The sequence below is a fragment of the Oryza sativa genome, chromosome 6, assembly GCF_034140825.1.
Source record: "Oryza sativa Japonica Group chromosome 6, ASM3414082v1".
Lineage (NCBI taxonomy): Eukaryota > Viridiplantae > Streptophyta > Magnoliopsida > Poales > Poaceae > Oryza > Oryza sativa.
In genome coordinates this window covers 13,732,816-13,874,224 of record NC_089040.1, presented here as the reverse complement: position 1 = coordinate 13,874,224, position 141,409 = coordinate 13,732,816, and the positions used below count along the sequence as shown (strand labels likewise).

The window sequence follows — 141,409 nt, the reverse complement described above, 5'->3', positions numbered from 1 at the left end:
AAATATTGTGTTTTTGTCCTCTGATTTCTGGTCATCTCTCGTGATTTTAGTCGACGCGTTGGGCCTGTTTAGGTCGCTCTCCCGCGTGCGTGACATTGGATTGACACTTGTTGTGTCCATTTCCAACACATTGCTCCATGATTAGCTGGACACGACCGTTCTCAATAGCTACAACCCTAATCTATCCGGCAATGATGTGACATCACTCATGTCAATAAAGTTACAACTTTTTTTTTCCGGAAGTCGATCTCCAAAGAACTTCAGGGTTAAGCGTGCTTGGCCTTAAGCAATTTTGAGATGGGTGACAGACTGGGAAATTTTTCCTAGGTGCGCACGAGTGAGGACAAAGTGTGCAGAAAAAACATGGGTTGGCCTGTAAGGGCAGCCTATGACCTATGAAAGCTATCAGATGTAAGGGTGTGCACGAGTGAGGACAAAGTGTGCAGAAAAGACATGTGTTGGCCTGTAAGGGCAGCCTATGACCTATGAAAGCTATCAGATGTAAGCGGGATGTGTTGGCCTGTGTAAGGGCAACCTATGACCTATAAAAGCTATCAGATGTAAGCGGGTCCGGCCTGGGAGAAGCGGGACGTCCGACTCTCGCGGTTTCACGGGCGCGTGTGTCGCAGTTGTGCAGGCATGGGGCGCATGGCTGGTGTGGACCGGGAGTGATCACACAGCATGGCACATGCGCTGGCACTACACACAGACGTGGCCAAGAGGGGACGTTCCTGGCCTGGGGTTGACCAACGAGGACGTCGGTGTTTTAAGGGGACGAGGATTGTGACATCCCGGCCCAGGGCTTATAGGATTACTAGAATACTTATATCAACAAGTTACAACTTTTTTTCTGCAAGCCGATCTTCAAAGAACTTCAGGGTTAAGCGTGCTTGGCTTGGAGCAATTTCGAGATGGGTGACCGACTGGAAAATTCTTTCTGAGGACAAAGTGTGCAGAAAAGACATGTGGTGGCCTGTAAGGGCAGCCTATGACCTATGAAAACTATCAAATATAAGCGGGACGTTGATTGAAGGATGACCTATGAAAGCTGTCTAAGCGGGACGTTGACGTTACAAATGATTATACAGATTGAAGGCAAATTATTCAGTTCCAAATAAATAATAATAAGTATCTATAAAATTTGTCCTTAATTTCTAATCTTTTTAAAATATCAGCAAGTCAATATAAGGAGTGTACCTTATTTGAGGTTGAATCAAGTCTTATTTGAGGTTGAATTAAGTTTTAGAAGTTCCGCGGGTCATGTAATATGAAAGGTAGAAGGGTACTACGGAGTTGTTTAAATTGATCTCATTTCAAACTATATCATTGTTCAGTAAAATTGCTGAAAATATGCATCCATTTAGTATTTAATCGAACTTTGGTAAATGCATAAAAAATCTAAAAATACTTAATAATATTGCTAAATTATCAAAATTTTAGCACTAAAATTTGTTAATGTTTATTTTAGTTACAATCTAAAGAACCTCTACACTTTGCAGATAGGGTTGACCCTGCAAAGGTTTGGGATGGTAGGCCATGCGTGTTAAGGACTGAAACTAATCCTTGTTTTAGTTGTTTATGAAATATTTTATTTTGTGCCTGCATGGAGATGGTCTTCTGCTTCTTCTTCTTTTTTTATTTAGCCATGAACCTGACATAAACTTCAATTTCAGTGATGTGCTCCCTGTTCTCATCGCTCGACCTATTCAGTCTTATTTTTCACTCTTCTCGTGAAGTTAGTTTTCAAGTTAAGTTTATTTTTTACTCTCTCCGTTTCAGATTATAAAACGTTTTAACTTTAGTCAACATCACACTGCTTCAAATTTAACTAAATTTATAGAAAAATATAATAATATTTACAATACTAAATTAGTTTCATCAAATCAATAATTGAATATATTTTCATAATAAATTTAGGTTGAAAATGTTACTACTATTTTCTACAAACTTAGTCAAAGTTAAACTTAGTCAAAGTTAAAGCAGTTTAACTTTAACCAAAATCAAAACATATTATAACTAAAACACCTTATAACCTAAAACGGAGAGTGGTATATATCAAGCACACAGAGATAGTATATTGGATATTTGTGGGTTTGGACATATATAAAGCACAAATCAGAAATTCAATGAACTATTTACAGCATATATATCGCATCACATCTAAAACTGGCAGCAGATCAGTAGGCAGCCTGCTATAAAAAGATAGCATATTATATTTGGAAAGAATATGTAATTCAGGTAGTTTACATCTTGTCAGATGTCCAGAGGTCGATGCCAGAAGTACCTTGCACCCCCAAATTATTTCCAGTATAACAATTCTTTTGATTGAATAGCCAATCCTATTCTTAGCCCAGCAGCAGAAGTGCAGAACAAAAGGACAGTAATACCATGTAGAAGATTATCATCTTAGACCAAAATCGAGCCAAATTTATACTCGACAACCCAGCTAGGCCGACAAAGCACAAGCTAACAAAACCAAGACAAATTGTGACATCAACAATGAAGGAACTTAGCGACATTAGTTGCAAGTTGCAACAGCATTGAAGGAATTTAGGGTAAACAGATCAATGGGTTGCTGTATTTAGCACAAAGATACGAGTAAAATCATCTTTCACCACAAAACACATTAGTACACAAACAAATGAAACACATGTAACATTTCAACAATTCTCAGAGAAATCACAAGCCTTCGCGTGTCAAAAAACTGTGAACACAAGAACGTTGTGATGGAGACAATCAATAAACACTATCAATTCAATGCTGATTGACACGCAATTCTTTGTTATCTCAGGGAAGTAAGGCCCGTCACTATAAATTCAATTGCTACATCTTGTAGCAGATTAATCCTAAGATAATCAGCAAACATTGAACTAACCTGAAACCCACAAACTCATATGGAAAGAGAAACAACATTTGAGCAGTTTGCAATTACAAAGTCGTATGGTAAGAGAAACAACGTTTGAGTAGTTTGCAATTGAATCATGTTTGTTATAGAAAAATAAGATATCTATCAGGTATAAGAAATATAATTTCAAATTATTGGAGCAAAGCCTTCAAGACCTTCAATTATGGACAATCTAAGAAGAAATCAATCGATCAGACTACCAGAGAACAGGATGCCAATCTAGGAAGAACTCAACCAATCAGACTACCAAAGAACAGGATGTCAATCTAAGAAGAAATCAACCAATCAGACTACCAGAGAACAGGATGCTAATCTAGGAAGAACCAATCAGAGAACAGCAGGTCATCCCAATTACGCATAACCATCATGTATACCAGATTAAAGTTACGGAATCCAACAATTATTTAACCACCTCAAACCATGACAAATATCTCATATCACAAGATGAAACCGGCAACCAAACAATCCATAACAGCCAGCCCACATAGTACCACACATAGCTATTAATTAGAACATAGCAGTAAATTGTAGCTGCGGAGAAAGAAGAAAAGAGCTTAGATCTTGTCGATGTCCTCGTCCTCGAACTGGATGTAGTCGTCGTGGTCGCCGCCGTCCTCGGGCCCGTCGACGTCGACGCCCTCGTTGAGCCTGAGGGTGTCGGGGAGCTCGCCGTAGGCCTTGAGGAGGCGGGCCTCGTCGTTCATGTACTTGAGGATGACGTCGGCCTTGTCGTCCTGGTAGTCGCGGAGGCCGACGAGGATGATGTCCCCGGCGGCGATCCACACCTTCTTGTGCATCTTGCCGCGGATGTGGCAGAGGCGCTTGGTGCCGTCGACGCAGATGGCCTCGCAGCGGCCGTTGCCGAGCATCCGCGTCACCTGGGCGTACTCCTGCCCGTCCTCCTTGAACACCAGCTCGCGCTTGTCGTCGTCGGCCTCGTTCTTACCCCTCTTGCGGTTCTTCCCTCCCTTACCCTTGTTCTTCGGCATGGCTTGGCTACCGGCGGCGGATCCCTTCTTCCTCTAGGCGTCGGCGGAGATGCGAAACCCTCGCGTTTCGATCGAGATTGGGAGCGGTGGAGTTGCGGGATGCGGTTTTTCTGGGCCGCGTTGGGCTGCGGCTGGGAGTATATAGGGGCGGGTGTGGAAGCGGACGGCGAGAAGGGGAGGCGGTTTCTGGTCGTCCGATCTAGGGTTGGAGGGAGATCGACGGCCGAGATGGGCTTAGGAGGATGGCGTGTCCGGACGGGGCTCTCTAGCAGATAACCGTGGCCCACATGGACACGGGCGGTGGGGTGGGGTGGGGTGGACGACGAGAGTTCCGTGGTAGGTCTGCTGCGTCCACGACAAGCAAATCGTATGGAGTACGTGTGCAAATCGTATGGAGTAGAAAACGAATCCTGCTATAGCCTACAGCACACGAGTATAGTTATTAAGACCGGATCGGAGAATGACCGCGGTCCGATAAGTAATATAGAATGAGTGTTTATATAGTAGCACAAGCGGCAGGATGGTGGCTTGGCTAACGCGCATCTCCACCAATTTTCTTGGGAATTTTGCGTGCGCATGCATTGGAGGCATCTAGTTGGGTCCTCATCTCGGCCCATTAACTCCTCATCTCAGCCCATTAACAAATCCTTCCCAATTCAACTAGCCCGGTTAATCTCCGGTTTATATAAAAACCACTCGAGTTAACCGGTTTTCTCCGGTCCGATTGTATGCCCGATCTTTTAAGGGGACCAGACCGGCGGGAGCCCTGGTTCCGGATTTTTTCGGTCGAACCGCCGGTCCGGTCCGGTTCTAATAACTATGCACGCGAGACGAGAAATATTGTAGCGCATGTTTATTTGATTTTTATTTTAAAATCATTTAGCAGCTCATAGAATTATAGTTTGGTGTTAAATTAATGTTTAGAACATTCACTTAGAATTAGGTTGGATATGGACCAAACTTGACTCCACACGGGCTGACTCGTTAGCTATCCTAATGAGTCTTGTTTGGCTCATGAAATTTGTCAACTCGAGCCTGACCCGATTTAGAAATTTCAACCAGGAGTCAAATTTTCACCATATATGCGATTTTGTCTATACTTAGACAACTGTATCAGCCTAAAATAAAGCAAGAGAGTGGCATCCCCTCTACATTTTGTTCTAGCTTCATCGAGGACCAGGTTGGGGGTGGCGTTGCCGAGCCATGATTAGGTTGGTGCCGCTATGCTTAGGTGGACAGTGGATGAAGGGGATGATAATTGATGAGCCTTGTTAGCATGATGTGTTGTTGGTTGTTGTGCTGGTTTGCTATGCACCTATGCCTAGCTTGGGTTGCTGGTAGGGGTGAAAACGGTATGGAAACCACCTTTGTCGTTTCCGTTTTCATTTTTTGGGGGGAATCGGAAACTCCGGATACGAAAACAGAATCGAATACCATCGAAACCGAAAACGGAGCGAAAATAAACCGGCGCGAATACGGTAACAAAAAATTATCGGAATACAAAAACCCCTCAAACTGACCAATCCAATTCTCAAGTCAAGGTTCAACAATTCATCATAAAACACAATCATATAAGTCCAATTGTTAAGTCTCAACAGTACATCACAAAACACAGTCTATGGAATAAATTATCTGTTTAAGAGAGTAATGCTATTGATAAATACCAATGCATGAAAAAAATGTTTTATGTAACTCTAGATCAATTTTTTTTAAAAAAATAGCAACCAAACACCATGGTATGCACTATTCAGTGCCTAAAAAAAGAATACAGGGTATTTCAGTCACAAAATTTCCGGAAAGTCCGACCGATTCCGAGTTCCGACGGAAACTGGCTTTATCATTTTCGATTCCGTTTCTGAGAAAATATTTCCGAATTCGTTTCCGTTTCCGAAAAATTTCGACCGACAGATTCCGTTTACGAAAATAGGTCAGGAATCCGGAAAGTTTTTGTACCGCTTTCACCCCTAGCTGCTGGCATGCTTGCCTTGCCTCATTTGGCTCACAAGTAACTTGCGAGTTAGCTCATTTTTAATCCCAACAACACACTTTTGCTAATAACCTCGTACTTTTGATATGAAATCACCGTCGTCGTTATCTCCACAAGATGCACTGACCACCTACTTTGATAGCTGGTATGCTCTCTTCCCTCCTTTGCACTTGTTACCAGTCTCACCCTTAGCTATGTATGGTATCTCTACTTACAAATTTGCAACCTTATTGTACTAACCACTCTCAATCTGTCACTTAACTCGCTAGTTTTTAGTCAAGTCTCTACAAAGATGGATCGGAGGGAGCTGTAGAGGCTCTAGAAATCTTCTTTCAGCTTACGGAGCATCAACTTCTCAAAAGACGAGGGGGGGGGGGGGGGGTGAACACTCCACCACCAAGTACTACCTATTACTCATATAGTCGAACAATCCAAAATTTTCATTTTCAATCAGAATTTTTACTTTGTCACGCTAAGCTCATATAGATAACTCTAACTTGGAATTTTTAGTAGGTTAATTGGAATTTCTCAATATATTTTGATAGGATATTCTAGATCAAATTAGAATTTCTAGGTGACCTTTAAAGCCAATAGAGGACCAAACTTGGAAAAGTCAGTCCCAACCGAAACTTTCAGTTTTCATAAGACTTATGTGACATCCCGGTTTAGGGCTTAATATGATTAATAGAATACTCATATCAACAAGTTGCAACTTCTTTTTCGGAAAGCCGATCTCTAAAGAACTCTGAGGTTAAGAGTGCTTGGCCTGGAGCAATTTAGGGATGGGTAACCGATCGGGAAAATCTTTCCGAGTGCGCATGAGTGAAAGCTACCAGATGTAAGCGGGCTCGGCCTGGGAGAGGCGGACGTTACAACTTAGCATCACGATTCCACACTTACCAGGACATCTCTTTGGAACTACTTCCCTTGTTTCATATTTTTGGTTTTGAATAGATTCATATATGGATCTATGTATATGCTATATATATATATATGTGTGTGTATATATATATACATATATATATGTGTATATATACACATATATATGTATATATACACATATTTATATGAATGTTAGTGAATATAGATAAAAGATAGAGAGACCAAAATGTTTATAATATGGAATGGAGGGAGTGCCACCTAATTGGAATTCCCGTTACAATCCAGAACTATTGAATATAGTATATTCATAAATAGGTTTGGTGGATTTATGTTCACATCTCTACCAAAGTGTCACATTTGTCTCGTAGGATAACTTTTCGAGAATATCTAAATTTATTAATGAGTTTTAACTCTAGGCAAAATCTAAATTGAAATCGTTTGTATGCTTAAGAAGACACTTATGATGATGTAAAGTACATCAAAGATAAGATTTACCGATCTAAAATAAAAACATCGGTGAACAATAAATGATACAAAGCGAAACTTTGATAATAAAAAAGTGACCTAAAATAAAATTGAGTAAATTTCAGAAAACTGTAGCTGTACTATAGCAGCATATAACGTAAAAATTGCAGTTTGTGATAATTTTCCACGCTATTGTTACATCAAATTGAAACATGTCGCTAATGTTATAGCAAACTGATAATTTTATCACTAAACATGCAGTTTTCTGAAATTTACTTAATAAAATTTCCTCAAATATTTAGTCCCTGTTTCCCTGTCATTGCCTTCGACTCTGAAAGTCGGAAGCTCGTCAACCTCTTGCTTGGGTCGAAACTCGAAAGTCCATCCCCGGTACGCATGACGCATCAAACCTCCCTTCCATGTCTATAGACCCTCGAGCCCTAATCCGGGGACGAGATTCATCCCTCCGCGACCAAAGAAACCGAATTAACCTCCGAGTCCTCTGCTCCCTCTTTGCTTCTTGGACCAGGATCTGATCTGCGCGGCGCTCGACCGGAATCGCGCGGAGATGGACGGCGGCGACCTGAGGAGCAGCATCAAGAAGTGGAACGTCATCTACCCGGTGTACCTCAACTCCAAGAAGACGGTCGCCGAGGGCCGCCGCATCGCCTCCGGCAAGGCCTGCCCCGACCCCACCTGCGTCGAGATCGCCGATTGCTGCTCCCACCTCAAGATCCCTCACGCCATCGAAGTATCCCCCATCTTTCTCCTTTTCTTTTTCAGATTTATCGGTTTGGGATTGCCTGTTCCCTTTGTTTCTTCCTTCGATTTGTCTATGTGCTCATGTTTGAAGTTCTCATCTTGTGCGTAGTTGGATAAGGCGTATCCACGAGATTTCTTCCAGGTGGGAAGGGTGAGAGTGCAGCTCAAGAAGGATGACGGCTCCCCAGTCAATCCTGCAATCAAAACAAGTAAGCACTGGGAACTTTTTTTTTTCTGGAAGCAGTCTTGGTGAATGGAACTAGTCACTATGCTTATGACTGAATAGAGCTCAGGGTTTAATTCCCGTTCGACTATTATTGCGGATACTAGAGCAGACAAGTTTACACATGAGATGGGCCAATGCTTTTATTTTCAAATTGTTCCTGCTTTTATTGAATCATTTGTTAGAGGGCGTCTTGTAAGAAGTCCTTTCAATGGCACTAATCATAGGTTCTGGTAAAAAGGTCACACTCTTATCAGTTAGAAGACGCTTGAATTTTTTTGTCCAATGTGATTCCTAGCCCATACAATATTTTCCAGATGTTATTAGCGCAAATCTGCTTATTGAGAAGAAACGAAACATGAATTGCAGAAGAATAACAAATTCGTTAGATGTGCCATCCTCACTTCATCTGCTACTTTCTGTTGCTACATTTCTTCTTGTGGCATCACTGAGCTATTCTGCAGCTGAGTTTAGTTCACCCATGATTCAAATCATCATAAATAGCACAATATTAGTTCTTCTGTAACAGTAGTCCTTTGAATGCCACTACACTTCTAAATTAATAGCAAGGAGTAAACCCATTCTAGAATGAACAGAACCAAATGTATGATGCCTTGCAATGGTAGTTGCCTTGCCTAGTTGGTCATGTTAGTTTGGTCTAGTCTGTCACCTTATGGCTCACATAGATACGATTAGCTTGAATTTCTTGCTGTACCATTTCATGATTTACTGTATTGGTCAATAGATGAAGGCACCGGATCTACAATTAGTCTAGGATATTCTACAATTAGTTTAGGATATTTTCAGCTTTGTAGTTACTGCTAGATAAGGCGTAAAAATCAAATGCAGAATCAGTGACTGGCCATTTAATATTCATATATATTTTTTAATGTTCTGTTGTACTAGTATTCTGCTGATAGTTTCTTTCAGTTAACAACCAAATTCATAAATGAATCTTCTACATGAGTTTATGTTGCTAGTTTGTTCCAGCACCCTCATGTCGATTTGCATTTCATTAACAAGTAGTATCGTATATCCTCAATAGTCACCTTAATAACTAACTTGTTATGAAAAGTGATGACTTAGGAGCAAGTAAAGAAATGGGTTTAGTTGAACTATATGTCTGCACATTAAAAGAGTTAAGAATGGTTAAGCAGAGTTAATCACCATGTTGAACTAGGATGTGAACATGCATCATAATATATTTTTTCTTCAAAGTACTTACATGTGGCATGAGTTGCGTTTTGCCATATATTATGCTCTACTCTATGTTCTGGCCATGTCTTTTGCCATCCTTCTCTTGGCATACTTTTAAGTTCATGTCTTTCCTTGCAAAAAAAAAAAAAAGAAGGAGAAGAAGGTTCATGTCTTTTCCCATTATTCTCTTGGCTGACTTTGAATGTTGATCACAAGTCTTCTCAGTGTAGGTCACACACAATCATGAGGATTTTTAAATACGATTGTTTTTTTGCACCCAGTTGCCAGAAGTCATATCATTTTGGCGTGAAGTTTCCATAAACCACTAAAGTTGAATTTTCTTAAGACGAGGTTTGCTGTTCTCAGGAGCAACTAAAGTTGGATGCATCCAGCCCTAAATAAAATCTTATCAAACGTAATGAAAATTTTTAGAGAAGATATAGTAAGATAGGTAATGCTGTCATCTGCCTCTCTGCAGATTCTACTGGTTCGAGAGTTGGTTATGTTGCTTGAATGAAACAATAGACAATAAATTTTGTTACAATGCACAGTGTTAACTTAGATTAGAAGGCAAATTCTATCCCTCACAGTCACAAGTTCTAAAATTGGTTTTGTCATGGCTTTAAAGGGTTTGGCAAAATGCATCTCTTACCTTCTGTAGAGCACATACCAGGTACTATGGACCTACTGCTGTGGTACTATGACTGTCTGAGTTTTTTTGTATTTCATCCTTTTGGAGACAATAATTTTCAGTGCAAGGTTAATGCTGTATTGTAGTGTCATGGGCATTGGACCATAAGGCCATGGCCCATGGACAGCCCATACCGGTTAAGTTAGAGATAAGATTATTAGTTAGTTAGAGATAAGATAAGATTAAGTTCTTACTTAGGGGTCAAGTTGTACTCTCTATATAAGGATGGGATTGTGTCCATTAAGCAATGAATATCAATTAGTCTAATCTCTCCCTCCCAACAATGTTCTTCTCCCTAGCCTAAATCTACATCCCTTCTCCAGGAGCTGACGCCGCCCGGCTATCTTCCCGGCGGTGTTTATCCCGTCATGGCCTCGGGTCATGACATGTAGTGCAAGTTGATTATGTGAAGTCTAACTATGTTAGATCATGCCTATGCAACAGTAATGAAATTGTAGTCGTCGTAGCCAGCTCCATGGTAATTTTGTTGTTATCTGAATAATTGGTTTGGTTTTTGCCAAGTGCATTTGAGGAAATTTGGAGAAAACGGCGTCCACTACATTGGAGGAAACTCTGTAGTTTTGATCTAAACTCCTTTTGTGACTGTTTAATGTTGGTGTATCGATGTGTCTGACCTCTTTAGTTCATCATGATAAGCACCATGGAAAAGTGACTGGTGGCAATGGGTTTTGGGTTGAAAAGATGCTTACAGGAGAGTTGCCAATTGGGGTAGAGAGGGACTGGACTATGGAGAGTAACTTTGAGTAATTCAACTTGTTTATTAACTCAAAAAGTCAAAATAGATGAGAACTCTCCTTAAAATAGGGCATCCTGACAAATTCAACCAATAGATAACAAGGAAATATGCTCTAACTCTTATCCCATGGTAGGGTGAACAATGTTCTTGTACATGAAGTTTTGAGAGGTTGGTGGAAACATGTTGCTGCTGTAGTGCTATACACTAGAACTTAATGTTATTCTGCATTTTGTTTTAACACCTTCTATGTCACTTCTCACTGTAAAAGTTCTTATTTCCTCTTTTCCTTTTTCAGTATAGTACAGAGGGTACCTTTAGTGTTATTCCAATCACTTAAGAAACCTATTTCCTTTTCTTTTCCTGCCATTTTAATGCTGAAATACTCTTAACTAGGATTTCACCTAGTTACTTCCATTGTTGGCTGTACACTGTTGAAGTCTTATAGTGCAACAAGATAATCACCATGATGAATGTTGGACATGCTTTATGTTCTTTCTATCCCACATTGTTACTGACACAAGAATCTAATGTTACAGAGAAGCAGCTGATGATCCAAATCGCGGAGCTAGTCCCCAAGCATCATGGCAGGACTAAGAAGCAGGAACCAGCAGCTTCTTCAACTGCAGGGACTTCAAAGGGGAAAGGTGGCAAGAAAAAGAAGTGATGATAGTACACCATCTTGTGTCGTTCTTCTGTCCATAGGAAGTTCCCTGAGATTCGTCGATGTCTGTTTTGAGGCCTGAAATTCTGCGTCTCTTCTGTGCTCTGAATTTCTAATTTCTCGGGAAACATCAATCAATGCCCGTATTTCTTGTGATTTGGACTATTGGAAAGAGGAAGATTGCACTGTTGTTTGCAATGGATAGCTTCCAAGTTATGTTTTTGAATAGAGCTCACCTTGAACATGCTTATGCTACTAAACCCCTTGCAACAGTGGGCTAGCAGAGGTTATGACTTATGAGGCTAACAGTGGCCATCGGATGATTAATCGTTCATGTGTCAATTGGGCCTTGGCCTACGTTTCTTTACTCGTTTTGGTCTGAATTCAACTTGGGTATTGGTGAAGGAGAAGCGTATCACGTGGGTGAGAGAATTTACAACCTGCCATGGCTTCTCTGATTTGGTTGTTTAATTACAAAATTTCTTATGTGCGTTTTGAGTTATTGGTCTTCTTATCTTAATACCACTGAGTTTTGCCTAATTCCTAGGGGATCCCCTATTTTTTGAATTAAACCTTCTCCATTCCCATGACGTTACAGCCTGTTTGATTTGAGAAGTGGGACAACAAAATTCACCACTTGAATGACTGATGAGTTATCGTGAACCTCGCAGTCTTATATGCGCTCCCAACTTCCATGTGTCCATGTCCATGTCGCGGCCATTTATAATCGTAAGCAGTGGTTTATTTGTCCCAGCCGGGCAGGCAACGAGTGGTAGCTCCAATGTTTGCAGTTTGCACTACTGGTACCTATATCTTGGGCTCGAAATTTGTGTGAGCGGATGCTGGACGCAATCCAAGCCTTCGCTCCGTGCTTACTCCGTAGCAAGTAGCAACACAGCAACGGGCAGTATCACCCGTCCCGACTCCTGAGAGAGAATCGAAGACTCTACTTTCAAGGACACCAACAGATTCAATTTTACTGGATGCTCCTCTTGCCGCTCGCTGGCACATTTATCATGTTTTCATTTTAAACCATATATTTTTTAAAAAATTGATAAACACATATATGTACTTAATTCATTATCAAACACTGATAATGCCTAAGAAATTTTGACAACATATTTAGCCTATTCTATCAACACTTTAATGTTATCAACTTGTTAAAATCTCGGCATTGCCAAATTTTAGAAATGTTCATTTTGACACTGAACACAGAACATATCCTAAGGAACTCTAGTTCCGCGTCTAATTTATCTCATAATAATCATTTGCAACACCTGATTATTTGGTCTCGAATGGGTTCACATTCTTTATCTTAATTGCACTACCATTACACACATGTGAGACAATAGAAAGATAGACCACGTATTACTCACGGTAATGATAGTAGCATTACGGTAGAGGATCCTCGCCTCGATACGTTGCTTTGGATCCACTCCTCTTACGGGAATGCACGTAGTTTTATCAACCCTCTCTCCACGTGCCATCCCTGCTTTTTTCCACACCGTCCTCAGTAAACAACCGATACCATCCTTAAGTCGTCTCCCAACGACAGTGATGAAAAATTCTTGCTTACCACTGGCCGCTGACACTGACACTGCCTCCCCCTTCAAGCTAGTACCTCTACCTCCCAATGCCGGAGTCACCGACATCGCCACCCACCTCGCCGCTGCCGGGATCGCCCACCAATAATGCCACGCCGCCGTCCCCGGTGTCGGCGTTTCTGCGAGCCACCGTGCTGTTCGCCGCCTTCCTAGCCCTCCAGCTCGTGCTCTTCAAGTCCCTCCTCACGTTCCCGAGCTCCCGGTTCCTGCCGGCGCCGCGCCGCAGCAACAGCACCTGGGCCAACGGCGCCGTGGACGACGCCGAGGAGTGCAAGGCCGGGCTCATCTACGTCTACGACCTCCCGCCGGAGTTCAACCACGACCTCGTCGCCCACTGCGACCGCCTGTGGCCGTGGTACTCCTTCTGCCCCTACCTCTCCAATGGCGGCCTCGGCCGGCCCGCCGCCGAGGTACCGGCGCTCTCCGCCGTCGTGCCGAACGCGTCGCTGCCCAACTGGTACAACACCGACCAGTTCCCGCTCGAGGTCATCGTCCACCGCCGCCTTCTGTCCCACCGGTGCCGCACCATCGACGCGTCGCTCGCCACCGCGTTCTACGTGCCGTTCTACGCGGGCCTCGACGTCGGCAGCCACCTGTGGGGCCCGAACAGCACCGTCGCCGACCGCGACCGCGCCGGCGCGCGGCTCCTCCGGTGGCTCAGGGGGCAGCCGTTCTTCGCCAAGTCCGGCGGGTGGGACCACTTCATCACGCTCGGGCGCATCACGTGGGACTTCCGCCGGTACGGCGCCGACGGGTGGGGCACCAACCTGGTGCTCATGCCCGGGATGGAGAACGTCACCCGCCTCGTCATCGAGGGCGACCGCCTCGACCCGCTCGACGTCGGCGTCCCTTACCCGACGGGGTTCCACCCGCGGCGCGCCGCCGACGTCCGCGCGTGGCAGGAGCACGTGCTGTCCCTGGACCGCCGCAACCTGTTCGGGTTCGCCGGCGCGCCGCGTTCCGGGTTCCCGGACGACTTCAGGGACGTGCTGCTGGAGGAGTGCGAGGACGCCGGGAGCGACCGCTGCCGCGCCGTGGACTGCCGGGGCACGCGGTGCAACGACGACGGCGCGGCGGTGATGAGGCTGTTCATGGGGTCCCGCTTCTGCCTGCAGCCGCGCGGGGACAGCTTCACGCGGCGGTCCCTGTTCGACTGCATGGTGGCCGGCGCCGTGCCGGTGCTGTTCTGGCGGAGGACGGCGTACGACGCGTACCGGTGGTTCCTGCCGCGCGGCGAGGAGGGGGAGTGGTCGGTGTTCATCGACCGGCGGGCGCTGCGGGTGGGCAACGTGAGCGTGCGGGACGTGCTGGAAGGGTACAGCGAGCGGCGGGTGCGGCGGATGCGGGAGCGCGTGGTGGAGATGATACCCAGGCTGGTGTACGGCTCGTCGCCCGACGGCCTCGGCGACGGCATGGACGACGCGCTTGACGTCGCTCTCGGCGGCGTCCTCAAGCGGTTCCGCCACCGCCGGTGGAGCATTGGGCATGAAGGTGCGTTGCATCGCCTCTCCCTTTGTTTTATCTTTCTTTTTTGCTTGATTTTAGAACTAGAATTGAATTTAAGTCAACTTGAATTGAATTTTAGTACATCTTGGATCGAATCAAATTACTTTTGTGGTCTTTTTACGTTCACTGTAACAATTTTTGTTGGCTTTCGTGAGCATTGCAGCAGAGCGCCCGCCTGGGCGTTTGGTCGCTGGGGCACCACCACGGCGTGGCAGCAGCAAAACGACGACGCCTCCAACTTCTAACGGGAGAAACGGATCGGTGATTGGGCAGCGTGCGTCGCGGCACAGATCAACGGCGGCGTCCTCGGCGTACATAAAAACCGTCCTATCGGAAGCACCGGCATCAAGAAGCAAAAGCTTGCAGCAATCTTGACAAGCTTTTAACTTTCAAAGTTAAGCATAGAACATGCTTAGGGGTTAATTACTGAAGTCTCAGTCGCAATCTCTCTGATCTCGGATCATGGAACAAGAGGGTCAAATTCGCAGGAGGTTACATACAGAAGAGGTGATCTGGGGTCCTGTTGATTCCGGGGCTCAGGGTTTAAGAAATGATTAACCAGCTGTTTACTGCCACAGTGCCACCGCCCTCGATGCGTCGGTGTTCATTGCAGTTGACCTAAAGATGGATTATTTACAGGGTCTAGGGGTAGAACTGTAGAACGCGCATCTGACTGAGAGGTGTTATTGTATACTTGGGCACAGGTTTTGAGAAATACTATAAAGCTGTTGGTACCATTTGGGTTTACTTATTATAGCAAATTTAATAGTATAGCCAACTACTAATTCTAATTTATCTATAATTAATTCATATGATAGTTATCTACGAACATATACTATACAATATTAATATATGATTCTACCTGTCATACATACATTGTGTTTTGGAGTTTATGCTGCAGCTGGCTACAAATATGTAGTCTGATGTTCTTTTCTCTTCTCTTTTATTTTCTCGACATGTGTTTATAGCTGATTTAAAGTCTACTATTATGCCGACATGTGTTTATAGCTGATTTACAGTCTACTATTATGCCTGCTGTTATAGTATCTCCAATCACAAAACCAGATGTTAACCGAGAACAGTGACAAGTCATTGCAACAATTTGGTGCCCCATCCAAATTTAAAAGCTTGCAGGTGAATCGATGCATGGTTTATTTGTGTGCCACTTGTGGTTTAATGTTGGCTGTACACAAATCCACAGGGGAAAAAATTCTGAGATGAGCAGCTGTCACAAGTAGTAGTAAACAAAAATCAACTTGTCGATTCTTGAAATTGGCAATAAGAAAAGAAGTAGCATACGAGATCTAAAATGGAATACTTGACATACGTGTTGGAACAATTTTTTGAGTTCAGAGATGCTACTTTTTTGAAAATGAATTTCACATGAAAGATGCACCTAGCACTTCTAGTGAAGAACCCATTTTACCCTTTGATTCTTTTGTGCCGATAGAACACGATGAACAGACGCCTGTGAAAAATCCTGAGGAAAATAACACTGTAGCCACTTGAAGGAGCGAGAGACAAATGACTGCAAAGTTTTTTAGTGATAACTACATTGTATACCTTGTGGATGACACTCCAATAACCATTGAAGAGACATTATGTGCTGACGTTGACTATTGAAGGAAGCTTTACAGTGAGATGGATTCAATTATGTCTAGTGATACTTGGAAAGTCGTTGAACGTCTTGACAGGTGCAAAGTAGGATGCAAATGGGTTTTCAAGAAAAAAACTTAGGCCTGATGCTACAATTGAAAAGTACAAGGCAAGATTTGTGGCCAAGGGTTATACCCAAAAAGAATATGCGGATTTTTCGATACTAATTCACCAGTTGCTCTGTTGACCACGATTCGAATACTACTTGCTCTAGCAACCTCTCATGGTCTTCTTTTTTAATTAGATGGGCATTAAAACATCTTTCCTTAATGAGGAGTTGGAGGAGGATATTTACATGGATCAACTAGACATGTTTGTATTAGAAGGTCAAGAGGAAATGGTGTGCAAGTTGTTCTAGTCTTTATATAGCCTTAAGCAAACAACTAAGCAGTGGCATGAGAAAGTTCGACAGAACTCTGACATCCACTATCTAAACTGACAAATGCGTGTACTACCGCTATGGTGAGGGAGAAGGAGTGATCTTGTGCTTATATTTCAATGGCATGCTGATTTTTGGGACCAGTCTCAATGTGATTGAGGAGGTCAAGGACTTTCTATCCCAAAGCTTTGAGATGACATATTTGGGGCCTGTTTGGCACAACTCTAGCTCCCAACTCCAACTTACCTAGAGCCGGAGCTGTGCCAAATGGTCCAGATCCTTCGTATTTTTGGAGTAGAGTTAGCAGAGTTGCTCCTATAAAAATGAACTAGGGGGGTGGTGATGGAGTTTTGCTACTCCACAGCTCCACTCTATCCAAAAGACCCAATACCTTTTAATTTTTCAACATATTTGTGCAAAACTACCACTGACCTATCCCAACACACCTCCTCACCTCTCACTCCCGTAACCCTCCCAGCCACCGAGCCAAGCGGCGACAGGCGAACAGGTGGTGAGCAGCAGGCTGACTGCGGCGTTTCGGTGGCGGCTTAGCGGAGCTGCCGGCGGGTAGCAGGATGACGACAGCGCTCGGGCGGGCAACAGGCCGACGGTGGCGGCTTGGCGGCGGTTAGGTGGTGCATGGCTAGCGGCTAAGGCAACGAGCATGTAATCCCCTCAACCCTTTTTCCATTTTTTTTTAGTTTCAGATCTGGACCAAAATAACAATAGGGCGATTTTGCATGTATGTTGTGGGTGATTCTTTTTTGTATATGAACTATGTAGATGTGAAAAATTATCATGTGCTTATACAAATTGAAATGAGAACAAAATGGTAGACTATCATACAAATTTCACATCTGAACCAAGAGAACAATAGGGTGCTTTTGCTAATTATGTCAATTATTTTTAACCTCACAATTATGTTGCTTTAATTCTAAAGAAAAATAAACAATTATCAGTCATACATCAAGAAAACGGCAAAAACCACATGGGTACTATTGTCAACCTCCCCCCATCCTCTGTTTCAAGAGTTCTGGAGCTAAGCAAGGTAGCCAAACTCTTTTCATATGACCTCTAGCTCCCACTGGAGTGGGAGTTTGGAGCTAGGAGTTGGAGTTTGGAGCCCTACCAAACAGGGCCTTAGGGGTGTTTGATGTTATTCTTAACATTAAGCTACTGAGGGGAGATGATGGTGGGGTTACACTCCCACAATCCCACTATGTGGACAAAGTGTTGAGTCTCTTTGGTTATAGTGACTGCAAGCCAACTCCTACTCCTTTTGATCCTATTGTGTTATTAAGGAAAAACCGAAGAATAACAAGAGATCAATTGAGATACTCTCAAATCATTGGTTCACTAATGTATTTGGTTAGTGCAATGAGACTTGACATCTCATTTGCTGTGAGAAAGTTGAGCCAGTTTGTTTCAAATCCAGGAGATGATCACTGGCGTACTCTGGAATGAGTATTGCGCTATCTAAAGGCACTGTGACCTATGAAATTCACTATGCTGGGTATACAAAAGTACTGGAGGGCTATAGTGATTCAAATTGGATGTCTGATGTGGATGAGATAAAAACCACAAGTGAATGTGTGTTCACACTAGGAGGTGGCGCTATTTCCTAGAAGTCTTGCAAGGAGACCATCTTAACGAGGTCAACAATAGAAGCATAACTGACAGCATTAGACACTGCCACTGTTGATGCTGAATGGCTTCGTGAGCTCCTGATGGATTTGCTAGCGGTTGAAATACCAGTTCCGACTATCCTAATGAACTTTGATAATCAAACGTTGATTACTAAGGTGAACAGTTCGAAAGACAACATGTAATAATTTAGGCACGTAAAGAGACAACTGAATTCTATAAGAAAGCTGAAAAACTCTAGAGTGATAGCATTGGACTATATCTAAACTGCTAAAAATTTGGTAGATCAGTGCACTAAGGGCATATCGCGTAATGTGATGGACAGTGCATTGAGTGAGATGGGCTTGAAACTCACTTGAGTTACACAATAGTGGTGTCCTGTCCTATGTGATCGGGGATCCCATGAATTAGGATGGTGAAACAAGCTATTGGGTGGCTGGGGGAGAGACCCTTAAAAAGACTCATTTCTTTGATGTACTTTTCTCCTTGTCTGTATGGTAGGTTGGTGCATACCTTAATATGACCTGACTAGTTTTTCTTAAAGCAGAGATGTTAACCTACAGAACATCTGAGAAATAACACACCTATATGAGTCCGACTGCTAGTCACACTATATAAGATTTGGATAATCTCTAGATACTCATGAAAATTCTTGGAGTATGATTTATACACTCCAAACAAAGGGGATGCTATCGACAACCTAGTATCGGTTAAGGAATTGGGTAAAGCTTGACTGCACAAGACTGACAATTTAAGGTATAGTCCATGTTCAGTTGTGGTCAGGAGTAGCCGCTTTTCTAGGTGGAAGTTCAACTTAACAGTCTCTACTGAAACACTGGTATAACAAACATAAACAAAACCGATAACATTGAGCCTTGAAATTCGGTTGGGATTGTTAGAATTAAATGGGCTAGGCCCAAATTAATCCTAGCAATTCCAAGGGCCTACAATTAAAGTTAAGAGTTTAATACCACATTAGAAATCAATGAGAAAGGATCTCAACTTAAATAGGATGCTAAATGAGAGCATCCGTTGAGCGGTTGAGGTGGTGGTAGGAATGCCACCGCACGCACGTGCCGGGCTAGGTGTGGTGTGCATGCGAACGAGCTACCTTTTTATGAGGAAAAACATAACTGATTAATCCCATCACGTCTGTCTTGTTATATCCCATCTCTGGGGTAGACAGAGGGATTACTTCCGCTGTTCCATCTCTCCGGTTCTTCGTCGGAAGATACTCTGCTTTTTTGTTTCTTCGTAGCTTCAGCTCTCCCTGGTTCTGAGTAATTGCCCGTATGGGTACTCGAGATGAGCAGGACTCCGGAACTCCGCACCTGTGCATGGGATCTTCGGCGTATATGGAGGGGTTAATTCCTCTGTTCCATCTCTTTGGTTCTCCCTCGAAAGACACTCTATTCTTCTGTTTCTGTGCAGCTTTATCTCTCCTTGGTTTTGAGTACCTGCACGCACGGGTACTTAGGACGAGCATGCCCCTGGAACACCATCCACCTGAGTAACTGCATTGGTAGGTAGGCGATCAAGTTTTTGGGGAGCACGTTCTTTGCGTGAATGCTCTCAACATTGCTTCCTCTACATCGACAACCCTTTGCAACATGTTGACCAGTACCAGGAGCAGCGGCATTGGAGGAGAGCATCGGCAACAGAGGAGAAGGGAGCGACAACGACAACGATGGCGACAACACCAACACCATTGCCTCTGGATCTAGAGTGTTCTCCGGGTTTGTACTAGTCATCTCAGCAGTGTTAAATATGTTGTTAGATGCTATTATTTCTGGTAGCATATTCATGTTTATCACTATGTTAGAACTACCATTGTTTTCACATGTCATGTTTATTATGCTATATTTCTGAATTAAAACATGCAGAACTATGACTATATTTCCAACAACGCCCTCATCCACATACGTCATCCCTAGCCACACCTGCAACTATCATCACAGCAGGCGGCCATGTCCCATTCCATCACAGCCCCTTGTTCGAACCGCCATCGCTTGAGTGCACCCCATACTGTGGCCCTATCGTGCTTCTGGTCGGCAACCTCCCTCATGCCGGATCTCCCTCCATGCGACTCCAGGGAACGGGAAGAGAAAAAGGTAGAGGGGAGGAGAGTAGGTGTGATGAGCAGGGGAAGCATGCGTTTACGTGAGTCTATCCATCCCGTGGATACAAGTTTATCAAACATTGACTAGGCAGTGCCGTCAAGGCTTGTGAGCTTTTGGAAACTAGCTGCCTGCTCATGCAAGGATGAGATGGATAGCCCGGTGTGCGAATACACCAGTATGGAATTATCTCATTCACGCAACTGCTTGCAAGGTTTTAGTGAATACTAGAAAAGGCATCCATCCTGCATTTTATGGCTGGTAAACGGCCATACCAAATCAAACGGACTATTTCTTAAAGATGATGTTGCACACTCTTTCTGGATTTTTCACAATTTGGTCCTTTTGAAAAACTTATTTCGCAAATAGACCCCTAAAAAAACTTATCCCAGAAATAGTCCTTTTTTGGGTGCCAGAGTTGTTGGCGCTATCCTCCTACCAACGTGGTAGGTCGGTGCTGAGGTGGCAGGGGGGTGCGCGCCAATGTGGCTAGCGCTGCCCCCATCATTTTTTCCTCTCGTCTCTAGTGTAGAGGAGAGAGAGAGAAGTGCAACTTTTATTTATTTATTTCACACTTAGGAGCACTCAAGAACCAACCATAGAAAAAATAAACTTAAATGGACGAAATATGTGACTTGTAGAATTTTTCAAAGCTCTGCCGAAAAGTTTATCGCCTCAAAACACAATCTTGCAAGCAGAATTTGGAGATTCTAATTTCGCCGAACTAGGCAAAACAAGGGAGAATTGAATGTAACTTTTTCTGTAGCTATCCGTGGATGTATTATTTGCCTGATTTTGAGTCCGTATGAGAAAGTTACGCCTGTTTTAAGAAATGACACCCGAATGTAATAAAAAAAACACAAAGCCTATGTAAAAAAAAAGAGTGAATTTCACAAAACTACACGTTTTTGTAGTCCAAGTTACAGAAAACCGCATACACTTTAACACTTGGCACTTAAGTACATATATTTTGGTAGTGCAGTTTCACAAAACCACACTATCAATGAATGGATTCACCCGCGAGATGACCTAACTGTTTCACCTAGGACGAGGACTTGGCATCCTATTACCAGCAATCGCACGAAATTAATAGGATGCCACGTCCTCATCCTAGATGGAACAACCACGTCATCTCACAGGTGAATCTATTCGTCGATAGTGTGGTTTTGTGAAACTAAACTACCAACATATATGTACTTAAGTGCCAAGTGTCAAAATGTGTATGGTTTTCTGCAACTTAAACCATAAAACATGTAGTTTTGCGAAATTTACTCTAAAGAAAGGCTAAGATTGTTCGAAATCTAATCTACTTTTTTTGGGACTATAGGAAAAACCAAAACAACGAAGAGCAGGGAGAGGGGAGAGAGCGTCCCCCTTTCGGTAGAGCTTTGAAAAATTGTATAAGTGAAATATTTTGTCCATTTGAGTTTATTTTTTCTATGGTTGGTTCTTGTGTGCTCCTAAGTGTGAAACAAATATAAAAAAAAATGCACATCTCTCTCTCTCCTCTACACTAGAGACGAGAGGAAAAAATGGCGGCGACAGCCGGGGGGGGGGGGGGAGGGGGCACCCACATGTGGCGCGCTCCCTGTTGGTAATTCTTATGATCACAGATAAAATCCGCAAGCGCACGGATATACCGATGTTGCACTTCCCCTACAGAGTATTCCAAAGGGTATCGAATCCAAGGGAACGTGTGTGGTCAGTTCTTCCTTCGGTTCATCCAAGACACCAAGCAAAGGATAGGCCAGGATAGAGAGGATTTACTGGTGAGAAACAGTGTCTAGGGAAAGCTTAACTTTAATCATAACGCAATACTTCAGGCACTGGCAACGCGTTGTTCCCAGATATCTCTCTACTACGTACCCGGACAGGGAGGACTTAAGTGATCTCGAGGGCTGTCACCACCTCTACACCTACCTCAAACGTACTACGGGATACGTAGCAATTACTGGATAACAATTACCTAAACACCACATCTAAGCAATTAATATCTACTTCAGTGTTTATAACTCACCAAAGCAATCACTATATTTTAGTTGATTATAGTGAACAATAATCCCGTATGCTAATTAGGAACTAACCAAGAGATAATTCTCACAAGATAAATCTAAATTACTCATGAAGAATATTATATTGAAATCAGAGTAATAAACAGAATAAAAGAAATGAGAGAAGATTACCGACAACTCCGGAATTCTTCCGACTTCTTCTACTCTACTCTACTCTCTTCCTATTCTAGTATACAATATAGTACAATAGAGCCTCTTATAATTCAACTCAAGCTTGGAAGTGTGTGTTGAAGTGAGTGAGATGATGTCCTTATATAGGGGTATGTATGACGGTTAGTGAAGGGGAAATGTCCGAAGTGCCCTCCAACCGTCATCAGGGATGCATCTGGGACGTCCACGCCAAACCCCAGCCTGAATGGCTGAGATGTTGGTTCGACCGAACCAGGGGGTTCGGCCGAACCTGGGCTGGGCCCCCCTACCTGGCTTTTGGCCCATCTCCTCCCCTAGTCCTCCTCTATCCATTTCTCGGAGTTTTGGACTGTGTCTTTGATATTTTGATGAAGTTTACAACCCATCCTTGTATGGATACATGTTTCTCCTCACTTTAGTCTGATTTTCCTCCCAACTTCGGGGTTTAGCACCTGCATACAAATAAACACCAACACTTGTGGAATATGTGAGATTTAACACCTATCAATATGTTGGATGTTTTATTATCTGAACTTTATACATATATTGGCGGTATAGAATCGGCATTTAATAACCGCCAACACTCCCCCTACCACCTCAGCACCAACCCACCACAGTGGCAGGAGGAGGCTGGCGCCGTCCCATTGTATGACAGCGCCAACGACTTTGGCACCCCAAAAAATACTATTTCTGGGATAAGTTTTTTTAGGGGTTTATTTGCGAAATTATTTTTTCAAAAGGACCAAATTGTGAAAAATCCAGCACACTCTTTTGCAGGAAAGCCTAAGCACTTTCATCTTTGCCTTTTATTTTTTGAAGGAAAGGCAAGAGATTTTGCCTTATATATTGATAGAGTAGAGTTGAGGTCTAGGCCTCAGAAAAAAAAATGTACTTGACATGGTCAAAGAGAGCCAATGTGCACAAAAGAAAGCTCAAGAAAATCACTCTCCCAAAGGCTGTAACTCTGCAAGGTCTTGGGCTCCTGCCCTTCGCCATTGTAATGCCTCGTCTTTGATTGTCTAGATGATTAATGTTGGTGTTTGAGCCACATGCTGAAAGATTCTAGTGTTCCTCTCATTCCAGATCATCCATGAGATCAAGATGGCCAATGTTCTTAAAAGTTTCTTTGGGACACCTGGGGTGGAAGTGAGGAAAAGCAACCATTGCTTCCCCGCGCCACAGCTTGCCTACTCCTGTATCCTGAGGTCGAAGCTAGTCAAGTGCTGCACTGCCTCCCAAATTTGAATTGTGAGCCGACATTTTCCTATGGAGGTGGATTCCTGATTCTGGTCTCGTTCTGCACAAGGAGCATATCCACTGGTTTGTCCATCCTCTTTTTTGTAGCCTGTCAGCTGTCCACACTCAATTTTGCATAATTAGCCACATGAAAAACTTGCACTTAGGAGGTGCCCAAGGCTCCCATATGATGTGCCGGTACGGTCTTGCCATCATGCCCTCGAATTGCAGTTTGTAAGCTGACTTTGCCGACTACTTCCCTAAAGCGGTTAGTTGCCATCTGATCTCATCTCTTTGTTCGTCGACTAAACTTACTCGTTGTATCTTCTACCACATCTCCACAAACTGCTGGAAGTGCTTTGGTTTGTTGAAATCTTGGATGCACTGGTCCTTTGTCTATCTCTCGCCTGTTAGGGCTTCCTTTACTTTATTGTTTTTTCTTCTTGACACCACGAAGATGTGTGGAGCAATTTCTTTTGGCACTTGGCCAGCAAGCCGCTTCGAAATCCAAAATGAGGCTTTAGTTCCGTTTCCCAGGCGAATCTCTGTGGTGGCATTGAACATCTGTCTATCTACCTCATAGCATGGAATTGGCGTCCCCACCCATGGCGGCTCGTCAGTCGACCATTCTACCCAAAGCTAGTGAAGACGCAAAGCTCTCCCGAACTTTGACAAATCCATGATTCCCAAATCGCCTAGGTCCTTCGGCATGCAAACGTTGTCCCAGCTTACTTTGCATTTTTCCCCCGACATATTATCTCCTCCCATCCACAGTAATTTCCTCCGTAGCTTGTCCATTGCACGTAGTGTGGTTGCCGGCACCTTTAGGGTTGTCAAGTGGTAGGTCGGTAGCACTGTGAGGGCTGTTTTTAGAAGCATCGATTTGTCCTTCGTATTTATCATCTTGCCCTGCCAGTTTGCTAGGCATGAGCCTGCTTTGTCGAGGATAGGTTGGAAGTGGATTTTGTTGAGTTTCGAAATTGAGAGGGGGTAAGCCAAGGTATTTTATAGGGAAACTCTTTATAGTTGCTGGGAAGTTATGTAGGATTTTCTGAAGATCAATGCTGTCGCACCTTATTGGCACTACTTGTGTCTTTTGAAGGTTTGTCTTCAGGCTAGTCGCTTCTCCAAACATTGTAAGCAAATGGCTGAAGTTGTTGATGTCATGTTTTGACTGATGTAGGAAGATGGCAACATCGTCAGCATAGAGGGAGGTCCCGAGTCGAGGCAGGCGCCCGTTTAGGGCTGTCAGGAGTCCCGCCTCATTCGCATTATCAAGCAACTTGTCGAGGGGTCAATGGCTAGTATGAAATGGAGTGCCGAGAGGGGGTCACCCTGTCTTAAACCACGACCGTGTGTGATCGGCAGCCTTGGGGTCCCGTTGAGCAGGAATTTTGATGTGGAGGAAGAGAATAGGGTGGTGACCCAGTTTCGCCATCTCCACGGGAAAACCCTTTGTGTCAGCAGCTCAAGAAGGTAGTCCCATCAGATGGTGTCAAAAGCTTTTGCAATGTCTAGCTTGAAGATGAGCATTGATGTTCTTGTTTGATTATACCGCCTTGCCATGTTTCTCACATACATAAAATTGTCGTGTAAGCTCCTCTTCTTTATGAAAGCGCTTTGATTTCTGGCAATGAGAGTGCTCATGTGAGGTTGGAGACTGTTGATGCGAAAAACACACACTGGCCTAGGAGATCTGCTTAGATCCAGTGCAGGTCCAAATCTTGGTGAGGTGCGGCGTGCCAGTCAGTTTGATCCTGCAACTGACAAGATGTGTAAACAACGGATCAATGAGCCGATTGGCCGACAAGCCGATAGATTAATTCCAGCCTATGCTGATACCAGCCGATAGTGATAGTATTTGGAGCTATTGGCTATATATCCAATGTATATTCTGACGCTTGATGTAAATAACAATATAAAGGCAATCAGCCGATGATAATGCAAGAAAGCAACCATATAATCCAGTAGAAACCAATCGGCTAGCAATGATATGATAGAATAAGCACTGATCCGAAGGTTAAAGCATACATCGGCTGGACGTCCGGTGTCATAAAATCCACAAGATTAGATAAACAGTGAAAACCTTTGTTGTCATTGGTTAAATCCAACTTATATATGCAATCCTTGTAGGCCGATGCAACATCTAGATACCTCATCGGCTGAAACCCCGATGAAACCCTTATTAGCAGTCAAGAAGCATGCTAGAGATTATGGTTCTAAACACGACTTAGTAGATCAAACTTAACTGATGCAACACTAAGTATGAAAAGAAACATAATATCTAGACAATCAAGCCCTTAACTGATTTTTAGGGTGGTAGATGCCTTAACTAATCTAATCTAGTTAAACAATTTAGCCGATACCGACAGAAACCCTAAAGCGAGAGACAACCGATAGAGCTAAATTGAGATACTAAGACTAGATTAACTAAGACATATGATAAATAGGTAGACAAATATATCATCCAAACCGGAGCAATCCAAGAGGTCGAATGTACTGATGCAGCCTTGAACGACGCCGACGTAGACGAGACAATTGTCTGGGCCGGCGGAACGTAGGACTTACCCTTTCACCGGAGATCGAACTGAACCGATACATCTCTGCATCAGGTGCCAAATTCCACCGGTTGATAAGTAAAAACCTCAGAAAAGAGGGTGGCGATACGCCGAAAGTAGTTGTATTGATTGAGAGATAATTTACAATGACCCCGGGTGTACATATTTATACCCATGGGGAGATACTAGTCCTTGTAGGACAAGAAAGGAACTTTCCTAAAGATAAAAGGAAAACAACAAACTATTCCTAATTAATAGATAACTTGCCATGCCGCATCACTCGGTCACTTCTGGATAAGCTTCCTTTAATAGATTAATTTCCTTAACCGAATATAGCAGGAATCCGACTATTGGCGATGTTATAATTCTCTTAGGGGCTTACCAAATTTTGGCGTTAACAGAGACGTATGGATAGAACCTTTGAGATTATTTTCGGGATGCCGTGGATCAACCTTATGGGGCTGTAGTCGGCAAGCGAGTCGATGCCTTCTTTTTTTGGCAGTAGTACCACATTTTCCGTGTTTAGGATCCCTAGGGTGTTATTTGTTTGGTTTCCAATAGCGCGGATGGCTGCTACGAGGTCGTGCTTAATATCTTCCCAGTAGTGCTTGTAGAAAGCACCGGTGAAGCCATTGGAGCTTTGTCACATGACATCTGTTTTATTGTGGCCAGGACTTCTTCCTCTGTGATTTTGGCTACCAAAGCTTGTAGGTCAAGCTGCTGCATGGTTAGGTCCTCCCAGTTGAGGTCCATTGATCACGGCGGCTGCCTGGACATGATCTATGAGAAGTGATCAGTGAGCCTTAACACAATCATATCCACCAAAAGCATTGAACCTCACCACCTATTCACCCAAGATAATCTGAATCACAGTTTGAGTATCTTTTGCATCTAGTATGTAAAAGAGATTCCTGAAATGACATGCACATTGACTGTACAGCTAAAAAAATGATTATCATACCAATATATGAAATTTATATATTGTCCCATACATGTAACTTATTATGTGCTTTATTTTGCATTTCTTGCCAAACAAGGTCTAGTATGTAAATAATCATAATGGGAATACCCATTTTAAGCTAGTTGAAATTTTGACCATTGGATCTAAAACATGTGGCTTGCTTGCTTTGCACTACTACTATATATTTCACCCGCTTGCTCTCCAAAAAAAAAAAAACCCTAGCCTCAGGCACGGCGCCGCCAAACACCACCTCCCCCTCTCCACTGTCTCCTCTTTCTCTTCTACCATACTTCCCCCGCCTCTCTTACTCATGATATCTAGCTCTAACATTTGTTGTTTGGCCTGTATTTAGACACCTTTGCCACCCTATTGCGAAGAACTCAAATCTATAGGTACAAAGGGATGAAGGGAAAATTTTTGTTCTAGATCCAAAGAAGCAGCATATAGTAATACTCATTAGGATCAAAGATCAATGTCTGGAAACATATCTCCTTCCCGATTGTTACCATTGACATCACCTTCCAATGATGTGTCATCACCATGCTATTCCCCACCAAAGCTGATTTCACCGAAATCACAAGTGAGCTCACCAGGTAATTTCCTTTGGCTCAAAGTATATCATTTCATTATTCATAAAACTCAGCATGGTTGAATTCGTATGACTTGCATTTTCTAAGGCATTGCCATCTAAATTGAAATCCACAGATATAGTGGAGTACATCACACCTAGCATCCACAAGCAGGAAGGAGTTGCCCCATTCAAACCCTTAGATCCGATGCCATATGTCCCACCTCAGGTTAGGCGAAGGCTAGCCCCAGCCCCATTGAAACCCTCAGATCTGATGCCCATCGCCGCATCTCGGATCTATCAACAAGAAGGAGTTGCCCCAGTTGCAACCCTCAGATATTTTTCCAAGCGTCGCATCCCAGATCTCATTGGATCTAGATGGTAAGAAGAGTTTTACATCCTCTTTTCTATGTTCCTATTTTAGGGATATTCCCTTTTTTTATTTCTTCACTGAATTGCATATATATTTGATTTCTATTGATCAAGTAACACTATATTCTTTGTGGAGTTCTTTTTCTAGAATATTTCATAAGAGCTGTATATTGAAGGAAAGCTAAATAAGTGTACAGATTATGGTTCATGAATTAGACACATCTAAGAACAAAAGATAGCCTTGTCAAGCACCCAAAAATATATATAGTTTTCTAGAAAATTCTTCAACTAGTGGTAAGAAGAAACATATCGGGTAGAAACTTCATATAATTCTATGCTGTCACACTACCAATTGGTTATTATTTATTAGTCGTAGAGTAGTTAATAATGCCTTTTGACGAGCAAACAACAATGATGATACGAACGAATAGAAACATTGTCAGTCAGTTTTTATGGGTTGTGATGTTCAAGAGAAACAATAGAGAAAAATTGGTGCTGAAACATCAACTTGTTTTTTTTATGTACCATTATAGTACTGTAGAACATAATTACTCCTCCAACCCCAAAAAGAAAAAAAAATCCAACGTTGGCGAGGATGATACATCACCTAGGATAACGAATCTTGATGACTGTAGTGTGATAAGGGCATTCAAGGTTACCTGTTCATTTTAACAATAAGCTGGTAGGTTATTGGTCCACATTAACAATATTGCAATAACTTCACTTTTAATTTTGTCAATGGAGTTAAAATGTAAAACCACACACATAATACCTATATCCCAAAATAATTGTATTTGTAGGATTCATAATTTGTCCCAAAGTAGTTATCACTCTAGAGTACAAATTATTCCATCAATCATCTCTCATTCAAATTTCTCACTATTCCACCCTCAATCACCCTCACACTCTCACCTATACACCATTTAACGAAGGGTATCATAGTTTTTCTTCTTAAACCTTAATATATGCTAAACAATCTAGAATTAAAATTATTTCGGGACAGAGGTAGCACTTATATAATGAAATTGAGGGACTAGATAGCCGAGTGAAAAAAAAAACTAAAATTGCCAAGGGGAACACAAACTAGTACCAGCCAATGTATTGGCTTGTTAACTTTGGTACGTAATCCTAGAAAACCATGCACTACAAAACTCGCTGGGAACATTTATATGGTTTCTGTTAAGTTACTTGATTTTTTTAAAAAAAATTCATATAAGAGAGAGCTTACTTGTTTATGTTAGGAACAACAGTAATCAGGAACTGTCCTAGAAAGATACTGTACAACAGCTAAAATGGCCATGAAAAGTAATACTCGTATTCACATAATCAGACCGAACGAATGAACAAGAAGAAATATTAATGCGAGGGCATGAAGATATCCTAGAAAGATTCCTTTACTAATGCAGTCCATCCCCTTCTGTTTGATGCCCAGTTGTAAACTAATATCACTCATGTTTTACGGTAAACCAAACAAAAGTTTAGGAAAATTCGAATATAATTATTGTAGATTGAAATATTTGAGGGTAAGTTTGTTCATTGAAATTGGGTCATCTTGAGCAGCAGGAAAATATGAGTCGACAGTGATAGTTCTGGGATGGGAAAGAGATGAGTTAAGGCTTGCATCACTGATTGAATGCCATGGTAGTCGTTTTCAAAATTTTTCAATCCAACTATATCTGGAACAACCACAATGACCATCGCTGCATAAGAATATTAGCCTTTTGCGTTCTTTTCCAGTTTTGCTCTGCATAAAAATATGAAAATAATATCATGTAATATACTTTTGGATTCAAAATTGGTGCCTGATGTCGTGGAGCATATCTCTAGAAATTGGCTTTGCATTTTTTCCACAAGGCAAAAGAAATTGTATTGATTGAGAAATGACACTTGTTTTGAATAGCACAAAATCGTTGATATTACAGTTAATATGAATTGCACTTGTTCTTTGATTGACTTTAGGGTGCCGATAAAGAGACCAAAGTACGTCTGTGATGCTTCGTCAAGGACTGAGGAGTCTTCTGCCAAATAGCAGTTGAAGCATTCAACAAAGCGCCAATCTAATTTAAAGCTTGGTAGAGATGGAGTGCCAATCATTTCATACATCGTTTATGTCTACTTTGTGAACATGTATCATTTTTAGTTGTTATATCTTGTTTATGAACTCAAAAACAGTTTGCTTGGTTAAGCGCATAACTCTGTCATTTAGTTTTATATCGGTTTTCTGATCCAAAAATATGATGGGTGTTTAAACAAACAATAATGAATATTGTCTTTGTGGATGTCCTGATTTAAGTATCTACAGTTATTGTTTTCTGAAGTTGAACGTGTTCTGGTGTTGAGCTTACCTGAAGAAGCCATGTGAGAAGAAGCTTGGTGTCGTCAGTGGCGTTTAGCTGCAGAAACCTATCTTTGTTTTTGCTGTTGTAGAAGTGGAACATGCAGATTACAGCCAGCTGGAGCAGTACTTCAGAAGATCTGTATTGTAGAACTTGATTCTTACATGAAAAAAGATAAGGCATTGTGGATTGATGGTTTGTCATTATGGTGTGATGAAACATACATAATCATGTGCTGTCTTCCATTTTTCTCGCTTGTTCTGTTATTGTCTTCCCCTGATTTATTCTGTTGTTATGTTGTGGCCGGTGACACTCTCTCTATCTGCAGAGGGAGATCGCTCGAGTCCAGTTAAGCCACGTACCATGATCAGGACGTGCGTAATTAGGAGGCTTTGTGGACGTGATTTATTTTCTAGTTTCGTTTACAATGCAGTGAGGAGGATCAGAAAGGCTTTGAGCCAAAAAGTGCATGATTCATCTTCTTTAAAATTGACTTTCGAAAGGCCTTTCAAATTGATGGCATGGGATTGCATTTTGCAGAACTATCTAATTACTCTATCTATCCCCTTAGTATTTCTTTCTCCCTCTTCTGCTGGTGTGGAACATGATGGTGTGGAACATGCCCCTGGAAATTGGCATTGCATATATTTTTTTCCACTAGCCAAAACAAATGGATAGAACCAAATTGGTGATCTTATTGTTTTTATTAATTCCACTGTGCTTTGATTAACTTTCGGGCGATTATGAGGAAAATGAAAGGCGCAAGGGATACTTGATGGCTCAAGGATATATGGAAACAGAGAAATGGAAAGATTTTTCAAAATATTTTGCTAGATGTGGACTGCTGGTTTCAAAAATTTAAGAATGAAGTTCTCATTCATATGTGTAGAATGAATGAGCCTCTTAAACAATTTGTTTTTCGATTGGTTACGATATTTATAATTTTGATATTCCTATTCCTGCTATAAATAATCTCTTTCTTATAATATATAACTATTGGGCAATGGCCTGGTAGTATTTCCAGTAAAAAAGAGAGAGAGAAGGCATAATGCATGATGGATTGATGGTTTCTCACATTGGTGGATGCAGAAAAATTTTATAGTCCAGGTAAATCTTAGTTGCTAAGAAAACCATAATCAATCATACATTAGGATAAAATTCCTTTGAGCATGTGCCAACGAGCCTAGGCGGCTGCCCGAGATCACCGGATGGTGGCTTCACCATTTGTTTCTCATCATGGTGGATATTTCTTATTTTTGTTGCTTTTCCTTTTTTTTATCCGTTATAGTAGCTTTCTCTGTTTTTCACCTTTCCCCGTATTTACTCTGTTTTTTGAGCCGAGCAAGTCATCTGCTCTCTATGCAAATCGAGGTTGCCTGTGGCTAGTGGAGTTGCACAGTGCACACCACAAAAAGGATGCCCAAGTTGCCCAACACATAAATACTGCCCATGGCATTGTAATTAGCAAGGATTTAAATCTCCGGCTATAGCTACCGCTATAGTCGGAGATAGCTGCTAGCAAAGGCAACAGCTAAGAAATGCCACTTTTGCTGCTACATAATATATGACGCTAATAGCTTAGCTTAACGGGAGATAGCTGCTAATTTAGCCTTCAGTTAGCGGCAGCTAAGCTTTGGCTTTGGGCTGAAATTAGCTATGGGCCAAGGCCCATCTACTTCTCCTGTAAAGGAGTAACCCTAGCCCTACGTCGTCTCTCTCTTCCTCAGTCTCAGCCTTCTCCTCTACAGGCGACAGTAGCGGCTGCGACTTGCAGCTGCGCCCGGAGACGGCGGCGGCTACAGCTTCGCCCGGAAGCGACGGCTGCGGTTGCGCGTGGCGGCGGCTATGACTGTGGCCTCGCCCAGAGGCGGCGGCTGCGACCAAAGGCAACGGCTGTGATGGCGGCGGCCCACTCCTCCTCTCCCCCAAGCGTCCCCAAGCGTCACTGTTCCTGATCTCCCACAAGCGGCACAGGCAAGCTTTTCTCTGATTCAATGAACTATTTATCATGTCCCTGTGATGAAATGTGATGTCAAGAAAATTCAGTACAATTATCAAGTGGTGAACTATTTATTTTGTTCCTGTGATGACATATTTATTCTGTGAGGCTGTGACTCATATCCATTTTTTGCAAAACAGCTAAATGGCTAAGGGCTATAGCTGATCATAGCTGTTGAAAGCCCAAGCAGCTAAAGGCCTTAGCCAGCGATTTAAATCATTGGTAATTAGGTGGCTTCAGTGGCCTCGTTTTGTTTGCTATCTCCTTTATATCGCAATGAGAATTATCACAAAAGCTACATCAATTCCGCGGTGTAAAAGTGTTGTTCATCTTCCTCATTTTCCTAGTGTTCCAAGCTCATGCGAGTAGTCGGTTTAAGTTAGACGTTTTGGTGCCAAATCCACAATTTCATTTTGATTGGCATAGTTTAGACAATACCATTACAAAGGTACGCGAGTTACAAAATACCATCATATATATAAGAATGACATGTGGGGTATGGACCATTGGACACATACGATGATATTTGTCAACTTTATAATTTGTGATGACATCATATAAAATGGAGATACTAGAATAGTAGAATGAGAAATTTGCTCCTTTGCTAGATAGTTGGGAGGGCAATTTGCTGTTTTGCTATGAAGTAGATTGCCATTGCTAAAATGCAACGAACTTCATAAGGGTATTGGCAGAGTTGCCACAATACCAAAGGAAGTTACATATTTGCCCCCTTCTTCTAACACGCCCATTCCCCCTCCTTGTGGTTGTGAATGAATACAAGCATGCAAGCACAAGTGGCAGTGGCGGTTCCTAGCATGTGCACGGGTGGTTGTTGTGAAGCAGTTTGTGGATGTGTGTGCAAACAGTGATGCCAAGTTGCAAGACGAGACAATATATTTACTTCATAGCTAGGGGAGGGAGAAGAGAGCAATTTGGTCTTCTTTTTTGGCTAAATCTGTTATATGTGGCAAAAGAGAAAAAAATCCACTCAACTACAGGGCATTTTAACAAATCAACCTAACTTGCAACAAAAAAGATGAGAAACTCTATCTATGTGGCAAAGGAGCAATTTTACAGAACTGGACCTCGAAAGTGACCAACAGCCATCGTGAGGTTTCCGATACAACGATTGGTTTTCTTTGAATTGTTTTTACTTTTTATCGGAACATTTACAAGAGATCTATATCAAACCCACCAAAACCAGCCATTGTTTCATAATCCATAATTCCTTTCACCAAAAAAGTGTAAACTTTAATAACAAAGTTAATTAGCTATGGACTAATTATTCCCAACATTATATGTGTTTATGTGCTACAAGTTTACTATACTGCATTCCCAATGTTATGTCTGTTTATATGCTATTCCCTCCATTTCAAAATATAAGGATTTCTAGGATTCAAATTTTGTACCACAATATAAGCATTCCATTTCAATATTATGTCCGTTAATGATTCCAAAGTCAATCAAATGCTTCGAAAGGGAATCTAACTAATTCAAAAATTCAAAAATTGACAACTGAAATGATCAAAAGAGAATCCTTTACTTAACCATTGTGTTTTCTAAACATATTAGATAACCTTATATTTTTGAACAGAGGGAATACAAATTTACTACACTATACTCCCCCGGATGCATACAATAAGATGTTTTTGGTCTGTACTAAGCCAAAAACTGCTTCAAGAAGTTTATAGAAAAACATAGCAACATTTCCAACAAAAAATAAATATATTCTCAATATACATTCCATGATGAATGTGATGAAATTAAGTTGAAGAAGTTTGACGCAGCACAAATCCAAACGTCTTACAATATTACAAGAGTATATGGCCTCAAAATCAAAACATAAGAAACTAATCGATTAGCTAGTTATAGGAAGAATGCTAAAAAGACAATAGAGAGATCGATGACAATCTTATTACCATACCAAGCAAGTTCTTACTACTTGATTGCTACCTGCCACGAATCAAGCATAAGCCGCCCAATACAATGGTAGTGGCTGCCGGTCGCAGCAGCAGCCCACTTCTGGGTTGTACCTAGCTATATGGTGCATGTGCGAGTCTTGGCACTAGCGCTGCTTTGTTGCTTGCATGATGTGGTAGTCAAGGTACAAGAGAGCGCACCCTAGTAGGATAATCCTAGAATACTTGTTGATGCAAAAAAACACACACTGACCTAGGAGATCTGTTTAGCTCCAGTGCAGGTCCAAAGGTTGATGAGATGCGGGCGTGCCAGTCAGTTTGACCCTGCAACTGACAAGATATACAAATAGCAGATCAATGAGCCGATCGGCTGACAAGCCGATAGATTAATTCCAGCCGATGCCGATACCAGCCGATAGCGATAGAGTTTTGAGCTATCGGCTATAATTCTAATGTAGATTCTGACGCTTGATGTAAATAGCAATATAAAGGCAATAGGCTAATGATAATGCAAGAAAGCAACAATATAATCCAATATAAACCAATCGGCTAGCAATGACATGATAGAATAAGCACTGATCCGAAGGTTAAAGCATATATCGGCTGGAGGTCCGATGTCATTAAATTCACAAGATTAGATAAACAGTAAAATCTTTGTTGTGATCGGCTAAATCCAATATGTATGAAATCCTTGTAAGCCGATGGAACGTCTAGATAACTCAATGGCTGAAACCCTGATGAAACCCTTATTGGCAATCAAGAAACAGGCTAGAGATTATGGTTCTAAGCACGACTTAGTAGATCAAACTTAACTGATGCAGCACAAAGTATGAAAAGATACATAATATCTAGACAATCAACTCGTTGACTGATTTTCAGGGTGGTAGATGCCTTAGCTAATCTAATCTAGCAACACGATTTAGCCGATACCGGCATAAACCCTAAAACGAGAAGCAACCGATAGAGCTAAATTGATATGCTAAGACTAGATTAATAAAGGCATATGATAAATAGGTAGGCAAATATATCATCCAAACCAGAGCAATCCAAGAGGTCGGATGTACTGATGCAGCCTTGAACGACGCCGACGTAGATGAGACAATTGCCTGGGCCGGCGGAACTTACCCCTTCGCCGGAGATCGAACTGAACCGATGCAGCCCCGTTTCAGGTGCTAAGTTCTGCCTGTTGGTAAGTAAAAACCTCGGGAAAGAGGGTGGTGATGCGCCGAGAGTAGTTGTATTGATCAAGGGATGTTACAATGACCCCGGGTGCACATATTTATACCATGGGGAGATATTTGTCCTTATAGGACAAGAAAGAAACTTTCCTAAAGATAAAAGGAAAACATAAAGTCCTTATAGGACACTAAACACACTTTCCTAAACATAAAAGGAAACTAACAAACTATTTTTAATTAATAGATAACTTGCCATGCCGTATCCTCCTTGAACTCGGTCACTTCTGGATAAGCTTCTTTTAATAGATTAATTTTCTTAACCGAATATAGCAGGAATCCGACTATTGGCGATGTGATAATTCTCTTAGGAGGCTACCAAATTTCACCGTTAACAATACTGCATGGTGAAATGTTTTAGTGATAATTCTATGCACTTGCATATTATCAAAATTTGTCACGCTTAGGAATGCCAACACCTATTCACCTAAGAAAAACTCAATCACAGTTGGTCTGGCCAATCTCCAGTACATGCGTCTAGTATTTAAAATGGATTCTCATAGCGATAATGGAATTTCTACAACAATCGCAAACCCCCCAAATAAAATCTGAGGATAAAGCTCAGAATAAAAACAATTGCTGTAATCTTACTTTCGGTATTGACTATGATGGTTAACCAAATAATCCAAAAATTTTGCTGACACCTTTGAATCATTATATGCTTCACAAGTGGTGAACTGAATCTCTTGTCCTTTTAATCCATAATCATGGGCAAACACATAAATTTAGTTATGAAAGAGTAGTGGGTAGATAAAATTTGGCCCATATCAATATATTACATTTTATATACCGGCCCATATGTGTAACTTACTGTGTGCTCCACTTAGTATATCAAGCCAAATAAAGGCCCATCAAATAAATGGCAATGTGATATCCATTTTAAGTTGGTTGAAATTTTGGCCGTAGATGTCAATCATACGGTTTCCTCCTGTGCACTATTTCTATATATTACATCACTTGCTCTCTAGAAGTCCTAACCCTAGCCCCGGTGCCGCTCCACTCCGCGCCTCCTCCTCCTTCTCTTCTACCCAATCTTTCCTCTCCTCTCTTACCCACCATTTCAGGATCTATTGTAGCATCTCTATCTCTGCCAGTTGTTCCAGTAGGTGTTTTGCCACCATTGCTGCTTTATTATGAGGTAGAACCAATATCTATGGCGGTAGAGGGAGTAACGGGGAAATTTTGACCCAGATCCAAAGAAGCAGCATATTCTTGTACCTGTTAGCATCAAAGTTTAATGTCTGAAAGTAGATCTCCTAGCTGGTTGTCACCACCAACTACGCCTTCATATAATCTGCCCTCTCCAAGCTATCCTTGATCAACGTTTATTTCTCCGATAGCACAACTAGGCTCACCAGGTAATTCTCTTTGGTTCAGAGTGTATCTTTTTTAGTTCTTAAAGTCTGACATTGTCGGATTAAAATGACTTGTACATTCTAAGACATCACCATCTAAAATTCCAGAGTCACCGTTGTATGACTCGATGAGGGGATCGTCGTACTCACCCCCATATTCTCCAACATGACCAGCATATTACTCTGATTCATCTATGTACTCACCAGCCAGTTGGAGCAGTTCTCCTATATCTACATTGTATCCACTGGAGTCACCAATGGAGAGTCCAATGCAGCAGTCGGGAAATGATAGTGCTGGTTGGCAGTACACAATGGACTCCCCTATCTACTCTGCAGCACCATCAACTGAATATGATCCACTCTCACCACCTTATGATCCAACAAGAGTGATCTATGGGATGGAAGGATTAGCCCCATTACGATCCTCCAATTTGGAAGAGCACAACACTCAGATCCACAGGTGCACATCAATCTCAAATCTGATGCAAGCCACATATCTATTACCCTCAATCACACATCATGTGTGTCGACCAAAAGGAGTTGCATCGTCGCAACAATCAAATCCTATGCCGTATGACACACCTTGGATATATCGTCAGAAAAGCGCAAAACAAATCTTAGATCCGGTGTCACATATTCCATTCAGTTCATTTGGGATCTCTTTCTTAGAAGAATTTGCTACATCGCAACCCTCAGATTCGATGTCGCAAAGGCACATTAAAGCACCTCTGATATGTTGCCTAGAAGAACAATTTACTACGCGGCAACCCTCAGATGTCTCAACCCAACAACTACCTGAATCAGAAGGGCTTGCCTTTTTTTTTGTAGAACCTTTAGATGATCAGCAATCAGGGCACACAAAGATGCCAGACTACTCATCATCCCCTTCTCACTCTCCAAATCAAATCTCCCAACAAAAACCATTCTGTTCGCAGGAAAAAAAAAGGAGTACAAACTTAACAAGAACAAAGTTAATTAGCTGTTGACTAATTATTTCCAACATTTTGGGTTATATGTGCTACAAGATTCCTATACTATACAACAGGAGATGATCAGATTTCAAAAAAAAAAAAAAACAGAAAGAGAAATGACCTGTAAATCTTACAATTAGAACTCGGCAACCACTCATCACTCAGAATGACAAACAGACAACGGGGAGATTTGTGACAATCTGACGATCTCACCAAGCACTTGGTATCGTTTGTTTGTTACTCCACCAATCAAGGTTTCAAGCATAAGCCGCCCTGCCGCGGCCGCCGCCCTGTGGTGGCGGTGGCGGTGTCCGGTCGCCGCTGCAGCTCGACTCTGGGCTATACCCAGCTCTATGGAGTGGCGCGCGGCCGCCGGCTCCGCCGCTGCAGTTGTTGTTCGTGCTCCAGCCTGAGGTGGCCGTCGAGGCACCGGCGAGCGCCACCGAGCTGGACCGGCTCCGGGCGTGCGACTGCGCCGCCCTCGGGGCGACATGGGCGGACGCGGGCGCCATGCGGGCCTTGGCGCGCGCGGACTGCGTCGCCGCCATGTACCCCGGGACAGCCGGAGGGCGCACCGGGTAGAGGTCCTTGGCGGGGCACAGCTTCCTCCCGGCGTCCATCTCCACGGTCTTCTCCGACACCCCGTCCGTGGCCGCCGCCGTCACGTACGACGTCTCCGCCGCGGCGGCGACGACAACGTGGTGCTCCGGGACGTGGCGCGGCGGCTGGACACCGGCCATGCATTGCTCCAGCCACTGCCAACCAACGGTGCACTCGTCTTGCTCCTCCCGCTGTAGCTGTAACGCGTTCATCCATCGACGCGCTCAGAATAGAAACATCGATCATTTTTGCTCGCCATTGTTGTCACAAAAGAAGAAAATGGAAATGAAGCATATAAGCACGCACCTGCTGCTGGTAACCATACGTGGAGGTCGGGATCGGGGCCATCTCGCGCCGAGGCCCCGGGTCGTGCCGGCGGCGGCCTTCGCCGTAGGGGACGGCGTCCCGCCAACCGCTGTTGAAAGGAGGGCGCTCGTCGACGATGTGGCTGCTGTTCCTCCTTGGTCGCGCGACCATGTGCGGCATCGTCGTCTCCGTCTCGCCGGCGTCGTCCTCGTCGCCGTCGTTCTGCTGGTCCGGCGCCACGAAGCGGCCGCGGTGGCCGCACGAGTACTGCAGACCGGCGGCGTGCGGGGCTGGGCGGGCGAGGGCGACATGGGAGGTGAGGCGGCGGGCGCGGACGCGGGCCTGCGCGCGGACGAGCGCCTGCATGCAGCGCATGGTGAGGTGGACCTGTCGCCGCACCTGGTGGCCGCGGACCAGCGCCTGCAGCCGCACCAGCCCACGCAGAGCGCGCAGGGCTCTCCTCGCCTGACCACACATGTCGTAAACCTCTCCCGGTTAGGAGTAGTGACCGGAAAAAAAAAACTACTATATTCAACCTTAGTACAGGTATATTTGCTCCTTTATGTCACATGTAAAATGGTAAAATAAGTTAATACTACTAGCATATATATTGCCATTTTAGCATCTCGCTATATAAACGTGCAAAACTAAATTCAATCTATTCTACCTCCGTCCTTCAATGATCCTCCAAAATTATACATGTCAAAAACCCTATGAAAGAACCCTACTAAAATATGATCTTCATTAGTAGGGGTTCTTGTACAAAATACCCTGTCTACACATGGCCCCTGTTCCCGATAATTAAGCCATGTCAAAAACTCTATAATTACATATGAAGCATGTTACAATTGCTCATATGGATAGCTGTCGTTGTACATACACAACTGATCATATTGGCCCAGCTTTTTGTTTGTGAACCTACACATAATAACAATAGGATCCACTTATATGGATTTCCCAAAGTATGGATCAAATTATTAGTTTCAGCTACACATATGGATATATGTGTCTGGAAAACACATGGTCGATGTTTAACTGAACGATTATGCATAACTATGGGCGCCTAATTACCAGCCAGCATGGCGTATGCTGTACGTGTACGGCTGTACCGGGAATTAGATGGTGTAATCGGTTAATTAACTTCATCACTGGGGGTACTTTGTGATTGTGCCTACCTGTACGGCCGACGATATGATGTGATAGGATTATATGTCTAATTAATTTCTTCCTGATCGCCACCTTTTGTACAGATTATTGGCACATCTTCGATCGCAAGCAATCGTGATCTGCCTTCCCTCAAATTAAGCAACTGATCCTAACAGGGCGAGGGCTGTATTTTAGTACTGTAGAAAGTACACTACCAACATGACACTACGGTTGTTCTCAATGACATCCAGCTATACTGTTGCTAACAGTAGTACTTTGTTCAAATAAAAGATTGTTTGCTAACCACACTCATGCAAGGTGCCAGTGCCATGGACCAAAGGTCTAACAGTGTTGACATATTTTTTATTTTTCTGAACTAATCAATGGGGAAAAGAACTTCAATACCGGCCTACTACCAAAATTTATCATATACCCCTCCATCCTAATAAGTCAATTGTTATACACGAATCCGTCCATAGCATATATCTCCATATTCTTGTAAAAAATAATTTATTTTCGACTTGAGGAAGTATTATCTATCCATTCTGAATTAGAGGGTAAATATATGTTTCTTTGGGTAACCACAGCAAATTCTAATAGAAATTTAAAAAGTAAATTTTACAAAACTATCGATATTTTAACCAAATTATTACAAAACTATAGATTTAAGTTGTTCTATCATAAAACTATAAATTTAGTGTCAATTTTATCATAAAACTATAGATTTAAGGCTAGGTATCACAAAAGTATAGATTTAATATTGAAGTTTGATCACAAAACCATATTTTTTTAAAGTTTAAATCCCGATTCAATCATTATGTTAGAGTTATAGACATTATAGTTTTGTGATCAAATTATTACTATACATGTAGTTTTGTGATAAATTTGTTATTTAATGTGTAGTTTTGTGATACTCCATTGTATCTGTTTGCAAAATTAAACCATTAAATTTATACATCAAGACTAAAGAGATATACACTACTCCTACATTTTTATATTTTTGGAATTACGAAATAGCCGACTAAGGAGCTGTACCTGTACGTATATATAATCGTGTATATATACGAATGAAATTAAATAGCTGGGGGTGCGTACCAAGTATCCTCTGTAGAACGCCTGGATGCGCACGGCGGCGCGCTCCTCCCTGCCGGCCGCCCTCCCGCGCGCGGCCGCGTTCCTCACCGCCCTCGACGCCGCCATGCCGCGGCGGGCCCTCCAGGCGCCCTCCGCCTCGTCACGGCCGACGTGCAGCCGCTCCCTGCCGAAGGCGGATCCGCCGCTTCCTTCATTCGTCGTCACCTCCGGCGACGTCTCGGCGGCCGGGAAGTGCTCCATCGAGAGTATCTCCACCGCCTGGCCGACGCCGCCGCCGCCTCCTCCCGCAGCATTCTCGTCTCCTCCCCTCTGCTATTCCACCGATCAAATACATCCATTACCGAAAGCTACCAGGACAGAGAGGCCGAGAAAGAAACGAACCATGAAGGCATGAAAAGAGCATGGACCTTCTTGGCGAGGCGAGGGTCCTTGGAGGTCCCCGGCTTGAAGACCTTCCTGACGGTGGCCAGCCAGCCGGCGCCGGCGCCGGCGCCGCCGGGCTTCTTGCCCATGTACGACGAGGAGAACGTATGCACTAGGACTGCATGGATTGATGCCGCTAGCTAGCTTCTCTGTTTGGATCGCGCGATCAATGCAGGTGAGGAGGAGGGAACGATGGGAGGTGTGGGGTGGTGGTGGTCGGTGGAAGGGCAATAATAAGTGCAGCGGCGTGAGGCCGCGAGAGTGTCCGTGAGCGAGCCGGTGCGGCTTCGGCTTTACCGTACGCATGGCAACCGCCACGCCACGCCGTCACGGGAGACGCGCGCGCGCACTTCGGAGTTCAGAGGGTGAGAGCGCTGCACTGTCGAGTGTCTGACATTGATCGAGGTTTGCTGTTCAACTTAATAGATTTTTTTATTCCCCGAAACCAGCCGGAGGTTGCCAGCGTTTCTCTTAACAAGAAGTTGTCTCGTATATTAAGAAGAAATGAGAGCAAATCTTATGAGGGAAAACTGGAAGAAAATCATGACTACATAGACTTTCAAGACTAAACTTCCGGCCACGAGACAACTAGTGGCAACGGGGGTTGCCCCATCTCTTGTCAGGTGAGGATAACTATTGACACCAGAACGGATACCCTCATCTCAATCGGGCATGGCGTCCGTCACAGGCTAGAAGTCACTGATGTGAAGAGCTATCTCAATCGGGCAAACGGCGTCACGGATGATTCTATCTCAATCGGGCCCTAAGTAAAGCCCGTCACCGATAGCTTTGACCCAGACGACCAGTCAAACTATAGCCCGTCACAGATGACCTATCTCAATCGGGCCACAACTAGCGCCCGTCACAGATGACCCTTATCTGTGACGGGCATTAACTATAGCCCGTCAAGTTCAAACTTCCCAGTCGGTCACCCATCCCGAAATTGCTCTAGACCAAGCACACTTAACGTCAAAGTTCTTTAGAGATTGGCTTCCGGAAAAGTAATTGTAACATGTTGGAATGAGTATTCTATTAATCCTATTATGCCCTAGGCCAGGATGTCAAATTGGTGTTATTAAATGATTTCAAATGGAAAAGTCACCAAAATCAAAGTTGTAGAACTCATCGAGGTGCAAAATTTTTATTTTGGTCATTTCTCCATCTGACTCTATTTAAACAATTTGAAATTTGAAATTCAAAGTTTAAAAAGTTCAAATAGAATTTTAGATCAGTGAACGACTTCAACTGAAAAAGTCATCAACAACAAAGTTGTATAACTCATCAAAATCTATAACTTTTATTTTGGTCATTTTTCTATATAATATTTTTTGAACCGTTTGAATTTGAATTTGAAAATATGACAACTTCAAACAACATTTTCACATACTAAATGATATCAACTAAAAAGTCATCAACAACAAAGTTGAATAACTCATCAAGATCTAAAACTTTTATTTTGGTCATTTCTTCATACGACAAAGTGATAGTAACATTGTTCACAAAATTGACATATCTCTTATCTGGTTTTTTATAAACTATAGCACATATATGTAAAATTTATGAATAATATTACTAACATTTCGTCAGATGAAGAAATAACAAAAATAAAAGTTTTAGATCTTGATGAGTTATTCAACTTTGTTGTTGATGACTTTTTCAATTGAAATCATTTAGTATTTGAAAATATTGTTTGAAGTTGTCATATTTTTAAATTCAAATTCAAACTGTTCAAAAAAATGTTATATTGAAAGATGACCAAACTAAAAGTTGTAAATATTGATAAGTTATACAACTTTGTTGTTGACATTTTTTCCATTTGAAATCATTTACTACCCGTAAAATTATTTTGCTATAGTCAACTTACAAATATAAACATTTCATATGAAAAATGGAAAAATAGTCATCGGTGACAGGCTTTAGTTAATGCCCGATAGAGATTAAGTATATAGCCCGTCACTGATGAGTCATCTGTGACGGGTCTAGTTGTTATCTCCAACGAGCCTCAAGTTGGTGCACGTCACAGATGATGGTCATCTGTGACGGGCCACAACTTTAGGCCCGTTTGAGATACGGAATGTTATCTCAATCGGGCCTAAAGTTGTGGCCCGTCACAGATGATGGTCATCTGTGACGGGCCACAACTTGAGGCCCGTTTGAGATACGGAATGTTATCTCAATCGGGCCTAAAGTTGTGGCCCGTCACAGATAGGTGTCATCCGTGACGGGCTTAAGTTTTATACCCATCTAACATGTCTGTGCGACCATATCTCAATCGGGCACTTTTCGGCCCGATTGAGATGACTTCCTTGTGACGGCCCGGTATTTCTAAGCATATTAGAGCCCGTCACAGATAGAAGGATCTGTACTAGTGTGATTTGGTGAAACTTGATGCAATACACAATTTGGTTTCCGATCAACAAGATTCAAACAACTCTGTAATTGTAGCACAACGTCACCTTATTAATCGTGCGCTATCCAATTGACCTCGCCAAGAAAGGTAACGTCGTAATCATCTGAAATTTTAACTACTAGTTTAACGTCATAAAACGTGTCCATGATGAATTGTAGGAGTTTGAAAAACTTGCCATGGATAAAATATTATTCATATGATTCTTATATGTTTAAATTTGGTATGATTTTAAACTCGTTGCCAAACCTGATCGTTTGAGTTGTGGCGAATTCTTTTTTGCTACCGTTATTGGGGAAACCTTATGCTAGAAAAATAACCCTATAACTTTAGTAGACAAATCTATAAGTTGTTAGGTTAATGACCAAAACTAATTTTGAAGCCACATCCATTTTTCTGAGAGTGCATCAGCACTAATATAAATTCAGCAACATAATTAAACAGTATGTCGACCAATGGTTCCCTTGCTCAAAAGGAACGTTGATATAAGAGATCAAGCCAACTCGATACCAAATAATCCACGAAGTTCTATCATGTTCCTCCTTTTAAGCTTGTAATCATAGTCGAAGCCTATTTGTTTATACTAAATTAAATGGTCAAGCGGTAGTTTAGAGACGTCGCAACATAGTCGTTAATCTTTCTCTTATTAGATAATCCACCCGATCACACATAGCAATTGGCTTGTAAAATTAGTAACAGTGATTGTGTGCTTGTGTACCTTTTTGTAGCAAAGTCCAATTGGGTTGATTGATCCTACATGTTTTTTCATCAGATACTACTCATCCTGCATATTTATTCCGCAGGATCCGAATCCAGATGTGCATAGTAGGGATTCATGGCTATAAGCTTATCTCCTACGCTTCAGGAATAGATCAGTCAGAACATCACCGCCGGCTTGCCTTCGTCGCCGCCAACTGGTGTCCTCGCCTATACGGTTGGTTGGCCTATTATGCCGCCGTTGATGGGCATCTACATCTTCACCGACCGACTTCCTCGTCTGCCGCCAACTGGTGTCCTCACCTTCATAGTTGGATGGTCACACCATCCTTGATGGGCGTCCACATCTTCATCGCCGGCATGCCTTCGCTACCGCCGACTGGTGTCTCCGCCTGCACGGTTGGCTTATTATGCCGTCATTGATGGGTGTCTACATCATCACCACCGGCTTGCCGTCGTCGCCATCGACTGGTGTCTTCACCTATACGGTTGGTTGGTCACACCACCATTGTTAGGCGTCTACGTCTTCACTGCCGGCCTGCCTTCGCCGCCGCCGATTGGCGTCTCCGCCTGCACGGTTGGCCTATTATGCCGTCATTGATGGGTGTCTACGTCATCACCACCAGCTTGCCGTCGTCGCCATCGACTGCTGTCTTCACCTATATGGTTGGTTGGTCACACCACCATTGTTAGGCGTCTACGTTTTCACCGCTGGCCTGCCTTCACCGCCGCCGACTGGTGTCTCCGTCTGCATGGTTGGCCTATTATGCCGCCGTTGATGGGTGTCTGCATCATCACCACCGACTTGCCGTCGTCGCTGCCGACTAATGTCTTTGCCTATACTGTTGGTTGGTCACACCACCATTGCTGGGTGTCTACGTCTTCACCGCCGGCCAGCCTTCGCCGCCACCGATCGGTGTCATTGCCTACACAGTTGGATGGTTACACCACCGTTATTGGGGGTCTACGTCTTCCCCACCGGTTTGCCGTTGTCGTCGCCGACTGGTGTGTTCGCCTGCACGGTTGGCTTATATGCCACTGTTGATGGGTGTCTATGTCATCACCACAGGCTTGCCGTCGTCTGCCGCTGACTGGTGTCTCCGCCTTCACGGTTTAATGGTCACACCACCGTCGTTGGGCGTCTATGTCTTCACCAACTGGCTGCCTTCGTCTGCCGCCGACTAGTGTCTCCGCCTTCATGGTTGGATGGTCACACCACCATTGTTGGGCATCTATATCTTCACCGACCGGCTGCCTTCGTCTACCGCCGACTGGTGTCTCCGCATTCATTGTTGGATGGTCACACTACCGTTGTTGGGCGTCTACGTCTTCTTCACCGACCGACCGCCTCGTCTGCTATCGATTGGTGTCTCCGCCTGGACGGCTGGCCTATTATGCCGCCATTGATGGGGATCTACGTCTTCACCATCAGCTTGCCGTCACCGCCGCCAACTGGTTTCCTCGCCTCCACGGCTGGTTGATCACACCACAATCGATGAGCGTCATCGTCTTCACTGCCAGCTCGTCTTCGCCGCCGTCCATGGAGTCTTCGCTTTCACGGCTGGCCTATTATACCGCTACTCAAGGACGTCTTCGTTTTCATCATTATTCTGCTTCCTCTATCGGCGACTGGTTTTGCCAACGCCGACTAGTGGTTTTATCTTCATGACTATGTGTCTTCGCCACCGGTTTGCTTCTGATGCCACTGATTCGTGTTCACATCATCATGGCTATGCAACTTTGTCACCATGGTGGAGTGACTTCATCTTCATTGTCTTCGGCACCGGCAAAACTCTATTGCCGCTACTTCTCAAGTTTTGCTACTTCACCAACCACGACGTCTACAAGAGCCTCAACATCTCGGCATGTGTCACCAGATTTGACGCCGCACTAATAACAAGTGGTTTTCCAATTTTCAAGATTTGTACTCGGATATCTTCAACGCATATCTTCATTCAAGAGATGGCTACTCGACGACAAGCTATAGTTCTTGACTCTATGTTCAGATGTTTCCCAACTAACCAAAGAGACAGGGGCTACACAAATATAAGACTCAAAATTCGACAAGCTTTATGTCAAGACAAAGCAATCAATCAGCCAACGAGTTCTATGGAATTTAGTTCGGGAGTTATTAGTTTCGTCTTTGCTTCAGAGCAGACGTTCTACTTCAGCAACTCTTATTATTTCATCGGCAATTTTGGCTTCTGGACACTGCCACAATCTACTTCAAGTTTTTCAAGTATCAAGTTCGAGATTTAATCTACATGTCTTGGTCAGATTCAGCTCTGCACTCGGGAGTTCAACTGGATGTGGTTTTGAGCTTCTCAAGTTCGATCAAATAGGGAGTTTGGAGTTATCAACTAATCAACTCAGATTCGATGAGTTGGACAACATCATTTACTAATCAACCAAGTGAAGCATCTACAACAGCTACAGCATTAAGTTTTATTGCCTTCTTCATAAATCAAGAGGCGTTGCATCAATTTTTGTCATGCACATGCCAACATTAAGAAAATACTTGAGCATGGATTTCTTCTCAACAGTTTAATGGATTATTGTTACTGACATCATCACCAGCACCTCTGCTTCATCGGTCGTGATGTCTCCACCGTTGCTAATGGGTGACTACGTCTTCGCCTCCGGTTACTTCCATCATTGCCGACTTGTTATTTCGCCTTCACGGTTGACCTACTGTGCAAACGCTGATGAGTGTCTTTGTCATTATCATCAACTGCTACACCGCTATTGACTGGATCACTGACATCGTCATCTTCACCAATATCCTGTCAAGCCTCTTCAACATAGCCTATTCTACTGCTATTGATGGGCAACTTCGTCATCATAGTCGATCATCTCTGTTGCTACTAATCATCATTTCCGACGGTTGCGTTTGTCGTCGCCGACTATGTTCTTCATCTTCCTGATTGGTGGATTTCGCCATCGCTGTTAATGGGCGTCTTCATCTTCTTCACCAGCTGCCTCGTTTGTCACCGACTGATTATTTCGCCACCATGGCTATACAACTCTATTGCTGTTGCTGGACGCCTTCATCTTCATTGCTGGCTGACCTGACTGCTGCCGACTGGTTTCTTCGCCTCCACGGCTGTGTGACTTCATCACCTTTGATTGGTGTCACTGTTTTTACTACCATTGACATTTTCATCACCTCTGATGGGCGATGTCATCCCCATGTTAGTCATCTCGTTTCCATGCCGACTGCATAAGCTACTGTCAATGGACAACTATGACTACAACAGAAGTACAGGCTACATGCTTAAGGGGCTCATCAACTCAAGTGCAAGGATCATACCTTCAATTTGGACTTGTTCCGGATACATGTAATATGAATTCATGATCATGAGTCAATTTCTTATGCTCAACGACTGGACTATTCATTATTCCCCACGAGGGCCATCAGCTGAGTATTTGCACCAGTCGGGATTTGATTATCATATCTACTTAGGTACAATCCGTGAGAGATAACCATTCGGATCAGAAGCTACTCAGATGAGATACACTTGATCCATATTACCGGGAGATTTGTCACTCGGGAGCATATTAATAGGCATGCTATACACGTCATATTTTAAGGGTATCGGTGGACATATTTTGAGCCTAGGCCTAATATGTCTGCAGCCCATATTCTCAGGTGTGGCCTGTCATGTTTTTTTAGGGATTTAGGCATTTTTTGCTTAGGCAAAAGTGCGCGTGATCAACAAGAACGGCCTAAAGTCCTGGTTTAATAATATTGTAAAGTAGATTTAGGAAACCGATACCGTATTGGTTAAGGTTTCTATCTTGTAATCCTACCCCCATCCTATATAGGGTGGGCAGGAGGTCCTCTAGGGGGCATATTCACAACCAGATCATCATATCAATACTACACTCGGCGGATTCAAATCCTCAAATAAGAGTAGAGTATTACCTCTTGTCAAGAGGGCCTGAACCTGTCTAAATCTTGTCTCCGCATCCATGCACTTTTAGGTCTCGTACGCTACGCCTTTATATTGCCGAAATCTTGTTTCGACAGTGGTGCACTCAAGCTTGAGTGTCGAGCTGCAACAGCAGCAGCCCCGACGGTAACAGTCAATCCTCGTCTCGTCATAGCTAGTAAGCCTCAGCGTTGACCCCTTCATCACCTCACTGTCGCGGAGCTCGAAGGAGCTAGGCGGCATTCCTCGCGCGACAACCCCACCGCTGGCTTCCCTATGGTGTGGCGGCGAGATCATAGCAGTTGGGCCAGATCGAAGCGACGAGGAGCAGTGGCAACATCGACCCCGACAACCCTTTCACCCTACCACCACCGCTACCTTGTCGAGCTAAAGTAAAAGTTTGGGAAGAAAATTTAGTCTGGCATGTAAGTCACACTTATCAAGATTTTTGATCATTAAAAAAAAGTACGGTACGAAAAAAACGATACAATTACATCGTGAGAAATATATACAGTAACATGGTTTTAATTTTACAAAATATAAAATACCAATGACACTGGACCAATATCTATCGCATGGGTTCCAATTAGGAAGGCAGGGGTTTTAGCTCCGCCTCCGCTCGTCGCCATGACCATCCCAATCCCCACTCCCGTCGTCTACCCCGAGATGGCCGGCTCTGCCTCCTCCCCGTACGTCGCGCCCCTCATCTCCTCCCGGATCACCGGTCGCCTCCGCCCCGCCTCGGCGCGGACGGATCCCCTCGGCCTAGCCGCCGCCGCCGCCGCTGTCAGAGTCCGTTCCTGGAGGCGCTTCGCGGGTGCCCGCTGCGAAGTCGCGCTCCTCCCGGCCCGGAGGATCAGCGCGCAGCCCCGTCGCCGGAACGCCCTGCGCGAGAAGGCATCGCCGCCGCTGCCAGCCGATCCGCAGGTGCGTGCTCAGTATGACGGTTCCCCGGAAACCGGGGTCGCGATACGACAAATAATCCTTCTTTTCTTGGTTGCATTGTAAAAAACATTCTTCTTGGTTGCCAGGTACTAGAAGAATCTGGTTCTTTGGATGTGCAGCGGCTGCCGGATCTTGATCGCGAGCCGGGAATTTCTGGTGGTCTGGATGCCGTTACAAGTGGAAATATTGTTTCGAAATGGAACTTGGAAGGTGGGAGTGATGTGGTTGGACTTGGAGTTGCACAGACTGGTCCTGGAATCGTTGGCAGGGGTGGCAATACAGAGGTACAAGGGCGCGGTGGCAATGTGGAGGAGGTTATGATCTCTCGTGCAGGAGCAATGGCTAATCAATTTGGAAGTGGTGAATGTGAGGTTCCAACGCTTAGCTCATCATTTCCGTTTCTCACAGTTGAGGCGAAGGAACCGCTGGTTGTAGATGCTCAGTTTTTGGCTGTGCAAATAGACAAGCCTCGTTTGAGGAGCATTGCATGGAGCGGTTTTGCTGCGCTGTGTGCTGCTTGTGTTTTGCTTGCGGTGTCCAAGTTGATTTGGGGAAATGGTAAGAAATACCTGTCAAGGAACATGTTTGACATTCTTAGGCCTCGGATGAACAAGGGTGAATCGGGCAAAGGTGGAATCAAGGTTCTCAAGAATGTAAAATGTCCAGAAGATTTATTGGGAAGACCACAATTAGACAGGCACAAATTGATGAATAACATCAAAAGAGCCAAGCAATCTAGAGAATTGTTTGACCTCAGTAGTGTATTTGGTTACTGTAGTGTTGCTACTTGTTATGATGTAATTATAACAGAGACCAGAAGAATGGTAACAAATGTTCACACGTTACTTGAAGGAATCCTTGAACAAAGCAAAACAAAGAGCAAACATTCTGTGTTGTTTCCACACCCTGCTGCTACCAATGGCCAAGAGGTTTCTGCAAGTCATGGTCAGTGTTCTGTATATCTCAATGATGTCTTAGGCTGTGCTGAATTACCTGATATCAGTATATCCAATAATATTATTGGGGAAACTGTGGAGTCGTCTGTGGATTTCAAAAGCAGTGCACAAGTCATGGACAATAGTGTAAAAAATCAGAATAATGTTGGAGATATTGAACCACCTGTGGACACACCTACTAATGATATGCCGACTGATGCAAAGGATAGTATACCCATGGTGCACGTGGTTGAAATAGAAGAACAGATTGGTTCTCCAGATGAATGTATTGACGGTCTTAATAGTATCAGCATCCCATCATCTGAATTTGAAGGACAAAAACAATTTCCAGACATAAGTGTGAAGAATGTGGATGGCATTTTTGGAATAAAATCATCACAGATCAGTAGTGATACAGATGTGATTGGTACAAATGATAATTCACACAAGTTTAGCATTAATGTTGCCTCAAAAACAACTGGTGATTTGTCATCTGGCTGTTCCAACAGCATACCATCTGAATCAGAAAGTAAGGAAATACCCGTGGATATTAATCGGAATGATCTCAATTACTTTCAAGAAATTGAAGCACAAAGTACCTTTGCAAATTATGATGCTCAGACAGTTCAGTACGAAGAAATTTCTCATAGAGTAAGCATGATAACTAAAGAAGCTTGTATAAATCCAGCAATGGCTGATATTTTGATTACAAAATCACCTCAGAGAATCGGTGAGGAGCCTGTGGATCTGATGAGAGGTAATGCACAATCCATGCAAGAACTAGAACCATCCAGCTCTATTAGGGATCACAAACAGATAGTTCTTGCAAATCAGAAAAACAACATAATAAGTAGAAGTCACAATGAAACACAGGCTAGTTCAGAAATAGACAGTATTGGGACAAATGATAATGCTAGCACATCTTCAGTTTATGACCTGCCGGAAGAATCAATACACCAAAGTGCAAAAAATTCAACAGAGAACACATCTTATAACGAAGAGCCTGAAGAATCTATTATTAAAAGGAAAATCAAATTACATCAAGAAATGTGCAACGATAAGGATGCTCAAACAAAGCACAAAGTAGAAGGTGTATCTGAAATTGGCCCTGAGTTTGGTCCATCAAATGATGTATGTAAAACTGAAACAGTGGCAAAGAAACGGTCAAAGAAAACGCCATGTGATAAGGGACTTAAAGTGCCAGAACAGGATATAGTTCAATGTAACAGCATGGCTGATAAGAAAAGCAGTAGCAAGAATGTCAAAAGGACAAGGAAAAATCTGAAAAGTGCACTTCGCAACCAAGGAACTCAAACAACACAAGAAATTTCTGAAACAGCACTCGTGGTAAATTCGCCTGATGATGCACCCAGAGCTGAAAACATAAGACCTTTTGGTGGGTCAGGTTCATCGACAGAAACACAATCTCCAATGTTTTCAGTAAGTTCCCTCCTGTTATGGTTTTTTTACTTAGATCTATGGAAATTTATTGTATTTGTAATGGATGATTATTATGTTTATTGCCTAGAACATATTATGTTCTTATAGGGCATTCTTGTGATGCCCCATCCAGCATATTGATATTCAATTTTTTGTATTGATGACTTGAAGTCTTTACATCTGGTTTGATTTGATTTCAGCCCTTCTACTATAGGATTTTGTTCAATTAAACACCTTTGTTTTTGCATCTAGATATTAGCTAATTTTACCTTTAACTGATATATCTTTGTTATGTGATGACTTAATATGAGGCTACAATGACTGTCAATTGTAATGATATTAACTATTATGTTGATCAATTGCCCTTGTCTAGGAAAAATGCTATGAAATAAACTGTCAAAAAATATATACATATAAAGAAACTAATATGTGATATGACTTGCCCTGATCCTTGCCTGTACATAAGTTATTTGAGAAGCTGCAATAATAACTTGATCATGCATTCTAATGGAACTAATTGTCATATTGTTCAATATATTTTACACAAGACATGCATGATGTTTCCCATAAGTGCACTCATATCTTCTTCACTGTCCTACAAGGCCTAGAATGGATTGAAGACTTCAAATTTACAAGTTCTTTTGTATTTGTATCGCTGTCTCTTTAAATTGGAAGTTTTTCATATGAAGTAATAGGTCAAATTCTTTCCTGTTTTATCCGTTGTCCTGTGTTTCTCATTAGTTATGTCCACCGCTCTATTGCAGGATACATTCAGTGAAGCTCGGCCTAATGGCTTCAGTATTAGTACGATGAGGAAGGAAAAATCAAAACACAATTTCCAACCTCTGGAAAGTGTAGAGGCAGCAGCAGTAAAATTTAAAACCAATAGGCATGGTGACAATATCATGAACGAGAGAGCAATTGATTTCGACATATCAAATTTGGGTGTAACCACCACCAAGAAAATGACAAAGAGGTAACTTTCCTGAAAGGAATTTCATTTTTCAAGTCAAAGACCACATATAGTAACAATTTAAATGGTATATTACTTGTTTGAATCGGTCATTGCACTTTCTTTTTCTTTACAGAAGGTCATTGTCAAAGCGTAAAAAGCCTGCTAATGGACTCGGAGGAGCCACTGACGTGCCACCAGATGTATAAATTGTTCCGTTTATTGTCCTTCTTGTATAGGGCTTTTCGGCAGAGTGGCAGCACCTAGTTAATGTGCAACAAATTGCTTGATGAGCGATTGTGTCAATATTGCACATGAAGCCATCAGCTAAAGAGGATAAATCATCTCAACAATCTGAGCAATAATTTCATGTTTCTTGTTGCAAGAAAAACTTGGTAATGTATTGCCTGACTGGATCTCTTTTTTAGTCCAACTGGATTATGTTCAGTTTTCACATTAATTCATAACTCCTATTCTGTTTGAACTGGAGCTCCATTGTGAAATTATATTCACCATAGTAGCATGCATAATGTGATTATTCCTAAAATAATGTTCTAGAACTCATGCAACTGGAAAATTTTAAACTTTGGCCACTAATATTTACAACAGTATACATATTTTTCCTGTTCAAAAATGTTGGTCAATTTAGAATCAGAAGTACTTCAATAGTCCTATTTTTAAAAACTCACTCCGTCCCAAAATATAGCAAACTAGTACTCAATTAGACACCACCCAGTACTACAAATCTAGACTGGGGGTCTAATCAAGTACTAGGTTGCTATATTTTGGGACGGAGGGAATACTAAATAAGGGATACATAACTGAAGGAGGTATGTTCATAATTAAGAAGAAGCTAAGTATTATAGAAATTAAAATAAACAACTTCATTTGTTTGGCATTGCTAGTGTGAATCAAACCATACAAGCCAAATGAGATTCACATGTGGATGATGCTTAATCATTTTGGGGTCCACAACTACACATCGTAATAAAATGAACAAAACACAACCTGAACTTTTGCATCCATGATTCGGTAGGATGATGGGCAGATAAGTGAATCATGTTTCTTCGTTCAAACAACTAAATTGTTCCCTTAGCATTGGTTGCTGCAGTGCAGCGCAGTGGGAGTTGGAATCAAACACTTTTGTACTCTTCTCTCCATTGTTGGTTGGTTTTAGAGATTTCATTAGCTCGGCAATAAAAACATGCCCATTTTAACCAAGTGAAGGTGATGTGAACCTGGATTCACATCTGGGTAACTACCATGTAGAGGAATTGCCAAACGACATGGCTTGAAGGGGTTTATGATATTAGAATGTGGAGATAGAAATGCAAAGGGACTAGAGAAGTAGATCAACTGAGACATATCTTTTGCTTGGTTGATAATGGATGCATGCTATCTCTTTTATAGAATGAGCAACCAAACTCTAGGGAACGATATGTAACTTCATACTCTTACTAACTATAGGCTCTGATTACTGATACTATAGTAGACTATGAACTTCGCTGACAGCTACTTAATTGGATTCCTTGGGCCATAAGACCATTTGGTCAACAACATGTCATTGTTGTGCACATGTGAACATCTATGCTACCACTGCTCTGCACCTGCTTCTATTGCTGTGATAATTGCCCATGATGCCTAGGCCTTTGCCTGGTGCAGCCATTTCCAAGTTCTATCAGAAAAATATTATGAGTGGGTGTGTCCCTTTGTCGTCGTGTGATGATCCATGACAAGAAGTGTAAATTTGCAGTACTATATCCGATTATGGACTGGTAGGCTGGTAGCTGTTGATCAGAACATGAACCATTAGTCCATTACAAATATGCTTCTATTTATCAATACAAACACTAAGAATGGATTACATCATGAGTTATCAAAATCGTTCAAACTTCCACTAAATTTTTATGTTTGTTAAGAACCTGTAACAGCATAACTTTATTAATCACAAGAAAAAATATGTATTAACAGTCTATCTGGAGAAGCTTATAAACTTTTTGGCAGATGGTGTGCTGCATAGCATCATGCCATGCCAGAAAAATTATGGGATAGATAATTAAAGACGAATTCATGGGTTTGAATAATTCCCCCTCAATCCATGGGTTATTCCACACCTATTGTGGTGTAGAATTATTCCCCTCAATCCCCTCCAAACCGAACAAGGCCTTAAGGATGTGGCACTGATACAACCAAACAACTTGGAGAAACTCAGGTACAATTTAATCTATTCCTACTATACCAATGGATTTATTGTGCCTTGGAGTTTTAGATTTATTGCACAAGTACTAAGAACATGATTATGTGTTTATCCTCTTGATAGATAGGATTGTTATCCTTCAAACGGTTCAAATAGCAGTACTCAGCATCTTGTTTCTTTTGGTGATCTGCATGTATATACTGTAAGCCACTAAGCCTGAAGGAGCTTCTTTGCTATTGGTTTGTGCATATTGCACACTTATGCTTATGCTTATCAGCCAAAATTTGAATTTTCAATCTTAAATTTGGAGCTGATTTTGGTGTTCTTTCATCGCAGATTATATTTTAGCCTTTGCTTTTAGATCGTTAAGAACAAGTACATGAAAGTTTTATTCAAAAATTATTTTTCATTTGTAAATATGTCGTTTCGCTTTATCCTCCAAACGATGAGGCTATAATAACCTATGAAATTTGCAACGCATGAAAGATTCCCATGAAATTCTGGTGAACCATGATGAGACATTCCTTTAGTTGGTCTCTATACTTTAAAACTCAAATATCTGCCAGCGGATACCTTATCTATGAGCACTGCACTTGATGTAGAACAAAGGGTGTATGTTATTCATAAAAAAACCATGTGTTGCAGCACCGCATTTAGTATGAAAATATTCTTCTGAAACACTAAATCTAGTGTAGATACAACAGCAATAAAATCTTGCAGCTTCTCCAAGGGGATGCCTTCTGTTTCTACAGATGCTACAGCATTGCCGACAAGTGTGGTGCTCAGTGAGTTACCACGGTAGAACAGAACCATGATGTACTTACCTCATGTATTTCTTGATCTCATGGATATCTCAATACCTCTTTGTGAGGTGTCCTCTGACGTGTAGTCCAACATAATTATTTAATTGCTCTTATTTTAATCAGAGAGATCGTTCTTATACTGCTTCTCAAGTTATTTGGAGTGTTTCCTAACCTTGCAGAGAAGCACATTTTTTTTCTGGCACATTATTACTCATCCACGACTGGAAGTAGGAAGGTAAGAGAGAACATACGGGGCTTGCAGGCTGAAATTTACTGGTAATGGCGTTTCTGGTCCTACCTGGATGCACTGGGTCTGCTCTGCTGAGGTTGCTATTTGGATCTGAAGAACTCAATGTAAGTACAAACATATGTTGGTGCATCCAGTGTTGAACTTTGGGTAGCTATGTTTTCCCATATATTTTAGCTTCGATACACAAAAATTAAATCATGTAGATTCGTCTGGAGAGATGCCTTCATATATTATGATGTCATTGGCTGTTACAAAAATTAGTGGTCATAGTTTTTTTTTTTTGGAGAACATATTATGCTCCATGACCAAAGGGGCAAGCCTATACACTATTTACCTGAACTTTGCAGTTACAAGCCTATTATTAACTGATCATATAATTGAGAACCAAAATGCAGCCATGACCACCACAAACGTCAGGAGGTGTGTTCTGATCCCCTCGTCGACGTTGGTACGCCGGCGTGCTTCGCTGCGGCTGGCTGTCTTCTTCTTAGCTCCGCCGTTGCCTTTGCCGTTGCCGCTGCCGTAGCCGTTGCCATAGTTCCCGTTCATCCCCTGATCGTCATCAGCATTCTCACCGTCGGCGCTCCTCTTCGACTTCTTGGATGGAGGCATTACGACGGCCTGAGGTGGTGGTGAATCGACGGTGGTCTCGGTCGCGGTTGCTGCCTCTGTTGCTGCCGGTGGCGCGTCCGTCTGCTCCTGCACCGGCACTGGAATACGGCAAAATTTGCAAGGAGCCAGTGTTGGTTTACGATTCACGAATGCCAGAAAATGTTTTCGATGCTAGTAAGATGATTTTTTTTTTTTTTACCTTGGCAAGACAGGACAGGGGGAGCGTAGAGGAGGCATCCAGGCAGCGGCAGCGCCAGCGGGAGCGTGGGGAGCGCCGCGGCGAGGCTGGCCAGCACGCGCACGCCGGCGCCACCGCCGTTCGACGGCAGCAGCAGCGAGCACAGGCAGCGGTGGCCGGCGTCGAGCGCCTGGTTCAGCGACGAGCAGCAGGCGCCGCTGATGTTCCCTCCTGCGATGCCGATGCCGGCGCCGGCGCCGGCGACCGCGTCCTGCAGGCACGGCGCCAGGTCCAGCCCCTCGAACATGCCGCAGCACGACGTGGGGATCGCCTGCGCCCTCGCCATTGCTGCTCCTCCTCCTCCACCGAGGAGGACCAGCAGATGGAGAAGAGCAGCGGCTGCGTGTAATCTGCAGCGCAAGTGATGATGATGCGGCAGATTAACTGGAGATGTCATGTTAATTAGCTGGCTAATGATTTGATCCGTGTAATATGCTGGTTTACTGATGCATTTTCATCATGGTTAAGATAAGAGAAGGTTTATATAGGGCAGTAACAGCATTGGTCAAACGAAGACCTGTATTAATGTTAGCTCATTTTATTTGATGTTTATGGAGAAACGATGCATCTTTTTGCAGTTGACTCATGCTTAATATGTGGCCGCACTCATGCATGCAGTCCATGTATACGTTTGACTCCGCACCTACCCGTGTTCCCTTGCGCCATGCGTGAGTGAGCAACAAGCTAGAGAACTCAGTAAAATTGTTCGTGTTCCCTTTTTTTTTTTTCATCAGTGAACTCAAGAATATTGCACGTAGCCAGTGTTGTAAGACCAAAGAAGGAAGCTAGCTCAGGCTTGATTATGTGCTTACATTCCATACTTGAAGAGCTCAGCAAAAAGAAACAGAGAACGAGACTGCATCAGAGGAGACTGGTGCAAACCATGGGAAACACCACCACACTCGCTTCTTTATTTGTGTCCACAGCAACAGGTGACATCACACGCTTGACTCATCTGACTGCAGCATATACACACGCAAAAGGTACAGGGACACGCACTAGCTGTGTACGGGCCGGCACAGTGATACCACAAAAAAGTACAGGGGACTGGTTCACTCAGCGTCGTCATCGGCGTCGTCGTCGGCTTGGTTGAGCCTCGCCGCCGTGGACACCGCGGCGCCCACCCCGCCGGCCCTGGTCCGCGCTGCGGCGTCGCTGTACGTCTCCGCCTGCACAACCTTCGCCGCGTCCTCTGCCCCCGCCACCTTGTCCCCCGCCAGCTTCGCCGTCGCGTCCTGCACGAACGCGAATCGCATCTCATACATTGTGTTACAACTCCAAACCGTTTGTACTAGTGCTCCCTACTTCTTGTTGGCAAGGGTTTTTTTTTTTTTTTGACGTACCGTGAGGACATCGCCCACCGTGATCTTGTCGTCGTCGCGGTCGGCGTCGGCGTTGGAGCGCGCCGCCGCCTGCGCCTGGTCGGCGAGGCCGCCGGGCATGGTCACGTCGGACCCTTGCGCCGCCATCTCCGCCGCGCGGATGGCCTCCACGTCCGTCCTGTCCACCGGACGTTCGCCCGCGGCCAGCGCCGTCGCCTCCAGCGCCTCGCCCACGGTTATCTTGGTCGCGTCCTGCTCCACCGCCTGGTCGGCGACGGAGTACTGCCCCACCACCTATACGCACGGCGCATCAGGGTCGTGAACATGATAGCCACCTGGGTATGATTGCAAGAAAGAAGACGCCTGAAGTTTGTATGTACCTGGCCGGCGACGAACTCGGTGATGATGCGGCCGCCGGGCACGGAGGTCTGGGTGACGGCGATGCCCTGGTTGGTGGCGGCGTCGCTGGCCTGGCCGGGACGAACGGCGGCGACGGCCTGGTTGTACGCGGCGGCCGTCTCCATGGCGACCCCGGCGCTGTAGCCCCCGCCGATATCCTGCGGGACGGGGACGCCCGGCACGCTCTCCTCGGCGGAGCGCATCGCGGCGGCGTCCCGCGGCGCGATGGGCTGGCCGGCGAGCTCGCCCGTGACGGCGAACACGTGGCCGTACTTGATGGCCTCCGTCTGGCCCTGGCCCTGGCCCTGGGCCTGGGATTGCAGCTGGTCCTCCATTCTCTGCGGCTGCGGCTGCGCCATGGCTACCTCTATCCCTCCGTGCCCTGTTTCCTCCGGCAAGCTAGCTCGTAGTAGTAGTGGTAATGCTTACTCCGGTGGTGCTCCGGCGGATCGAGAGTATGTATGATCGGACGTGGTGATCGGCGTCGCGAGCAGGGCCGCTTTTATCGTCGTCGCGGCGTGCGGCGACACGTTGGTCAGGCCGCGGTGATGCGGTGGCCGGCGAACGCACGGGACGGAGGACACGTCGCGGTTCGGCGCTGGAATGGTGGAGGGGGGGGGGGGGGCGTGTCGTCGCATGGTTCGGCACGGGCGCGTGTGGTACGTGTCAGCACGTCATAGGAGACGACGTGAAGGGGCGGTGCATGCGTGGATCACGTACTGGATATTTCCTGCGGTTGTACTCGTGTACTCGCGTACGCTCTCCTGCGTGGACAGATCCTTGGAATTTTGGTGTTTTTTATCATGCTTGGAATCTCCATCGAAGTTTATTTTTAGGTTTTTGAGATATACTAGCCTTTGGTCTTTAGAGTTGCACACAGGGTTTCCAAACTACAGGTGTTGGGGTTACCGCGTCCCGGTGGTAAGCACGGTAACCGTCACTACTATGAAAATCATCATTCGTGGCGGCCATTTTGGGTTTTCGCTGGCGGAAATCGAAGCCGCCAGAAAGCAAAGGCCAGTGAAAATGTCGATTTTCGCTAGCGGTTATTTACCGCCAGCCAAAATGCATATTCGCTGGCGGCCGAGAAAGGAACACCCGCCAGCAAAGAGATGTCTTCACTGGCGGTAGCCTTAGGACGGCCACCAGCAAAGACATGTCTTTGCTGGCGGCGGACATAACGCAGCCGCCAGCAAAGAAGTATCTCCACTTGCGTTAGCCTTAGGTCGGCCGCCAGCGAAGATAATTCTTTGCTGGCGGCTCACAGTATTTTAGGCCACGTGGCACGCTAGAAAAAAATGAAGTAAGGCTTCTTGGATGGACATGTGGCCCGACAGCGAAGATATGGACCGTCCTAGTTCTGACACGTGGCCTGCCAGTGAAGATGCAATTTTTTTTAAAAAAAATAAAACATTATTATATATATTATTTTTTCTTTTCTTCGTGCGCGTATTTCAGAGTCAGACATGGTTGATATAACTAATCGAGCTATCGATAGAGTATGTTCTCTTTCGCGTATTTTAGAGCCACGCATTGAGTATATATGAAGCAGAATAATATACATATATATAAATATTCGGAAGCACCTATATATATGTACGTTGACATTAAATTCGACCGACGACATAACATTTACAAGTATTTTGAATGAATTACAAAACTCTAGCTATATTATATGCCTGGTCCAGTTAGACAGGGATTCGTTCTCCGGCAGGGCTAAGACTCCTTCGTTGTCAAAAAACCGCCCAAGCTGATGTGCGCACTCACGGTGGATGAAGTAGCACATGTCTGCCTGAATGTCCTGAATGGATGTATCATTGAGCTCTCTTTCAGACTTGGGAAATTTTGGAAGCTGCATAAGATCATGACAGAATTAAGGAAATTAACTATTCACAATAATACAAGTTAGCGACTAATTTAACAAGTGTGTATTACTTACCTCGTCGTAATTCGTACAATATTTCCCATTAACCCTTAGGAACTCACAACAGTAATATCCGCATAGTACTGTTCCCACCGGTTGCTTGTGACACTTTCAACATCAAAATAATTATAAGGTATAATAGGTTATTACATGGAAACACACAAGCATTTATGAAAATTAAGATAGTACTGTTTGGCATCCATATATATGTACTTACCGGCCACTTATTGCGGACGAATATGCGTTCTCTTGAGTTTTTGCATTGTCCATCTCGCTGGTAATACCTTTTAAATGCACTGTTTTGCGGATATAATTAATTTACGTTCATTAGAGGTTAAAACACGTCATGCTAATATCTTACTTATAGATCGATAATTCGTAGAAATTCCTAATAGGTGTTACTATCTTTGTTGAGAGAATCCAAGACGATGACTTCATTGTACTTTGGATAGAGAAGAAAGACTATCCAATGGTCGCTGCAAACGAAATTGTTAGTCGAGCCATGATTATATGTATATACTCTTAGTGCATATATATTACAACTTACTCAAAGGCATATGGGGCATAAACACACTCCTAGTCCTGCGTAGATTCAAGCGCAATAGCTACGTACGTAGCAACATCGAGCACCTTTTCAAAATGCTTTTGTGCTATGTAAGCTTTCCTCTCTTCGGGAGTCATTGCCTTGATGTGTTCCGGTAGCTTCTTCTCGTCTAGCGTGTATGTTTGGTTCGATTTACTTATCCTGCACGGGTTTAGGTAGGCAACAGGCTTTTTCATCGCTTCGGCTTCCACGTAATTCATCCTGCCAACAATGAATGATCAAATGAGCTACGCATATAGGTGTAGTGATCTATTAACACGTTCAAGTGTAGCACTTACAGACACCAGATGGCAATCAAATTGGCGTCCAGCCGCTTCCTATGGTAGAGGGAATGCATATCGGAGAAATAGACTTGGAGTAGACAAGGACCGCTCCAAAAGATGTTCTCCCCCACGGCAACTGTGAATGAATCGATGCCTTTCATGGTGCTTGCCCTAATGTACCAATCGTGCCACCTTCTTAGTTGCCACGGTCCTTCTCTTAGTTGCCAGTTGTAAATGAATGGTTTGCCATTCTCAAACTCGTGTGGCACATCTGGGGAATTGATATAGTTGAGATAGTCATCGAAGGTCTGTTTGAACCCTTTTAATTTTTTGTTATCAAATTCGACATTTATGATATTTTTGTCCCTTCCTCGGAATGCCGTTACCATATAATGTTTCTTGGACACACTTTTTGCTTTGTGCTTGTGCGTCCATCACTGGCACATCGGCACCCTTAGGTTCCTCTGGTTGCGATTGCTCTGGTTGATCGGGCATTTGCTGATCAGGCACCGCTTCAATTTCACCCGCCGCTAGCTTTGTAGGCTCTGCTTGTACATGCTCTGATGGTTCTTCTGCATCCTTTTCTGTCCGAGGTGATGCAACGGGAGGCTCCGGTACTGGAGGTGATGCAACTGGTGGCTCTGGTACTGGAGGTTATGCAACTGGTGGCTTTGGTCCTGGAGGTGATGCAACTGGTGGCTCTGGTCTAGGGGGTAAAGCAATAGGACTATCCCTCGGACTGGCTACGATTGGTGGACACGACGGTGACACCGGTATCCTTGGTGGACGATTAGTTCCATCCATTGACCCTAGTTCAATATCATTCTTGTGCCATAGTATGAATTGGTCGACGGCATCTCCAAGGTACACAATCTGCTCAGTAGTTGGAAAGTCGAGCTCGTGTATCTGGTAAGCCTCAATGACCGTCCGGACCTCTACCTTGGCGTAGTCATCCGGAATGTCTTGGCAAAGAAACCTGCGGCCTGGTATGAACCTCCTAGTTGCAACGAGTATTTTCTTTCCTGCCCTGCCGACCGGAATCAAGAGCTTGCACGGAGTATCCTCCGTTACATCATCGAAAGGATAGCTCGGCTCAGGCTCTAAAACAGCAGCACCGTGCATCATTTTCTGACTCCAGTATATATTGCATTCATCGCGAGCTACTGCCCTAGCCTGAGAGTCAATCTCTTCCTTGTAGCGATCACGCTTCTTGTAGGTATGAGCATCCTGTTTGAATCCATCCTTCCAGTTAGTCTTTGAGGAAACTCCCTGTACACGGCCAGAGTGCTCCGGTTTGCCCAAGGCATAGGTCAACTCGTCCCGGTTTGTATCTGGCACGAACGTCCCGGCCTGTTGCTGCGTGACGATGTTCTTCATCTTGACAGCTACCTCCTGGAGCTTCTGATCCTTGAATACTACATCCCCCTCAGGGGTGAAGGCCGGTGTTCTTGCACGCACCCAGTTCCTACTTTGTGGGTTGTGATTTTTCATAGGAACGGGTTTCCCAGCCTTCTCCATCTCTTCATCTTGTTTTGCCTATTTCTTCACCGCTTGCCGGTAACCGGTCGATCACAAATGATGTGGATATTCATTCCTTCTTGCTAGCTCAACCATCTTCTGGCTCTTCTCCTTTTCTTCTGTCGATGTCTTAAGGGCAACGAACTCATCCCACTGGGCCTGTGTTATCCTTCCGTAGTCCTTAAACGGAGTGAGTCCCTTCTGGACATATTTCTTATTCAGGTCTGTTTTCCAGTTTCGCCACAACTTCCCCATTGTCTTCAACGCATAATCCTTAGCTTTATCGTTGTCTGTCCCCTCCGGATATTCAAACTTGCTTTGCAGCGACGTCCAACAGCTATTCTTTCGACTCTCTGGAACTTTCTTCCAATCCTTCCATGTGATCTCCACGATATCCCTGACCACCGCCCCACATTGGTTGCTATACTTCGAACATGAGTCTTGCGGTGATAGGGGTTCCCCTATCTCACTCATCCGCGTCAGCACGCTTACTTCCTTCAACAACATGTTCTTCCCTCGCTCGCCCCTCCTTTTCTTGGGTTTGCTTAAAGCTGTTGTGCGCACGACAGCTGTAGCTTCAGCTTCAGGTTCAGTTGCGGCTTGGGCTTTCCTTTTGGAGCGACGTGGAGCATTCAACTATTGTTTGCAATTAACGTGACTTTAATTAAAATCCATAGTTCGCGGTTAATATGATTGGAACTAAACATATATTATATGCTACGTACCACCGATTCGGGGGGAACGTAGTCAGAGTCAACTTCATAGTCGCTACCGCCCTTTCTCTTCTTTGCAGGAGAAGGATGGGGGTCACTCGGCGAGTGATACGATCCACTACCTGGTTCATTTGAGCTAGACGACAAAGATTCCTCCGCGACTACTTGCGTGCAAATATCTTCCTCCATGACTAGCTGAGTTTCCTTGCTCTTGTCACCCGTGGGTTGCTCTTGGATGGGTTTGTCCATTGATATCGCTTGAAAGTGAATTTATGTTAGTTGCGAAATGGAATCATTTTCTTATTGTAAATCCAAAAAGAAGGAAAAATTTAGATACTAATTTTGTACAACAACTATAAATATTGTTATTGCCAGCAAACTCCTTGATCGCTTAAAGAAATCAATGAGATTGGTAACGACATCAATATTACAATCCACCAACCCTGACCATTTCAAACTACCTAATTAAGTTCCTTAATTATCAAAGAATGACAGAATATAAAATGCATGGAGAATTTTGGTGTCTAGGTCGGTTGCGTCCATGGACTACACTGACCAATCCACCATAATTCCCCATGCATTTTGTATTCTGTGATGGTTTGATAACCTAGGAACTACATTAAATCTGCGGCCAATCTATCAATTCTTCCATTTAAGCTACATTTCAAACCCTAAATCTAATTAAATTCCTTAATTATCAAAGAATGATAGAATACAAAATGCATGGAGAATTTTGGTGTCTAGGTCGGTTGCGTCCATGGACTACACTGACCAATCCACCAAAATTCCCCATGCATTTTGTATTCTGTGATGGTTTGATAACCTAGGAACTACATTACATCTGCGGCCAATCTATCAATTCTTCCATTTGAACTAAATTTGAAACCCTAAACCTATTTAAGGTCCTTAATTATCAAAGAATGACAGAATACTAAATGCATGGAGAATTTTGGTGACTACGTCGGTTCCGTCCATGGACTACACTGACCAATCCACCAAAATTCCCCATGCATTTTGTATTCTGTGATGGTTTGATAACCTAGAAACTACATTACATCTGCGGCCAATCTATCAATTCTTCCATTTGAACTAAATTTGAAACCCTAAACCTAATTAAGTTCCTTAATTATCAAAGAATGACATAATACAAAATGCATGGAGAATTTTGGTGTCTAGGTTGGTTCCGTCCATGGACTACATTGACCAATCCACCAAAATTCCCCATGCATTTTGTATTCTGTGATAGTTTGATAACCTAGGAACTACATTACATCTGCGGCCAATCTATCAATTCTTCCATTTGAACTAAATTTGAAACCCTACCTAGCTAACCACACTGTTGCCAATCTATCAATCCATCCTTTTTCAGCTAAATGTAAACATTATCCCCAAAATTCAATAGTTCTAGCAAAAGGGAACAAAACAACATATAAAGCAGTATACACTCCATGAATGGTTACATGTCAAAATCGCACTTAAAACCACATTCAAGTTTCAAACTAGCTACACATTCAAGTTTTAAATAACAGTTGCAACAATATGAACGGAATGACAAAAAAAGAGCACAATTATACATATGCATTTTCAATTCACATAGAATTCCATCAAAAATTTCATCCAAAAGTTCATCCAAAATTCCATGGACTGTTGCTGCATCATTCTTTCATAATCATACCAAAATTCATCATTCATCCAAAGTTCATCATTCATTCATCCATTCCAAAATTCATCGTTCATCCAAAGTTCATCATTCATTCATCCATTCCATTGCATCATTCATTCATCCATCCACTGCACCATTCCATTCATCGGCATTAGAGAGAGAGGGGTACCTGGAGAGGAGACGACGAGCAGAGGAGGCGGCGCACGGCGATGACAAGTCCCGGCCGGCGCACGGCGCACGGCTTCTCGGCACGGCAGCGCGGCGGCAGCTTCTTGGCACGGCGGCGCTGAGGAGGAGAAGAGGGGGTTAATCGGCGACCAATAGTAAACGAGGGGAGGCGGGGGGCATGGGCTCACCGTGGAGGTCCCGGTCGAGAGGAGGAGGCGGCGGAGAGGAGATCCCGGTGGCAGCAACGACGGTCCTGGCGCGGCGACCGAGATGAGGAAGAGGCGGCCGAGATGAGGTCCCGGCGGCAGCGACGACGGTCCTGGCGGTGGCGGAGAGAAGACCGGCGGTGTCGACGAGGCGGCGGGGGAGAGGTAGCTGGATTTGGCGGCGGCGGCGGTGGTGGCAGCGGGTTAGAGGTGAAGGTGGATCTGGCGGTGGCGGCGGCGGTGGTGGAGACGGCGGCCCGAGGAGGAGGAGCCAGTGGAGAGGAGGAGGACACGGCGGCCGTCGGTCGGAGAGGAGGATGCGGTGGCGGGCTGAGAGGAGGAGGCAGCAGCGGCCGTCAATCGGAGAGGAGGATCTGGTGCGGCGGCGGTGGTGGAGACGACGGAGAGGAGGAGGTGGAGAGAATAGAGGAGCTGTGTCCGAAAAGTGGATGGCGCGAATGGAGGAGGAGGCGGCAGCGGTGGCGGGCGCTAGGGTTATCGCTGGCGGCGGCGCTCGAAATTTTGGCAGCCTGGCGGCACAAATTTTAGGATTCGCGCGCCTCCGGGACTTAGGAAATTTTCAGCCGCGCGCGCTAGCTACTTATAGGCGAAGACATCTTCGCTGGCGTAGGAACGCGCCGACCGCTAGCGAAAACATTTTCGCTGGCGGAGGATTCCGTGGGCCGCTAGCGAAAAGGGTTTTCGCTGGCGGCAAGCTTATGTGCGCCGCTAGCGAAAACAGTTTTCGCTGGCGGTAGCTTAAGTGGGCCGCTAGCGAAAACAGTTTTCGCTAGCGGTGGGCAAAGCCGGCCGCCAGCGAAAACCCTTTGGCCCCACATGTCATTCTCAACTGAAAAAATAATTTTATTTATTTTTACACAGATATGATTAATTTATCAAAAAAATGATTTTTTAATGTTTGCGCCTGATATTTTTTAATGCATGCATACAAATAAATTTATACCAAACTATTTCTTGATCCAACAGTTATCATGTCACCATATTCCATATACAAAAAATCATCTCATCCATCATTGTCACGCATTATAATACATTAAAATTCATCGATACGTCCAACATGATATACATAATGAATTAGCATCTAACACTTTTCCCTACACCATCATTTCTCATGTATGGCTTCGGCGATTCACCAATTGATTCTTCGACGCGTAATATCTTGTTTCGAAAATCTGTGAATAGTGTCATGTTCTCATATTGATTGTATGCCTCGACATATTCGACATCAATTCCCAAAATCCTTTGTTTTCCCGAAATAACTATGTCTTTCTCTAAATGAGATGGGTCTGTCACATAGAAAACTTGAGCGACCCGATCGGCAAGCACCCATGGGTCATCCTTGTGGCCTACGTTGTCAAAGTTGACAACTGTCAGCCCAAAGTTGTCCACAGACACGTTGGCTGGGTGTTTCACCCATTGGCACCGAAACAGTGGAATCTGCATATTTGGCCCGTAGTCTAGTTCGCAGATTTCTTCTATGAATCCATAGTATGTGCTCTTTTGCCCAGTTGTGTCAATTGCTTCTACTCGAACGCCACTGTTTTGGCATGCACTCCTTTTGTCTTTCGCTTTTGTGTAAAACGTGTATCCATTCAGATCATATGCTTGCCACGAGGTATACACACTTGATGGCCCGTCAGCTAGCATTTTAATTGTTCTTTCTTCCATGGTATGGCCATCTGGTAGATCGAGGTTCTTGAACCATTCAGTAAAGTGATGCTTGTGTTTCTTCATGATCCATCTATTAGATCGACCCACATTTGTTGCTTGTAATTCATGCAGGTGTTGCTCTATGTATGGCTCCACTATTGCGAGTTGCTGCAACATAGTGAAATGAGCATCTTTCACTTTTTTGTAGTCATTGTCGTGGATTCTTTTCTTCCCTTTTGTTCCTTTCCCAGATAATCTACTTTCATGTCGAGGTACCGGTAAACCAATTGCTTTCCCATCTTTTAAGTAATCAATGCAACACTCAACGACCTCCTCGGCTATGTATCCCTCTATCATGGATCCCTCTGGGTGGGCGCGGTTCCGTACGTAGCCTTTTAGAATGGACATGTATCGTTCGAAAGGCCACATCTGACGCAGGTACAGGGGCCCAAGTGCAATTATCTGAGGCACGATATGAACTATGAGGTTTTGCATCATATCGAAAAATGATGGAGAGAAACACATCTCAAGCTCGCACACTGTCTGTATAGTGAAAGCCCGGAGAGGACCTAACTCTTCAGGATCAATTACTTTCTGAGATATGGAATTGAAGAAATAACACAGCTTTGTGATGACCAGCTTTACGTGAACTGGTTTGACTGCTCTAATTGCAATGGCGAGGAATACTGTGAGCATTACATGACAGTCATGGGAATTGTAGCCTGAAAGCGACAGATCCTTCATCGACACTAGTCGCTTAATGTTTGAGGAGAAGCCAGTAGGCACTCTCACCCCATGTAGGGATTTGCACAATGCCATTTTCTCCTCTCTTGTCAAGGTGTAGCAAGCAGGTGGTAGATACACTTTTCCATTATTATCTTCATCCACAGGATGAAGCTCTTTCCTTATTTGCATATCCACGAGGTCCTTACGTGATTTCAGCCCATCCTTGGTCTTAGTTGGTATGTCCAGTATAGTCCCAATGGTGCTATCGAAGACATTTTTCTCTAGGTGCATGACATCGATAGAATGGCGTATGTATAAATCTTTCCAGTACGGAAGGTACTCAAAGAAAATGGAGTGCTTCTTGAATGGCACGCTAGGGCTTGTTGGCACTTCGGCATCATTTCTCTTCCGCTTATTTGTTTCCTTCTTTTTTACCTTCCCAAAAACAACCTTTAGGTTTTTGGTCATTCTGAACACTTTATCACCCTTCCATGGTTCTAGTGCTACACCTTTCTCAACAGTACCATCGAAATATTCTGCTTGGGAGCGGTACGAGTGATTCTTTCTTAAGAAACGCCGGTGCCGCATGTACACTAGCTTCTTCGATCCCTTAAGATACCTGTACACGGTACCATCCACACAAATAACGCAACCCGTCTTTCCCTTGATCTGTCCTAATAAGGAAAACAGTACGGGCAAGTCGTTGACGGTGACAAAGATAATTGCATGTAGCGTGAAGTACTCCCGCAGGAATTCGTCCCAAACTCAGATCCCATGTTCCCACAAATCGCGCATATCCTCCAGCAAAGGCTCCAGAAACACATCCATCTCATTGCCAGGTTGTCGTGGTCCCTGTACAAGGATGGTCAACAAGATATACTTCCTTTTCTGACACAGCCACGTTGGGAGGTTGTACATGGTTAGGAGTACTGGCCACGTGCAGTGTGAGCTGCTCAAGTCACCGAATGGATTCATTCCATCGGTGCTCAATGCAAACCTTACGTTTTCTTGGGTCCTCTGTAAACTTATGATACTTTCTGTCAAATTCCTTCCACTGTCTTGCATCTGCAGGATGTCGAATCATCCCATCCTTTTTTCGCTTTTCATGATGCCAGCGCATCAATTCGGCATCCCTCGGGTTTGAGAACAAACGCTTCAAACGATCTTTCACCGGAAGGTACCACATGACAAGCTGGGGAATCTTCTTTTTGTTACTATCTTTGCATGGATCGGACTCTTCTACATCGTCAAGGGCAACATCCAAGCCCTCGGACAGGCTACGGCTTGTTTTGTATCAACTACTCTTGCATGTTGGACATCTGTTCAAATCCTCGTACTCTTTACGGAATAGGATACAGTGGTTAACACACGCGTGTATCTTTCGCACACCCAGTGACAAAGGGCATATAAGCTTCTTCGCTTCATAGGTTCTTGTTGGTAGGGAGTTGGGTTGTGGAAAAAGTTTCTTCAACAGAACCAACAAGTCTTTAAAACTACTGTCGGACCAACCATTTCTGGCCTTCAATGTCATAAGCTCAAGCACTGTCCACAACAATGTGAAATCCTTCTCACAGCCCTTTGCCTCATCGTACAAAAGATCATTCGCTGCCTTTTTCAATGCATCAAAGTTATCCAACCCACGAGCGGACCCAGCAACAACCTCAGGTTCAGCATGACGCAACATCTCTTCCAAATCTGCAAAATTACCATCATCTACGCTGACATTACCATCATCGGCATCATCAATTGTACTGTGCTGACCATTGCCACCAACAACATCATCATCATCAACGGGTTCTACTGCATGCACTTCTTCTTCTTCTTCTTCTTCAGCTACTATAATGACATCCTCGTCCCAGCTCAACACTTCGTCGCGTATTGTAGCCTGGTTCGGAACTTGCTTGGTTGGGATCTCTCCATGATGTGACCAGTTTGTGTATCCCTCAACAAATCCATGCGTCACCAAGTGTTGCTCGATTACAGATGGATTGTTCCAACTTTTCTGATTTTTGCAGTGCACGCATGGACATCTAATATCTTTGGTCTTCTTAGATGCAGTATTCCTCTTAGCTGCTTTCATGAATATGTTGACTCCTTCAATGTATAACGCACGATATCTCTCTTTATTCATCCATGCCCTGTCCGCCATCTATGCATTAATTAATTAATTGCGGAAAAAATAATACAACTTTAGTTAGTTCAAATATTTTGAACAAGATAATTAAAGCTAGCTAAAAATCTGCATATATAAAACATACATCCCTCAGACGAATTACCAAACTACCCTTCTTTCTCTTCTTCTCTTCCTAGCTAGCTCATTCTTTTGCAGTTAACTAATATATAAATCTGCTAAAAATAAACCTATCGAAAACTAGATATATATATATATATATATATATGGAACATCGATCATGCACAATATTTCTTGCAAAGTTTGCCATTTTGAGCTCTAAATAACAATTAAAAAATGTTTTTCTTCCTCCATGTCAAGTATTTTTTGCGATGAAAAATCTCAACATACAACCAATAAAAATGAAAAAAAATGTTGACAAAACGAGTAGGACAAAATATAACTAACCTCTGGTACAATAAATCTTTCAAAAGATTCGAGATCAAAACCTTCCCCCCTATGTATGTGTTCTTAAGAGAGAGAAAATCGCCCTCCTAATGGTGCTCGAGGTTACTGTAACTGGTTCATATAGTTCAGCGCTTTTTCCCTGGCAGTCGTCATATGTCGGTTCGTTTGAACCGCCATTGAAAATTATTTGAGATGGCGGAGGATTAAGGACGCCGCCACAGAAGATGCAGGTATCTTCGCTGGCGGTCCACGTCATCACACTGCCAGCGAAGATATGGTATCTTCGCTGGCGTTAAGTTAAGAGGGCCGCCAGCGAAGACGCCTATATCTTCGCTGGCGGGCCGCATCCCCTTACCGCCAGCAAAGATACAATACCTTCACTGGCGTGAGCTTAAGAGAGCCGCCAGAGAAGATATCCTATCTTCGTTGGCGGCCTTCTTAAGTAGACCGCTAGCGAAGATGTGTTTCCGTTGGCGGCCCTTGACTCCCCACCCCCATGATTTTCTGCGCTGGCGGTTTTTCCACGTGGCCGCCATGAAAAATATTTTCCAAACGCCATGAAAAATCGATTTTCTAGTAGTGCGTGAAAAAGGGTATGAAACCGTATAAAATTTATCAAAAATTTAAATTATTTTTTAAATTTATTTGAATTTAAGGAGGTTACCATGGTTTTTCTATTATCGTACCCCGCGGTAAGACCGGTAACCACGGGGTTACCGACAGTAATATAAACCCTGGTTGGCGTATTTGTAATAATAATTCACAGCATAAATATGTGTTTGAAGCTTGAAAAGAAATCCAGTAATAACATTAACAAATTTATGTTGATTTGTATTTAGGGACTGTTTAGTTGGCAAAAAAAATTACCCCTACACGTCACATCGGATATTCGGATACACATTTAAAATATTAAACGTAGTCTAATAACAAAATAAAATATAGATTTCGCCAGAAAACTGTGAGACGAATTTATAAAGCCTAATTAATCTGTCATTAGCAAATGTTTACTGTAGCACTACATTGTAAATCATGGCGTAATTAGGCTTAAAAGATTCGTCTCGTAATTTCCTGGTGAACTGTGCAATTAGTTTTTTTTTTTCTATATTTAATACTACATACATGTGTCTAAACATTTTATGTGACAGCATAAAAAATTTATTTGGTAACTAAACAGGTCCTTAACAATATTTTCATGACAACTAATAGTATACCATGCTTTCCCGAGACCAACACGTCCATCTTCGTTAAATATATAAATGTGCATTTATTGATTTTACCATAACGTTACATTATTAACCATGATTATGTTGATTTCGTAAAATGTATAGTAAAGCTCATTACTTATGTCGAAGCAAATTTTATTTATAGAAAATTCACTATGCATGTTGTCATGTCAAATTTACTATTCATTAACACCCCTCCAAATTCAAAAACGGGTGTAAATTGACTCCTTAAGTGGTTTATAAAACGGTTTCTTCTGAAGAGGTAGGGTGACTTAGTCCAAATGTGCTGACGTGGCAGCACAGTCATGAAAGGAATTGAAAATAAAGCGGGTCCCATATGTGAGTGAAAAGGATAAAAATAAAAAAAGGTGGGCCCCATTTGTCAGCCCAATATCTCCTATCTTCCTCTCCCTTCTCTCTCGCCGAAATGCAACACCGACTCTGTCGTGCCTATGGCGCGCCCCCTCTCCACGACCGCCGCCTACGTCGCGCGCCCTCGGTGGGTGATGATCCTCCTCTCCTCTTCCTCCGCTTCACAAACGGCCTCACCACTGCCCACGCCACCAGCACACGCCCCCCTCCCCTCCCGTACCAATCGACGACAAGGAATTGAAACCTGAAATCAAGCGCTTCATCTGCAACACTATCAGCGGCGAGCTGTTCCGCATCCCGGACATCGACGGGATGAAGAAATGAAGAACAGCTCGTCGGTGTTCTTCTTTAATCAGTGCAGCATATGGGCGAGGAAGAACACGAATGTCGCCACTTGTCCGGCGGTTGTGCTAAAACCTCCGGCTATGTTCCCCTAGCGAAGCGGCCGTTGCCGGCGGTGGAATACTACCCGACGCTCTCGTACCTGCGGCGAGATAATTTCAACTCACGCTCACGGTGGACTGTAGAATGCTTTCACCTCCATTGGTCGCAATATCCATTCCTTCATCCCGTCTCGTAGCCCCAGACCAATGCAGCGGCACTTTGCTCCACACATTCCCAGCCATCTTCACGGCTGCGATGGCTCTCAGTGTGGCTGCATCGCCTCCCGCGGCGCCGATGACCGCCCCCCCCCCCCCCTCCCCGCCCCCACGCACGTCGCTACGGATAAGCTCGTCCCGGCGGGCGGCGACCCCTCCCCTAGCGCACGCTGCGGCCGGCCGACGACCCCTCCCCTCGCGTGCGGCCGGGGCCGGGGACCCCTACCCCCGTGGTGGCCAAACACGACTCCTTCCGCGTGCTGCTGTAATGTGAGAGAGGAGGAAGAGAGGAAAGAGAGTGAGATGGGGGAGGGGAGAAAGAAGATAGGATGGAGGAGATCCCTACAGATGGTGCCCACACCACAATCTGACTTAGCCAGTCAAAGGGGTCAAAATTGTCATGTCTGACGAAACTATCGAAGGAGACGATTTGCACCGATTTAAAAATAGGGATGCATTGTACCCGATTTTGCGGTCGAGGGATGCAAGTCAACTAGGAACAAGATTGAGGGAGGCAATATAGACTTTTCATTTATGCTTTATTTACCAAAGCACAAATCCTGGTCCATTCATGGGCAAATATGGGCCGGGATGCGAGGATGTACAAGAGAGGCTGGGTTTTTAGTCTTTTTACATTATCTCGAGGGGACCTCTTGTGTTAACCAAAACTGGGTGAGATAATGACATTCATGAAGTGCTTTGGATTGGACGCCCTATGCAGGTGAACTTGACATTCAAAAGAATAGAGTTAAAAAAAAGACGCGGATATTATAAAATGACCTAATATCAAATAATTAGAATGACATTCAAAAGTTGTTTGGTTTGGATGAACTTGAGATTTGGATTGCTAGTGAGAATCTAAAAATATTAAAATTTTCAACTTCTCATTTATAGTTCTTTCTCCAACTTTTATAACTATATATTCTTAAAATATGAGTATCTGAATTATTTGAAGATATAAATAAAATACAGGCCATAGGTGTCCCTACCGTATACGACTGGTGCGTGCCTTTCTGCACAGCACCCGCTCTCTCCATTTTTCTTTCCCTTCTCCACTTTTATACGTGTCCATCCATGCATACAAATGAGAGCTTCATTAGCAAGATTTAATCGATCTTTTTCTCTTAAACTATTTACCACCCAACAATCCAACTATATTGTAATATTCGTTGTAATTAAATATTTTTTATTATAATAATATATTATATGATTGTATTTTAATATAAGAAATATATGTGTTTGTAAAAAAAAGAGAAATATATGTGCTTGAACTTAAAATTTGATGTTATGCCCTTTAATCCTTTAATTAAAGCATAGACTCATAGTGGCCACCATTAACTCAGTTTCCACTAAGTAAAAGAGATTTACTTATTGATTGTGCAATAAAGGAAAATTAGATACGCTAAGGATGTAGCTGCGTGATGACAGAGGTTCCCATAGTGATCAAAGGCTAATTTTGATTTCTAGTAATAACTTTGGGTTCGAAAGAAGCAGTCTACTGTGGCAGAGGTTATGAGCACAACGCCGCTAAATATCTCTTTTAGAAGAGCTATTGTTGGCCAAAAGCTAATCAAGTGGAACGATTTGATCCTCAGGCTAGCTAATATAACTCTGTCAAATGAAAAGGACTGCTTTGTATGGTCGCTCCATAAGAATGGTCAATTTTCCGTCAAATCTATGTATGCCGCGATCATGAATTGTAATGTTCCGATAAAAAGAGAATTCTGTGGGACTTGAAAATTACACTAAAGATCAAGGTCTTTATGTGGTTTCTTCACAAGAAAGTAATTCTAACGAAAGATAACCTGGCTAAAAGAAATTTGGGGGGGGCAAACATTGTTCTTTCTGCTATGCACAAGAGACAATCCAACATCTTTTCTTTCAGTGTCATGTCGCTCAGTTTGTTTGGAGATATGTGTTTTTTGCTTTTAGTATCCCCCACCCTGTAACGCCAAAAATATTTTCAGTAATTGACTTAGAGGGGTATATCTAGGTCCATTAAGAAGATGATTCTAATTGGAGCTAGTGCTGTATGTTGGTCAATTTGGCGTTGTCACAGTGATAAAGTTTTTAATGGTAAACAATTATCTAACCCTATGCAGGTTATCTTCATGTCTTCCTACTAGCTCCACTTTTGGTCTACAATGCTACCACAGGAGGAGTAGGATACTATGCGCAATAGTGCTACACTCTTGGAATCGGTAGCCAAGGGTCTCTTATTCCACTATAGGTGGCGTAGTTCCATAAGAATTGCTAGCTAAAATATTTTATGTGGTTTAACGCTAGTCAATAATAAAGGGGAGTTGGGGATTTGTCCCATCACCTTATTTCTCATTTTGATTTACTTTTATCTTACCTTTTTATTACTATTAAACTTATGGCTGTGTGTCTTATGACAGAAGTCGGAGATGTAATCCATTTCTATTATCTAAAAAATAATAACTTTGGGTAGTTGTGATACATGCCAATGAAAACCACAAATGTGACGGAAACACAAAAACTACCATTTGTTCACAAATGAATATATGAGATTTATCTATGTCATCACGAGTAAAATGTTTACTACTAAAACTTTTACTCATTGTGATATGGACAAATCTCATGCATCCATTTTGAATTCAAACGATAGTTTTCAGGTTTTCAATATACGTGGTTTGCACAAGTTTAACACTTCTTCTTAGTAATACTTACAAAAGGGTTGGGCATTCAAACTGACGAAGAATCTCTAAAAATTTAATCATAAATCAAATTTTAGAATTTAGAACCAATTTTGAATTGTAATTCAAATCTTAACCAGGCAGGCATGCGTTGGAGTATCCTAACAAAAATATCATCTCAATTAGTTGCCGAACCAACCATTTCCAAGCTGTGAAAAATTCTAATATGTTGTATTCTGATGTTTTCTCATGTATTACATCGACCCTCTTATAGGGTATATATAGGAGTACATAGGGGATAGAGACTTTGAGTACAATACAAGTAAGAGTAGATTTATCTCTAGGATTCTATCTCTAGAACTCTATCTTATCTCTAGGATTCTATCTCTAGGATATATCTTATCTCTATATTTGTATTTGACTCTTATCTCTAACTAACATATTATACTTCTAACATTCCCCCTCAGTCGTAACGGGAGCGAAGCGAACGATTGCGACTGGATTTGAAATCTTCTATTTCTTCATCTTCTTCAAGTCACCATCATCGATTGCATCTCTGGTGAACGGTCCTCCACCTAGTGCCTGCGTCCCCTTCTATGTCGTCCCTTGACTCTTCTCTATTCCCTCCCGCAGTCATAGCGGGAGTGTCATGGACGATAGCGATGACACGGACGCTTTGACTGGAGTTGTCGTAAATGATTCTTGTTGTAGACGTTCGTCGATGTAGCCAATCATGTAGTAGCCATGGTCATGGTAATCATGGTAGTTGATGTAGCCGCAAATAGCCGAAGACGAAAAAAAAATATTTACGCCATGGTGTGAAGACAAAAACTGCAATTGTTAGCATCTTGCACCTTGTATATGTCAGAGGATGCCATTGGGGACGTCTTGCATATGTTAGAGGACGTCGTTGGCGATGAGGCCACCACCTTGGTTGGTCCTTCTGCGCCGTGTAGCAGTCATCACAAAAGTGATGCCGAGTTGATGCAGTCGTTGTCGTCGTAGATGACGTGATCGATGCCGTCGTCGGTGATGCGGTCGTTGCCGTCGTAGAGGACGCGGTAAATGTCGTCGATGAAGTTTCTTGCAGATTAATCTGTCAGAGGACGCGAGTGTCCATCTATGGACGAGTCGGCAGCGCAAAGTTGATGAAGACCACTGATGATGTAGAATCGGCGAAGACGATCGTCCTGGAGAGCTCGGCGGCTTGACTTGGACTCCGCGAAGACGTCGCAGATGATCGGCCGGTGTCTTGATGCAGGTGTGTCGCAGGTGATCAGCCGGTGTGACGCAGGTGTGCAGCACAGGCGTGTGCACATGTTGTTGGCGACGAACAGCATCTGGCCCCTGCTTCTTGTGAAGTAGCCGATGCAGATCGATCCATGGATGAGGCCGGATGGCATGATGCTTGTTGACGTCAGCAGGAGAGCTCGGTGAAGACCATCGGTACGTGATGGCGCTTGGCCAGCACCTTGATTGGTTTAACCGATCTGTACGTGCATGTGCATGCGCGCTGCTCCTTTCTGAGTAGATGCGTCCTGGTGTTGCCGTCGCTCGATCGGGCTTCAATACGGCGACTTGGACGGTGGTGCCGTACGCCACGGCCTCGCCTTCTGATTGATGATGCTAGTGAGAGACGACGAAATCGTCGTCGTGTTGGCTCCTGGAAATCGTAGGGTTCGATGTGGCTAATATGAATTGATCTAATATCAATATTGGAAAAAATATCTAATGATATGTGGATAATCTAATCTAGATGATAGGAGAGGCTAGCTAACTAATGCTGTGCCCCGGGGAGAGCTTACGGATTCATCTCATCTCCCCGGGCTATGGCTCTGATACCATGTGAAAAATTCTAATATATTGTATTCTGATGTTTTCTCGTGTATTACATCAACCCTCTTATAGGGTATATATAGAAGTATATAGGGGATAGAGATTTAGAGTACAATACAAGTAAGAGTAGATTTATCTCTAGGATTCTATCTCTAGAACTCTATCTTATTTCTAGGATTTTATCTCTAGGATATATCTTATCTCTATATTTGTATTTGACTCTTATATCTAAGTAACATATTATACTTCTAACAGTATTTGACTCTTATTTTTAACTAACATATTATACTTCTAACACAAGCGCCCAAAGCCTTTTTCCCGAATCATCATTGATGCTATCGGACATTCGGACAAACATCAATTCCGCCAACTGGAACGCACATGGATTTGCTACTCCTAAGGAACAGGACTATGCAACCACATCATCCTTCAATAACCAAACAAGATTTAATTTAATCAACTACTAGAGAAGAAAAGCAGCAGATTTCGCGGAGAAAACTAAACAAAATGGTAAGCCAGTGGCCAACTCCAATAATCTCAACGGGAGTTCATCGTCTCCAAATAAACAAAATTTCCAGCCGAAAGCTGCACTCCACTGCAACATCACTCCAAATATAAAAAAAAAAATCCAGCCGAAATATGCGACAGCCACAGCACCACGGCCCACGGCTGGGCCTACTCCCCGTTAGAGAATTCGGAGTAGTCGGTGAATTAAAGAAGAAAAATGATTTTTTTTAGAAAAAAAAAGAGAAGAGAGTGGAGAGAAAAAGGCAAAGGCGATTGCGCGTACGCCTGAGTCGACCGTTCGGACGGTTTAAACGAGTGAGACCCTCGAGGGGAGAAAATTAAGGGAGCTCGAATGAGGGAGCGCGGGACGCGTGTATCAGCCAATGGGAGCTTGCCACATCGGAAGCAGAGGAAGCGCGCGCTTAACGTTCGGATGAGAAGTCGTTGGAGCTACCCCCGGTGTGTATGTGGGGATCATCTTTTTATACTTCGTGCAGGTGGGGCCGGATTCTTCGCACGCGTGGGTCCCATTAAAAAACTCTTGGACATCCCATTCAAAATAGGGTTAATTGGATCCATGCCACCGTAATTTTACCTATTCACTACTCATAAAAATACTATTACAATTCGTATATTCGTAACCGTGTCACTTAATTTTTACAAAATTAGAACGATACCACTGCCATTACGTTTTCCATCCATCTCATTCCTTTCCGTCTTCTTCCTTCTTTCTCCCGTCTTCTTCCCTCTCGTCACATCTTTGCTCACTGACACCGACGACCATCATCATGTCTCCATCGCCGCTGCGGCGCCAGTGTGGCTTCTCCTACAGGAGAACGTGGTGGGTGCTGCCGCAAAGCGAGTTCTCCACAAGGAACACGGCACGACGGTCCATAGCTCCACGCCCAAGAAATCTACCTCAGCCGGCGGGGTCGAGTCCAATGGGCGCGCAGCCATCGCGACAAGGGCAGCACTGTGGAGGAGCAGAGAAAGAGGGCACAACGGCGGTGTGGGCGAGCATGCGGCCGACACGAACCAAACTAACCCTAAACCCTTGTCTCTCGTTTCCCAATGGCAGCGGCAGCGGTAGCGGTGGTAGCCAATAGCAAGGACGATGACACCCCGGCCGCCGTCGCCGGCAGCAGCCGTACCAACCCTACCTCGTCGTGGCATCCGCATTGCTCGAGTCCAAGCCGCACACTCACGCTCCTCCGCCACCACCACCACCAGCTGCGGCTCTGACTTCAACCCCATGGTGAGGAAGGATGGTGTGGCCATGGTGATGGGCTTCCCCGCTGCCGCAGGCTGAGGTGACACGGAGGGTGGAGCTGCTGGAGGGAGTTGTGCTCGATGGCGGCATCAGCTTCTCCAATAGCGCCGACGATCGACGCGGTATCTTGACGCCCGCGACAGTCGGGAGAAGAAAAGGGAAGGGAGGGACGAGGTGACACAGAGGCACCGATGATTGGCGTTGGATCTTGACGCCCGCAGTAGCTGGGAGAAGAAAAGGGAAGGAAGGGAGGAGGTGACACAGAGGGTGGAGCCGCGGGAAGGAATCGTGCCTGGCGGCAGCATCAACTTCTCTGCCGGTGCCGACGACCGACGCTGGATCTTGACGCCCACGGCAGCCAAGAGAAGAAAAGAGGAGAGAGGAAGGAAGAAAGAAACGACAGTGACGAAGAACGTGACAGCGATGGCATAGATTCAATTTTGTAAAATTTCAGTGTCACGGCTACGTATAGACGAATTGTAATGATATTTTTCTAAATAGGTAAATTTGTAATGGCATGGGAAATACTATCTACATAGTTAGCAATCTAATATAGAATATAGATAAGAAGCTTGTTTAGATTTATCATAGTAAGTTGTTATATTTTAAGACAACTGAGTATAGAATATCTATGATTCAAAACTTATATTTCTATGTTACAACTAAAAAAGTGTAACCAATGTGCTACTAGCAGTGAAAAAATGACTTTATCAATTATTTTCAAAATATGCCGTTGGAGCAGATATTTTTCTAAAACTGTCTTTCAAGACATATACTGATTGATAATTGATTGATTCGCTTAAGTTAAATTTTTTTAAAAAAATGTGCGCAGCATCCTTATATAATGCAGAACTTTTTGTGTAGATTCAAGATTTTTTCATGTATTAATTTTTTTAAAATATAATTTGTTTTATTTGATAATAGAATATTTCTGTGATTGATTTTCTTTTATGAAAATCATCTTTCATGTGATAAAAGAATTTTTTTTGTCGCGTCTATCTTTTAATTAAGTAATTTGTCTTTCAGCTACATAAAAAAGTTCTTTAAAAACATGGAAATTTCTTTTGAGATATACATAATATACAAATTTCGATATTGTCTAAGGATGCTACATATAAAGATTGATATTTTTCCAAGACTTTTTGTAGGACCAAATTATAACAAGTATAGTTGATAACAATAGTTGTAAATAAAGTACAATAAAAACAGAAGAAAATAAAATAGTTGTATATTAAATCCCATCATAAATTTAGTATCTGTTGTATATAAATATAATTGTATGTATAAAAATATGAGAGTTATAATCAAATCTAATTCAACTGGCCCGCAATTTTCTAATGTATAGTTTGAATGAGTTTATCGGCTTTGATTTTGAACTTGTTGCGAAACGAGACATTAGTATATTATTAATTATAAGTATCAAGTATTACAACTTGGAATTTTGGTTTATTTAATTTTTAAAATAAATTTTATATAAAAGTATTTGAAAAAAATAGTTTGTTTAGCATTTTAAGAAACTTGCCTGCAATATATAAGGGAGTAGCTAATATGAGGATGCGTCTGGGATGGACGTTTAGCTGAGCTAAATTTCTTGAAGCAAAATAGACAGATCATTAGTAAATGATTATAACGCAGGATTGGAAGGGGTACGAGAGGGACGGGCGGAGAGGGTGAACCGGGACGAGGAGAAAATGTCCACTCCATGCATCGCGGGGAAAAGGCAAGTGGAAGTTGTGGGGCAAAAAAAAGAAAAGGGGCAGACGTGCCCACGTAGAGAAGGCGACACACAACGACAAAAAACGCAAACAGCTGGGTCGACGCCCGTGGTTTCCCATTCCTTCCTTGCACCGGCCGCAGTCGCAGTCGCAGTCGCACCCGCAAGCACAAGCAGCCACACCCACACGTAGGCACACGCGTCCTTGGCGACGGACACGGACGGCGCACACCGTCTCCTGTTAAGACGACGCGTCACGGCCTACGCACCCCGGCCTAATCCCTTTAACCTGTTTGGTTGGAGGTGATGTGCCTGAGAAAACTGCATGCCTGAGAGGCATTGGCTATCCTATCAAAACTTGCCTGATGATGCTAGCCTGAGCAAATATTGTTTGGTTGGTAGCCTGAGCCTGAGGAAACTAAATTGAGATTAGATGGCTCATAATTACATGGTTAAGGTAGATATTATTTACTCCCTCTATTTCACAATATAAGTCATTCTAGCATTTTCCACATCCATATTGTTGTTAATGAATCTAGACATATATATTTATCTAGATTCATTAATATCAATATGAATATGAAAAATGCTAGAATGACTTATATTGTGAAACGGAGAAAGTAAATAAAACGGTACTATCTCATATCCTAATCTATCGCATATAAGCAAATGTTGTATTTTCAGTTCGTTTACACCAACCAAGATTCAACAATAAAATATTCCAACACTTTTTGCATGCACAGCCGTGGGCCCGTGACAGGACAAGGTTGATTAGCGCGTTTTGTGTAACTAGCCTGAGCCAGGCGCTCGTTTTTGGTGGCCTGAGCCAGGCTAATGAACCTATCAGGTTTTTCAGATCAGGCAGGGAATGAAACCAGGCCACCAACCAAACAACACAGGATATCCCTCAGGGACACATCACGCCAGGCTCTTTTGGCTCAGGGCTTCAACCAAACAGCCCCTAGTCCGCTCCCCCGGCCTTTTCCAGCTCCCCTCCTGTGGCTTGCTTTTTTTTTTTTTTGAGTAAAGTCATCACTGGTCCCTAAACTTGTACCTTTGTGTCATCCCGGTCCCTAAACTCGTAAGTCGACCGTTCAGGTTCTCAAACTTGTTTCACTGTGTCATTCCGGTCTCTAAACTTGTAAATCACTCGTTTAGATCCTCCAACTTGTTCAGTTGTGTCACCCCGGTCCCTAAACAGGACGGTCAAAAAACTTTATATCAAAAAATAATTTATAACTTTTTCATGCAAAATCTAATGAAGACAAACTTTATATCAAAATTGTAGCACTCGACGCGACCTACAACTTTGTAGTTGAAAAGTTTTTGAATTAAAACTGTTTAGGGTCCCAAAATATTGTTGCATGTTTATAGATTTTGAAATTTTAATTTTAAAATTACATTTTGGGACAAAAAATGAATTAAAATAAAAAAAATCAACTACATAGTTGTAGATCGCGTCGAGGGCTACAAGTTTGATATAAAGTTTGTCTTCATTAGAGTTCACATGAAAAAGTTATAAATTATTTTTAAATATAAAGTCTTTAGACTGTCCTATTTGGCCCAAATGATATTCAAATCCAAGTTTAGGGACCGGGGCGACACAACTGAACAAGTTGGAGAACCTAAACGAGTTATCTGCAAGTTTAAGGACCGGGATGACACAATCAAATAAGTTTGAGAACCTGAACGGTCGATTTACGAGTTTAGGGACCGGGATGATACAGCGGTAAAAGTTTAGGGATCGGTGATGGACTTTACTCTTTTTTTTTTTCTTTCGTCTTCCCCACGGCCACGGCCACGGCCACGGCACGGATGGGGCTGGCTGAGTCAGAGAAACTGACCTGACCGACCATCCTTGCTCTGACTCTTCTTCCGCCCGCTCCTCTCGCCGACCGTTCTGAACATAGTGTGTGTGCCCCCACAAGGCAGTGAGGTGATCGTGTTTCTTTTCTTTTGTTTTGTTTTGTCGATGGAGGAGATTGATGGCAGGCAGGCACGTTGGGTGGAGGAGGGCCCAGGCCGGCTTTATACATTTCCTTTGTATTTTAGGCAGTGTTTACCGTACCCTTCAAACTTCTAAAAGTTCCATCATATTAAATAAAATATTTAAACACATACATAAAGCATTAAATATGAAAAAAAACCAATTACACAGTTTGCATGTAAATTGCGAGACGAATTTTTTAAGCCTAATTATACCATAATTTGACAATATGATGCTACAGTAAACATTTGCTAATAACAAATTAATTAGGCTTAATAAATTTGTGTCGCAGTTTACAGGCGGAATCTGTAGTTTGTTTTGTTAAGACATCAGTAATGTATAATGCTCAAGTGGGTCTTTAAGATAGGTCCAATGTGGGCTCTATTGCTATATAGCATCTCTCACACAGTGTATATAGCAAGAGGAGGTATTAAGGTGGGTCCCACCTTTTATCATCTATAACCAACTACTACACCTTTCCAATTTCTCTCCCCCACCTATAGAGAGAAGAATGTTTTTTTATTCCTTATGGCCATGCATATTATAGCTAATGGTAGCTCATCCAAGAAACCTTTATAATGCTCACTCTCACAATGTATATGGACTACTCAAGGGCTTAAGACCCTCTATATTTCCACATTGTGGATGCCTTTATTAGTCTACGCTTAATACTTTAAATATGTATCCGTATACTGAAAAAATTTTGGCACGTGAACTAAACACAGTCTTAGATTTTCAGCGACAGCTAAAATTTAAAATTCACTTATACATATTTTTATATTTTTTTAGTCATCTCATTTCTAATAAAAAGAAATGGGGGCATCTTGCCCTTGATAAGAAAACAAAATATTTTGATATTTTTGTTATAGTTCATTTGTATATGTAATTTTAAGACACTAAGAATACATATATAATATTTTATTCGTTTCTAATTAACTGTAGGCCAAACTATATGACTAAATCAAGTATTTTTTTTCGATAATCATCAGCATACATTTTTCCTTTTTCTGGGGGACTTTTGGCATCTGGTGTGTGCAAGTTTGTTTTCACTCATCTTATTTGTTTAGGTTTGTTTTTTCTAAGTGTATATGGATTAATACAATGTTCGACGTGTAATAATAATCTCGTACTCATCATTATTAAAGATCAAAATATCCCAACCTGGATTTCTTATCTATGGTGTCTCTAGAACCATCCTTCTTTCCTCTTGCTCCGTGTGCTAAGCATACCGACAAAAAAAAAAAAATCCTAAAACCGCTGTATACCCTCGAGCCCCGACAATGGAGATTTTTTTTCCCCTTCCGATTCCATCGGCCCCACTTCCGCGAAGGCGCGTCCTCTCTCTCTCTCTCTCCCCACAGCACGTCACGTCACGCTCACGCCGTCAGCCCTGGAAACTGACGGTGACGGCCGCCCGCCTCCGCCGAATAAATCAGCTGCCCCCACAACCATCACCATTTCCCCTCCCTCTCTCTCTGAATTTCTTTCTCCCCAAACCAAAACCAAACCGAAGCTTCCCCATCTCGCGTGAACTTCGGAGCAAGGAAGAACAAGGCGCCGCGCCGGATTTAGCCCCGCCCCCCTCTCCGGGGTATCCCCCCTCCTCTCCTCTGGTCGGTTCTTGCGGTGAATCCCCCGCTGATTTGTCCTGTGAATTCTTGTGAGATTATTTTTCTTTTTTTTTTTGGGGCGGTTGGCTTGGGATTTGGATTGGTGGGGAGTTTTTCTGATCTGTGTGGTGGTGTGGTGGTGTGCTTGCAGGGTTTGATTGGAGTGAGGTGAATCGGTGAGGTTGTGGCTCGGTTGGCGTCCGGATCGGAGGGGGTTCGGGCCCTTCCTGATTAATCCCTCTTCTGGTGAGCAATTTCTCTGGTTTTTTGTGTTAATTTGAGCTGAATTTACCCTGGGGATCGGGTGGATTTGATGGTCTGAGGCTGATCGATCCGGAATGATTTCTCCTTTGTAGATTCCGTGTGGGGGATTCAATCACTGGTGGGCAAAGGCGAGATATTTCGTCACTTCTCCCCCTCATCTAACCATGTCTGGTACGTTTCTCTTCATGCTCTGGAATTTCTCCCCTTCGGTTGAATGTTTCGGTGGTTAATAACGAATGGCTCTCTGAATTTTGTGCAGGTTTGATGTGCCTGGAGATCAAGATGGGATTGTAACCACGCTGGTTATCTCGCGATCGCAGAGGGTTTCCTCCATCCTCTAAGGAAGGAAAGGAACCCTTGCCCTTTCTTCTCCATGGCTTCTAATTCGTAGTGTGAAGGATCTGATTTTTAGGTTAGTGTAAATAGTAGCAGTAGTTGAGGAAGCTTCGGCATCCTAAGGACCTCCTGTGAAGATGTCGTCTGCTGCCATTGCCATTAGCCCGATGGTGGAAGAGTTTGCTCTCCTGCCCATCTGCTTCGACGGCAGCCGGTCGCCCCACTGTTTGTCCGGGTCACAGCTGCAGGATTCGATTATCATCTTTCTTGCTGTGCCTGGTGCCCCACCGATGCCGATGAGTGTGCTCGGCTCGGAGTCCATCGCCTCGGTCAAGCTGCGCATTCAGCGGTTCAAGGGGTTCGTGGTTAACAAGCAGAGGCTTGTGCTTGATGGGCACGAGCTGGCAAGGAACAACTGCCATGTGAAGGATTATGGGCTTGCCGATGGAAATGTTCTGCACCTTGTTATCCGCTTGGCTGATCTTCGCTTGATTAACATCGAGACTACCAGTGGAAAGAAGTTTCAGTTCCAGGTGGACCAGAGCCGCAATGTCAAGTATCTCAAGAGTAAGCTGGCAGTGGAGGGAGATGAGGACCTTGGTGAGGATCACAAGCTTGAATGTGATGGCAAGGAGCTTGAGGACCACCAGCTGATTGCTGATATTAGCAAGAAGGATGATGCTGTGATCCATTTGTTCATCCGCAAGCCAGCAAAGTTACGGACACAGCAAGTTGATAAAGACACGGTGGTTACAGTTGTCACTCCGCAGGAGAAAGAGAACCTTCAAAATGAAGCTCATGCTGTGAACCCTGCTAAACCAGCTGGTGCTAGGCCTGCTCTTGTTGAACCAATTATCGTTAACCACAAGGTGAAGCTATCACTTGAAGTGATGAGAATGATTAGCTCAGCCATAGCTGGTCTTGAGAATGGATACTTGCCAGTGATGTCAGCTGAAGGTTCAGGGGGTGTTTACTTCATGCAAGATGCATCAGGAGAGAAGAATATTGCAGTGTTTAAGCCCAGAGATGAGGAACCTATGGCTAAAAACAACCCAAGAGGGCTTCCAGTGTCGACTGATGGAGAAGGCATGAAGAGGGGGACACTTGTAGGGGAAGGTGCATTTAGGGAAGTTGCTGCTTATATTCTTGACCATCCAATTGGTGATCATGAATCTGAAGAACGTATCGGGTTCTCTGGTGTGCCTCCCACAGCATTGGTCCGGAGCTTACACAGGGGGAAGAGCTTCAAGATTGGATCACTGCAGATGTTCATTCAGAACAATGGAAGTTGTGAGGATATGGGTCCCCGAGCATTTCCAGTGAAGGAGGTCCACAAAATAGCAGTGTTAGATCTTAGGTTAGCAAACGCTGATCGTCATGCAGGGAACATTTTAGTGTGCAAGGATGAAGAAGGTGGCAATTACAAGTTGGTTCCAATTGATCATGGTTACTGCTTGCCAGAGAAGGTACACGTTACTCTCTAGCACTCACTTTTCTTCTTGCATGAGATAGTACTTATTCTGGTAGACTAACGATAATTTTTTTTCCATTGTGACGCAGTTTGAAGATTGTACCTTTGAGTGGCTGTACTGGCCCCAGGCTCGTGAACCATTCAGTGATGAAACCATTGCATACATCAAATCACTAGACGCTGAAGAGGACATCAAGCTTCTCAAGTTCCATGGGTGGGAGCTGTCTGCAAGATGTGCTCGTGTCCTGTGCATCAGCACCATGCTTTTAAAGAAAGGTGCAGCACGAGGCCTCACACCGTATGACATCGGGCGTATACTGTGCAGGGAAACTGTGAATAGAGACTCTGAGATTGAGGACATCGTCCAGGAAGCCGAGGGCCATGTTCTCCCAGGGTCAAGTGAAGTAATCTTCTTAGAAACCGTATCTGAAATCATAGACCGTCACCTCGACAAGAAGTTCGCTTAGAAACCCAGAATAACTGATCTAGTTGTTCAGCTGTATCCAGTCAGTTTGGTGTAAGTATGTTGACAAGCCACTCTTCAATGGACTAAATGATTTCATTTGTTTGTAGCATCTCAAACCTTCAAGTGCATTACCTACATACATTTTGTGAATATGTAAGCATGTGTTGTGTGTTGGTCGTGCGCATCATCAGCATGGTACTGTCTGAGAGACGAAATAAAATGTTGATTTAGTGCTGTTTTTGCTGGTGCTGTTCTTTAACTGTACTCCAAAGTTTGAAACTGCAAGGATGTTTGCTGTTCTTAAATACTGTTCCAACTCAATTTGGAGCGGTTTCCATTTAAGCCTTCAGTAAGAAAAAAAATCGCCTTTGCTGAAATTAATACTAGTAGATTATCTGCACTCGGCATTCTAGATTTCAAGTCCATTCTTTGTACATTTGAGTGGTCAAACAACAAATTTTTTAAGGGCTGCCTCTGGTCAGGTCGCAAGCTGCGGCAATTTTAATTTGCGCAAGTTGTAATTGTAATTTGTAGGTGAGATTCTCTTGGTAGGTTCACCGTTTACTCTTTCGACTTAGGACAAGCTAGCTGAGGTATGAAATCGTGAAAGGCACGTACAACAATTTACTCTGACTTGGCATCAACTTCTGTATCGAAGGATCCGTGACTCGTTCCATCTTTCGCCGAGGTCCAGACGATGACGCGATGCCCAAGCTGAATGTAACTTGTGATAGTGATAGCGATGCAGTTTCGCTGAAATTTCTCCGCTTCTGCGTTCACCATCAAGAGCTCTTGGCCACTGCCAACCGGTGCCTACAAACTGCCATCGCTGTTTAGTGATGAATTGCCATTTTTCGAGTCTCCAACTATTGAACTTCATATGCTCTCTCCGCTTCTTAATAGTGGGCAATTTTGAATTTACCATTTAAACTTTAACCATTAATTATTATAAAACGTAGGTAGTAATATTGTTTACAATTCAATCATTGCGACTATTTCATGGATATTTGATTTTAATAAACTAGAGTAAAATTGCCACCATCAGATCTACCTCTTCCAAAAAAAAAAAAAGGAAAAGCAAAGATCAGATCTCGGTGCTAGCAACGTATCAAACCAGCAAGCGCAAAATCACTTGGTTCAATTAAATGGACTAGTGCAGTGCGCTTGAGCTTTTCTCCAACGAAATTTTTAGAAAACTACTTCAAGTTCTCTCTTCAAAACTTTCAGAATTGTTACCATCGAATCATCTCAAGATTTATACATGAGAGGGAAAAAATTACGAAAAAGAAATTTTTACACATATCACGCGTAAGATCCCAGTGTTAGTCAAACAAATCATAAGTCAAATACAAGTTTTATATAAATTATATTATAGTTACAATGTAATTACAATGCAGTTACAGTGTAGTTATAATGTAATTATATTCCAATTATATTATAGTTATGTCTGAAAGTTTTTCACTTGAAAACTTGCGGTAATTTTTTTAAGATAAGATAGGGATTTTGTCAGGCCGATTTTAACGGTGATCCAGTCATAGAGATAGTGGTTTTTAGTCCATGTTACCTTCGGATGGGTCGGTTTTGTACTAGCGTTCTAAATCAACTATATTTCCTATGACTTGTTAAATTTTGTTGGGTTAAAAACACGGGCTGATAGCAGGTATAGGAACCCAGCCAGTAGACGCTAGTATTCTATTTAACAAGTCACTAAAAAGAATTTTATACCCTCTCCGGTCCAAAATAGAAACATATCTAGCGTTCAAAATTTATGTCATAATATAAGCATAACTCAAAGCACTACTAGCAATGCATGACAATCCATATATTTTCAGCAAATCAGGTGTTTGGACGTGTTGACTAAGAAAATGACACATCTCGAGAAAACGAATGTTCCATTTTTCTTATCCGAATAATCCTGTTTTTGGTAGTTTAAAAGGAGAGTTTTTTTATTATTTATGGATTTTTTCATGAATTCAACTTGTGTAAGGAGTAATTTCTTCACACCCAATAAATATGAAGGATAACTACGAACCAGTCGATAAAATATATATTTCTTTTACCTCTTTGTTCTTGGGTAAATTTGATCATGCCATTGCGCATTTGTTATGTTGAAAAAAAATACATTACTATTCACATATTTACCTATTTGTACACATGCTTTTGCAATATTTCTAAAACTAGAAATGCCATTTTGTACCCATCATACATATTTTGAATATTTTTTTGTTGTATTTTTTGTATGGACCGAAATTCCCAATCTGCATGTGGGTCACCATTCAGTTCCATCTTCTTCCTTCGAAAGCTTCTTCTGTGTTCAGAATTAATTATGACTGTTCATCGCCTAACGTACCTTAAGGAAGATGAAATGTCAAAATGGTACTCATATTATAAGTAGTTTGACTTTTCTTTAGTTAAATTTTTTTAAGTTTGACCAAGTTTGTAGTAAAATTTACTAACATTTTCAATACAAAATATATCTAGTGTTAAATTTAATGAAACTAATTTGGTATTGTAAATGTTACTAAGTTTTTCTACCACCTTGTTCAGCTATTATGTGTAGCAAGGGTGGGAGAGATAAACACTTTGCAAAAAGCATAGGGGAAGAAACAAAAAGGGATTTTTGCAAATAGTCTTTTCTTACAAAATAAGTCCTTAGGGTTTGTCTGTTTGACTTATCCCACAGTTGTGATGGCTCTTATACCAGCTTATCACGCCTGGAAAATAACTTTCCCGAACGCTAGTGTATAATTCCTCGTCCTAGGAAAAGCCAGGGTACACCAGAATAAACTTGGTACAAAAGACACATCTTTATTAATTATCAAGATAATATTTACGTTATTACAAAGACATATTAGGCTTGACAACAAAAGAAAAACAACAGCGGACTAGTGAGCCTACTAGTCCATCTTTAGAGGCACTCAACTAGAAGTAAAGCCAGGACTACACCTAAGACCTGTTCTTCGAAAAGCTTCTCTGATCGGAGAGGGAAAGATTGAGCAAGAATGAGTACAACCATCGTACTCAGCAAGCCATGCCGGAAAATGAATTATAATGAAAGGTGAACAAAGAGGTGGCATAATAGGTTCTTTTTGTGTAAAGGCAAAGTTGCAATATTTTAATGTTTTTAAAGCATAGTTTAAACTCGGTTCTATTTCTAAGCAATATTATCATGGTTGTGAACCTATGCATACCGGCCATAAACCCAGGTTAACCACCTGTCCAAAGTGACATGAATTCCATCCATTACTTCGAAGATAAAAACTAACTTGGGTACATTGCTAGGCTTGCCCATAACCGAGGGCGTTGCTATTCGAATAGTTTTACTCTGATCAGAGGTGTACATCTTTACCCACAAGGCACAACACTTAACTTCATGTTAGCTATGCATCGCAATACCCGAAAGATACCCGAAAAGTCAAGATCGTGACAAGACTACCCACCTAGCTCAACCCAAAACAGAAGGACCCGCAAAGGTCTCGCCGTCCGCTGGTCCTCGACAACGTAAAGGTTGCCGAATCCCCCGGGACGAGACATGCCCCCTTGTGCGCCAGGTCAAAGTCAGCATCCCCTAGCCCCAGACCTATCATATCGATGTCCTTTGTTTTGAGATGATCTAGACTTCTAGGCAAGCCTTACCCATTAGACTTGTGATTGCACTGTTATGCTTCGCATCACAGGCCCGAGGTGCTTATAACAAAACCATACACCTCGTGCCTCACAAAAACAGGTTTAGAGAGTTTTGACTCAGATTCCATCATGTCCTAGCTCAAGCAGCCACCTAATCGTCATTCCTACATATTTTAGTTGTTACTCTCATTCTAATTTGTAAAAGGGATTCTTCGATGGATCTAAGTATAGATAAGCTCAACCTAAAGCAACTAGTAAGTCCATCATATACGGAGCCATACTTGTTATTTTATCATTTTACTTAGGTTGACAAGAGCATGGTTAGAAATTCAACAACATGGCTATATAACAATGATCATATGAATATTAACTATTAAATAAAGAACATTAAGAGTCATATAATTTATAAAAGTGATGCATATAGAATTGAATCAACATAGTTTTTGCAATAATGGGATTTAATGTCCAAGCAATATGGTATGACTTGCCTTGCTCAAACAAAAGGTCTTCCGACAATTTGATATGCACTTCAGGAACTTCCGAAACAACTGCACGAGCAACAAAACTGGGATACAACTCTATCAAAGATACGGTAACAATACATAAAAACAACAACCACAGTTTCTTTAAGTTATAACAAAAATTAAACAATTTCAACATATCAATTAGGAGCTCGTTTGGCCGAGAAACGATCATCCGAATTTTAAGTGTAATTAAATGGATATTTCCAAGTTGTTTAATTATTATTATACCATTAATTTGTGTGTGAAGCCACGTAAGCAACCACACGCGCAAATATGTGGCTGTACGCGGGAGGAAAACAACAACTTGCATCGGCGGACGGGACCAGAGGTCATCGGCGCACCGCGGCACGGCAGCGACGCCGATAAAATGAGGATAGGACAGTGAAGGAGGGGTTCTCACCATGGGCATGACGCGACGACGACCTTGGTGCAGCGGCGACGAATGGAGGAGGGTAACGGAGACGAAACGATGGGCGACACTTCGTCTTGGCGAGAATGACGATTGGAAGTAGTCAACTACGATGGGGAGGTGTTCCGAGAATCTTCGGATAACGAGGAGGCGCAGCTAGGGGTGGTAATTTCCCCCACGGGGCTGGCTCCCCTGCGGGGACCCGCTCCTACGGGGCCGGGGATGGTAGAGAATTCTCACCGACGGGTGAGAGAGGGCGGGCCCCCGACTTTTTCCGGGGCTGAGGCCGGGTTGGCTGCATCACCCACGGGTCACCCGTAGGGGCCCCGAAGTATTGTACAAAATATATGCTATTACATATTAATAGCCCATCAAGGATAGCCCAGATATAGTTTGCTATTGGAAGACCACCAATGAGCTTGTGTAGCCCAGTTTAGAGGAGATATAAATACAAAAGAAGCAAACCCTAACCCATATGGTGCGGTGCCATCCCCACAATACGACGAAACATTTCTGGCGGCGGGGGCACAACGCAATCGTGTGAGGCTCGCGTAAAGAAAAAAGCAGAGAGAAGAAAAATCATTTGGCGTTGCTGCTACGGACGCATGTTGCGACGCTCACCCAGGAGGCGGCCGCCCGCAGCTAGCACCGACTACTCTGCCCCTTGCCACCACTCTCAGCTATAGGTTCTCTGATGCGATGCTCCATGCTGTTTCCCCCATCCTGCCGGCCGTTGGCTCCTCGCGTCTTTCACTTGCTCTCCTTCTGGCTACAGGTTCCCACTTTGTTCTACTCTCCTTTCGACTGTCGCTAGCACCGGGTGTGCGGGAACCTGGTCGGATGGCGGGGCCCCGGAGGGGCCGGGGATGGTGACTAATTTCGTCCCATTCTCCAATCCGGGCCGGGGCCGGGTGAACACGCAAGAGAGTGGGGGCGGGACCGTTCTTGTCCAACGCCGCCCCCTCCCCCGCCATCCGTCTCGTTGCCAACCCTAGGCGTAGTTGAGGATGATGAGGTGCAGCCGATAGCCGTGACGGCGCAGTGAGGCGGTGCTCCACTGAGGAGGGAGGGGCCACTGGAGGAAGAAGACGATGACGTATTCACTGTTCACCGGCGAGGACGAGTTTCCAGCGGTCTCCAGGAGAAACGAAGGTGAGGCTGGGGAAGAGGAGGCGGCTGCGAAGCCGGTGGAGGTAGCGGCGAGCTCCAGAGACACTTGATTTGACGGTGAGGGCCGGCTGGAGGAGGACGACGGCGGCGGCGCCATTGGTTGCCAATGAGGATGCACTTCCGGCGCCCTTTGGGTGAAACGCAGATGAGGCCGGGGATGAGGAGGTCTCTTCGATGCCGAGGAAGGTGGTGGCGTGTGGTTCGGTGCTGCTCCCGTCGACGGGGAGGGTTGGCCGGAGTTCGCCGGCACAGAGGAGAGAGGAGGAGGCATGGGGGGGGGGAGGGGCAGCGTGGGGGCGAGAGACCTTGTCCCGAGGAAGCACGGAGGATGAGGAGGGTCCAGGGTTCCTTTTATAGCAGATTGGGGAGTGGAACGGTGCCGGGATAGGAGAACGACGCCGGTGGGGCGTCGGCCATCAATGGCGGTGGTTCACCGGAGATTAAATTTGACGATTAAAGGCTGAATCAAGAGGGAAAAACATGGGGGAATTCATGAAGAGGAGGAGAGGAACCAATTTTGGCATTTTATTCGGATGGTAAACGTCCGGGTAGGTAGATCGGCGTGTCGGTGGCGGTAGGGTTTGACCGGCAGAAGAACGGGCGACGGCTTGGCTAAGGGACACGACCCGCGGGGATCTGAGATGGGCCTCGGGGCTATACGGCCCAAGAGAAAGGAGGTGGCCAGCGGGAGGAGGTAAACGGACTTCAGTCCGAGGGATAGGATGATGAATTGGGCCGAGATGGCTGCAGCCCAAGAGGGAGAGAGAGAGGCTAGAGAGGGATGAGGAGAGTGGGAGGGAGGAGAAAGGGACTCCGGCAGCGGGCCTAAAGAGGTGGAGAGCGCTTTGGGCCGGATTTGGCCCAACGAGAGGGAGAGGATTATCTTTAGTTTTCTCATTTTAAGAAACTCTTAAATTGGTTGTTGTTGATTTAAAATTATTTAGGTTTCTATGAAAATTCAAGTAAAAATTGAGGGACCAAATTAAAGTATGGAGAATTCAAAAAAAATACTCCAAGCCAAAATTGAATTTTTATTTGATGTATTTTAGCATTTGATGAGATTTGTTTTAAGCTTTTAATAATTTCTATTATTCCATTTAGGAAGTGATTTTTAATTTGGGCTGGATTTATGAAGGCGTGACTAGGTGGTAAGGTGCGAGGAGGCCTACAGTGATGATTCATCCCCTGGCCACAGGCCTCGCCACATGGTGTGCATGCCCAACGACACTCGGATACGCCGCTTCACCTAATGGAGGGGGCGTGTCACCAATCCAGGTTAGCGTGAGCACACCGAGTTGGCTATATGACGGGTGGAGAAGGGAGCACAAGACAGTTGTTATTGCGGTCCTTGACTTGTTGAAAAAGGAGGCAACCATGCAAGCATGAGGTAAAGGATGAGAAAGACACTGTGTCACTCTCCTTGGTTGATAAAAGGAAGAGGACATGCCACTTAGAAAGGAGAGAAAAGAGAGATACGAAGATGCTTGTATTCCAATTCAATCCCGAATGAAAAAAAACACAGGACTAAGGTGTTACACCCCCGGGGTGGCCTGAACCTGTATAATCGTTGAGTGTCCTTCGTCCGAGACTAGAAAACACTTCACAGCCCACATACACATCATCTGTAGTAAACTCCCTGGCCAAATCTTCAATAGGGGAGGAGTATGCACTTCCCTGCTATTGGAGGATCGCTCCATCGACAACTACCATATATGGTGTATGTCTTGCGGAGTACCTTTCGTACTCATGTTGCTATTTTCAGGTGATGATGCCGGTGTTGATGACGTGCACTACTACTATCCCGCCGAGGGTAATGACAGTAGTGTGTAGTTGCAGCTTTGTTTTGTCCTTGTGGGGTTGTTGGTACACCACGGATTTTACTTTTGCTTGTGAATTTGCAAAACTTCCGCTACTATATTTTGTGTTGTATAATGGGGTTGTGAACCCCATTATAAAATATGTACCTTGTTGTCCTTTTATCCAAATCTATGCATTCGTGATGTTCATCAATTGCTTGCGATGAAAGTGCGAGGCTAGTCACTTTTCCTAGGGACTAGCTGAGCATGAGTATGACTTTTGAGAAATTGAGATGTTGTAGAGTTTTAGCAATTTGAGCCAAAGTTTCCTGAGATGTGTAACACATTTGGTCGCCACCTTCCTATGGTTTGATAGGCATGTCAGGCTAAAGTTGACTGGCATGCTAAGTCTAAACAATATCTCATTTGCTTATTATTCGGCTTTGTGGATTTTATATCGAATGGTGTCAGTTTGTGATTATGGGCACATTGAGGTATGGCTGGCTATTTATGTATGTATGGATCTCACTCATCCAAAATTATGTGGTAATCACAAATTGCATTGGACGGTATAATTTTCGGGTGCCCACAGACATCACCCCAGTGGCCAACATTCTAGCCATCAGCGATGCCACACCGGGCTCACAGCTCCAAAGATGCAATCACTGCACAACTTCAATCCGTCACCACCCTTGTTGAAGCTTGCCGTCGGTCGTGGACCATGTCGCCACTACTACTTCGCTGGCTTAATTTCTAGGGTTTGAGGAAAGGAGTTGGAGATTCGGAGGCGTGAGAGAGGACCGGGTCTTGGTTCGAACCAGACCCAATTAGTTGTAGGCCAAACAAAGGCAGGAGCATAATCGTACTCTCGCATCTGTTTCTCTCTCATATTCCTCCGGAAATAATAAAATAATACCGTGAATTTCTAGCAGCTAATTACCAATTTTTTTACAGTGTCTTATGGTGTTCTCCAGCGAATTACACGTCTTTTTTATATCCTATAGCAAATTTTGTAAAAGAAATTATGGGGGTGATATTTTACACTAATATTGGACCTGATATTTTGTTATTGTTTTGGACCTAAAACGAGTCTTCCAAACATGCCCTCAACGAAAAAAAGAATTGTACAGAACAGACACAGAAAAGAGTGTCGAAGCCTATTTAAAGTTGGCTTATAGTCACGTGAATGCAGTTCGTCTTTTACTAAGGTCGTACCAAAACATGGTGCGTAGAAATAACGTAGTTTCCATGTTGAGACTTAGTCAACCTTTGTTCCATCAAGGGGTCCTTTTCCTTTCCATTGATTGTTTTTTGTTTAATTTCCTTAAAGCATACATCAAATCGAAGCTATCCCAAGTATCCGCAATGACTGATGAGTGGGATTAGCAAGTCAAATGGGTACACGGGAAGCAACAGCAACACATGAGCAGTACTAGCCTCGTTTGTACTTGCCGGCCAGGAAATGAAGCAAGCAAGCTTAATTCCAGCGCACACAGACTTGGGAAAACAGCAACATATATTAATTAATATTGTTGGATTTTTTGAACCGCTTAATGATTAATTAGCTACTTTAGCATGATTAAAACAGAAAACAGTTAATAACTAGTCATTCCTAGCTTCGACTTAACTAATCAGAGAGAGCGCATATATGTGTAGATGCAGGTTTTGGTAGTACTCCAGATTTGTATTGTTTAGTTGGGTTTTGGTACTATTATATATATCTTCGTAATTTTGGTTCCATAATCGTTGCATCCGTACAATTCCTGTTTATTGCTTGCCTTTATGCTCCCGTTTACTGTAGGATGGTAAAGGGCCTTCCGACGGCATCGTCATGGTTAGACCGGCGGGGATACGGCGGTGATAGACGACTTTGGGGCATTGGGCGGTTAAACCGGAGCTACTATACTGGTCAGACCTGAGATCATCCAGCGATCAGACCGGTGCATCTAATCCGATCGGACGATCGTCATCGAATTTCGGTTTTTGGATACTACAACTATTCAATCTCCTCTAGTTGGCTTAGTTCTAGCTATTCGATCCTACATTCAATTTTTTCCTTGAAGAGTGATAACGGAATACTGCTTAATTTTTTAAGTTCTGAAATAAGCTAGCCTACGGATATGTTCTCTTGAGATATTTCATTAAGCAATGCACTTTAAGGTAATGGAAATGCTTTACATTAAGTAATGAAATTAATTATCTAAACGTTGCTAAGGCGAGCAAGCTTATATGTAAATGTCTGTACAGAGCAGCAAACCATATAAATTCAAGAACTGTCACCCAGAGATCGTTGTTTGTCGGGTGAGGTGTCGTGCATGGAACCATTAAGGATGTAATTAGCTCAAGCCAAAGACATCTAAACTAGCTACCAGTAGCTCTGGCCCGTGTGGTGCTTGCAAAATTATACCAGTCTCCATCAAGGTAGCTAATTTCCCTTTCACACCACCCAACCTAACTAAGCTAGCTAGGCAGGCAGCTACCTGCAGTCGCTGCTGCTGGATGGGAGTACTTCTTCTTCTTCTCGATCTTCTTTCTCTCGTTCACACCTCACGTCACCCCCGGCCCTTAATTACCCTTCGGTCCATTTATTCGACCATCAATCAGTCGCTTGCTACGTCGCTTTCCTGATTAATTGCGAATGCATGACACATTGATTGTGAGTTTGTGCCCAAAAGATAAAAATACGCTCTGCCCATACACTCCTGCCTGCATATGGCCTCTGACTGATCGTTGATCGAGTGCTTGCTATGGCTCAACAAGCAAAGGAGGTGAGTGAGTTTCTATCTGTTTTGCAATTGCAATTCAATCATTGCTTTGCTATTGCCAATGTTCTTTTAGTTTGATCATGGAGATGAAATTCTTAACTGAACTAATTTCGTATATGCACATGAATGGCATGCTCAGGTAAACACAAACAGAAGTAGGTGTGGAAGTAGCATCAGCATGCGAATGGAAGGAGATAGAAATGGTGCCTTGGCGATGCTTTCGATATCCTCCTCCTCGGCAAGATATGGAAATGATCACCAAGAGCTTGCTTCTGCTGCTGCTGCTTTCAGAGAGTCGGCAGGTGATCCGAGGAAACTGTCGTCGGGAATGAGTAGCAGGCTGTTGCCAGCACGGAGCATGAGGTCTACCGGCGCTGGGGACGATGGCGAGGTGGCGGCGGCGCCGGTGGCTGGCGCTCGGTCGCTGTCCTTCTCCAAGCTCTTCAGCTTCAGAATTGCAAATGCTGCGCGTTGTTCGTCGTCGCTGGATTTTGATCATCCGCTACCTTCAGATGCAGCAAGCAGTGATCACATTTCTGCAGTAAGTACAGTAATTTCGCCTAACTAATTGTATCTAGCTATCTATCCAGCCTGCAGCCTGCTTATTGTTCGCTCGATTTGCCAAGAACGATGAGACGACGGCGACGAAGACGAAGACGAAGACGAAGGCGAAGCACGCGAGTGACCACATGAACATCAGCCGCTCACAGTCCGTGCCAATGAGCACCCTGTCGAGATTCAGCTCCAAGGGGGGAGGAGGCTCCAAGAGAGTGGCGGACTCGAGCTCCCTTCGTATTCACGACGGTGGCAGCGTGCGGTTCAGGGTGTCGGTGATAGGCGCCTCTCCTCCCGACGGCAATGCGGACGCCGCCGCCGCCGCCGGAGAAGAGGAGGACGACGCCGGCAGCGTGGAGGCGGAGGAGGAGGCGCTGGTTTGCCGGATATGCATGGTGGCGCTGTCGGAGGACGGCGCCAGCGGCGGCGGCGGCGGCACGCTGAAGCTGGAGTGCCGGTGCAAGGGGGAGCTCGCGCTGGCGCACGGCGACTGCGCCGTCAAGTGGTTCAGCATCAAGGGCAACGCGACGTGCGACGTCTGCAACCACGAGGTGCTCAACCTCCCCGTCACGCTGCGCCGCGTCCACGACCGCCAGCAGCTGGTCTATGAGGCAGCCGCGGCGGCGGCGGCCGCCGCCGCCGCAGCGGCCGGTGACGACATCGCCGGCGGCAACCGGCGAGGAGGGTACAGCTACGGGCGCGTGTGGCGCGGCACGACCATCCTCGTCATCGTCAGCATGCTGGCCTACTTCTGCTTCCTGGAGCAGCTGCTCGTCGGCGACCACGGCACGGCGGCGCTGGCCATCTCGCTGCCGTTCGCCTGCGTGCTCGGCCTCTTCTCCTCCCTCACCACCGCCAAGATGGGTATCATCATCATCCACCGCATCTCTCTGATTGATTGATTCTCTGTGCGCATCCATGAAGAACATGATCCATTAATTTCTCACTAATAATACGAGGAAAAATGATTAATTGATTGCTGATCAGCGTACGTGTCAATGCAGTGTCCAGGAAGTATGTGTGGATCTACTCAGCTGTGCAATATCTCTTCATCGTGCTTTTCACCCACCTCTTCTACAGATATGTAAGAGAAAAAAAAAACCAACCACATCAAAAATATATCTTAGAAGCTAGAATAAAGATTTGCACTTTCGGTTTGGACCGAAATTTTTGCAAGTTTTGGTGCTTTCGGTACTTTTTGCACGAAATTATTTAAAACTTTAATGAATTTTGATTGAATTTGAATAATTTGTGTCCAAATTCACAAAAAAAACTGAAAATTTCATCAAGATAGGTGCTTGCTGCTGCAGGGAAGGGGGGGGGGGGGGACGATATTACCGACATTTTGAAAATTTGGAACCATTAGAATTAGGAAAAATAACGCATTTCTAGCATGAAGTCCAATTGAATAATTATAGCTTTTTGAACAAATAGATTACATTGAGTATTGTTCTTACTTATCTCTGTAAACATAGCATGTAAGGTAAATTTATAGATGTACCATACTAAAATCAATTACCAATTCAACCGCGATGCAACTATAACTACCCTATTTAAAGTCCGATTTACTATTGTGCTTTTCAGCGAAATGATATATAGGTTACATATAATCTAATATTATCTTTTTCTTAATCTTTTTGCGCCGCATATATACATTGCAGGTGCGATTGCAAGCGGTGATTGCCATCATCCTGTCCACCTTCGCGGGCTTTGGCGTGGCCATCTGCGCCAACGCCATCCTCCTCCAGATCATCAGATGGAGGGCCAGGCGGGCATCCATGTCAGCAGCACAGGAAGAAGAGGAAGCTCGCCGTGCTCCCACACAGGCGGACCTCGAGAACGCTCTACCTCCACCCTAGTCCAGCTTGGCAGAGCCCAGTCACCCCCACCTCCCTTTGGTTTGGTTTGTACATATATGGTAACATACAATTTAATACACATAGTAGCATGCGTGTATATTACTTGTTACCATATAGTACCCCCTCCAGTCAAGTGTATTTGACATTGGGAGTATATATATATAATACTCCCAACGTCAAATGTGTACGTGACCGGAAGAAGTAAAATAGGTAGCTTGTTTGTCTAAATATATGCCTGGCCAGTTTTGTTAATATTAGAATTGTTTGTTTTTGTCTTTGCGAAATCAGGAGTTATGTTTTATTAATGAGTAGTTGGAGTACAGTCCTTTCTAAGCATAATACACGAAAATCCAAGACCACAAATTAAGCTAGATACGCCATTTATTATTATTAGTAGGCTAGTAGCCTCTGCTTTGCACATAGATGAGCAACAACATTGCACATTTGCACTCTATGTGAGGTGAAATTCAAGGAAACTCCGAATGAGCTCCACAACATCAATGGAAATCGCTGAGGCTTTGTTACGAAGGATATATTCTATTCCACGTTGCTATAACAAGCATTGTGACTCCATGTACGACCTAGGTCGGGTCGGGCAGGAGAGAGGAGCAGTGGCGTGCGGCGCGGCGATGGGGTAGAGGAGCGGTGCGACTTCCACCTCCTCCCTCTCCGAGCACTCGCCAACCTCCTCGACACCTCTCTCTCCGAGCGCTCGCCAACCTCCTCGCCGGCATCCCAATCTCCTTCCTCTCTGCCGGCGCGGACCTCCTCGCAGCCACCGCCGGCCACCACGACAGTCGTGTGTGGGCAAGAAAGAGGGGTGGGACATCTGCCGCCGGCTGCATCTGGCGCTCATACGCGCCCGCCGCTGTGCCCGCTGCGCTCGCTGCCGCCCCTACCGCCATGCCGCGCGCCGCTCCTCTCCTGAGCTGGTGCGCGGCGCGCTGCTCCTCTCCGCCGCCAAGCTCGCCGTAGCGCCGGCCCACATCTCCTTCTCTCCCTCCGCCGCCGTCACGCTGGCCGCCTCTCTCTCCCTCTCCTGCCGCCATCGTCCCCACTCTGCCCGAGGTGGCGACGGAGACAAGTAGGCGATGGAGGGAGAGAGGATCGAAGGGGAGAGTGTGCCACTCGCTGGCGAGCTCGCCGTCGCGCCGGCCGCCACCTCTCCTCCTCTCTCGCCGCTGCCGTCCCCGCTCCACCGCCGGCCACCTCTCTCCCCCATTGCCGCCGTGCCCGCTTGAGAGAACCCAGAGAGAAGAGAGGAGAAAAAGAAAAAAAAAGAGAGAAATGTGGGACCCACACCATTTTCTCTCACTTACATGTGGGCCCCGCATATTAATTTTAATTATTTTTGCTGACTAGGATGCCACGTCAGCGAAACCAGGCATCTATACTGTCTTGGGACCTTTTATGCACGGTTTTACATAGTTTAGGGGTGCACATTTCTGGTTTTGTGGTTAAGGGGCCTCAAAAAATCTTAAGGGACGGCCGGTGAACTTATTCATTCTTTCCCCTCCCTCAGCCTTGTCGCCACCCTGCCCGGCCCACTCCGAGCCACCGCTGCCAGGCGCGCGCCCGTGCGCTGGCAGGTGGGCCCCACTCGTCACGAGCGTCCTCCACCTCTGCCCGTCACCTGTTCATCTCTCCCGTGAACTCAAGTGCCGCCGCTACCTTTGATCTCCCTCCTCGGTTGATTTTCCTTGAAAGTAATTGCAAAAATTGATTTCTTGTGTAGTAGGCATCAATTCCGTCAACAAATCGCACTCAATACCACATTAAATCGCACTTAATCGGTTTCTTAAACCGGTGTGTCCAATAGGGACCTTCACTGTCGCCAGCGCCGTTTCCCATCCTCATGGTCGACCTCCTCCCCTCTAGCCTATATAAAGGAAACCCCCGAGACCTCCTTCTCCCATTCCCAGTGCCGCTCGAGCACCACGCTCGCTCCATCGCCGTCGTGTCGTTTCGGCGTGCGCTCCAGCCGCCGCTTGGCGTCGCCAAGTCCCGGCGAAGCCACCGCCGGCTTCGTCGTCTCCTCCTCTCCCTCAGCCACGCCTTCATCGAGCTCGGCAAGCCTCGGAGCTCCATCCCCGACGTCAACCCGAGCCGGCATCATCTTCTTCCTCGTCGCCGTTGCTGTTCCTTGCCGTTCCAGCCCCTCCGGTGAGCCTCGCCACTCCCATGTCGCGTGTCGCTATGACCGGCCGGCTGGTTGCTGGCTGCCATGTCCTCACACACCTCTCTCCCTCCCTCTCCACTGTTTCTCTCTCTCTCCACTGTTACAGCACACAGTAGTTTTTCTTTAAAAAAATTAATTGACAAATCTACTCTATAATTCACCAACTCAGGCCCGCAAATCACGCCGCCAACAACCCCTCACTCTGACCACGACTCGTGACGCCGCCGACGCCATCGCGTCGCCGCGTGGCTTCGCACTGATCGAGCGCCGACGCTCCACCACCGTGCCGACGTCAATCCCCGCCTCCAGATCGACGCGACGTCGCCGGCCTCGAGTGTCTCCTCCGCGTCGCCCAAACTTCATCACTGTCTCATTCTGCCTCCGTCCACGTCCGCGCCAGCTGATATGCCGACAACCCATCGACGAGGTATACGATTCACATCATCTTCTTTTGCCCCGCATGTAATGAACGCATCTGAGGGAGAGTAGCAGGCTATTTACGCACAAGTGGCAAATCAACAGATTAGTGTTTTTCCACGGCTAGATTGATGCACAATGTCTAAAATTTTCAACTTGTTTGCAGGGTTTTATCTGTGTCTAATGATTCGATGAATGTTGGATCGAAGGTTTGAATAGAACGGTGATTAGCTGCTGGCTGCTGGGTGCTTCTCCATCAGCCGCCGCCGCTGATCTTCTTCCCAGGTCAACTTACTGTAGCCGCCGATTCCCACACATTTCAGTTGTTCATGGTTATTTAATTGAGGGTTACTTAGGTTGTGTTTAGATCCAAAGTTTAGATCCAAACTTCAGTCCTTTTCCATCACATCAACCTGTCATACACACATAACTTTTCAGTCACATCATCTTCAATTTCAACCAAAATCCAAACTTTGCGCTGAACTAAACACAACCTTAGTAGTATATGTTCTCATATGGTCTTTAGTGCTGTCAGTCTGTCATGCATATTCTGCTGCAGCCGAACTTTTTTTTCTTAATATACATGTACTTCCTCCGTTTCACAATGTAAGTCATTCTAGCATTTTCCACATTCATATTGATTTTCCATATTCATATTGATTTTCCACATTCATATTGATGTTAATGAATCTAAGATAGAAATATATGTCTAGATTCATTAACATCAATATAAATGTGGAAAATGCTAAAATGACTTACATTGTGAAACGGAGGGAGTATATATTTTCATATAGGCAAACATTGGGATGCGACATTATTAGATAGGGAAGTCTGAAAACTTACTATCACAATATAGGAATAATAAGGATGTCTATGGCCCTCAATTTCCTCTTTTCTATACCTCTATGCAATTCTTTTATCTGTTAGTATTATATATTACCACCAAATTCATATACACATGATATATAATCTTTGAGATGATATTTTATAGTGTAGTCTTACCATCAATTTCTTTTGTAGTGGATCTGATCAGGTAGGTTTTTTGTGTGTGAGATAGGTTTTACAAACTAGTACCTAGAGTTTTGATTCTTCTCAAGTGAGGTCCTTGGTTTGAGCTGACACAGAGCTAGCCATGGCCGAGCTCGTTCTCGAGCTCGCCGGCGGCAAACGGCGGCAGATCTCGGCGTGCAACCTAAGGAGAAAATGTAAAGGGGTTCAAGGCGAGGCTATAGGTGGTATTCTTGCAAGCATTGGTCACCGGAATTAATGGCGACGGCGGCGCGAGCGGCGCGGTGGTTCTCCGGTGACGGTGCATGTGGAGCTAGAGCATTGATCTAGATGTTTAGCTACACACACGGTGTTGAATAGGTCTCAGGAAAGCTTCATGCCCGAGAAATTGAACTGTGACTCACCGGAGAGGGAGAAATCGAAGGTGGAGCTTGACGGCTGGAATTGGGGAAGAGGGAGTCAATCTCCCTCCTCAGTGCACGATTCTTGGGAATTCTTGGGGGGTTTTTGGAGAGGATGTGGAGAAGGTGTTGGTGGTGCTGTGGCTCAGCCTACGACGGTCTACAATGGCCGGAACGGCGACAATGTCGCTGCGGCGGTGCGCAGAGCGCGCTCCAGAGCTCCGGTGGGCACGGCAGCGTTCCCGTCGATTGGCTGCACGAGAGAGGATGAAATCAAAAGGAGAAATATTCGGCATGGTGAGGAGAGTATGGAACGTGGAAGAGATAGGATTGGCGAAGATTCGTCTTCATCACGGCCGGCGGTGAGATCGAAGGCGAGGAGAGCAGCTAGAGCTCTCTCCCTCGGTTCTCTTGGCATAGGAATGGTGAGTGAGGTGTGGCGATGTGACTGGGAAAGATAGAGAGCAAGGTTTGGCGTTTTGAGGGCGTGGACACGTCGCTCCCACGCGTCGACGCGCCCAGCTCTCGGTCTCTCTCTCCTGTCTCTCTGGTCTGTTGGTCGGGTAGAGCGGTGGAGGAGGAGATGGACAGGGCGTGGGCAAGCCAGGGAGGCTGCCAGGTGGGCCCAGGTCGTGGCAAACTAGGTGGAAGAGAGAGGTGTGGGTACAAACGTGGGTGAGATTGGTTTTTGGATGAATTTCCGGAATTATTTTTTCCTAACTTTGTAGCTTCATAACTTAATGTGTGGACGAGATTAACTAGTGTTGATTTTACTGGAGGCAGATGATTATGCCTAATTTCCACTTTCTTTGATTACACTTGAAAATTATGGATAGATTGCTCACAGAAATTAGAAGAAGATGGGCTCATTGGAAACTAGTTTGGATTTTTAGGAGACCTAAACAGAGAAGATAAATTCTGGAAACCTAGTATTTGAATAAATTATTTCCCCTATACACTTCTATACACTTCCATGCAGTTTAATGCACATTTGGTGAGGGTAGGTTTTAGCTAATTAAGAATTATAATTAACCTACTATTTGACTGGTTTGACTGATTTACTTTAGGTATCAAATTTAGTTATTAAATTATACCAAAATTATAGTCAGTTATATAAGTTAAGTAGAGCCTACCTGAATTTTCCCATGATTTTATCTTGCACAAATTATTTTAGATAATTGACAAGACTTATCTTTATATATGTGTTTTCCTCCTCATAAAATAAATGCATGTAAATGGTTATAAAAGTTATATTTGGACTCTTCTTAACCTGAGGTGATATTGATATGTTTGAGTTACAGTTTACCTTACACAGGTCATTAGCTTCTTACCTATTTATGTATAAGTTTACTTTAGTATTAGATTAAGAGGATGCTTATAGAGATGATTAAGATAGAATATACCTTATATGAGTTAATTTATTTGTTCACTTCCATGTTCATGACTTGTCTTCAGATGGATGACCAAATTAGTTTTGTGGGGTTTGACATTGGCCTTGTTGATATATTTTAAGTTGTATTATGGTTCCTATGTATTACTTTCCATTAGTTAGCACTAAGCCCTAATGGTTTAGTTGTTTGTCTAGATTGTAATTATATTCATAAGACCTATTATGAAATGCAAATAAAAAATCCAAATGCATATGAAGGACTCAAGTCTAAACATGTCCTATGAGAGTATGCATGCTTACACATAGGTTTATATTTTTGTCCTAGGTTAGAGATGCAAAGGTTTTAATTTGTTCTCAAATTTTAGTTAGGTTCAAGTTAGATTGACCACACCTAGGTTAAAAATGGAAATATTTGCCTCTCAAAAATAGAAAAGTTAGCTTCCAACTATTTTGACATGAAATTTTTAAGGTCTAAAATTTGAGTATGTTACATTAGCATTTTCGAACATTAATGCAGCACACAGAAGGCTTGCTGTGCTCGAATCCCAAAGCACATCCAACGGAAAGAAATGTGTCTGCACAGGAACATGAATGCACGTTGTAAATCGACTTTTGCACACCGGGTCCAATCTATTTAAAATGACAAAGCAAGAACGAAAGAGATCGAGCCAACCGTAAGCTTAAAATCCATGGCGGGTAGCCGGAATGTGAAGTGGAAGGAGTTGGAGGCGGAGGCGGAGAAGGCTGAGCCGGCGGACTGGCTTCCGGCGGTAGCCAGAGCTTTCTGTTTGCTCCAGGAGATCAACGAGCGGGAGAAGAGGGATGAGGAGGAGCTGCGTGAGGAGATGGAGTTCGCCGCGTGGGTGGCGGCGACAAGCGCCGAGAGCTACGCGAGGTTCAATCTCCCGCCGATGACGCTGGAGGAGGAGGCGGAGGTTGAGGCTGCCATCCGCCACCATAGGTGCGACGACGACTTCTCCGTCCTCAGGCCGGAGGGTCACGAGGAGATCAAGCGCCGCATTGGCAACGATGGCATCCTCCGTCACTTCGATTAGGCGACTAATTATAAGTACCCGTGATCGTGATCAATTTTCTAGATATGTAGCCAGATCGGATTGCTTTTTTTTATCTGTAAATATTGTGAGCAACGCGAAGCCGTCCATACTCGCTAGGTGAGCACCAGCTGTCACTGTCCATCCCCTTCCTTTAGGGTTTTTTTTGCCCCGCTTTGTCACAGTCGGCTGGGGCGCCGTTGGAGCCGGGCTGTAGGAAGAGGAGGCGGCGGGAGGAGCCGCGCTTCTCCACCTTCTCGTTCCGCTTCCTGCTTGGTTCCTCCGCACTTCCTTCCCCTCCCCTTTTATGCAGATTTCCCCCCTTTCGCAGAGGCAATGTTTGTCATTTCTCTGATGTGGCTGTGGACTTTGCAGTTCATCAGTCGGAGCGTCTTTTGCGCATTGCTCAGGAAGCCACTCTGATCCCGCGGTAAGAACACGCCCTGTCTGAACCTGCTGCTTTCTCTGTAGTTTCCATCATTTGAAATCTAGCCCTGTCTAGTGCTTTCTAGGTAAAATAATCTTCTTTTTCTCAGTCTCTCGATGAGTTCTGCATCCCTTTCTTTATTATGCATTTATATATGGCTGTGTAAAACTTTAGCTCCATTTCTAATGTTGCTTTTTATTATCCAATGTTTAGACTCTGGCCAAAATGAACCTGCACATTGTAACAAGGGACTGTTGAAAAAATGATTTGAATCCTTGCACAGAGGAATTGTCAATATACATTGTATCCAATAGCAGTTTTCGATGCTTGCACAATTTTTCATCGAACAAGCAGCTAGCTCAGTCAAACAAAAAGTCAATTCAATAAAATAGATAGCTTTTAGTAATAAATGAAATGCCCTGCTTTGTTTGCAGATGCAGCTGATTGGCATGCCGCTGTTGGTATTTCTTAACGACATTACTAAAATATAATTTTCAACAATGGCGCAGAAATACTTCTAGTATATTATGGTTGCAGAGTTTATCCACAAGCGCACGGATATACCATTGTACACTGGTGGAGAAAACATCTTTCGTCGGTCGGCCGAATTCCACAATAGTCCCGGATGCAATAAAAACCGGGGCTAAAGATGATCTTTAGTCCCGGTTCAAAAGGGTAACCGGCATATTTGATCTTTAGTCCCGGTTGGTAAGATCCCGGGGGGCCTGACAGGCCCTGACAGCATAGTCCCGGTTCAAAAGGGTAACGGGCATATTTGATCTTTAGTCCCGGTTGGTAACACCAACCAATCTTTAGTCCTGGTTCAAATGCTGTCAGGGCCTGTCAGGCCCTCCGGGATCTTTAGTCCCGGTTGGTAAGATCGTAACTTTAGTCCCGATTGGTAACCAACCGGGACTAAAGATCTCGGGAATCTTTAGCCCCGGTTGGTAACACCAACCGGAGCCCCGGTTGGTAACACCAACCGGGCCTAAAGTCCCACCCCTATATATATGTCTTCTTCCTCCTCCAGCTGCCCGAGCAAGCTTCAAAATTTCTCAAAAAAGAGGGAAGGTCATGCCAAAATTTCTAGTGAATTTATTTTGGTGATTACATACAAATCGGAGGTGCCTAAAAGGTTTGCAACTTCATCCTCCAATGTTTTTTTTGTCATATTACATTTGTAGCTATGTTTTACACACTTTTTTGTCTCCAAAATTTAGTTGTAAGTTGATGAGAGAGAAAATTTGTGTGGGGAAGAAAGAATATATAGAAATTTAGTTGATTTGCTAAAGAAGGTTTTATAAAATAGTTGAGAAGGAAAACTATAATGAAAGTTAATCTTGAATACTAGAAAACAAACTAAATGAAAATTAAAAGAAGTAAAACACATTAAAATTAGTTTAAAACTTTAGAAATAGTAAATAAGAATTATTTGGTGTAATATTTTATGATTTTTGTATGAATAAAGATATGTCATTATTGTATGACTGTTGAAACAGTTTGTAATTATCTTATAATTATTGTATGAGTGTTATTATTGTAAGAATAATTATTTGTGTATGATTTTTTTTCGACTCATGTAGATGGATCGGCAATGGATGTACGCTGACCGGCGGTCCAAAGAGTTTATTGACGGCGTGCACTATTTTTTGAGAGTGGCCGAAGCTAACAGGCAAAGGGGTTTTATTTGTTGTCCATGCAATAAGTGTAAGAATCAGAAGGAGTATTCTGCATCCAGGACTATTCATTTCCACTTGTTTGAGTCGGGGTTCATGCCAAGCTATAATTGTTGGACATCCCACGGAGAGCAAGGTTTTGAAATGGAAGAAGATGAAGTGGAAGACGACAATATTCCGGACTTTACTCAGTACGTTGGATTTGAAGGAAATCAAACGGGCGAGGAGGAAAGGGATGCTGATGGTAACGACGTTGCGGATGATCTTTGTCAGATGTTGCAGGACGCCAAGGAGGACTGCGAAAGTGAAAAGGGGGCCCATAAATTGGACAAGATGTTAGAGGACCACAAAACTTCGTTGTACCCAGGTTGCGAGCAGGGGCACAAAAAGTTGGATACCACTCTGGAGTTCTTGCAACGGAAGGCAAAAAATGGGGTTAGTGACAAGGCATTTGGCGATTTATTGAAACTCGTCAAGAACATTCTTCCGGAGGGAAACAAATTGCCCGAGACAACGTACGAGGCTAAGAAGATAGTCTGCCCGCTAGGACTGGAAGTTCAGAAGATTTACGCATGTCCGAATGATTGTATCCTATATCGCGGTGAGGAGTATGAGAACCTAGAAGCATGCGCTGTTTGCAAAGCGCTACGATACAAGATTAGACGAGACGATCCAGGAGAAGTTGACGGGCAGCTAACAAAGAAGAGAATTCCTGCTAAGGTGATGTGGTATTTCCCTATAATACCACGGCTAAGGCGTTTGTTCAGGAACAAGGGGAATGCTAGAATGATGCGATGGCACGCCGAAGAGCGTCAACAGGACGGGATGCTGAGACACCCCGTCGATGGTTCGCAGTGTAGAAACATCGACAGAAAATTTAAATAATTTGGAAAGGACGCACGAAACATACGGTTTGGTTTGAGTACGGATGGCATGAATCCTTTTGGAGAGATGAGCAGCGGCCATAGCACTTGGCTCGTTACGATGTGTATCTACAACCTCCCCCCTGGCTATGCATGAAGAGGAAGTACATAATGATGCCAATTATTATTCAAGGCCCCAAGCAACCTGGTAACGACATCGATGTGTACCTAAGACCACTGGTCGAAGATCTTAAACTGTTGTGGAAGAAGAAAGGTGTCCCCGTGTGGGACGAGGACAAACAGGAGGAGTTTAACCTATGAGCGCTGCTGTTCGTAACCATCAACGATTGGCCTGCACTTAGCAACCTATCCAGAAAGTCCAACAAGGGGTACAAGGCTTGCACTCACTGTATGGATGAAACAGAAAGTACGTATCTTAAGCACTGTAAGAAGGTTGTATACATGGGTCATCGTCGATTCCTTGCAGCAAACCACCCGGTACGGAAGAAAGGCAAGCACTTCGAACATAAGGCTGACCACCGTACGAAGCCTAAACATCGCAGCGGGAAAACAGTGTTTGCTATGGTTAAAGATCTTAAAGTAGTGTTCAGAAAGGGGCCTGGAAGTCAGCCTATAGAGAGCGAAAATGGTCACGCGGCGATGTGGAAAAAGAACTCTATATTTTGGGAGTTACCCTATTGGGAATTCTTGGACGTACGCCACGCAATCGACGTGATGCACCTCACTAAGAACCTTTGCGTAAACCTTCTTGGCTTCCTAGGTGTATACGGAATGTCGAAAGATACACTGGAAGCATGTAATGATCTGAAGCATATGGAACAACGCGGCGACCTTCACCCGGAACCAAAGGAGAAAGGAAGTCATTACTTGAGTCCAGCCAGCTACACTCTTAGCAAGGCAGAGAAGGAAAGTATGTTTGAATGCTTGGAGAGTATAAAGGTACCGTCTGGATACTCCACGAATATCAAGCGAATAATAAGCACGAAGGAGAAGAAGTTCACAAACCTAAAGTCTCATGACTGTCACGTGTTGATGACGCAACTGCTACCAGTTGTAATAAGGGGTATCCTTGCAGACAATGTCCGGGCAACAATAACAAAGCTATGTGCATTCATGAACGCAATTTCGCAGAAGGTCATCGATCCGGATAGATTAGAAGCCCTTTAGAATGATGTGGTGCAATGTCTCGTCAGTTTTGAGTTGATATTTCCACATTCATTTTTCAATATAATGACGCATCTGCTTTGTCACCTTGTGAAAGAGATCAGTATTCTCGGGCCTGTGTACCTACACAACATGTTTCCTTTCGAGAGGTACATGGGCGTTCTGAAGAAGTATGTTTGTAACCGTGCTCGTCCAGAGGCAAGCATCGCCAAGGGTTATGGAACAGAGGAGGTCATCGAATTTTGCGTAGAATTTATCGAAGATCTTCGCCCAATCAGGGTACCTGAATCACGCCATGAAGGGAGACTACGGGGAAAGGGAACTCTCGGAAGGAAAGCAATAATGACGGTAGACAACAATTTATTCCGTAAAGCCCATTTCATGGTTCTGCAACAATCTTCATTGGTAGCTCCTTACATCGAGGAGCACTTGGCTCTAGTTCGCGCTAGGAACATCGGTAAGTCCGATGCATGGATTACACGGCATCACATTGATACTTTCCCCGCATGGCTACGACAACATCTCATGGGTAACAAGTCGATCAACCAATAACTTGCCTTCCTGGCGAGGGGACCGTTTGGGTCGATCGCGACATTCCAGGGATATGAGATCAATGGGTACACATTCTACACGAGAGCCCAAGACATGAAGAGCACGAACCAAAACAGCGTTGTTCGTGTTGATGCCATGGGACATGATAGAACAACTGGCACGTATTACGGTGCCATCGAGGACATATAGGAACTTGACTATGGTCCTCTCAAGGTCCCTCTGTTCTGGTGCCAATGGGTTAGGTTGACTGGTGGAGGCGTAATGATTGATGACAGTGGGATGACAACGGTTGACCTTAACAAGCTTGGATACTCGGACGAACCTTTTGTCCTTGCCAATGATGTAACGCAAGTCTTTTTCGTGAAGGACATGTCTAGCAAAGGAAAGAAGAGCAGAGGGCCTGACGAGCCTAAGCGTCACGTGGTTCTCCCAGGCAAAAGAAAAATCGTCAGAGTTGAGGACAAGACCGACGAGGATTACGATCAGTTGGATGGGCAACCCCCTTTTACGGTGACGATTGACCCTAGCATTCTCCTATCAAATGAAGACACCCCTTACTCACGTAGCGATCACAAGGAGGGAACAATAGTGAGGAGAAAGTACGTGCGGTCAACCGTCACTGCCGATGTATTGCCGTAATTTTTGTGTACACGATGTAAACTATTTTGGATGTATTGATCATCCATATAAATCAATTGATGTATGGCATATGTTAATTACGCACGATTATTAGAGGTTTTAACAAGTTTAAATCATGTATATGCTAGTTATATGCGATACTTACAATTTTTAATAGTTTTAAAGCACGCAGGTGGCAATTTCATATGTTAATTAGAGTTTTTAACATTTAATTTACTATCATTCATATGCTAATTATAATTGACTAGAGAATTTTAAAAGTTTCAAATCATGCATATGGCATTTACGTATGTTAATTAGAGTTTTTCACAATTTAATTTACTATCATTCATATGCTAATTATATATGACTATTCGAATTTTTAAAATTTTTAAATCATGCATGTGGCATTTACATATGTTAATTAGAGTTTTTAACAATTAATTTAATATAATTCCTATGCTAAGTATATATGATGATTACAATTTTTATTAATTTTAAATCATGCCATATGTATATACATATGTTAATTAGAGTTTTTACCAATTTAATAATATCATTCATATGCTAAGTATATATGATTATTAGAATTTTTATTAATTTTAAATCATATATTTGCTTATTACGTTTATCCACTTAATTTATTATAGACAACAATAATTTTTCGAAGTAATTGTCATTAATCTTTGTACTTTAAATAATTGTAATGCATTATCTTCTATTTTAGAAACACATATGTAATGGAAAATAATATTCAGTGCGCTTATCAGTAGTCCCGGTTCTTAACCCTAACCGGGTTTAAAAACAATTTAGAAATAGCAGGAAAAGATCTTTAGTCCACAACCGGGAGTAAAGAAAAGATCTTTAGTCCCGGTTGTTAACAACCGGGACTAAAGATCTTTTCTTTACTCCCGGTTGTTCTCAACAACCGGGACTAAAGATCTAGGGGTATATATATTCCCGATGCGCGCCCTCGTCTTCTCCACCAACACTTAGAAGTTTTTGCCCGATCGATCTCTCTCGGCTTCTCCTTCGCCGCCACTGCCTAGGGCATCCCCGCGCCGCCGCCGCCGCCGTATCTTGCCGTCGTCTCGCGCTCGTCGTCGTCACCGCCGCCTCCATCTCCTCCGCCGCCGCCGCATCTCTGGGGTGAGAGCCGCCGCCGCCTCCCTCGATCTCTCTCTTCGATCTCGATATCTCTCTCTCCCCCTCGGTTGCCGCCGGACGCCGAGTTTCAGACGCCGACGCCGACCTCATCAGGACACGACGCCGCGCCACGACGACGCCGCGCCACGAGACGCCACGACGCCACCGCGGCACGGCACCGGCGCCGCGCCGCCACGCCGCCGCCGCACCACACGCCACCGGCGGTGCGCCGCCACGCCGCCGCCGCGCAACGCCGCCGCCGCGAAACACCGCCACCGGGCGTAGCGCCACGACGGCACCGCGCCGCCGCCGCGCCACGCCACCGCCGCACCGCCCCGCCGCCGCTCCGCTGCCGCCACACCGCCGTCCCGCTGCCGCCACACCGAGAACGTGAACGAGCGAACGAACGTGAACGAGAACAAGGTGAATGAACGTGAACGAGAACGAGCGAACGAACGTGAACGTGAAATGCAATTATAGGCAGGTGAATAAATGTGAACGAACAAACGTAGGTGAATGAAACGTGACCTTAACGAGAACGCGAACGTGAACGATATCGTGAACGAAACGTGAACGTCAAATGCAATATATGTTACTTCGCGTTTATCCTAATACATCTTTTTGTATCTTGCAGAAAAGACGTTGTCGGAGTTGTCCCTCAAGCCAGAGTGGTAGAGCTAGCCCTCGAAGGAATTCGTGCAGGCAAGTGACGTAATTATATATATGATTGTTATATTTGTAATGCAATTAAGATTATTAGATTTGTAATTAGACTTAGCATATAAGATTGTGTAGTGTTCTAATATACGACAGTTACACTTAGAATACATGACTATTTGAGTTTTAGTATAAGATTATTGGAGTTTTAATATAAGATTATTATATTGGTAATTAGACTTAGTATATAATTATTGACTAGCTAGGGTCCTATAATATACGTCACCTAGACTTAGCATATATCACTATTTGAGTTTTAGTATAAGATTATTAGATTTGTAATTAGACTTAGCTTCTAAGATTGTGTAGGGTTCTAATATACGACAGTTACACTTAGCATACATGACTATTTTAGTCTTAGCATATAAGATTATTTGAGTTTTAATATAAGATTATTATATTTGTAATTAGACTTAGTATATAATTATTGACTAGCTAGGGTCCTATAATATACGTCACCTAGACTTAGCATATATCACTATTTGAGTTTTAGTATAAGATTATTAGATTTGTAATTAGACTTAGCTTCTAAGATTGTGTGGGGTTCTAATATACGACAGTTACACTTAGCATACATGACTATTTTAGTCTTAGCATATAAGATTATTTGAGTTTTAATATAAGATTGTTAAAACATAAATGTCTCATGACTTAGCAGATGTTTCCTGTATGAACAGATGGCTGATCGCGATGAGGAATAGATATTGTACGATACAATCGTGGAGGGAAGCAGCCAGTACTGGAATGAAGAAGAGGGGAACAAGGATCCAAACCAGTATTTGAACGAGGAAGGGAACGTGGAGAGGGATGCGGAGGGGAACCAGGAGGGGCACATGGAAAGGGATGTGGAGGGGAACTAGGAGGAGGAGGCTAGTGGAAGTCAACCCTCCGTTGGACAGAAGAGGGCACACGGGCAACGAGGTGCCACGAAGAAGCTTGAGGGTCGGCACATCATAACGGAAGTGGAAGAAGATGGACGACCTAGTGCCCCGGCAGAAGCCGCCAAGAACTATGTACGTCACAGCGGTTGGGTTATGCGGGATAACGTGCCTGTCAGTACGGTGTACTGGCGAAGAACAAGGGCACGCGGAGATCATGAGAGCTTTGTCCCAGATTCGGAGAAAGAGATGCTGTGGACCACAATGCTCGAGACATTCACCCTTCCCGCGGGTACAGAGGACAAAGTGAAAAGGTGGACTCTGAAGAAAATGGCAGAACAGTTTCAGAGCTTCAAGGGAGATCTGTACCAGAAATATATCCTGAAGGGGCAGACACCGAACTTTGACACATTCCCAAAGCTAAGGGATCACTGGGACGAGTTCGTTGCATATAAGACAGGTGAACAAGGGCAGGCGATGATGGAAAGAAACAAAGAAAATGCCACCAAGAAGAAGTACCACACCACTTGGGGTCAGGCGGCTATAGCGTCGCGATGTCGAAGTGGGAGGAGATGGAGGCTAGCTTGCTTGAGAGGGGTATCAAACCGGCCACTGCTAATTGGCCGGAACGATCGAAGTTCTGGTACTATGCTCACGGTGGAACGCTCAACCCAGCTGATGGCTCACTTGTCTTCGGCGATCAGATACGAGAGGCTGCGTGTCGACTAACAGACGCAGTGGAAGACTCTTCTCAGGGCACGTTCTGACCAGATAGAGAGAGGGACGAGCTGTCACTCGCCCTGCAGACTCCAGAGCATCCAGGACGAACACGAGGGAAAGGGGTGATTCCTTGGAAGATTGGGTTCAAGGAGGACATCCACACGTACAGGAGTCGGATGAGAAGCAAGAGAGATACCGAGGCGAAGATTGCAGATCTAGATTTCAGGGTATCGAGCTACGAGCGCAGCATGCAAGAGGAGGTGGCAAGGAAGGTTGATGAACGCATGGCCGCATATCGGTCCCATGATCCCCAGCCGACCATTCCTCCTGCAATGGTGAGCCCGTCAGGAAACTGTAGCAGCTGCGCCTCAACGGGGCAGGTAGGATCACAGAGCATGGACGCCATGCAAACCCAGGACGAATCCACCTGGCCCGTTGATGACATCACTCAGCGGACACCATGTGAGCTGCATATTCCTTTCAAGAACTTATCAATAAAGGTAAGCTCGTAGTTTATATATTTTAGATTTGGCCATTCCGCTAGTTGCTGCTTATATATGTTGATTACTAATAAATAACCTCTCACCACATGATGGTGGCGTCGGGCATGGCCATCCCAACGGACCCTTCAGGTACTTACCACTGCAGGCCGATTCCAGCAGGATACTCCAAGGTCGAAGTTGAGTTGGTCGAAGGTGCGTACGAGGACCTCGAGCTGGATTACCCTGGAGGAGACGGTGAGACGCATCTACGAGACACAAGCCATGCCATTATTCTATGGCGCAGGCGGTACATCATCCTCCCTGGGCGACAAGCGGCGTCTCGTGCACCATCTCCTCCGGCTCCGCCATCTCCTCCTCAGGATCCTGCACCGTCTCCTCCTCATGCTCCAGCACCGTCTCCACCTCAGGCTCCTGCACCGACTCCTCCGCAAGCTCCTCTTCCGGCACCTTCAAAGTCAAGGGCCCCCCAAGCTCCACCGCCTGCCCACACAAGGGCAACGAAGAAGGCGAAAGTTGACGCCGCCAAGAGCAAGGACCCGGGGTATGATTGCACGCAAGAGGAGCTTGACGCTTACGTGGCATCAGAAGTCAAGAGACAATTCAAGCCTCGAAGTCCAGAAAAGAAGATTCCTATAGACCCAAGTGTCAGGAACTTCTTCAGGGGTATGTCTGCACCTGCCAAGGATGCCATTAAGCTATCGGACTATGAGCGAACGCTGATAAAGCATCTTCTGGAAAGTCCAAACCAGTCCCTCAGCTTGGAGAGCAACCAAACCAGGAGATTGAGCCGTTGGTGACCGGTGAAGAAATGACGATAGAAGAATTTATTACTGACACCGGTCTAACTACGGATCAATTGCTAGGAGTCGCACCAATCGAAAAGGCGGAAGTGAAATACATGTACGAACTCGGTAAACCGCTTGTCAAGCCTGAGCTGGTGCAGTCCCTACCCACACAAATGTACAAGTTCCATCAGCTGTACATGGAGATGAGCGCCACCGGTAGAGAGATGATCGGAGCGAGGATCAGGGACATGGACTTCTTGCAAGGAGATGACATTCTCTGAATCAATTTCAAGGGAATCTACGAACTATACCAGCTGGACGCCCTCGACGTCTCTATTATGAGTTGCTGGATTTTGTAAGTATATCGTTCAGTTAGATTTCTTACTACGTCTCCTTTAATTAATTAGGTCCTTGTATATAAGTAGACTATAGAAAATAATATACTCCCTTTTATCGTTGTAGAATGGAGATTCAAAGGGCCCAACGGCGGGGGGTTTTCGATACTAGATTCATCGACCCTCGGAAAGTAAACGTCGCAATGCTCGACCAATATCCGCAAGCCACAGAGGACAATCTCGTCCATCTCCTGAAGGCGCAGCATTACAAGACGTTCATACTGTTGCCGTACAACACAGAGTTAGTTTAATTTTACTGTCTTCCTATACCAAATTTCATTCCCGTACGCACTTGCTAAGTGTTTCATATGTAATGCATCCCACGCACATTGTAGATTCCACTGGGTGCTTTTACTCTTCGACCTGTCGGCCTGCACCGTCAACGTATATGACTCAATGGATAAAAAAGAGTCTACGTTTGACAAGGTTTTCGAACTTATAGACAGGTACTGTCATAAGTTCCTCTGTTAATTAAGAAAATCTTGTTATGTTAATTGCTACTACGAATCATAGCTTTAAACTCCATGTAAGGCTTGGTATCGGTTCCGTCATTTGGTCCGCGGCAACTGGAGAGAAAGACTTAGGCGGAAGTTCAAATTTCCTGTGAGTACACATGCTCTACATTTATATTTCTCCGATTCAAATACATACAAGTGTATATTAATTAGATCTTTCGTCGTTTGTCATTTATTTGTAGTGCGCAAAGCAAAAGCAGGGAACTAACTTGTGCGGCTACTACGTGTGCGAGTATTACCACTGCCTTGCAGACCAAATCATCACCACAAGAGAGCTCGTTGTACGTACAAATAAATTCAAAATTTCATTACATATCGATTTCTTGTTTAATTACTAATCAATTTCATACATTCATATAGTTTATTCGCATGAGGGATAACCTGAACACACACAAGGAATTTATCGCAGCGGTTCAAGAACAACTCATGGGATTCATCAACGAACAAATCCTTGATCCCAAGGGTGAATTATATTACGACGGAAACACAATTCATAGGTCCTTAGCTTCTGAGCTAGCGACTACTACTACGTCGAAATCGTAGCTAGCTAGGACATATAATGGATTATAATTAATACATGACTACATATATTTCTATATGCATGTGTACACATTTTCTATAATGTAAATATATTTTAATTTGGTCATATATATATATATATATATATATATATATATATATATATATATATATATACACACACACACACACAAGGCCATGCAAAAAAAAAAAGGTCAGCTCGATCTTTAGTCCCGGTTGGTAACACCAACCGGGACTAAAGATGGCTCAGTCGGCCACGTGGCGGAGCCATCTTTAGTCCCGGTTGGTGTACGAACCGGGACTAAAGATCGATCTTTAGTCCCGGTTATTTCACCCGGGACTAAAGATAGCGATCTTTAGTCCTGGATTGGTAGTCCCGGTTTGAAAACCGGGACTAAAGGGGGGTTACGAACCGGGACTACAAAGGGTTTCTCCACCAGTGGTAGCATTTCACCCGAGAGTATTCCATGGGTATCGTATTTGTTTAATCCCGTGGGAAGATTACAATAGAGAGAACCGCACTAATAATTTATGTTACTTGTAATAATCATAGTCTAAGCAGGGGTTAATATAATTCAAAGGGTAGGATGACACACAAGCATAGAACTTCTCATTCTCAAACTAAATTATCTAAGCTAAGTGGAAAGAAAATAGAAAAAGAATCTATTCCTATACTTCTAGTATACAAATTATACATACATTCTAGTTATATGATTTACTAGCTAATACCCTCTTTCCGATGCCCTCCTAGTACTTCGAGAAGCCACCCCTGACTGCCGAGTTCCTTACGACAGCCCATCATGACCATACAACCGGGGCTAAATACGGAGTAGTACCCTCCACAGGAAATTAACTTAGGACTATATACACGTGCGGAGGAATACCCGTACTGAGCTGTCACCATCAGCGGCCCACCTCTCATCCACAGCATATAACCCCAAATAATGATATCCCGTAGTCTAGACACCACGCCTAAACTACCAGATACTACTCTAATATCATCGTTATGACATAGAGTAATTGCATAAGCAAACACTATACCGGTACTGATGCATCTCCCAGATAAGCTAGCAGCATAATCAGTATAACATGAACATAATATAAAGTTGACATTCATATACTCGAAAAATATTCCAATACCATAAATGTATAAAGAAGAGTATTCTAGCAAAAGTAAAAGCTTCTCCACCTCCTCCTTCCGCTTCCTGCTTGGTTCCTCCACACTTCCTTCCCCTCCTCTTTTATGCAGATTTTCCTCCTTTCGCAGAGGAAATGTTCATCATTTCTCTGATGTGGCTGTGGACTTTGTAGTTCATCAATCGGAGCGTCTTTTGAAAAAATGTTTGTCATTTCTCTGGACGTCCATGCCAAACCCTAGCCTCAACGGTGGAGATGGGGGTTCGGCCGAACCATGGGGTGGCCCAATCCAGCCCATTTTTGGCTAGCGACCTTCTGGACTTCTTCTTTTCACAGACTAGTGAATTTTGGCTCAATTGATCGTGACATTTCTGACATTTCTGAGTTCTTGGCCCATTCATACATAAGTCTGATTCTCGACATCGTCCGATTGATTTATCGTTTGATTTGATACCGATTCTCCTCCACTTTATGTTTATTCTCAGCAAAAGGTTAGTAAACCTAATACTAGTGGAATATTATTATTCTAACACAAATATGCATTGCAAGCATAACTAGATCTCCTCTATTTTGATAATATTGACGGTCGAAACTGATCGCTAATGACCATCAACATTGATCTACCCGAAGTACGAGACCGTTACAATCCAGGACCCACTTGATTATAATCATGGGATGTACATACAATTTCTAACAATAGTAAGTGATTCTGATCCATGCATGTGTACTTCTCATGAATTATAATTTAATCTTCACTTAATACGAATCACTAATTTCCTTACAGTGCGTACAACTCCTACAAGATAAATGGTAGAGAACAGCTTCCGCAAGGGTTAGTTCATCACAGCTTAATAGTATGGTATCACAGAAATTTGCATATGAACTAGGCATTGAGCATAACAGTAGAAGACCTAAATCTTCATCATCAAACTGTACCTCTATCGACACTAGGTCGGCAGCGATCTCCTTGAAGACCGATATGTGGTTCAACACAAAACCACTCTCTTGTAACTTGTCTGTGAACAACTTCATCTTCATATGCATCTTGCTGGTTAGATTTTTAGACATGCAGATCGATTCCAATTTGAGCCAAAGTTCTGCAGCAGTTTTTTCCTGCAACACTTCTTGCAAAATATCATTAGATAGATGAAGTTGGATCAGTGACAGAGTCTTACGATCTTTACGCTTCTCCTCAGTGGTCCATTCATCCTTCTTCCTCTTCCCCAAGCTTTCCAGCGCCTTATCAAGATCCGAAGATTGCGTCAAAACAGCCCGCATCTTAACTTGCCACAGCGAGAATCTCGTCTTGTAGTCTAGCAGCGGTAGATCATACTTTATCGATGCCATCACGAAACCCTAATATGATAACAAGCTCTGATACCACTTGTGAGGAAACAATAGGCAAACAAACGATAATGGACAATAGGTCAATCACAGAAGACACGAGATTTAACAAAGAAAACCCTCCCAAAGCAGAAGAGAAAAAAACCACGGGGACAGCCAGCAAAATTCTATATCGAGGGTGAGGTTACAACGCCGCACGGTGGCTTATAAGAGGTATATATATGGTGGAACCCTAAAAGGGATGACGACCGGCCCAAGCCTACCGGCGACGGGCCTTCGCTCCACTACGGCAGAAGCTGGCCTTTATTTAGTGCAAATGAATTTGGATCACAACTCAACAAACTCCACCTTGAGACAAATTCCTCCTTGTAGCGTGAATCAATCCTTTACCCTGAACACAACAAAGACAAAAACACTTTCGGCGCCAAATAGCCTCTTGGGCTAAACCACTATACCAACTAGACTTGAGCAAAGCTCAAACTTAGCAATAGGAACATGCTTTGTCATAATATCAACAGGATTATCATGAGTGCTTATCTTGCATGCCTTTAGCTTACCTTGCGCGACTACATCGCGAACATAATGGTACTTGATATCAATGTGCTTTGTCCTCCCATGAAACATCTTATATTTAGTGATGTATATGCCACTTTGACTGTCACAAAACAAGTTAATGCAATAATCAACTCCACAAATCTCAGCAAACAATCCTTTTAGTCAAACTGATTCCTTACATGCTTCAGCAACAGCCATGTATTCTGCTTCAGTGGTAGACTAGGCAACAACAGGCTGCAATGTTGCCTTCGAACTCACAGCACAACTACCAATAGTAAACAGATAACCTGTCAGTGACCTTCTCTTATCCAAATCAGCAGCAAAATCTAAATCCACATAGCCAACAAGTCCCTTATCACTCTTGCCAAACTTCAATCAAGCATCAGCTGTGCCTCTGAGGTACCTGAAAATCCACTGAATACCTTTCCAGTGTTCTTTATCAGGATTAGCCATGTATCTACTAACCAAACTCATAGCATGAGATAAATCCGTACGGGAGCAAACCATGGCATACATAAAAGAACCAACAGCACTATAATATGGAACTCTTGACATCTATTCTACATCCTTATCAGTACTAGCACATTGTAAAGCTGAAAATTTAAAACGAGGTGCAATAAGAGTACTAACAGGCTTTGTATTATGCATGTTAAAACGATGAAGAACCTTCTTAATGTAACTTTGCTGACTAAGACGCTCTGGCCCAAGCCTACCAGCGACGGGCCTCCGCTCCACTATGGCAGAAGCTAACCTTTGTTAAATGCAAATGAATTTGGATCACAACTCAACAGTATCTTCCCCCGCAGGAGCTCATCAAATAGAGGGAGGCTGTCAGGGAAGACTTCCCAACGCCCGACACCCACGAGATGGTGGTCTTCCTCCCCTTCTTTCAGTTCAGGCTCGGGCTACCAACCGGCGATTTCTTCCGAGGTCTGCTACACCTCTATGGTATCAACCTCCATCATCTTAATCCCAACACCATCTTGCAAATTGTCATATTCATTTATCTGTGAGAGGGGTATTTTGCTTTCGTTCGTTACCTGTACCATCTGGAGCCTCAGCCTGTGTTATGCCAAAAAAAAAAACATTGAATGTAAACATGGCTACAGCTTGTTAGACCAATGTATCTTCTACTTTACTTAATTTTCGTTTGATTTTAAAGATCAAGAGATTTTATTCAAAAGTTTCCACAATATGATTTTTAAAAAAATGGATTAATATAATTTTTTAAGCAACTTTCTTATAGAAATCTTTTGTAAAAAATGCATCATTTAACAGTTTGAAAAGCGTGCGCATGGAACACATTTGGGAAAGGTGGGGGAAAAACAAATAATTTCAGAAGTGATCCCCTGGGATCTTGTCCATCATATTCAAGTTATAGATATAGCATGTATGCGGGCGTCTTTGTTAAAAAAGAAAAAGTCAAGAATGGGGATAAATTCGAGAGATCGAAAGAAGGCTGGCCGTGCTCGAATCCCAAAGCACATCGAACGGTAGGAATATGTGTCTGCACAGGAACATGAACGCACATTGTAAATTGACTTTCGCACACCGCATCGAGACGGATTTTATGAACGCACGTTGTAAATCGACTTTCGCACACTGCGTCGAGTCGGATTTTGCACACCGTAACGAGTCGGTTCTGGCAGGGACACCTTTTTCGCTTTAAATAGCAAGCAGATCCTATTAGGCAGGGCACACTGTAACTCTCTTTTAAAAAGGGAGAGTTTTCCTTTTCACTTTGTGATTTTTGTTTTTTTTCAAAAACACAAATTCGCATTTTGAAGATGTTGCCAATGTGTTCATCAAAGAGGAGATTGTGAAATCATTTTCATGATTAATATCTATGATGAACAATTGGTTATACAAATGATTTAATCAAAGAATTGGTTTGAAAAGATGTGTGGATGTTTGTTTGAGTGCGTATGACTAATGTGGGTCAGGTTGTGATATCTGTGCCCAGGAACGGTTGTTTTGTCTGATTGTGTGCAGGTGACTTGAGATCAACCTTAGTCAATGGTGAGAACCGGGACTATGTTCAGGGAGGAGCAGAGGTCTAGTGCAGTCGGGATATTATGTGAGAAGATGATTAGAGTATGGATTCTTGGAGGTCAACTTCGGTCAACAGTGGGGATCGGGACTAGACTCAGGGAGGAGTTGAGGTCCAGACGGTCAAGGATACCGGGTGACGAAGTTGGATACGAGACGGCACACGGTGGATGGACACCGTGTGGGGGAGATCTTTGCAACGGGCTTCACGAGATGTGCGTGCAACCACTGGTGTTCGCGAAGGGAATTGAAAAGTTGGAGTATATGATGCTACAGTATACGAGGTACTGTAGCGTACAGGTATGCATGCATGTACGGTGCTGTACATGTATGTGTGATCGATGCATGCATATGTTGATGCATGCAGGTGTGTGTGTTGACGTCAGCTTGCATGTACGGGTGCTGTGCATGTCTTGCTGATTGGTTGGCTCGATTGACTCGGTTGGCTAGTAAGCTGAGTCGGCTAAGGAGCAGCAGCAGTCGGCCTGGTCCGAGCCGGCCCACGCGAGGAGTCGCAGGAGTCCGACTTTTTTTCGGTTTTAGATTTTTTTTAAAAAATATTTACAGAAATAATCTATCGGCCAAAAAAATTATAAAAATAGACCCTGCCGCCCACCTCTGGGGCGGCAAGCTAACGTGGCAAACGGGGGAGGAACGGGCGGTGATGGAGGGAGGGTTTTTTGCAGGAAAACCCTTGCCGCCCTCTGGTGGGACGGCAAGGGGCCCGAATGCAAAAAAGCCAGTCGGGGCCGGCTATTTTGCAGGCGGCCCCTTGCCGTCCTCTGGCCGGGCGGCAGGCCTCGCTGCCTATAGAAGGCCTGCTGCCCAGCCCCCAGCCCTCATTCTTCTCTCCTCAATTCCAGTGAAAAAAAAAAGAAGAGAGGGGAGGAGAAGAGAAGAAGGGGCGAAGCCCTGCCGGATTCAGACGCCGATTTCAGGTAATATTCATAGATCCTATATGTGACTATTGAGTTAAATAGTGTGTATTCTTTAAAAATTTGTTTGAATAAATGCATTATATTTTTAGGGTTTTAATTGTACTAATCTAGAAGTGCGTATTGTAGATATCGGTAACTACATAGATCTGCTAGTTTGGAATCAATACATTACAGTTGCATTGGCTTACACAAGAAGATATTACGTTGTAGATGTTTATTGCATGAAAGAGTAATATGATCTAGTTATTTCGTTGACAGATATGTCGAACAAACAAATATTCCAAGTTTACCATGGACCAGGAAACGTCCGTTACGGGCCAACTGGGGTAGATCTGTCAGATTTTATTGTATCAGAAAGAGGAATTGATAGATCGGCTGAGAGGAGTGTACCTTCTATAAAAGGATGGTTAATGAGGGGCTTGAGAGTTGATCCACAGACAAGTGACATAACAATCAATGTTATAGTAAGTCGGGCAACTGAGGGTTTTTATTGGAAACTAATTCCAGTTTAAAACTCTCGAGTGTGGAGATGGTATTTGGAAAATGCATTGCAACGCGGGTGACCTCTAGCTTTGGTTCCGTTTGTTCACCCGAAGGATCCAGGTGTGCAGATGAACATGGATGATGGCGAGGGACCAAGTGCTGAAGTAAACGAGACTTCTGTGGAGGAGGTCAACGCACGAGAGGACGGGGGCGTAGTAGCTCCAGTGGGCATTCAACCAGGTGGAGTGGCCGATGAGGGGGAGACTGTCGGTGCCATTGTGGATGAAATGGAGAGGGAGGATTCTGACAACGAGCGTGTAGAGGAAGGTGATTCGTCAGATGATGAGACGGATATTAATCCAGCAGAATGGGCTAGTGAGGATTTTTCTGGGCTGATCGTCTCTGAAGAGGATAGTGTGAGATGGGAGTACAAAGAAAATGAGGTTATTCAGGGAGCGATTTATAGTAGAGCAGAAGATATGAAGGAGGCAGTAAAACATTTTGCAGTGTCACTTCATAGAGAGTTTTGGGTTGCCAAGTCGAACCGGTCGCAATATGAAGTTCGGTGTGTTAAGGAAAAAGATGGTTGTCCCTGGAGAGTGCACGCGTATAAGGGGAAATGGAAGGATTATTGGACAGTGTCAGTCGTTACCAAGCATACATGTTTTCTACCTGGTGTTCAGAAATACCACAGGAACATTACTTGTGCATTTGTTGCATCTGAGATGTATGCGCATGTCATCGATAATTTCACATATGAACCAAGGTCAATAATCCGACACATCGAAGAGACATACAAGTATACTATTAGCTATGCCAAGGCCTGGAGGGCCAAACAGAAAATAATAGAGATGAGATTTGGAACTTACGAAGCCTCGTATGACAATTTGCCACGCTTGCTTGGTGTTATAGAGGAAAGAAACCCTGGGAGCTCTTACGAAGTGAAGAAATTCCCCTCAATTGAACATCCTAGCAAGAGTGTGCTGCAAAGGGCGTTCTTAGCTCTACATGCATGCAAGATGGCATTCGTGAACTGTCGTCGTGTTCTCTGCATTGATGGGACATTCTTGGCAGGAAAGTATCGGGGCCAGATACTAACAGCAATAGGGGTAGATGGGAACAATCAGGTATTGCCCTTGGCATTTGCTTTTGTTGAGAGTGAGAATACCGACAGCTGGTACTGGTTCCTGAAATTGGTTAAAACAAAAGTTGTTCGTATGAGGCCAAATGTGTGCCTGATACATGATAGGCACGCTGGCATTCTGCGAGCGATAGAAGAGTTGCAGTTTGGGAGTATGGAACGAGGATACCCCGGTGTTTGGGAAGATGTACAGAGTAGGTGGTGCATGCGTCATATGGGAGCTAATTTCTTCAAGCAATTCAAGAACAAGGAGCTCATGAACATGTTCAAGAGGCTGTGCAATCAGAACCAGGAGAAAAAATTCAATGAGCTTTGGAAGATATTAGATGAGTTGACAGCCAAATGCAGTGATCAGCGTGCAGCGGCTCCATCGACCGCCGTTGCTAACCCTCCTCAAGCTCTTGGACCTCTCCCAACGGATAGTCCAACATTGGTTAGAAGAACTGGATTGGAGATTCGGAAATTTTCTCAGTGGATTCTGCATGAACCAAAAGAGAAATAGGCCAAGGCGTATGACACAGGTGGTGCTAGATATGGAATAATGACAACAAATTTGGCAGAAGTTTACAACTGGGTGATGCGCGGTGTCCGTGGACTGCCACTAGTTGGCATAGTGGAGTTCATTTTACATGGGACATGCAGGTATTTTAGGGATCGGTTCCAGGCAGTTCTTCCCTCTATGCCGAACAACAACATTTTGTTTGGAGCTTTCATGCAGAAAAAGCTAGAGGAGTTGCGTAAAAAGGCCATGAAACATCGAGCTCTAGTGCAAGGTACCCAACAGCACAGGTTTGAGATACTATGTCAAGATAAGGCAGGCAGGGGTATCTACCGCAAGAGAGTGAAGCAGGAGTGTGTTCTCAAAGCCGATGGCACATGTCATTACTCTTGTGCAAAGCCGAAGCTGCTCCACAGGCCATGCACCCATGTCATTGCTGCCGCAGCGGAGTGTGGCATACTAGATGCAGTATATGTGTCACAGTACTTCAGTAAGCAAGCAATATATCATACATGGAGCGGCGAGATTTATGGGTTCTGCATAGCTGGGGAGTTCACAGAGACTAACGATGAAGTACTCAATATTCCTGACCCATCGAAGCTCCGAGGCAAGGCTGGAAGGAGGAGGACTCGTCGCATCCGCAACGATATGGACGAGTCGGAGGCTGGTAGGGTGAAGCGTTGCAGCAAATGCGATGAACATGGGCACACCTACAAGCATTGTCCTAAAGACAAGGAGAAACCAAGTGCTGCGGAGGCAGGACTATCAGGATCAGCAGCAGATGGAGCTCGCCCTACGGGTGAAGGCACTACCTCCACTCGACCACGTCCTAGGCGTCGTCGTGCCACGTCTGGCTACGTGATGTAGTTCTTATGTTCTATGTCGGCATGTGGATTTGCTTGTAATTCGTTTCGAACTTATCGATGTGTTTATGTTTCGTCGTGTAATGTCAGACTTCGGCATGTCATGTCTTTAGGTCTCGTGATGTAACGTCGGACTAAGGCGCCTAACGTCTTTAGGTATGCTGATGTATGTCGGACTTCGACACGTAATGTTATGTTATATTATTGAACTCTACATATATGTTAAATTGCACGTCATCGTTATGTACCATTAGTAACGTTTGCTATATTTAAATAGCCTGTACTCTTGTTGTACATAATTAATCTCATGATTTTATTACTATTTCATAATTTTGCAAGTTATCTTTTGTTTTACATTACTATTTTTTGAATTGTTCTAACACGAAACACTATATTTTTCAGAGATGGCACGTCAGGATACACCTCAGTTGTTGGACCCGGCGATAGATCACCGACACCGGTCTCACCTTACTGCGGTGCAGGGGGCTCAGCTTGGGACGTTCCGGGCACGGACGTGCGGTGAGCTACTCACGGTTCACGACTCCTTTGTCGAGAGGTACGAACAGTGTTTTACTATAAGTTAGTTGCACTGTAATATTTGTTATAATGACATATTAATTTGTTATTGCAGGCTACGTGAGGTCGGCCTCCTACCGATGTGTCGGCTGGTGGAGGCTACGGCCGGCGACGCGGACCCGGCCAGACGATGGACTGTGGACAGGTCCCTCCTAGCAGCTTTGGTCGATCGATGGAGGCCAGAGACGCACACTTTTCACATGCCGTGCGGTGAGGTAGCCCCTACCCTACATGACGTATCGTACTTGTTGGGGCTACCGCTCGCGGGAGACGCTGTTGGGCCAGTGACCACGGCTGTGGACTGGCAGGACGATCTGACGGTACGTTTCGCACTAGTACAGCGCGCACCGCACCTCCCGCTCGAGCCGTTGGCACACCACCGCAACACCGGACCTACGAAGAGGTGGCTGCTTCAGTTCACCGTGAGTGTTTTTGTACCGAAATGACAATCGTATTACATATTTAGTCCGCAGTTAAGGTGCCTAACATTTTATCGACGGCTTGCAGGTTGAGCAGCTACAGGCGGAGGCCGACGAGTACTCCTACAGCCGATGTTTGGAGGCGTACTTGCTCTGGCTTTTTGGCTGGGTGATGTTCTGTGGCGGTCACGGGCACGCGGTCGACAAGGGACTCGTGCACTACGCCAGGAGCATCGCCGACTCCGCGGTAGGCGAGGTGCCTCAGTGGAGCTGGGGTTCCGCGTTGTTGGCGTCTCTGTACCGTGCACTTTGTGAGTCTTGCACGAAGACGGATCCCAGCGTGACCTTTGGTGGGTGCCCTCTCTTTCTTTCTATCTGGGCAGCTGAGAGGATTGCGATCGGCCGCCCTGAGGTGGACCAGCACGCGTACGAGGAGTCACTGTACGAGGAGCGACCAGAGGTCGACTACCCTACGATGGGTACTCTGTGGTGCCGTCGTCAGGTACGTTGCATTGATCTTATCGTATTGTTAAGTTAATTGCTAAGTTCATTGTACATCACATCGATCGTCTCGTATTGCAGCGCCGATGGGCTCACGTCCAGGTTAGGCGGTCGTATCCTGAGTTTGTTATGGAGTTCGACCGCCTTCTGCCGACTGACGTCGTGTGGGAGCCCTACAGTGCCGCGGCTACCTAGGCTCGTGCGTCGTTGGGTCTGTCCACACTCTGCACCAGGGACCAGGCGTACTGGATGACTACGGTTCCGATGGTCTTCGACATCTGCGTTGAGCCTCACGCCCCTTTCCGCGTGATGCGGCAGTTCGGCTTCCGTCAGCCCTTTCCAGTACCGTTTCCGACCACCGTCCCAGCTGCTGTTCACCGGTAAGATCTTGCACTACGCTTTCCGTTGTTGCATTAAAATCTTCCTGTTCACAATAATTTGTAACATCTGTCGTTTCACACTAATATTACACATTAATTCGCAGGTACTCGCGCAAGGGTCAGCAGTCAGCTGGCGACTGGCCCGCCAAGTTGGCGACTTTGTTGAGGACTGGTTGCTCGCAACCGAGGAGGTCGTGGACCACGAGGGAGAGCCACACACTGAGGAGTCGTACCAGGCCTACCTACGCTGGTACCAGCCACGCACCCGTACTAGGGTCACCTTCGCTCCCTTGGAGCAGCAGCCCCACGTTGCGAGCACTAGAGACCTCTATGCCAGGCACCGCGACCAGGACTTCGCTCGTGCTGTGAGTACCCTGCATCGCACCATTCCTTTATGTTTTCATGTCTTTCTCTTCGTCAAATTTTACGAATATTTACGAACAAATTTTACGTGCTGTGAGACCTCTATTTTTATTATTATTTCTGTACATGCCTCGCACATATAAGTGAGCCGTTTCACTTGCCGATTGCTTCAGGGTTTCGTGCACCGTTCAGCACCCCGCCATCCTCGGCTAGGCCTTCTGTTGTGCCCCCCACAGGTACTTAAAAAAACAACATTACTTCGACAATCAATTTACATACATTTTATGTCTTAGCTTACAAGGGTCCCGTTGTCGATGTGTAGGTTTCGCCCAGTTCGCTATGACGCAGGCCGCCCACTTCTCCCAGGCTGCAGGGTCAGCGTCTCAGGCAGCTGTGTCGACCTCGCACTCAGCGCAGTTCTGGCAGTACACCGGGACTTCGTCACAGGCAGCCGGCACGTCGAGTCAGGGTCGATCACTGGACCATGCTGGGACCTCGTCGGACCGCTTGCTGCCTTCCACCTTGCTCTTCGACATCACTGACTTCGACTTCACTTTAGGCTCGACAGAGGACGTCATCGGCCCCTCACAGCTGGGAGGCGCACCGCCGGTGCAGACGCAGGACCAGGCGCAGGCCACTCCTCCACGGGACACTCGTGCTACCCGTGCTGTGCCACCGGATCGTTTCACCTACTCCCAGGACCACGTGCGAGCACAGGCCCGGAGGACCAAGCGTGGTCGCGGCGCGGGGCAGGGCCAGTAGAGCAGTCTTCTCTTTGTTTACTTGCTTCACTTTCCAGTACTGTATGCTTGTGTAATGACAACGTTGTTTTTATATGTGCACGATACCTTTCGGCGCATGCACAACTACTTTCTGCCACACCGATGCAGCCTCCTTTATTCGCGTCTGATACGAGTATTTGCCCGCCATTTGGCGCATACGACCAATGTAACTTTCGGCGCCGATCATGCATATATCTTTCGGCGCCAGTCAGGCGTACCCACCATACCCCACCACGTTCACACGTCAGGGGTATCACTCGATTTTTTGCGCCTATATAAGTCGCCTTAACGAGTGAGGCCTCACAATCTTTCAGAACTCAGTCACATTCAGTACTCTCTTCCCCACTTGCTTCATTACAAATCCGACCGGCTTTCGTCAATGGCTAGACGCCGGGGTGTTGAGGATCCAAACTGGCGTAGCGATCCTTGTGTATACCTACTACCACCTTGGTGCCAGCGTCCTCTCTGCCTATGCGGTGATCGATGCCAACTAATGGCTTCGAGGAATCCTGATATTCGAGGAAGGCGCTTTTTTAGGTGCCCTAACTATGACCGTGAGGTATTTTATTATCTGCATATGCTTATTCATTCCGTATGGGCAATCGCTTTATTCTTCGTAACACTACTCTATTCGGCAGACCCGCACTACGGCTTGCGCATACATCGAGTGGGTCGATACAGAAAATCCCGTTCTCGACCTAACCACTTGTTTACAAGAAGGTCGCTGGTATTTCGCATCCGAAAGTACTGAGCAATACTTACAGAGAAAAGCGGCTTATGAACGACAATGTCGTGAACAACAGAGCGACTGGCGGGTGCTAACTATGGCACTCCCTCCATGGGAAGCCCGTCCAAGATACAGGTGTGGTGATCGTTGTCAAGTTCTTTGTTCCATAAATCCTACAATATTGGGTCGAAGGTTCTTTGTTTGTCCAAATATTCTTGACGACGATTTCATGGTAAGAATATTTTGATTACATGAATCCTTATTTTCTCACAACATTTACTAACTTTGCTTGCTTTACATCTATTCTTTCCTCCCAGGAACCACCAAGGAGATGTCAATACAGAGAATGGATAGACACCAGAAGGGTTCTAACTCCACCTAGCCGTGTTGTGCAGCTTGAACTACCAGAGCAATACAGGGTTACTAAAGCGCGGTTTGAGAGAGGAGAGGGATCCTCACGTAGGGGTTAGCTATTATCGGAGAACTTAGCATATTGAAATTTCTACTGTCATGCTTCCTTGTCCCATTACTACATTGTCGTTGTGTTCAACTATTGCACTACCTCCCTCCTAGTTCGAATCTAATATCATCTATGTAATCGCAATGCAAATAGTTGTATCATGTTCAAATTGTACTACTATTTCTTCATGTTACATAATTTTCCTTGTTTAAGTCCATATAATGTTTCTATGACCCAGACTGCGATAGGCCTATATAAATTATCCGAGTACTAATACGTCGAATAAGGTACAAAATAATACCTCACTTAACATATGAAATTGCGCAACAACCAACTTCAATACATTTTTATAACAATATTAACAGGTTTTACCAATAAATACTTCTTTATTTATTATTAACATAACATAAAAAAAATCTTTTGGCCGTACTTTTTTCATCTGGGTCCCTTGCCGCCCCAAAAAAGTACGGCCGCAAGCTCTTTATGGGCGGCCAAAATTGCAATTAGCCCCTTGCCGCCCTCTGTATGGACGGCAAGGGCCTAATCGCAATTTTGGCCGACGACGGCAGACGGCGCGGTCGACCCACCGTCTGCCACGTCAGCTTGCCGCCCACCATTAGGGCGGCAGGAGCTATTTCTGCAATTTTTTTAGTCGATAGATTATTTCTGTAAATATTAAAAAAAATCTAAAAACGAAAAAAATTCGCAGGAGTCCGAATAGAAGTCCGACCGCGGTTTTGGAGAAAAAGTATGGGGTTTTTTTATTAATAGTTGGGGGATTGAGACAAGCAGATCCTATTAGGCAGGGCACACTGTAACTCTCGTAAATCGTCTAATTAATATCGACAAAGCAAGAACGAACAAGATCGAGCCAACCGTAAGCTCAAAATCCATGATGGATAGCCGGAACGCGAAGCGGGAGGAGGCGGTGGCGGGGGCTGAGCCGGCGGAATGGCTTCCGGCGGTAGCCTGAGCTTTCCGTCTGCTCCAGGAGATGAACGAGCGGGAGAAGAGGGAGGAGGAGGAGCCGCGTGAGGAGAGGGAGTTCGCCACGTGGGTGGCGGCGACAAGCGCCGAGAGCTACGCGAGGTTCAATCTGCCGCCGTTGACACTGGAGGAGGCGGAGCTTGAGGCCGCCGTTCGCCGCAGGCGCGACGACGACGTCTCCGTCCTCAGGCCGGAGGATGACGAGGAGATCAAGCGCCGCATCGGCAACGATGGCATCCTCTGTCACTTCGATTAGGCAACTAATTAATTATACGTATCCGTGATCGTCATCGTCATCGATTTTCTAGATAGCTAGCCAGATCGATGGATTGTTTTTCTTATCCTGTAACTAGTGTATTATACTTAATTATTATTTACTCCTATATTTATGTTAATTTGGTTGTTTCAATGCTGAATCAATCTTGTTACAAATTAAATAGTGCCAGGCACGTATACATATCCATCGCTTTAGTTAATTTACAACATGAGCCGCTGGGCCCATGGGCTACGCATTGGGCCAGCAGTAGTACACGCCAACGCCTCTACCGTTCGCTTTATGTATATACAAAGACTAAACTATCATCCCTTCATCCAAAATATAATAAACCAATACTAAATTAGATACTGGACAAATAAATAAAAGCCTTAAATTAGATGCTGGATAAATAAATAAAACCCTTAATAAACTTTGGTGAAAATAGGCAGATCAAACATCAATGCTATCAAGAAAATCCCCGAAGTTCAACGGCAGTTGAATGAAAAATAAACACCACAACAGGTAACCCTGGCCTTCTATTTTGGCTTAATAATGACCTTACTCATGCGTAGACAAAGGAACAGCATACACTGGTGATTACTAATCACTTTAATTTTGGTATGTTTTTCATCAACAACATTTCAAGGATCTTCTTTACACTTGTAAAACATGGCTGTCATACAGCACAAAGATTTTTATGCTCTAATTTAGCATAACATGAATTAGCACTGTAAAGTCTGGAAGGAAGTAATATATCTGTCTAAAAAGGCAAATACAGTTCTTCAACTAAACAAAGAAAAAGAGACAAGAAGTCAGAGAGAAAGTGGTCGCATACAAGAAGCAGCACTCTGTGACTGCGTGATGTTAGAGAGGATGTCGTGCCCAAATGATAAAACTGCTGGACCGAAGGCATCAAGCCACAGTTCAGCGGTACAATGTATCTGGTGTCAGAAATGTTTGAGCCTGGAATTGCCTCTCGTCCGTGTCCGTCCGTCCCTCCCTCTCAAAATCGAGGTGACAAATGGAGAGGAATCAAACGAATGGGTCACTGAGCTTGGGTGGGATTCATGGGGAAAAGACAGGGATGAATAAGACGTGGGAAGATTTTGTGGAAACTCTACATGATCGCATTTTTTAAAAAAAATATGGAAGTTTTGAGTAGGATAATTCTAACAATCTCACAAGTACATCTATGTAAGTAGCATATTCGGACTGAGGTGCATCCTATCATTCCTGATTTTCAAAGGGAACACTCTTTATGACAGCTTTTTTTTTTTTAAGTTGGCAATGCCTGTGTTAAGTTGGCAGCAATGCGTATCTTACCCACCATAATACCACATCATATAAGGAACGAACTAGGGTCAGCGCAAGCTTGTTTCTAAATGAACCCTTACCGAGTTGAGCAATCCTTGTCGCTAGCACTGACACAAGTTAAAAACAAATGTTAGTTAATTATGAATTGTTCAGTGAGCTAGACATTTCAAGATATCTTCTTTACAATGTGTTATGAACAAAAAAAAAGAATCTAATTATAGCTACTGTTTTACAGAGCAGATGAAATTTAGCTTTGTTAAGCCAATGCATCTACTTTACTCATTCCGTTTCATTTTAAAGATCAAGAGATTTTATTAAAAAGTTTCCACAATGTAAAAGAAGGTTTTGGCGATTGGCATTCCATGAACTAGAACAATCACATGCAGGTTACATTTCTTGCCACATTAGAAGAGAGGAACATGTGGATTACATCCACAAGCAGGTCAACATTTCCAGCTCAAACAGATGCAACGGAAAAGTGCACAATTTATTTTGTTCACACAACTAACGTGTAAAGAACGAAAGCAAGCACAACAAATAACAATGTGAGGAATATGTACGTTACATCCACAATCAGATGAACATTTCCAGGCACAGAAGCAAAAGGAACACTCTTTCTTATGGGGCATTACGTCAAACAGCTAACGTGCAAGGAGAACCAATCAATCACGCAGATCGAATCACTATGTGGGGGAAAGAAAAACTAGAGGCTCCAGGAAGTTACTTCTTGAGTCTAGTGCGCCTCTGCGGCGGGCGCTCCCCGCGGCGGCGGCGGGTGTGGGAGACGATGAGCGGGGGCCTGGGGGCGCGTCGGTCCTCCTCGGCCTGCCTCCGCGCGGCGTACATCTCCTGGGTCTCGACGACGACGAGGCACTTGACCTGGGTGAGCATGCCGAGCAGGGAGGGCGTGGTGCGGTGCTCGACGGTGCGGTGGCAGCGGCGGAGGCTCATGGCCTCAAGCGTGTGGCGGTGGAGGCGGCGCGTACCTGGGAGGCCCCGCACCAGCTTGGGGCTCCACGCCACCTCCACCCGCGACTTGAACGCCTTGAACGCGCTCCCGCTCATCTTCCCCACCCCCCCCCCCCCCTCCCCCTCTCCCCCTTGCTTCTACGGCGGCCGGAACCCTAAACCCATGGAGGATTTTCGCCGGAGGAAGGCGGGTTGTCCTAGTGGCTGAAGCTGTTCGATGGGCCATTTGCAGGCCGGAAAGGCTATTCTTTCTCGGAATAGGTTCATTTTAGGTTGGAATAAGTTCACTTTAGGTCCCTCTATTTGTCGCCCAGTCCAATTTTCGTCCCTTAACCCCAAAACCGGGTACAACCCGTCCCCCAACTTATGAAAACCGGGCACATAAGGTCCTAAGGTGGTTTGGATAGCGGTTTTGGCTGACGTGGCGCCTACGTAGCTGGTTTGACTAGGTCTCCGTCCCACGTGGCACTGACGTGGTGCTCACGTGGCAATTCGAGTTGGAAAAAAATAAGCCCCGTGGGACCCACATGTCAGTTACATTAAAAACAATAATTAATAAAAGGTGGGGCCACATGTCAATCTCACTCCCCCCTTCTCCTCTCTCGAGCGCGACGGCCGACAACAACACCTGCCGCAACCTCGACCGCCACGCCTATTGCAGCCGCGTGCTCCGTCTCGGCCTCGCCGATCTGGGAGTAGCAGGGCACTCGCGCGGCAGCGGTGAGCCGCACGAGCTGGCGGGCATTGAGGACTCAACAGACGCCGCATCGCTTGTGCAGGGGGTGCCACCCAGCGCCGATGGCAGCTGCGGAGACAGTGGGCGCCATGGAGGCGCAGGGAGACGCGCACCGCGTCGCCGTTATCCCCCGCGGGAGCCGTTCGCCCCCGCCGACGGGCAAAGTGGGTCCCTCTATTTGCTCGCCTGCTCCGCCGCCCATCCGCGCCGTCCGCTGCCCGGGAAGGAGAGAGAGAGGGGAAAGGGAAGAAGAGAGAGAAGGGAGAGGAAAGAAGAGAGGAGTGAGGCTGACATGTGGGGCTCACGTGGCCCCCACCATTTTAAAATTATGTTTTGTGTGCAGCTGACATGTGGGGCCACGCTTTATATTATTTTTCCGATATATACTTGTCACGTCAATGCCACGTGGAACGGAGAACTCGTCAAATAAGCCACGTAGGCACCACATCAGCCAAAACCGCCTTCCAAACCACCGAGGGACCTCGTTTGTCCGGTTTTTGTAAGTTGGGGGACGAGTCGTACCCGGTTTTGTGGTCAAGGGACGAAAATCGGACTGGGCGACAAATAGAGGGACCAAAGTGAACTTATTACTTTCAGGTTCCTCACGTTGTCGTCGAGTCTGAAATCCATACCTAAACCGTAATACCAGATATGATGTGTCCCTCAACTCTCAAACCAGTGCATATAAGATACCAAGATAGTTTGGATGGTGGTTTTGGCTGATGTGATATTGATGTGGCATTTAAAATCAGAAAAAATAATTGTACAACCCACATGTCAGTAAGTATCCTTCTCTCTACCTCTCCCCTTATGCTATTTATCCCAACTAGTGTGGAGATTATGGATACCCCATATCCAACTGGGTATGGGGTGCCATGTATAGATAGAACTAGAAAATCAGTGCGCCAATAGGCGCACCGTGCACCTACTATTTTGGATGTGTATGTGTATGTAGATATGGTGCATTTTAACACTGTTTTAGTTCCTTTTTTTTTCCATTTTTTTGGTATTACCAATAGTAGTTGTGGTATATTTAATTCCCTTATTCTTTTTTTAAGTTAATGTTCTTTTACTTTTGACTGAGAAATATAATATGCTCCTGAAAAGAGGAGCGAGCCTGCTAGTTAGCTTCTCTGAATATGCGTCGCATTTGACGATATTTTAATTCCTGATTTTGGTGTTCGATAATAAAATAGTCACAATAAATAACACATTATTTTTACAATATGATGTGTGGTTAAATATTAAATCAAAATTCAATGGCGTCGTCTGTTTAAAATATAGAGGGTGTGATATTTATGTGAAGATTTACAGTATTGTAGGTTAAATATTTTTCATTGCATGTTCGATAATACGAGCTTATAAACAACTGGTTTGACAAGCCTGCGTTAAACCATACATGCACGTAAAACGTTCAGTAGACCCATAAATCAAATTACGTTTTAGCCATGTATGTATAATTTTTTAAAAGCCCATATAGCGTCATGATTACAATTATTTGTTGAAAATATTGAAAAAAAATTCAAATCAAGTAAATAAAGGCCACATCTATCCCTACCTCACTTTGGGCTTTTGGCCCACGTTGTTTTTTCCCATGCCAGCAAAGCTCAAAGAGCACTTCTAGAAATCACCGATGTGGAATTGTCAAAATATAAAAATAAAAAAATCTTATCCTCGATCCCCTAACGGAGTCTGCAACGCATTTCCAATTATGCTCGCTGCACCACCATCGTTGATTTCCAATCAAACGGCTACAGGTGGGCTGCAAATACGTGGCTGCTCTAGAGCCCAGAATCCAGGCTGAGTTCCGCTTGTGGTGCCACGTGGCCCAATGAAAAGGTAGGATTGTAACCCTGAAATCGTATATAAGATATCTTTAAGAGGACTCGGGTTAAATTCTAAACTTGTATGTCAAGGAAATACCCAAGATCCTAGTCGGTTATGATTGTTTTTTATCTGTAGCTACATATTCCGTTAGGGATATGGATTGTTTTTTGTAATGCAGACCCCTTCCCCTATATAAGGAGGGGTCCGGGTGTCTTTAGGGGCACGATTTCTTCCTAGATCATACGATCAATAATACACTCGGCGGATCAATCCCCGGACAGGAGTAGAGTATTACTTCTTGATTAAGAAGGCCTGAACCTGTATAAAATTCCTTGTCTCTAAACCCATCCACTTTTCCAGCTTGATAGCCACCCCCTTTTAGTATTGCCGAAATCTTGTTTCGACAGTTGGCGCGCCAGGTAGGGGTAGCGTCAAGTTCTTCGCCGACTAGTGCGATGGGTTTCGTTTCCGGCATCGACGACTTCGTCTTCCCTCCCAGGCAGGCGTTCCGATTCGGCAGCCTCGACTTCATCAACAACGACTTCGGCAAGATTTCTCTCCTCGACTCGGATTCAAACTAGTCGGGAAGAGGCCATATCTCCGCCCCGTTCGGTATCCCGAACTCGACCGAGGTCTACCCCAAGATCATCTCCACCGAGTTGGCTTCAAACCACTCGGACGAGATTCAATCTACTTCAACACAACCCGATCAAGACAATGGGGCCTATCCGCCAATCCTGATGAAACTCCCCGATGATTTGGCTGTTGTCTTCACCACAAGGGCGTCTTCTCCCCATAGGCCTAGGCGGGATCCGGCTTCAGCCTCGGCCCGGCCTAGCTCCAGGGAAGTCGGCGTCATACTCCAGCCTCTCGGCACGGTTTCGACGGAACAACTGGACAGCTACCTCAGCTCCCCTGGCGTCGACTCGCGACCAACGAAGATCGTGGAGTACGATGACTTCTGCTACCGCTACGACTACCGCAACCTCGACGACTTCGACGAAGGCTTTGAAGACAACTACACACCTCCCTACTTCGGCATCTTCATGGTTGACAACGAGACGGAAGAACAACGTAAAGCCCGAGAAGCAGAAGAACTACGCGTACAACAGGAAGTCGAACGACGCCGACTGGAAGAGGAGCGCCAAGCACAAGAGCGAGAACGGCTGCAGCGTGAGCAACAGGAATGCGAACGGGCTGCAAAGGAGGCTGAGGATCGGTGAAAACAGGCCTTGGAAGCCGGGTGACAAGCACGAGAACTTATCGGGCAGCAAGACGTCGAGGAAACTGCGGTTTTTCGCACCCCTCAACAGAACGCGGTTGCAGCGATCACCCTCCTCGACACCCTCCTCAAGGAAGACGCACTCAATCAACCCAATCACGTCGTCAACATCTTGAACCAGACCAAGACCATGATCGCCGCCTCGGTCCCGGTTAACTCTGCAAGCGTCAGCACGCTGACTAGCAGCCGAGTTTCTCCTCTTCGATCTCAAGACTATCACCAACCAAGCCTCAGCGTCGCCGGCGCGAGATCCAGTCGCAGGAGCAGGGGTCATGACGAGCGATCTGTCCACTCGCTTCCCGAACTACACAGGGAGCGTCGAGTTGAACGACCACGCTCCCCACCTCGCAAGCGCCCCGTCGATTTTCGCGATACTATCAACCAGCGCCGCGCGACAATAGGCTACGCTCCCCACCATTCACCAGATCGCTACGACGACGACGTGGATGGAGTCACTGCCTTCACAAGCGACCTGCGTTGAGTGGATTGACCAGCCGGCTTCAAGCCGACTGGAATCGAGAAGTATGACGGCACCACTAACCCGGAGTCCTGGCTCACCGTCTACGGTCTCGCAATTCGCGTAGCGGGAGGAGACAGCAAAGCCATGGCAAACTATTTGCCTATGGCCCTAGCGGATTCTGCCCAGTCCTGTCTTCACGGGTTACCCCGTGGTACAATCGGATCATGGGCGAAACTTGGCGAACACTTCATCGCCAACTTCCAGGGTACCTTTGAACGCCCTGGTACACATTTTGATCTCTACAACGTCATTCAGAAGTCTGGAGAATCCCTTCGAGATTACATCCGACGCTTTTCCGAGCAACGTAACAAGATCTCTGACATTACCGACGACGTCATCATCACCGCCTTCACCAAGGGCATTCGCCACGAAGACCTAGTCGGCAAGTTCGGGCGCAAGCCTCCCAAGACAGTCAAGCAGATGTCCGAAAAAGCCAACGAATATGCCAAAGCCGAAGATGCCATTACCGCGTCCAAGCAGTCAGGCACCACTTGGAAGCCGAAGAAAGATACGCCGACTACAGGGGAGACTGGAAGTACCAATCACAAGGATCGCAAGCGTAAGCCCGAGGAACTTGTGGCAACTACTACACCATCCTCCCGACAACATTCGCGCATCAACACTTTTGACAAGATCATGAACTCCCAATATCCGCATCATCCCAATTCCAATCACGCGGCCAAAGATTGTTTCGTCTACAAACAGTTTGCAAAACAATACACCAAGAACGCACGTAAGGCCTCCGACGGAGATCAAAGCACGTCAAAGAAGAAGGATGATGAAGGTGATGCCCCGACTGGTTTTCAAGACCACCGCAAGGAACTCAACCACATCTTTGGTGGACCCCTGGCTTATGAATCTAAGAGAAAGCAAAAGCTGACCAAACGGGAGATCAACGCTGTTCAGCCCGATATGCCCCAATATCTTCGGTGGTTAGAGACAACAATTAAGTTTGACCGCTCGGATCATCCTGACCGAGTGGTCCACCCGGGGCGGTACCCCCTGGTACTAGACCTAGTGGTTCACAACGTCAAGCTTCACAGATCCCTCATCGATGGTGGCAGTGCACTCAACATCCTTTTCGCCCCCGCCGGCCGCCCGCCTCTGCTGCCGGGCGTGGCCCCGCCGGCCGCCGCCACGCACGGCACCGCCGCTGCCCGCCATGGCCGCCGCCCCGCGTGGCACCGCCGCCGCCCGCCATGGTCGCCGCCGGGCGCGGCCCCTCCAGCCGCCGCCCGTCACGGCCGTCGCCGCCGTGGCCCCGCCGGCCGCCGGCCACCGGATCGAATGGGAAGGGAGGAGAGGAGGAGAAGGGGCGGATGGGAAGTGAGGAGGGGAGGAGGAGTTAGATCTGTGAAGAGGAAGTGGAACGGATCTATGAAGTGTAGGAGAGGATAAGGGATAGGCATTATATACTACGTATTAAATTTTAGTCTCGATTGGTAATACTAACCGGGACTAAAGATCAATATAATTTTTAGTCTCGGTTTGTATTATCAACCGAGACTATAAAGATGATCTTTACTCCTGGTTGGTGTCACCAACCGGGACTAAAGATCCTCGGCCCCCTGACAGACTACTGACATGGGATGAACCGGGAGTAAAGATGATTTTTAGTCCCGGTTGGTTCATAAACTAGCTGTGATGTTTTTAACCGGGACTAAAGATCATTTTTAGTCCCGGTTTTTATTGCAACCGGGACTATTGTGGATTTTGGCCGACCGACCAAAGATGGTTTCTCCACCAGTGGGCCCTTTACAATCCTATAATTGGTATCAGAGCCTGGCTAGGTTAACATCTCTAGCCCGATGGACACAGTGTGTGAAGGTCTAATGGACCGTGGGTGCCTGCGTGGCCCGTATACCTGATGGACCGTTGGCCTGCTCTGTGGGGTCTATACACGGTGAAGGGCTAAGGGACACCAATATGTGAAGGGGGAGATTGTTGAATAGTGGAGATTGTTGAATGTGTGAAGGGGGAGATTGTTGAATAGTCCCACATTGGTTGTGGAAGGGCTAGGGGTGGATGTCGAGCTGGCTCGGCTCGGCTCGGCTCGGCTCGGTCTAGCTCGTTAGGATAACGAGCTAGCTCGGCTCGGCTCGTTATCCTAACGAGCTAGAAACCCAGCTCGGCTCGGCTTGTTTGAAAGCTCGAGCCAGCTCGTTAGGCTCGTGAGCTTTGGGGACAAGAGAGAAAGCGAACAAGGGGAGGAGCCGAGAAGGGGCGCCGGGGAGGAGCGGCGCGGCCAGCAGCGTCCATGACGGTGTCGGCGCCGGGGAGGACTGCCGCGGGCGGCGGCGTCCACGGTTGGTTGCGTCAGCGCCGGGGAGGAGCGGCGCGAGCGGCGGCGTCCACGGCAGCGTCGGTGCTGGGGAGGAGCGGCGCGGGCGGCGGCGTCCACGGCCGGCCGCGTCGGCGCCGGGGAGGA

At 44.6% G+C, this 141,409-nt stretch overlaps 12 protein-coding genes and 3 long non-coding RNA genes across 21 annotated transcripts; 9 read left to right on the top strand and 6 right to left on the bottom strand.

The window, feature by feature from the left end:
- Positions 1 to 3,256: 3,256 nt before the first annotated feature.
- Positions 3,257 to 4,006, bottom strand: LOC4340958 (eukaryotic translation initiation factor 1A). The gene has a single exon (XM_015788921.3). The coding sequence runs from the start codon at positions 3,892 to 3,894 to the stop codon at positions 3,460 to 3,462; it is 435 nt and encodes a 144-aa protein (XP_015644407.1). The 5' UTR covers positions 3,895 to 4,006; the 3' UTR covers positions 3,257 to 3,459.
- Positions 4,007 to 7,555: 3,549 nt separating this feature from the next.
- LOC4340957 (signal recognition particle 19 kDa protein-like) lies at positions 7,556 to 11,923 on the top strand. Of its 2 annotated transcripts, NM_001423985.1 has the most exons (4): positions 7,556 to 7,618; positions 7,758 to 7,979; positions 8,100 to 8,199; positions 11,395 to 11,923. In NM_001423985.1, exons 2-4 carry the CDS (start codon positions 7,797 to 7,799, stop codon positions 11,520 to 11,522), a joined length of 411 nt encoding a protein of 136 aa, NP_001410914.1. In that variant the 5' UTR covers positions 7,556 to 7,618; positions 7,758 to 7,796; the 3' UTR covers positions 11,523 to 11,923. The 2 variants fall into 2 exon arrangements, with proteins under 2 accessions (NP_001410914.1, NP_001410915.1); NM_001423986.1 differs by lacking the exon at positions 7,556 to 7,618 and having other exon boundaries at positions 7,620 to 7,979.
- Positions 11,924 to 13,010: 1,087 nt separating this feature from the next.
- On the top strand, positions 13,011 to 15,416 carry LOC4340956 (xyloglucan galactosyltransferase XLT2). Of its 2 annotated transcripts, none has more exons than XM_015787219.3 (2): positions 13,011 to 14,614; positions 14,796 to 15,370. In XM_015787219.3, exons 1-2 carry the CDS (start codon positions 13,153 to 13,155, stop codon positions 15,002 to 15,004), a joined length of 1,671 nt encoding a protein of 556 aa, XP_015642705.1. In that variant the 5' UTR covers positions 13,011 to 13,152; the 3' UTR covers positions 15,005 to 15,370. The 2 variants fall into 2 exon arrangements, with proteins under 2 accessions (XP_015642705.1, XP_015642704.1); XM_015787218.3 differs by having other exon boundaries at positions 13,050 to 14,614; positions 14,793 to 15,416.
- Positions 15,417 to 27,606: 12,190 nt separating this feature from the next.
- Positions 27,607 to 30,620, top strand: LOC107281387 (uncharacterized). Its single transcript, XR_010742183.1, has 3 exons — positions 27,607 to 27,974; positions 28,087 to 28,330; positions 30,281 to 30,620. It is a non-coding gene; the product is annotated as an uncharacterized lncRNA (long non-coding RNA).
- A 7,501-nt stretch (positions 30,621 to 38,121) lies between these two features.
- LOC112939288 (protein IQ-DOMAIN 21-like) lies at positions 38,122 to 41,903 on the bottom strand. Its single transcript, XM_026026167.2, has 4 exons — positions 41,691 to 41,903; positions 41,284 to 41,592; positions 39,043 to 39,507; positions 38,122 to 38,933 (listed from the first exon to the last, which is right to left on the bottom strand). The coding sequence occupies exons 1-4, from the start codon at positions 41,793 to 41,795 to the stop codon at positions 38,394 to 38,396; spliced, it is 1,419 nt and encodes a 472-aa protein (XP_025881952.2). The 5' UTR covers positions 41,796 to 41,903; the 3' UTR covers positions 38,122 to 38,393.
- Positions 41,904 to 49,358: 7,455 nt separating this feature from the next.
- On the top strand, positions 49,359 to 53,488 carry LOC4340955 (uncharacterized). Its single transcript, XM_015788497.3, has 4 exons — positions 49,359 to 49,689; positions 49,794 to 52,082; positions 52,847 to 53,058; positions 53,171 to 53,488. Exons 1-4 carry the CDS (start codon positions 49,390 to 49,392, stop codon positions 53,241 to 53,243), a joined length of 2,874 nt encoding a protein of 957 aa, XP_015643983.1. The 5' UTR covers positions 49,359 to 49,389; the 3' UTR covers positions 53,244 to 53,488.
- A 248-nt stretch (positions 53,489 to 53,736) lies between these two features.
- On the top strand, positions 53,737 to 57,711 carry LOC136356967 (uncharacterized). Its single transcript, XR_010742076.1, has 2 exons — positions 53,737 to 56,388; positions 56,680 to 57,711. It is a non-coding gene; the product is annotated as an uncharacterized lncRNA (long non-coding RNA).
- Positions 56,489 to 57,828, bottom strand: LOC4340954 (uncharacterized). Its single transcript, XM_015788500.3, has 2 exons — positions 57,096 to 57,828; positions 56,489 to 56,994 (listed from the first exon to the last, which is right to left on the bottom strand). Exons 1-2 carry the CDS (start codon positions 57,529 to 57,531, stop codon positions 56,654 to 56,656), a joined length of 777 nt encoding a protein of 258 aa, XP_015643986.1. The 5' UTR covers positions 57,532 to 57,828; the 3' UTR covers positions 56,489 to 56,653.
- Positions 57,829 to 58,020: 192 nt separating this feature from the next.
- On the bottom strand, positions 58,021 to 59,356 carry LOC4340952 (late embryogenesis abundant protein D-34). The gene is made up of 3 exons (XM_015788499.3): positions 58,837 to 59,356; positions 58,478 to 58,750; positions 58,021 to 58,369 (listed from the first exon to the last, which is right to left on the bottom strand). Exons 1-3 carry the CDS (start codon positions 59,212 to 59,214, stop codon positions 58,187 to 58,189), a joined length of 834 nt encoding a protein of 277 aa, XP_015643985.1. The 5' UTR covers positions 59,215 to 59,356; the 3' UTR covers positions 58,021 to 58,186.
- Positions 59,357 to 84,510: 25,154 nt separating this feature from the next.
- Positions 84,511 to 87,439, top strand: LOC4340951 (phosphatidylinositol 4-kinase gamma 4-like). 4 transcript variants are annotated; one of them, XM_015787854.2, is made up of 5 exons: positions 84,511 to 84,645; positions 84,816 to 84,910; positions 85,021 to 85,099; positions 85,188 to 86,730; positions 86,825 to 87,439. In XM_015787854.2, the coding sequence occupies exons 4-5, from the start codon at positions 85,402 to 85,404 to the stop codon at positions 87,200 to 87,202; spliced, it is 1,707 nt and encodes a 568-aa protein (XP_015643340.1). In that variant the 5' UTR covers positions 84,511 to 84,645; positions 84,816 to 84,910; positions 85,021 to 85,099; positions 85,188 to 85,401; the 3' UTR covers positions 87,203 to 87,439. The 4 variants fall into 4 exon arrangements, with proteins under 4 accessions (XP_015643340.1, XP_015643337.1, XP_015643339.1 ...); XM_015787851.3 differs by having other exon boundaries at positions 84,511 to 84,667; XM_015787853.3 differs by having other exon boundaries at positions 84,511 to 84,680.
- Positions 87,440 to 97,335: 9,896 nt separating this feature from the next.
- On the top strand, positions 97,336 to 100,211 carry LOC9266525 (uncharacterized). 2 transcript variants are annotated; one of them, XM_026026452.2, is made up of 5 exons: positions 97,336 to 97,495; positions 97,632 to 98,033; positions 98,119 to 98,911; positions 99,052 to 99,131; positions 99,709 to 100,211. In XM_026026452.2, exons 1-5 carry the CDS (start codon positions 97,475 to 97,477, stop codon positions 99,904 to 99,906), a joined length of 1,494 nt encoding a protein of 497 aa, XP_025882237.1. In that variant the 5' UTR covers positions 97,336 to 97,474; the 3' UTR covers positions 99,907 to 100,211. The 2 variants fall into 2 exon arrangements, 1 of the variants encoding a protein (XP_025882237.1); XR_003243021.2 differs by having other exon boundaries at positions 97,346 to 97,495; positions 98,119 to 98,955.
- A 2,553-nt stretch (positions 100,212 to 102,764) lies between these two features.
- On the bottom strand, positions 102,765 to 103,633 carry LOC136356957 (uncharacterized). Its single transcript, XR_010742057.1, has 2 exons — positions 103,505 to 103,633; positions 102,765 to 102,915 (listed from the first exon to the last, which is right to left on the bottom strand). It is a non-coding gene; the product is annotated as an uncharacterized lncRNA (long non-coding RNA).
- A 225-nt stretch (positions 103,634 to 103,858) lies between these two features.
- On the top strand, positions 103,859 to 106,437 carry LOC136356956 (uncharacterized). Its single transcript, XM_066311664.1, has one exon. It carries the CDS (start codon positions 105,991 to 105,993, stop codon positions 106,354 to 106,356), a length of 366 nt encoding a protein of 121 aa, XP_066167761.1. The 5' UTR covers positions 103,859 to 105,990; the 3' UTR covers positions 106,357 to 106,437.
- A 27,676-nt stretch (positions 106,438 to 134,113) lies between these two features.
- On the bottom strand, positions 134,114 to 134,792 carry LOC4340949 (uncharacterized). Its single transcript, XM_015787040.3, has one exon. The coding sequence runs from the start codon at positions 134,710 to 134,712 to the stop codon at positions 134,368 to 134,370; it is 345 nt and encodes a 114-aa protein (XP_015642526.1). The 5' UTR covers positions 134,713 to 134,792; the 3' UTR covers positions 134,114 to 134,367.
- Positions 134,793 to 137,634: 2,842 nt separating this feature from the next.
- Positions 137,635 to 140,974, top strand: LOC136356995 (uncharacterized). The gene is made up of 4 exons (XM_066311719.1): positions 137,635 to 137,759; positions 138,081 to 138,253; positions 138,956 to 139,986; positions 140,957 to 140,974. The coding sequence occupies exons 1-4, from the start codon at positions 137,635 to 137,637 to the stop codon at positions 140,972 to 140,974; spliced, it is 1,347 nt and encodes a 448-aa protein (XP_066167816.1).
- The last annotated feature ends 435 nt before the right edge of the window (positions 140,975 to 141,409 follow it).

Bases quoted from the DNA above. Each gene is read 5' to 3' on its own strand.
- LOC4340958 (XM_015788921.3), bottom strand. From the start codon at position 3,894: ATGCCGAAGAACAAGGGTAAGGGAGGGAAGAACCGCAAGAGGGGTAAG.
- LOC4340957 (NM_001423985.1), top strand. From the start codon at position 7,797: ATGGACGGCGGCGACCTGAGGAGCAGCATCAAGAAGTGGAACGTCATC. The intron at 7,980-8,099 runs GTATCCCCCATC...TCTTGTGCGTAG, and splicing joins AGATCCCTCACGCCATCGAA to TTGGATAAGGCGTATCCACG. The intron at 8,200-11,394 runs GTAAGCACTGGG...CTAATGTTACAG, and splicing joins CAATCCTGCAATCAAAACAA to AGAAGCAGCTGATGATCCAA.
- LOC4340956 (XM_015787218.3), top strand. From the start codon at position 13,153: ATGCCGGAGTCACCGACATCGCCACCCACCTCGCCGCTGCCGGGATCG. The intron at 14,615-14,792 runs GTGCGTTGCATC...TGAGCATTGCAG, and splicing joins GTGGAGCATTGGGCATGAAG to CAGAGCGCCCGCCTGGGCGT.
- LOC112939288 (XM_026026167.2), bottom strand. From the start codon at position 41,795: ATGGGCAAGAAGCCCGGCGGCGCCGGCGCCGGCGCCGGCTGGCTGGCC. The intron at 39,508-41,283 runs GTACGCACCCCC...ATGTGTGGTCAG, and splicing joins CGTTCTACAGAGGATACTTG to GCGAGGAGAGCCCTGCGCGC. The intron at 38,934-39,042 runs GTGCGTGCTTAT...AACGCGTTACAG, and splicing joins CGTATGGTTACCAGCAGCAG to CTACAGCGGGAGGAGCAAGA.
- LOC4340955 (XM_015788497.3), top strand. From the start codon at position 49,390: ATGACCATCCCAATCCCCACTCCCGTCGTCTACCCCGAGATGGCCGGC. The intron at 52,083-52,846 runs GTAAGTTCCCTC...GCTCTATTGCAG, and splicing joins CACAATCTCCAATGTTTTCA to GATACATTCAGTGAAGCTCG. The intron at 53,059-53,170 runs GTAACTTTCCTG...TTTTCTTTACAG, and splicing joins ACCAAGAAAATGACAAAGAG to AAGGTCATTGTCAAAGCGTA.
- LOC4340954 (XM_015788500.3), bottom strand. From the start codon at position 57,531: ATGACATCTCCAGTTAATCTGCCGCATCATCATCACTTGCGCTGCAGA. The intron at 56,995-57,095 runs GTAAAAAAAAAA...GCCGTATTCCAG, and splicing joins CCCTGTCCTGTCTTGCCAAG to TGCCGGTGCAGGAGCAGACG.
- LOC4340952 (XM_015788499.3), bottom strand. From the start codon at position 59,214: ATGGCGCAGCCGCAGCCGCAGAGAATGGAGGACCAGCTGCAATCCCAG. The intron at 58,751-58,836 runs GTACATACAAAC...CCGTGCGTATAG, and splicing joins CCGAGTTCGTCGCCGGCCAG to GTGGTGGGGCAGTACTCCGT. The intron at 58,370-58,477 runs GTACGTCAAAAA...GCGTTCGTGCAG, and splicing joins CGGTGGGCGATGTCCTCACG to GACGCGACGGCGAAGCTGGC.
- LOC4340951 (XM_015787854.2), top strand. From the start codon at position 85,402: ATGTCGTCTGCTGCCATTGCCATTAGCCCGATGGTGGAAGAGTTTGCT. The intron at 86,731-86,824 runs GTACACGTTACT...ATTGTGACGCAG, and splicing joins GTTACTGCTTGCCAGAGAAG to TTTGAAGATTGTACCTTTGA.
- LOC9266525 (XM_026026452.2), top strand. From the start codon at position 97,475: ATGGCTCAACAAGCAAAGGAG. The intron at 97,496-97,631 runs GTGAGTGAGTTT...TGGCATGCTCAG, and splicing joins TGGCTCAACAAGCAAAGGAG to GTAAACACAAACAGAAGTAG. The intron at 98,912-99,051 runs GTATCATCATCA...GTGTCAATGCAG, and splicing joins CCTCACCACCGCCAAGATGG to TGTCCAGGAAGTATGTGTGG.
- LOC136356956 (XM_066311664.1), top strand. From the start codon at position 105,991: ATGGCGGGTAGCCGGAATGTGAAGTGGAAGGAGTTGGAGGCGGAGGCG.
- LOC4340949 (XM_015787040.3), bottom strand. From the start codon at position 134,712: ATGAGCGGGAGCGCGTTCAAGGCGTTCAAGTCGCGGGTGGAGGTGGCG.
- LOC136356995 (XM_066311719.1), top strand. From the start codon at position 137,635: ATGGGTTTCGTTTCCGGCATCGACGACTTCGTCTTCCCTCCCAGGCAG. The intron at 137,760-138,080 runs GTCGGGAAGAGG...ACAACTGGACAG, and splicing joins CTCGACTCGGATTCAAACTA to CTACCTCAGCTCCCCTGGCG. The intron at 138,254-138,955 runs GTAAAGCCCGAG...TGGATTGACCAG, and splicing joins CAACGAGACGGAAGAACAAC to CCGGCTTCAAGCCGACTGGA.